This window comes from Heterodontus francisci, chromosome 16 (assembly GCF_036365525.1).
Source record: "Heterodontus francisci isolate sHetFra1 chromosome 16, sHetFra1.hap1, whole genome shotgun sequence".
NCBI lineage: Eukaryota > Metazoa > Chordata > Chondrichthyes > Heterodontiformes > Heterodontidae > Heterodontus > Heterodontus francisci.
Genome location: NC_090386.1, coordinates 81,317,384 through 81,457,288, shown reverse-complemented (window position 1 = coordinate 81,457,288; position 139,905 = coordinate 81,317,384). Strand labels below are relative to the sequence as shown.

The following is a 139,905-nucleotide window of genomic DNA, read 5'->3' as shown; positions in this document are numbered from 1 at the left end:
GTCAAAACAAGCCTACCTGCTGGTATTTTATCTGAAAACAGGTGCCTTCCAGTAAGGGCTTGCTTACAAGCGAAGTCCAGGAATAATTCTGGTGATCTCTTTTTTTTTAAAAACCCACAAAGTTCAGCATCTCATCAACCTTCCAGATGAATCAATGTCTATAATTCGACTATAAGTTCTTAAAACCGATTTTACAAAAAATAGAAGCACTCTTGTAACACTGGGAAGAGCTGCTCTCAGCGCTGTAGCCTCACTGGTGGGTAAATCTAAACCAGGGCACCAAAACCTCTTCAGAGCATTACCTCAAGGTAAATAGGAATGAATGGGAACACATTTCAAATATATATGTGCATTCTTGGGGCATAAGGACAAAAAGCTCGGAAATATCTGGTTAAGCTGATCTGAAATTGCCAGGCATATTAAAACGTCATTCTGTTTGTGTGATCAGCCCACTTGTCAGACCTTTCCGAAGTCTGTATTACTCTGTTTGATGCAGTGTGTTTGTGCACTCGGGATCATCAGTCTCCATGTTTTTTTTTAGGAACATTTATGAACTGATTTCATTTCTCAGTGACTGGGAGAAAATCAATGCAATCTTCACTATTGAGGGTGCAAGTAACTTCTCAGTATTAGCTGTAAGTCATGAAATGGAAGGGAGGGAGGAACTCCAGAAAATTACAATCACTCGGGAAGTGGTACTGAACAAATTGTTGGAGCTGCGGGCTGACAAGTCTCTGCGTCCTCCTGGACTTCATCCTAGGGTGTTTACAGAAGTGGCTAGTGAGATAGTTGAGGTGTTAGTTTTAATTTTCCAAAATTCCCTAGATTCGGGGATGGTTACGTTCAATTGGAAAATAGTGAATGTAACTCCTTTATTCAAAAAGGGAGGGAGACAGAAAGCCGGAAACTACAGGCCAGTTACCTTAACATCTGTCTCAGGGAAAATGTTAGAAGCTATTTATTAAAGACGGTGTCGCAGGGCATTTAGAAAAATTCAAGGTAATCAGGCAGAGTCAACATGGTTTTGTGAAAGGGAAATCATGTTTAACCAATTTATTGGAGTTCTTTAAGGGACTTGCATGTGCTTTGGATAAAGGGGAACCAATGGATGTATTGTACTTAGATTTCCAGAAAGCATTTGTTAAGGTGCCACATCAAAGGTTATTGCGGAAAATAAAAGCTCATGGTGGAGGGGGTAACATTAGCATGGGTAGAAGATTGGTTAGCTAACAGGAAACAGAGAGTAGACATAAATGGGTCATTTTCTGATTGGCAAGATATAACGAGTGGTGTGCCACAGGAATCGGTGCTGGGGCCTCAACTTTTTACAATTTATATAAATGACTTGGATGAAGGGACTGCTAAATTTGCTGATGACACAAAGATAGGTAGGAAAGTAACTTGTGAAGAGGATATAGGGGGCTAAGAAGGGATATAGATTGGTTAAATGAGTGGGCAAAGACCTGGCAAATAGAGTAGAATGTAGGAAAGTGAAATTGTCCACTTTGGTAGGAAGAATAAAAAAGAAACGCATTATCTAAATGGTGAAAGATTGCAGAGCTCTGAGATGCAGAGGGATCTGGGTGTCCTCATGTATGAATCGCAGAAGGTTAGTATGCAGGTACAGCACGTAATTAGGAAGGCTAATAGAATTTTATCATTTATCGCGAGGGGAATTGAATGCAAAAGTAGTGAGGTTATGCTTCAGCTATACTCTTCTTTGGCCTCCTCATCTCGAGAGATAATGGATAAGCGCCTGGAGGTGGTCAGTGGTTTGTGAAGCAGCGCCTGGAGTGGCTATAAAGGCCAATTCCAGAGTGACAGGCTCTTCCACAGGTGCTGCAGAGAAATCTGTTTGTCGGGGCTGTTGCACAGTTGGCTCTGTCCTTGCGCCTGTGTTTTTCCTGCCAACTACTAAGTCTCTTCGACTCGCCACACTTTAAACCCGTCTTTATGGCTGCCCGCCAGCTCTGGCGAACGCTGGCAACTGACTCCCACGACTTGTGATCAATGTCACAGGATTTCATGTCACGTTTGCAGACGTCTTTAAAGCAGAAACATGGACGGCCGGTGGGTCTGATACCAGTGGCGAGCTCGCTGTACAATGTGTCTTTGGGGATCCTGCCATCTTCCATGCGGCTCACATGGCCAAGCCATCTCAAGCGCCGCTGACTCAGTAGTGTGTACAAGCTGGGGATGTTGGCCGCCTCGAGGACTTCTGCGTTGGAGATACGGTCCTGCCACCTGATGCCAAGTATTCTCCGGAGGCAGCGAAGATGGAATGAATTGAGACGTCGCTCTTGGCTGACATACGTTGTCCAGGCCTCGCTGCCATAGAGCAAGGTACTGAGGACACAGGCCTGATACACTCGGACTTTTGTGTTCCGTGTCAGTGCGCCATTTTCCCACACTCTTGGCCAGTCTGGAGATAGCAGTGGAAGCCTTTCCCATGCGCTTGTTGATTTCTGCATCTAGAGACAGGTTACTGGTGATAGTTGAGCCTAGGTAGGTGAACTCTTGAACCACTTCCAGAGCGTGGTCACCAATATTGATGGATGGAGCATTTCTGACATCCTGCCCCATGATGTCCGTTTTCTTGAGGCTGATGGTTAGGCCAAATTCATTGCAGGCAGCCGCAAACCTGTCGATGAGACTCTGCAGGCATTCTTCAGTGTGAGATGTTAAAGCAGCATCGTCAGCAAAGAGGAGTTCTCTGATGAGGACTTTCCGTACTTTGGACTTCGCTCTTAGATGGGCACGGTTGAACAACCTGCCCCCTGATCTTGTGTGGAGGAAAATTCCTTCTTCAGAGGACTTGAACACATGTGAAAGCAGCAGGGAGAAGAAAATCCCAAAAAGTGTGGGTGCGAGAACACAGCCCTGTTTCGCGCCACTCAGGATAGGAACGGGCTCTGATGAGGAGCCACCATGTTGAATTGTGCCTTTCATATTGTCATGGAATGAGGTGATACTTAGTAGCTTTGGTGGGCATCCGATCTTTTCTAGTAGTCTGAAGAGACCACGTCTGCTGACGAGGTCAAAGGCTTTGGTGAGATCAATGAAAGCAATGTAGAGGGGCATCTGTTGTTCAGGGCATTTCTCCTGTATCTGACGAAGGGAGAACAGCATGTCAACGGTTGATCTCTCTGCACGAAAGCCACACTGTGCCTCAGGGTAGACGCGCTCGGCCAGCTTCTGGAGCCTGTTTAGAATGACTCGAGCAAAGACTTCCCCACTATGCTGAGCGGGGAGATTCCACGGTAGTTGTTGCAGTCACCGCGGTCACCTTTGTTTTTATAGAGGGTGATGATATTGGCATCGCGCATGTCCTGGGGTACTGCTCCCTCGTCCCAGCACAGGCATAGCAGTTCATGTAGTGCTGAGAGTATAGCAGGCTTGGCACTCTTGATTATTTCAGGGGTAATGCTGTGCTTCCCAGGGGCTTTTCCGCTGGCTGGAGAATCAATGGCATCACTGAGTTCCGATTTGCTTGGCTGTATGTCCAGCTGATCCATGACTGGTAGAGGCTGGGCTGCATTGAGGGCAGTCTCAGTGACAACATTCTCCCTGGAGTACAGTTCTAGGTAGTGCTCAACCCAGCGGTCCATTTGTTTGCGTTGGTCAGTGATTATGTCCCCTGATTTAGATTTGACGGGGGCGATCTTCTTGATGGTTGGCCCAAGAACTCTCTTAATGCCATCATACATTCCTCTGATGTTTCCGGTGTCTGAAGCCACCTGAATATGACTGCATAGGTGTTGCCAGTAGTCGTTTGCGCAGCGCCTGGCTGTTCTTTGTGCAGTGCTTCTGGCTGCTTTAAGTTCTGTGGATGTTAAATCGCTGGGGGCTTTCTTGTAGTTCAACAGTGCAATGCGCTTAGCGGCTATGACATGTTCCAGCTCTTCATTATGAGATTGAAACCAGTCTGCATTTCTCTTCGCACTTTTGCCGTAGGTGGTCAAAGCTGATTCATAGATGGCGTCTCTGATGTGGGCCCACTTGGTCTCAGCATCTCCTGTGGGAGTGTTTTGAAGGGCTGTTACAAGTGAATTTAGAAATTTTTGTAACAGCTGTGGGTGAGAAATTCTGCTCGTGTTGAAGCGCGGGTGGCCCTTCTGCTTGGAATGATGCAACTTCTTTGGTCTGAGTCTAACCTTGCTGCACACCAGGGAGTGGTCGGTGTCGCAGTCCGCACTGTGGAAGCTGCGTGTGATTTGAACACTGTTTAAGGCGGCTCGCCTTGTGACAATTGAGGTCTAGCTGGTGCCAACGACGCGATCTTGGGTGCCTCCATGAAACCTGATGATAGGGTTTAGTGTGAAAGAATGAGTTGGTGATGCAGAGGTTATGATAGGTACACAGCTCAAGCAGTCTCTGCCCGTTCTCATTCATCCTTCCAACGCCATAGCGCCAAGGCAGGAGGGCCATGAGTCATGGTCGGCCCCAACCCTGGCATTAAAGTCCCCCGGCAGGAATAGGTGTTCGGTGTTGGGGATGCTGCTAATGATATGGAGTTCCTCGTAGAACTGATCTTTAGCTTCAGGTGGGGAGCAGAGTGTTGGAGCATAGATGCTGAGTAGGTGTACTGGACCAGAGGTGGTGAGCAGTCGGATGGACAGTATGCGTTCCGAGCCATTTGAGGGAGGCTCCATCATGCTGAGCAAGGAGTTTCTGATGGCGAAGCCCACTCCGTGCTGTGTTGGTTCTTCAGGATCCCTGCCCTGCCAGAAGAAGGTGTAGTCTTGCTCCGCTAGAGATCCACTCGCGGGGAGGCGAGTCTCCTGAAGTGCTGCAATGTCTACATTGAGTCTACTGAGCTCGTTGTTAATGATGGCGGTCTTCCGAGAATCGTTGATTTGTGTAAGGTCTTCCGACAGGCCATGACACATAGTTCTGACGTTCCAGCTTGCAAAGCGAAGGGCTGGTACCTTCTTTCCTTTTTTCGTGTTGTTTGGTGCGGTGTATCAGTCCACCTTTCGGGCAATGACCCTGAGCTCCAAGCACCCATTGAAGCAGGTAGACTGTGGCGGGACAGAACCTTATTGACCGGGGGCTGCCCGGTTTGAGGCGGGCAGTAGCTGTCCAGTGAGGTGTGATGACCTCTCCCACCGAAAAAGGCAACCCGTGGCGCCTAGTTTCTATGCCAATTTATCTGGACTTATAACCCGTAACTGCTGCCTTCCGTGTTGTTTCAGTCGCTGTGAGGCAACTATGGAGTGACCCCTCCATGGTGCATGCCTGGGCGAATTTATGGAGGTTGAGAGTTGCCCAGTCGTCAAAACCCCCCTCTCGGCCTTTCTGATGGAGTCCAAAGGAGTGCAGAGCAAAAGTAGTGAGGTTATGCTTCAGCTATACAGGGCATTGGTAAGACCACATCAGGAGTCCTGTGTTCGGTACTGGTCTCCTTATTTAAGGAAGTATGTAAATGCGTTGGAGGCAGTACAGAAAAGGTTTACTGGACTAATACCTGGAATGGTGGGCTGGCTTATGAGGAAAGATTGGACAGGCTAGGCTTATATATGCCGGAATTTGGAAGAGTAAGAGGTGGCTTGATTGAAACATATAAGATCCTGAGTGGTCTTGACAGGGTGAATGTTTCCCCTTGTGGGAGAACCTAGAACTAGGGGTTACTGTTTAAAAATAAGGGGTTGCCCATTTAAGACAGATGAGAATTATTTTTCTCAGAGGGGTGAGAGTCTTTGGTATTCTCTTCCTGAAAAAGCAGTGGAAGCAGTGTCTGAATATTTTAAAGTCAGATTTAGATAGATTCTTGATAAGCAAGGGGGTGGAAGGTTATCGGGGTAGGTGGAAATGTGGAGTAATCAGTTGAGCCATGAACTTAATGAATGGTGGACAGGCTCAAAGGGCCAAATGACCTACTCCTAATCCTAATTTGTATGTACGTATGTAATCAAGTCTAAAGCCTCTGAAAATGCTGAGCAAAGCAGAATATGACAATGAGAGAGCATGTTGCATGGGGATCCCTCTGTCCTTTAGCTAGGGCCTGACCAAATTCACAGTCAAATTTTACAAATTTCACAGTCACAGCATTTTAAGAATCATAAATTTCACACTGTTGCAACAAACCATGAAAATCTGTTTAAAACAAAAAAAAAGCAACGTTTTTGGTTTCAAATGGCATTTATTGCATACATTTTTTTAAATTGCAAAAAGCTGACTATAAACAGGTCACATTCTTTGTGGTTGAATGGGAGCATGGAGAAACCTGCAACTGTCTCTTCATTCCCTGTCTTTGTGCTGTGAATACCTGCCTGTGTTTAGACACAGCTCTCTCCATGTGCAGAGTTGGAATTCAGACAGTGCTGTGCTAGCCTCACAAGGTGGGGGATTCTGAATTCCAGAGTTCCAAAACTGTAGCACAGGCAAAGTACAATCTGCTTCTTTTGCAATGCTTTTATAAGCATGAATCTCCAGCCTACAGTTCTTGTCAAAGCCAGGAATCGCATCAAATAAGTTTAAATCCAGCATCAACGGGTGCATTTACGCATGGTCAAAGATACACACAGCTTTCAGGAACACTGTCGAAGGTTGTTGAAACCTCTGAGCCACTTTTTCTTCAGTTTGACTCCCTGTAGCAGTAATATTATTTGAGCTCCTTTGCCATGCAAGAAAACGCGTGTTGAGCACAGGTATTGAATTCAGTGTTATCAGAGTGTTGTTTGTTTATGCTTTAGCCCATCCAACAGTACATCCATTACTTTATTGTAAGCTTTGTAGTTGGTGACATGTCGAGATCCAAACCAAGTAATTAAATCTGTCAGTTGTGTAGCATTCTTGGCAACAAAATGAACCCCCTCATTAAGTTGAGCATCATTTAAAAGGGTTGCAATGTATGTTAAAACCTGTTTTGGGTGTCAGTGTGAGCTGTTATGATATGAAGTCTGAGTAGTATTTCAGGTGAGCTGCATGATACTGTATTGGCCAAAACCAAGAATTCCAATGTGTAATTACTGGCTCTGGAGGAAGGGCCATGTTTTGTTCTGCAATTTCAGCTGCATTTGCAATGTGTTGCCTGTGTTGAAGTTTGCAGCTAGGACATTGTTTGAAGATCTTTTTAATGTCACTGGCCAGTTTGGCAACTTTACCAAACTTGCTTTTCCACAGCTCACTGACGAGAATTATGTGTGCATTGCATGTAATATGGACAGCATTAGGCATTATATCTTGGAGCATAGATTTGAAAGATTTTGTCACTAATCAAAGCAGCCACTTTGAAATCTGCACCATATTTTGAAACGGTTTTGATTATCGCTTGGGAAACTGGTGTAATTAGCCGCTTCTAAGTAGATGCAGTCTGCGAACACTGTTAGCTTTCCAGACTACATCTTTGGCCTTACCAGACATAAAATCAAATGCAACATGCAGCCCATAGTTGTTTTGCTCATTGCTGGACTCATCACAAATAATTGCAAAGGCTCACATGCGTTAATCTGTGACTTCATCTCCATATGTAGCAAAAACCTTCGGTAGGTAGTCCTGTCATTTATTTGCACTTGGCAAGCAACTGCCATTTTGCACATTATGTTGAATGATACCCATAGCTTTGGGTGATCAAGTTTTTCTAATGGTATGTTGGTGTTTGCAAAAGCATTCACAAGTTTCATTGTAACCAACTGACTATTTTCTGAGCTTTCTGTCGACTTAAAATTAAATCGTTGCTTTTTTTTTCCGTGTTCGTTTCCTAGCAGTGCGGTGGTGGAGGCTTTCTTTCCGCTGCAATGGCTTTTGGACTCTTAAGTGGCGCTGGACCATTGCCCACTGTTTGTGATCCAACAAAACATTGCAGGTTATACAGAACAGTATTCCACCAGTGGCATGTACAGAATTTGGCTTCCAAATTCTTTCACTCGATGTGCTGCAGTAATGATTGTGGCTATTTTTGATTTGCTCATTCTGGCATTCTCAGTTGCCTGCTAATATTGGAGACTGCTTCTGTCAAAACTGCACCGGAAGCCTTCTCTCGTTCACCAAACAGCGAGGTGAGCCTTGTGTCAATCACTTGTCATACAGGCCCCCACCTGCCAAGAATGAGGCATATTAATTTTGCCACATGGACATTAAATTTCAAATTGTTGCTGGGAAGAAGAGAAGGTCTGATACAAAGGGTTGCCAGACCCCTTGGCTAGAAAGACATTTTTGCATATTTAACAGACAGGCTTGTAGTCAAAGGAGCCACTCCCTGCTCCAATTCAATCCACAAACAGACATGGTCAGAATAGTTAGTCACATGGCTAACTGGCTGTTAGAGTTTGAACTGAAGACTTTTAATATTGGAGAGATAATGTTTGAACTGGCAGAGAAAGCAGAATGCTCCTGGACTGAAGAAGACCTCCTGTCCGCTCCCATCTCGTTCCCACGGAACTCCAAAAGACACATGAACCCCAAGAGAGAAAAGTCTCCTACAGTGAACAAGGTTTAAGAAGAATACCAAGCCCCAATGAAAAGCAAGACCATATCTTCAATCAAGGACTCTACAGCGAGCTCAAAGCACAGTATCAAAAAACCCTCCTCAGAGATTGCCTCAAACTTTTCCACTTCATTTTTTCTTCTCTTTTCTGTCTATTTGCATGTATCGCGTATGCATGCTAGCTTGGGTGCATCGTCTATCCGTAAGCATCAACCGAATTAGAGCTTAAATTTAATAAAATTTCACTTTTTTCTTCTTTAAACCTAAGAAAGCCTGTTTGTGCTCATTTCTTTGCCTTATAATTAGAAAGCGGTGAACAAGGGTTCACCAAGGGGTGATAAAAACACTGTTTAAAAAATAAAACCCTGTTACAGTAAGACCAGGGGAAGGCTGAAAGGGAACCCTAGACCTCTTTCTCACCTGTAACACACTAAAACACGTGAAGTTCGCAAAATAGTTGATTTCATGGAGGACCCAAGATTTCACAGTCTGTGATACATTTCTGACTGCGTGAATTTGCTAGGGCCCTACCTTTATCACTCGCTAGTATCTGTTGCTACATCAGTGACTCTGATCATTTAAAATCCTAAAACAGTAAACTAGATAGCTGAGCATATACAACTGATAATGTAGGGCTCTGTAATATAAAACTTAGAAAATTGAGATGGTCATCATCGGAAAACTTCCTACTTTTATACCTAGTCAAAATTGGAGAAAAATGCTGTTGATCAGTCAGAATGCCTCCTCTATTCTACATTGTCACATTTCTTTCCCAGCTGTTTGCATCCAAGAATTTTGCATACACTGCTTTGCTGAAAGATGCTTGACGTTCTGAGATGGGCTGCCAGATCTCAAATGAAAACTCAGTACTTGGCCTGCACTTGGTATGCAAAGGCAGGAATACTTAACCTGATGAAGTTGATTTTTAAAAATTGTTGTAAGCACTTTAGTTTTCAACTAGGAGTCTTTGTGCCCCTGCTGAACCCCCCTCCCCCCACCTACCTTCCAAAAGCTGCTGACTCGGAGATTGTGTTTGAAGAAAACAAACATTTTTGAGTCAAAGGCTTGATCTATTTCACACAATTTGGAACCTTATATGTGTTCATTAAATCCTATAACTGCATGATTTTTGTTCCTGCAATGCTCTTTCTCTCCTGCCTCTTCAACTGCCCACCAGCATACATGGAAATGCACTTCTTTGTATTTCTACTTTTATGTTCCTTCAGTCTTTGTTTTATCTTTCTATATCTGCTTAGTCCCTGCTCTCAGTGAAGAGCTGCCTGTATTCTCTGCTGGCTTAATGTTTGTGTTGGAGGCAAAATGTTGATGCAGTATTCTCTCTTTTGCTATTCTCTCTTTGCTATTAAAGGAAGGGATCAATGCAGTTGTGAGTAATGATATAGGTGTAATAAATCGTGGTGTAGAATCATTTTGGGTGCAAATAAGGAATAACAAGGGAAAGAAATCACTGCTAGGAGTGGTCTTTGGCCCCTGAAGAGTTGCCTCTTTGTAGGACAAGATATTAATCAGGAAATAATGGAGGCATGTAAGAAGGGCACTGCAATTATCATGGGTGATTTTAATCTGCATATAGACTGGACAAATCAAATTGGCAAGGGTAGCATGGAAGACGAATTTGTAGAGTGCCTCAGGGATTATTACTTAGAGCGATATGTTGCAGAACCTACCAGGGAACAGGCTATTTTAGATTTGGTATTGTGTAATGAGGTACGATTAACAAGAGATCTCATAGTTTAAGGATCCTTTAGGGGGAAGCGATCATAACATGGTAGAATTTCAAATTCAGTTTGAGGGCGAGCAACTCGGGTCTCAAACCAGTGTCTTCAACTTAAAGAAGGGCAATTACAGAGGTATGAAGAAAGAGTTGTCTAAAGCGGGTTGGGAAGAGAGACTACAGGGGAAGTCAGTAGATGAGCAGTGGTAGATGTTTAAGCAGATATTTCATAACACTCAGCAAACATTTATTCCAGTCAGAAGGAAGGACTCGATGAGAACGATGAACCATCCGTGGATAACAAAGGAAGTTAAGGAGAGTATCAAATCAAAAGCAAAGGCATACAATGCGGCAAAAATGAGTGGTAGGCCAGAGGATTGGAGAGTTTTTAGAAACCAGCAGCGGATGACTAAAAAACTAATAAAGAGGGAGAAAATTGATTATGAGAGTAAATTGGCAAGAAATATAAAAATGAACAGTAAGAGCTTCTATGGGTATATTAAAAGGAAGAGAGTAGCTGAAGTAAGTGTGGGGCCCTTAGAGGATGAGAATGGGGAATTAATAACTGGGAACAGGGAAAGGGCAGATAATTTAAAGCCATAACTTGCTGGGTGCCACAAGAAGCGGTCCTAGGGCCTCAGCTATTTACTATCTACATTAATGACTTCGAGGAAGGGACTGAGTGTAGTGTATCCAAATTTGCTGATGATACAAAAATAGGCGGGAAGGCATGTGATGACACAAAGAATCTACAAAGGGATATAGATAGGTTAAGTGGGTGGGCAAAAATTTGGCAGATGGTGTTCAATGTGGGAAAGTGTGAGGTAATCCACTTTGGTAGGAAGCATAAAAAGGTAGATTATTATTTCGATGGAGAAAGACTACAAAATACTGCAGTACAGAGGGATCTGGGTGTTCTTGTGCATGAAACACAAAAGGTTAGCATGCAGGTGCAGCAAGTAATTAGGAAGGCAAATGGAATTTTGGCCTTTATTGCTAGGGTGTTGAAATTGAAAAATAGGGAAGTCCTGTTACAACTGTACAGGGTGTTGGTGAGGCCACACCTGGAGTACTGCATACAATTTTGGTCCCTGTATTTAAAGAAGGATATACTAGCATTGGAGGCAGTTCAGAAAAGATTCACTAGGTTGACTCCTGGGATGAAGGGGCTGGCTTGTCAAGAATGGCTAAACAGGTTAGGCCTTTATTCATTAGAGTTTAGAAGAATGAGGGGTGATCTTATAGAAACATATAATATTTTAAGGGGGCTCAACAGGGTAGATGTTGAGAAGATGTTTCCACCAGTGGGGTAATCTCAAACTGGGGGACATAATTACAGAATAAGGGGGCACACATTTAAAACTGAGATGCGAAGGAATTTCTTCTCTGAGGGTGGTGAATCCCTGGAATTCTCTGCCTCAGAGAGTTTTGGAGGCTAGGTCACTAAATGTATTTAAGGAGGAGGTAGATAGATTTTTGAAATCATTGGGGAGTTGAGGGTTAGGCAGAGCAGGCCCGAAAGAGAAGTTGAGGACTGGGACAGATCAGCATGATCTTATTGAATGGCGGAGTAGGCTTGAGGGGCTGAATGGCCTACTCCTGCTCCTATTTCTTATGTTCCTTATTTTTTTTGGAAGCTCCATTTGCTCTACAAGTAAGAGTTTTCTTGAGTATATATTTCACTGTTCTGTGCACTATAATGCCTAGTTTGGAGCCCTTCCAAGTTCAATTAAATAACTGAAGATTTTCCTTTCTACAAGCTACTCACTCTGTAATTCTGTGGCCACCTCTATCCCTCCTCCAATAAATAAACAGCATATCTTTCTTGCTGACTTTATTGCTCTCTGTCGAGTGTAATTTTTACATGTGTTATGGTCAAGTGAGGAGGGGTTAAAGGGCTTCCCTCTTTTCCCTTTCCTTATTAGATCACAACAGGTTCAATTCTTTCTTAAAGTGGATGTACTGGCCAGTACAGTAGGTATTTGATTGGTTCTTGTCATGATCATAGCAAGTAAGTAATCGGGAAGGTTTTCTTGAGTTAACAAAGAAAAAGGTTAACTTTTTTGTACCTAAACCAAACTAATACAATAATAAACAATGCACCAACTTTCACTCACACGCACACACACTAGAGGTTTAACATAAACAAATAGGTTACAGAGTGGGGTAAGGTAGATTGGTTGAGTTAGAGTCCATAAAAAAGTATACAGTCTGGGGTTTGGTGATTCGGCTGGCTTCTAGCTGAGTTTAGTGGTCCTGAGGCTTTTAGTTTGAAGAGGTAGATGACTGCTTCGGTGGATCTCTTGGAGATAGCGATGCGGATGCATTCCTCCAACAGGGTTTCTGATTGTAGCCGGAGTATGCAAAGGTGGTCAGTCAACAAGCAGGATTTAAAAACTTTCAAACTGTAATGCAGAGAGGGACCCCCACTTAGAGTCTGCTCATGTCCAGTTGCTTCTCCTCTGCTGCAGAGAAAAACACCAACTTAAAACCACAGATGCGGAGGAGCTTGTCACGTGACAGTTACTCAGTGATTCAAAACATAGCAGTTAGCAGTATTTCTCTGCTTGCTGAAAAGAAAAAGTAGTTCCTTTAAATTTCCTGGGTCTTGATTCTTGATGGGAATTGCAGCCATTTCGTCTCCCTCCTCATAGTCCTTTCCAATGTAGGATACAGTGTTGTAAACTAGATGATCATCTTAAGCTGAAAAGATGACTTTGCTGGCAGCTTGTCTTTTGAAAATGTCTTTTAAAAATATATAAATTCAGATCTCCAGTCAGTGTTTAAAGAAAGCCATCATTCAACAAAGAACATTGGCGTAACAGCAAGCAATCTCCCTCTGTTTTTCCTGATGGCAATCTGCAGATCATCTAGACAGTCCATTGCAAATTTTTCACTTTCACACAAACCTATGCCAGAATAGTGATGTTTGTTATACTGTTGGTACCTAATTTTAAGCTGACCTTTTGAGGTTGAAAAGGAAGGTCTTTGAGAGAATCCTTAAATCTGCTACAATCAACATCTGAATCATGTTAAAATAACAGTGAAATACTGCGGATGCTGGAAATCTGAAATAAAAACAGGAAGTGCTGGAAATACTCAGCAGGTCTGGCAGCAACTGTGGAGAGAGAAACAGAGTTAACATTTCAGGTCTGGGACCTTTCATCAGAACAAGTAAAAGGTACCTGGAACTGGACCTGTATCTGAAGTGCTGTAACCTGCAAGGCTATGGATTAGAATGGGCGGCTAGTTTTTTCAGCCAGCGCAGACTCGATGGGCTGAATGGCCTCTTTCTGTGCCGTAACTTTTCTATGGTTTCCATGTATGTGTGTTTTATTTTTGTGCAGTTTGTGATTTCTCTTTTTAAAAAATTAACATAAGATGAACCTGCTCATATACTTTAACATGCAGTCTTGTTTAGTTTCATGTATATAATTGGTATTCCAATTCATTTTCTAAATCAAGATGTTGATAAAGATTTTTGTGCTAAAATTATTTTAGAACAAAATTAATATAAATTTTAAGTTTCAGAATCTGTAAAGATGTTTTACTTTTGAACCTAGTGTAAAAAGTACAATAAGAATTACCTTCTCTAATTGCATTAAAGTTATTACTAATGGATAATGGAAGCAAATTGATTAAAGCAGATATCAACAACTGTCTATTTAAAATTAATTTGACCCTTAATGTATAATTTTCTTTAAGTTTCATATTACAAGAAGTGTTCAATTAAAAAGAAAAGTAGTGAAATTTACTTCCTGAATACATAAGGAAAGCAACTTTTGCTAGATTGAGTTCTCAGATACCTCCTAACAGTTTTACTGACAGTTTGAGTTCGGAGTTTGTGCTTAAATCATCAGAGGAAACACTATGTAAGCAATTTAAATATAATGTGATAGACAAATAATATAAACCAAAGTGTCGTGAGATATGCTAAAGTGAAATTCAAATAATTCATTTTATAGATTTGTATGTCACCCTATCTAATTTTTTCTGAAATTACAATTTCAAATATTTCAAACAGCATATATTCCTGGTAGACTGACATTTATAAGTTCATTTTAAAAAGCTTCTGATTTTTTGTGGTACAGTGTAATTGATCAACCTGGTCTATATGAGTAGCATGCATGATCACATCCCATGTTGTGAAAACTGTCAAGTCTCAATAAAGGGATAAAAGCAAAATACTGCAATGCTGGAAATCTGAAATAAAAACAAGAAATGCTGGAAATACTCAGCAGGTCTGGCAGCATCTGTGGAGAGAGAAGCAGAGTTAACGTTTCAGGTCAGTGACCCTTCATCAGAACTGTGATATTCTGTGAATAGTTCTGATGAAGGGCCACTGACCTGAAACATTAACTCTGCTTCTCTCTCCACAGATGCTGCCAGACCTGCTGAGTATTTCCAGCATTTCTCAATAAAGAGATGCCAGTCTGGCAGGTTGGCTACATCATCCACATATTGAGATTGCTTGGGTTGTAATCCTTCAGGTGCTCTTTAAGAAAATGGAATCAGGGATGGGGGAAAGAGGAAGAGAAAGTGGTTAATTAGTCATTGTTTTACTGTCTATTTTTTCCTCTCCAATTTGCTCTCCCTAAAATTATTTTTGTGGCTCTGTTGCTGATTTAATAAACTGAGCCATTAGGATTGCTACTTACTCTTTCTCTTATGGGAAAGGAGTTGGTGGCCTGGATCAGGCCCCAGATTGCTCCTTCTGCAAAAGGTGAGGTGGCTTCACTGGATAGTGCTTAAGAGGATGATACAGGTACCTAACATAAGAACATAATAGGAGCAGGAGTAGGCCATTCGGCCCCTCAAGCTTGGCGTGCCATTCAATAAGATTATGGCTGATCTGCCCCAGACCTCAACTCCTCTTTCGTGCCAGCTCCTCATAACCCTCAACTCCCCGATATTTGAAAAATCTATCTTCCTCCACTTTAAATACTTTCAGTGATCTAGCCTTCACAACTCTCTGGGGTAGAGAATTCCCGACATTCACAACCCTCTGAGAGAAGAAATTCCTTCTCATCTCAGTTTTAAATGAGTGTCCCCTTATTCTGTTCAAGATTCCCCCACCAGTGGAAACCTCTTCTAAACATCTACCCGATCAAGCCCCCTCAGAATCTTGTATGTTTCAATAAGATCATCTCTCATTCTTCTAAACTCTAATGAATAAAGGCCTAACCTGGTTAGCCATTCTTGATAAGTCAACCTCTTCATCCCAGGAATCCACTGAGTGAATCTCTTTCAAACTGCCTCCAATGCTAGTATATCTTTTCTTAAATACGGGGACCAAAACTGTACACAGTGCTCCAGGTGCGGCCTCACCAACACCCTGTACAGTTGTAACAAGACTTCCTTATTTTTAAACTCCAACCCCCTAGCAATAAAGGCCAAAATTCCATTTTCCTTCATAATTACTTGCTGCACCTGCATGCTAACATTTTGTGTTTCATGCATAAGAACACCCAGATTCCTCTGTGCTGCACTTTTTTGGAAGTCTTTCTCCATTTAAATAATAGTCTGCCTTATGATTCTTCCTACCAAAGTGGATGAACTCACACTTTCCTACATTAAACTCCATCTGCCAAGCTTTTGCCCACTCACACAACCTATCTATATCTCCTTGCAGATTCCTTATGTGCTCATCACAACATGCCCTCCCACCTATTTTTGTATCATCAGCAAATTTGGATATATTACAATAATGTATAAGCAAAATACTGCGGATGCTGGAAATCTGAAATAAAAACAAGAAATGCTGGAACCACTCAGCAGGTCTGGCAGCATCTGTGAAAAGAGAAGCAGAGTTAACGTTTCGGGTCAGTGACCCTTCTTCGGAACTGACAAATATTAGAAAAGTCACAGGTTATAAGCAAGTGAGGTGGGGGTGGGGCAAGAGATAACAAAGGAGGTCCAGATTGGACCAGGCCACATAGCTGACCAAAAGGTCATGGAGCAAAGGCAAACAATATGTTAATGGTGTGTTGAAAGACAAAGCATTAGTACAGATTAGGTGTTAATGGACTGAATATTGAACAGCAGCAAGTGCAAACCTGAAAAGAAACAGTGGGTAAGCAAACTGAGCTAACTAAGATGAAATGAAATAAATGCAAAAAAAAAGATTGTAAAAAATGAAAAAAGAAAAAATAACTAAAAATGAAAGTAAAATGGGGGGCTGTCATGCTCTGAAATTATTGAACTCAATGTTCAGTCTGGCAGGCTGTAGTGTGTCTAATCGGTAGATGAGATGATGTTCGTCGAGCGTGCGTTGATGTTCACTGGAACACTGCAGCAATCCCAGGACAGAGATGTGTGCATGAGAGCAGGGGGGAGTGTTGAAATGGTAAGCAACCGGATGCTCAGGGTCCTGCTTGCGGACTGAGTGGAGATGTTCCGCAAAGCGGTCACCCAGTCTGCGCTTGGTCTCCCCAATGTAGAGGAGACCACATTGTGAGCAGCGAATACAGTATACTACATTGAAAGAAGTACAAGTAAATCGCTGCTTCACCTGAAAGGAGTGTTTGGGGCCTGGGATAGTGAGGAGAGAGGAGGTAAATGGGCAGGTATTACACCTCCTGTGATTGCAGGGGAAGGTGCCATGGGACGGGGACGAGGTGGTGGGGGTAATGGAGGAGTGGACCAGGGTGTCGTGGAGGGAATGATCCCTTCGGAATGCTGACAGGGACAGGGAGGGTAAGATGCATTTGGTAGTGGCATCACGCTGGAGGTGGCGGAAATGGCGGAGGATCCTTTGGATATGGAGGCTGATGGGGAGGAAAATGAGGACAAGGGGAACCCTGTCACGGTTCTGGGAGGGAGGGGAAGGGGTGAGGGTAGAGGTGCGGGAAATGGGCCGGACACGGTTGAGGGCCCTGTCAACCACAGTGGGGGGGAAATCCTCGGTTGAGGAAAAAGGAGGTCATATCAGAAGCACCGTCATGGAAGGTAGCATCATCAGAGCAGATGCGTCGGAGACAGAGAAACTGGAAGAATGGAATGGAGTCCTTACAGGAGGTAGGGTGTGAAGAAGTATAGTCGAGGTAGCTGTGGGAGTCGGTGGGCTTATAATGGATATTAGTAGACAACCTATCCCCAGAGATGGAGACAGAGAAGTCGAGGAAGGGAAGGGAAGTGTCAGAGATGGACCATGTAAAGGTGAGAGAAGGGTGGAAATTGGAAGCAAAGCTGATAAAGTTTTCCAGTTCTGGGCGGGAGCAGGAAAACGGCACCGATACAGTCATCAATGTACCGGAAAAAGAGTTGGGGGAGGGGGCCTGAGTAGGACTGGAACAAAGAATGCTCGACATATCCCACAAAAAGACAGGCATAACTAGGACCCATGCGGGTACCCATAGCGACACCTTTTACTTGAAGGAAGTGCGTGGAGTTGAAGGAGAAGTTGTTCAATGTGAGAACAAGTTCAGCCAGGCAGAGGAGGGTGGTGGTGGATGGGGACTGGTTGGGCCTCTGTTCCAGGAGGAAGCGGAGAGCCCTCAAACCATCCTGGTGGGGGATGGAGTTGTAGAGCGATTGGACGTCCATAGTGAAGAGGAGGCGGTTGGGACCTCTGTAATATATTGGATATGTTACACTCTGCCCCCTCCTCCAAGTCATTAATATAGGTAGTAAATAATTGAGGCCCTAGGACTGATCCTAGTGCACTCCACTAGTTACGTCTTTCCAACCTGAAAAAGACTCATTAATCCCGACTCTCTGTCTTCTGTGAGTTTACCAATCCTCGACCCATGCTAATACATTACCCCCAATACCATGAGCTCCTATCTTGTGCAATAATCTTTTATGTGGCACCTTATCGAATGCCTTCTGGAAATCCAGATACACTATATCTACCAGTTCCCCTTTATATAACCACTTATAAACATCCAACATGACTGGAATTAGCTCTCAGTAGTATCAACTAAAAGTTGAAAAAATAGTTCAGATCTAATTAACCAATTAAGATAGGCCTAGGATGATCAATAGTGAGCCCAATTCATATTTGCTGGGCTAAAATTGCCATAAATGATTTATGGGATGAAATTGTGCTATGTAAAAATAAACTATGAACAGAATGCATTTTATATGAAGCTGCTCTGGTGGTCTAATGAAGACATTAACTTTTTTAAAATAGACAAAGATTGTTATATGCCAATATCACTCAACATCGTGTTATCCCGTTAGTGACATCAAAACTTTTCAACCAGAACTTAAAATCTCATTATGATAAGTGTTCTTAAACTTGCCAAAGGTACTGGCTTGACTATGCATAGATAACATATTAACCATTCATTTTGATCACCAACTGTATGCCGTTTAAGTGGCCTACCAAATCATAGACCATTGCTAAAATAATTCCGAAACTGAGCTGTGGTTGACACTACAGATACGAACAACCTGAATTGTGCAATTAGACACTATGCATAAATAATACACTCTCAATGGACTACATTTTCTTTTCAGAGTAAAAGGTTTGGAAACTGACCTCTAGGAATTGATTAATATTATTCAGCATTTGTTATGTTACAAAAAGCTCATAATGTAAATAAACCAAAAAGTCTTACGAATAACACCTGTATTGAAACAATAAGCAAAAATAGCATTCAAATTACAATCATCAAATTAACTCCAAACATTTTTTTAATTCATTAATGGGATTGTGCATTGCTGGCTCATTCCTAATTGCCCTTGAGAAGGTGGTGCTGAGCTGCCTTCTTGAACTGCTACAGTCCATGTGGTGTAGGTGTACCCACAGTGCTGTTAGGAAGGGAGTTCCAGGATTTTGACCCAGTGACAGTGAAGGAACAGTGATATAGTTCCAGGTCGGGATGATGTGTGATTTGGAAGGAAACTTGCAGGTGGTGGTGTTCCCGTTACATATTGTCCCTTGTCCTTCTAGGTGCTAGAGGTCGCAGATTTGGAAGGTTCTGTTGAAGGAAGCTTGGCAAGTTGCTGCAGTGCATCTTGTAGAATCAGTGGTGGATGGGGTACCAATCAAGTGGGCTGCTTTGTCCTGGATGGTGCTGAGCTTCTTGAGTGTTGTTGGAGCTGCACCCATCCAGGAAAGTGGAGAGAATTTCATCACATTCCTGACTTGTGCCTTGTAGATGGTGGACAGGCTTTGAGGAGTCAGGAGGTGAGTTACTCACTGCAGAATTCCCAGCTTCTGATCTGCTCTTGCATCACAGTATTTAATGTGGCTCCAGTTTAGTTTCTGGTCAATGGTAACCCCCAAGTTTGTTGATGTTGGGGGATTCAGTGATGGTAATGCTGTTGAACATCAAGTGGAGATGTTTACGATTCTCTCCTGTTGGAGATGATCATTGCCTAGCACCTATTGTAACTTCACCAGGTTGGGTTGTTATTTATAGATAAGCCTGAGATTTCTAGAGAGTCCAGGGATATTGCGGGGGAGGGGGGGTGGGGGGTGTTGGCAGGCAGGCAGGCAGGAAAATGGAATTGAGGCCACAGATTAGCCATGATCTTATTGAATGGCAGAGCAGGCTTGAGGGGCTGAATGGCCTACTCCTGCTCCTATTTCTTATGTTCCTCCAGGCATGCTCTACTACACTCATTGAACAAGGGTTGGTCCCCTGCCTTGATGGTAATGGTAGAGTGAGGGATGGGCTGGGCCACGAGGTTACAATTCTGCTGCTGTTGTTGACCCACAGTGCCTCATTGATGCCCAGTTTTGAACTGCTAGACCTGTTCTCAATCTATTAGCATGGTAGTAGTGCCACACAACATGGTGGAAGTTGTCCTCAGAGTGAAGATGGGTCCACAAAGACTACCACCAATACTGTCATGCACAGTTGTAGCTGCGACAGGCAGATTGGCGAAGATAATGTCAAGTGGGATTTTCCTTCTTGTTGGTTCTCTCACCACCTGCCGCAGGCCCAGTCTGGCATATATGTCTTTCAGGACTCATCTAGCTCAGTCAGTGGTGGTGCTACTGAGCCACTCTTGGTAATGGACATTGCCCCCACCCAGAGTACATTCTGTGCTCCTTGCTACCCTCAGTGCTTCTTCCAAGTGGTGTTCAATGTGGAGGAATGTAGATTCATCAGCTCAGAGAGGGCAGAAGGGGTGGTATTCAGCAGGAGTTTTCCTTGCCCATGTTTGACCTGATGTCATCAGTCTTCATGGGGTCTGCAGTCAATGTTGAGGACTCCCAGGACCACCCCCTCCCAACTGTATATCATTGTGCCGCCAACTCTGGTGATGGAGGACTCTGGGCCTTTGGCTGTAAGGTATGATTTGGTCTGTATGACCTGTTAGGCTGTTGGTTGACTAGTCTGTAGAGAGCTCTCCAAATTTTGGCCAAAGTCCCCAGATGTTAGTGAGGAGGACTTTACAGGGTTTAGTGGGCAGGGTGTACCTTTGGCGTTTCCAGTGCCTAGGTCGATGCCTGGTGGTCTGTCCGGTTTTATTCTGTTTCAAACTTTTCTGTCGCAGTTTGATACAAGTGAATGGCAAAGACAGTCAAGAGTAAACCACATTGCTGTGGGTCTGGAGTCACATGTATGCCAGACCAGGTAAGGACAGCAGATTTCTTTCCCTGAAGGGCATTAGTGAACCAGAAGGGTTTTTACAACAATCCGGTGTTTAATTATCATTACTAAGTTTAGCTTTTTAATTCCAGATATATCAATTCATTGAATTTAAATTCCCCAGCTGCTGTGGTGTCTATGATGGGATTTGAACGCATATCTCCAGAGCATTAGTCCAGGTCTCTAGATTACTAGTCCAGTAATATCACTATGCTACCGTTCCTACAAAAACTGCAATGAAAAAAAATTAATGGGAGATATCAACCCTTGTATCGGCGTGATACATATTGAAGCTAAAATGTTGCTTTTGAGGTCAGTTCTATATAAAAGTATAAAGATATGAATTTTGAAAATTAGAGACCTACGCATGGAAGGACAGGGCATGACTGAGGTACTCGATGAGCACTTTGCATCTGTCTTTACCAAGTTAGAAGATGCTTCTAAAGTTATAGTGAAAGAAGAGGTAATTGAGATACTAGAAAGGCTAAAAATTGATAAAGCAGACATACTAGAAAGGCTGGCTGCACTTAAAATTGATGAAAAGTCACCAGGACCTACTGGGATGCATCTAAGGATGCTGAAGGAAGTAATAGTGGAAATTGGCACTGGCCACAATCTACCAATCCTCCTTAGATGCAAGGGTGGTGCTAGAGGACTAGAGAATTGCAAATGTTACACCCTTGTTCAAAAAAGTGTATGGATAAACCCAGCAACTACAGACCAGTCAGTTTAACAAAATGAGCTATTGTGTTTAAGTTTAATGTTAACATTTTTAGAAACAAACCATTGAAACATGCTATGTCACTCATTTACTAAGAAGGGGAGAGATGTAATGTAGTGTTTTGAAATTGCAATTACATTGTGCATTGTGTCCTCTAGAGGTTGTAGTAGAACACACATGCTAGCAAAGAGAAAGTGAAACTAAGACAGAATAAAAGGAACATAGGAACAGGAGTAGGCCATTCAGCCCCTCGAGCCTGACCCGCCATTCAATGAGATCATGGCTGATCCGCAGCCTAACTCCATATACCTGCCTTTGGCCCATATCCCTTAATATCTTTGCTTAACAAAAATCTATCTATCTCAGATTTAAAATTAACAACTGTTCTAGCTTCAACTGCTGTTGGTGGGAGAGAGTTCCAAACCTTTACCACCCTTTGTGTGAAGAAGTGCTTCCTAACATCTCTCCTGAATGGTCTGGTCTTAATTTTTAGACTATGCCCCCTAGTTTTAGAATCTCCAACCAGTGGAAATAGTTTATCTTTATCTAGCCTGTCTTTTCCTGTTACTATTTTGAAGACTTCGATCAGATCACCCCTTAACCTTCTAAATTCTAGCGAAAACAGGCCTCGCAACTTAACCCCTGTAGTCCAGGTATCATTCTTGTAAACCTATGTTGCACTCCCTCCAAGGCCAATATATCCTTCTTAAGGTGTGGTGCCCAGAACTGCTCACAGTACTCCAAGTGGAGTCTAACCAGGGTTTTGTACAGCTGCAGCATAACCTCTGTGTCTTTATACTACAATCCTCCAGACATAAAGGCTAGCATTCCATTAGCCTTTTTAGTTATTTTCTGCACTTGCTCGTGGCATTTTAAAGATCTATGCACCTGAACCACCAAGTCTCTTTGGACATCCACTGTACTTAAAATCTTCCCATTTAGAAAGTACCCTGCTCTATCCTTATTTGGTCCAAAATGGATAATCTCACACTTGCCCACATTGAAATCCATCTGCCACAGTTTTGTCCACTCACCTCGTCTGTCAATATCTCTTTGCAATTTTATGCTATCATCTAGACTGTCTACAATGCCGCCTAACTTTGAAAAGGAGAAGCATTTATGTTCAGCTGCTGCAGTCTTTGTCTGTTTCTGCCTCATATCTAAAACCAAACTCAGCTAGAACTCACTCAAGTTCCGAGGACATCACAACTGCCTGATAGTGTGACAGAGGCAGATTCAACCGTGGCTTTCAAAAGGGAATTGGATAAACACCTGAAGGGAAAAAAATTGCAGGGCTACAGAGAAAGGGCTGGGAAGTGGAACTAGCAAAATTGCTCTTTCAGCGAGCCAGCATGGACTAGACGGGCCAAATGACTTCCTTCTGTGCTGCAACCATTCTATGTTTCTAGTGGAACACTTATGCTCAGTCTCCAAGAAATTTACATTTGCACTGCCAAGTATATTAGTTACTGAACAGGAGGAATATATTACAATTGCACCTATTAATATATAGTTTGCCACTTATTGGCTTTTTTCCAATTATCAATGCTTTATCAACACAATATAGATTGATTGTTGGTAAGGTTGACTAACTATATGCTTACTCTCTATAACAGTTACCTTACAGTAAAAAGCTAATCCAAGACTAATTTAGTAAAATGATTGGCCAACAAGGATTACTTTAAAAAAGTGGTCAAATAAGGAAACAAATTTAATGTAGTGGATTTGACTGAGAGCAAGGAACTGTCATTTTCAGCTATGCAAGTTGGAAGCTGAAGTTGTGCACACGTTGTTAAATAATGCAATTCTGTTTTAGAAAGTAGGTGACTTGTTCTTTGAAGAGTTGGAACTCTTATGAGTTTGCAAAATATTTAATTCCCTGATTATCTAAGAGATGGCAGAGGGAGGCTATTTGGGACTTGCAATAAATAAATTATATTTTGCACAAGAAGCAAGAATCCCTGATAAGTATTCGATTTGCTCAATGTTAGATAAACTATCTTAAGGTGGTTGGCAGGCTAACTACTAAAATTGAATTTTTTTAGAAATGGATGCCACAGTCCTTCTCAACACACCCCCCTTGCTTACTTTTTAGAGGAAACACTGGCTGTTTAAAACCCTTGCTCATCTATACCACTAAGTACTCTTGCCCAGGTATTTTACCAGATAAGAACATATGGCCAGGAAAAGACCGAGACTCATCAAGCCTTCCCCATTCAGATCCAGTGCAACCTTAACCATGCAATCTCTTGAGAGACCAAAAATACTGTGACTCCTCTCTCATCTCTTAAGACAACCAAGCAAGGATCCATAGGACTGTGATAGCCCATTACTTATCATTTACCAGCAAACTACGGACCAAATACTGGACGGTGGGTTAGAATGGGTGGATCGTTTTTCGACTGGCAAGTGGCCTCTTTCTGTACTGTAAACTTTCTATGATTCTATGGACATGCTCAAACTGGAAAGGTCCTCATCCTTCATCATTCTTTTAAAGGACTGCAGTGAATCCACACTCTCTGTCTTCTAGAGCAGACTATTTAAACTTGCAATGACTCTCTGCAACATAAATATTTCCTGGTATTTAACTTTGCTTGCCAAAGGATTTCAAATGCATTCAAATAGATTTCTAGTCCTACTGTTCCCAAATAATCTATTCTATTGGACTGAATCCATTCCCTCCATCATTTAAAAAATCTCAATTATGCCCAATGAAAGCCTGTGGTTCAATAAATAGCTTAACCCCAAGGTCAGTCTGGTCATTCCCTCTGCCCTTTCTCCATTTGTTGCCACATGTAAGAACTAAAACTGAATACTTCCAAGTGTTGATGTATCAGTACCTTATATAACCTATGCATAGTACTCTTTGTGTCATCATAGAATCATATAGGAGGTCGTCATTCAGTCCATCATGCCTGTTCTGGCTTTTTGAAAGAGCTATCCAATTAGACCCAATCCCCTGCTCTTTTTCCAAAGCCCTGCAGATTATTCCTTTTCAAATATTTATCCAATTCCTTTTCGAAAGTTACTTGACAGCCCAAGCAATACACTCCAAAGCTACATTTGCCTTCGATCTAAGCTACCACCAATCACCACCCACCCCCCGACCCCCACAACGCTCTGTTAACAAGTTGTTAATTATTACTCCCAGATTGCTCCCTCACTGGGTACCCCTGGAAGCATGCTTGGAATTTTCCTGCCCTGAATGCATAACTGCAGCAAATGTAATACCTGTTCATTCACTTTCCTTTCCCCATAAAACTCTCCATATGAAATGGCAATTTACTTCCTCCAAATTAATGTACTGTTCTTGCTGTTGTGGGCTTTATTTTGGGGATACGCAAAAATAGGTCTAGTGACTGCTTTACCAAATGTCGTCTTTCCCTGTGGCAAGAGTTAGTTCAATTCCATTGCCAACCTCACTGCAAACTTTCCATCTTTGGCCTACTCAAAGCAAATTTCACGAACATGCTCTGTACAACTTTTTTTTCTTCCCCCATTTTCCTGTTTCCTATTTGGAGTTGTTACACTCAGCTCTCATCTTTTTGAATGTCCTTTAAAAGTCTGATTAAAATTACTTTTGTTTTTATCCAGCATTTATCACCTTTTTCAAAAAATTGTTCAGAGCCTGGTAAACCCAATAGCTAGAACATAGAACAGTACAGCACAGTACAGGCCCTTCGGCCCACGATGTTGTGCCGAACCTTTAACCTACTCTAGGATCAAACTACCTACATACCCTTCATTCTACTATCATCCATGTACCTATCCAAGAGTCGCTTAAATGTCCCTAATGTATCTGCTTCTACTACCACCGCTGGCAGTGCATTCCACGCACCCACCACTCTCTGTGTAAAGAACATACCTCTGACATCTCCCCGAAACCTTCCTCCAATCACCTTAAAATTATGCCCCCTGGTGATAGCCCTTTCCACCCTGGGAAAAAGTCTCTGACTATCCACTCTATGCCTCTCATCATCTTGTACCCCTCTATCAAGTCACCTCTCATCCTTCTTCACTCCAATGAGAAAAGCCCTAGCTCCCTCAACCTTTCTTCGTAAGAAATGCCCTCCAGTCCAGGCAGCATCCTGGTAAATCTCCTCTGCACCCTCTCTAAAGCTTCCACATCCTTCCTATAATGAGGCGACCAGAACTGAACACAATATTCCAAGTGTGGTCTAACCAGGGATTTATAGAGCTGCAGCATAACCTCGCGGCTCTTAAACTCAATCCCCCTGTTAATGAAAGTCAACACACCATATGCTTTCTTAACAACCCTATCAACTTGGGTGGCAACTTTGAGCAATCTATGGACATGGACCCCAAGATCCCTCTGTTCCTCCACACTGCCAAGAATCCTGTCTTTAAGCCTTTATTCTGCATTCAAATTCGACCTTCCAAAATGAATCACTTCACACTTTTCCAGGTTGAACACCATCTGCCAATTCTCAGCCCAGCTCTGCATCCTGTCAATGTCCCATTGCAACCTACAACAGCCTTCCACACGATCCACAACTCCAGCAACCTTCGTGTCATCGGCAAACTTGCTAACCCAGCCTTCCACTTCCTCATATAAGTCATTTATAAAAATCACAAAGAGCAGATGTCCCAGAACAGATCCCTGCGGAACACCACTGGTCACCGAGCTCCAGGCTGAATACTTTCCATCTACTACCACCCTCTGTCTTCTATGGGCCAGCCAATTCTGTATCCAGACAGCCAACTTTCCCTGTATCCATGCCTCCTTCCTTTCTGAATGAGCCTACCATGGGGAACCTTATCAAACGCCTTGCTAAAATCCACATACACCACATCCACTGCTCTTCCTTCATCAATGTGTTTTGTCACATCTTCAAAGAATTCAATAAGGCTTGTGAGGCATGACCTGCCCCTCACAAAGCCATGCTGACTGTCTCTAATCAAACTATGCTTTTCCAAATAATCATAAATCCTGTCTCTCAGAATCCTCTCCAATAATTTGCCCACTACCGACGTAAAACTGACTGGTCTATAATTCCCAGGGTTATCCCTATTCCCTTTCTTGAACAAGGGAATAACATTTGCCACCCTCCAATCATCTGGTACTACTCCAGTGGACAGTGAGGACACAAAGATCATTGCCAAAGGCGCGGCAATTTCTTCCCTCGCTTCCCGTAATATCCTTGGGTATATCCCGTCTGGCCCCGGGGACTTATCTGTCCTCATGTCTTTCAAAATTTCCAGCACATCCTCCCTCTCGACATCAACCTGTTCGAGCATATCAGCCTGTTTCACGCTGTCCTCACAAATGACCAGGACCCTCTCACTAGTGAATACTGAAGCAAAGTATTCATTTAGGACCTCCCCTACCTCCTCCGACTCCAGGCACAAGTTCCCTCCATTATCCCTGATCAGCCCTACCCTCACTCTGGCCATCCTCTTGTTCCTCACATAAGTGTAGAACACCTTGGGATTTTCCTTAATCCTACCCGCCAAGACTTTTTCATGTCCCCTTCTAGCTCTCCTAAGTCCATTCTTCAGTTCCTTCCTGGCTATCTTGTAACCCTCTAGAGCCCTGTCTGATCCTTGCTTCCTCAACCTTAAGTAAGTTTCCTTCTTCCTCTTGACTAGCTGTTCCACATCTCTTGTCATCCAAGGTTCCTTCACCCTACCATCCCTTCCTTGCCTCATCGGGACAAACCTATCCAGCAGTCGCAGCAAGTGCTCCCTAAGCAACCTCCACATTTCTGTCGTGCATTTCCCTGAGAACATCTGTTCCCAATTTATGCTCCCCAGTTCCTGCCTAATAGCATTGTAATTTCCCCTCCCCCAATTAAATATTTTCCCATCCCATCTGCTCCTGTCCCTCTCCATGACTATAGTAAAGGTCAGGGAGTTGTGATCACTATCACCGAAATGCTCTCCCACCGAGAGATCTGCCACCTTGCCTGGTTCGTTGCCAAGCACCAAATCCAACATAGTCTCCCCTCTAGTCAGCCTATCTACATATTGAGTCAGGAAACCTTCCTGGACACACCTGACAAAAACTGCTCCATCCAAACTATTTGCACTAAGGAGGTTCCAATCAATATTAGGGAAGTTGAAGTCACCCATGACAACAACCCTGTTACTTCTGCACCTTTCCAAAATCTGCCTCCCAATCTGTTCCTCCGTGTCTCTGTTGCTATTGGGGGGTCTATAGAAAACTCCCAATAAAGTGACTGCTCCTTTCCTGTTTCTGACTTCCACCCATAATGACTCAGTAGACAAACCCTCCTCGATGACCTCCCTTTCTGCAGCTGTGATACTATCCCTGATTAGCAATGCCACTCCCCCACCTCTTTTACCTCCCTCCCTATTCCTTTTGAAACATCTAAACCCCGGAACATCCATTCCTGCCCCTGTGGTATCCAAGTCTCCGTAATGGCCACAACATCGTAGCTCCAAGTACTGATCCATGCTCTAAGTTCATCACCCTTATTCCTGACACTTCTTGCATTAAAATAGACACACTTCAACCCATCATACTGGCTGCAACTTTGCCCTGTCAACTGTCTAACCTTCCTCACAGACTCTCTGCACTCTGTATCTGCCTGTTCAACAGCTACCCCATCCACTGATCCGTAGCTCCGGTTCCAATCCCCCTGCCAAACTAGTTCAAACCCTCCTGAAGAGTGCTAGCAAACCTCCCGCCCAGGATATTGGTGCCCCTCCAGTTCAGATGCAACCCATCCTTCTTGTACAGGTCCCACCTTCCCCAGAAGGTATCCCAAAGATCCACATATCTGAAGCCCTCCCTCCTACACTAGCTCTGTAGCCACATGTTCAGCTGCACTCGCTCTCTGTTTCTAGCCTCACTAGCACGTGGCACCGGTATCAATCCTCAGATTACTATCCTGCTCGTCCTGCCTTTTAGCTTCCAACCTAACTCCCTATATTCGCTTTTCAGGTCCTCATCCCTTTTCCTAGCTATGTCATTGGTACCGATGTGTACCACGACTTCTGGCTGCTCCCCCTCCCCCTTAAGAATCCCGTAGACTCAATCCAAGACATCCCTGACCCTGGCACCCAGGAGGCAACATACCATCCGGGAGTCTCGTTCGCGACCACAGAATCTCCTGTCTGTTCCTCTAACCATTGAATCTCCTGTCACTATCGCTCTCCTATTCTCCCCCCTTCTTTTCTGAGTCACAGAGCCAGGCTCAGTGCCAGAAACCTGGCCACTGTGGCTTTCCCCTGGTAGGTCGTCCCCCCCCCAACCGTATCCAAAACGGTATACTTATTATTGAGGGGAACGGCCACAGGGAATCCCTGCACTGTGCGCATATTCCCTTTCCCTCCCCTGACGGTCACCCAGCTACCTTTATCCTGTAACTTAGGTGTCACTACTTCCCTAGAACTGCTCTTTATCACCCCCTCAGCCGCCTGAATGATCCGAAGTTCATCCAGCTCCAGTTCCCTAACGCGGTCTGTGAGGAGCTGGAGTTGGGTGCACTTCTCACAGGTGAAGTCAGCAGGGACACAAGTGGTGACCCTTACCTCCCACATCCTGCAAGAGGAGCATGCAACTGCCCTAGCTTCCATCCCCTCTGCTCTAAATTGACACAGAGATTAAGTAAAAATAAAGGAAAACCTTACCTTACCAAACCCTCCACACAAGAGTCCTTTTTTTTTGGTTAGAGGAGGAGGATGGGTGGGAGACACTACAGGTGTAGTGTTTTGGGTTTAGCCACTGCCTGAATATATAAGTTCACTTACCCAGCAGTCCCCGTGTCCGCGTCCGCCGAATCACGAGGTAAGTACTTTATACTGAAACTTACCTTCCCAGCTGCCCCCTGGCTCGCACTCTCACTGCTACCGCTGTTCAAAAAGTTGTCATCTTCTTTGTAATAGTTAAGCATGTTATTTTTGTTTTTTGATCTGTTCTTCACCTCCCGTTTTGATTAGCATTATAGAGGGTCTTTTCCTCTTTCTATCATTTCTGATGAACTGTCCAACCCAAAATAATAACCTTTTCTTCCAGATGATGAACCTGTTGTACATTTCCCGTTATTATTTATTTCAGGATACCAGCATTTATAGCATTTCTTTTTACAACTACTGACTACATTTTAATAGCCCAAGGATTGTGTGAGAAAGACCAAGGGATGTAAGTAGCTGCACAGTTTTGAGGTTTTCCCAAGAATGAGACTATGAGGCTGTGACGAGGCTTGGTTTCAACACAATGAGGAGGCAGAGAGAGTAGGAAGAAATGCTGTGGTAGAGGGAAGTTGAGTGATAAATGTGAGACAGGAATTGCCTATCAAAAACCTTCAGTTGTATCTTGCCCGAGTGAAAGAAAGCTTCCCCACGTATGGGAGCGGTATTGAAGTCTTGAACAGAATTGGGATTTTTGAGAGTTGGTAAGGGGAGAACTATTTGGCATAAGAAGAAACTGAGTTTCTTGGTGGCAGCTTTCACATGGAGATGTGGGAGTTCCAAGTGAAGTCAGAGAAATTTAAAATTCTATTCAACAAATGCTATAACTCACAGCATATAATTTTCTGCAGATCTGACAATTAATTATGATTCAATTCAAATGGTACATTTCTGATGGCAAATATCTGGATGACTGTCAAAGAAAAAATAGGAGAATTTCTTAAAGCTAAAAAGTAACTGCTATGCAATTGCCAAACTGAGTTTTGAATTACAAAACAGCATATAGGTACAGAACTAATGTGCTTCCTTTGTGTTCACTGAAAATGTACAACATAAAAACTTTAAACACAGCACATCATTAACCATCAGGCGAAAGTGTTTCAATTTTTTTCATTTGTAGTTTGCAATCTATTTTTGAAGCTTTCTCTTACATTAGCTTTGAATTCTGATTTTGTTTGGTGAAATTTTGATTATGGATTAGGATCTTGGCAATTTGCTTTTGAATGTGTACAGAAAACATCACTGTCTAGAGCAAAGGACTGATCATTAGTTGGACACATTACTTAAAAATTGAGAAACTGGAATCACTGAGACATCATTACCAACGAGATCACAATCTCTCTAATTAAAATGCTGTGAATAATTTGTCAGACATCCTAATAAAATGAGATGGTCCAACCATGTACCAGCTTACCATACAGTGAGAATTTGTTATCGAGATTGATGAACAAACTCCCTTAATTCCCCCTTCCAATACTGGCTTTGGGCTACTACGAATAAGGCAGTGAAGTACTAAGCTGCTGATTAGTCGTCTTTAATTCAAGATTTTTAGCACAACAGTAAGAAACTAGACGTCAATTCTATTTGAAGTGGGTTTTTCCAAAGGTACAGTAGCCAATGATGTACGCTTATAAAAAATCTTCACTGTAGAGTTTCTTCTTCAGCATGCTACTTTTTTTTTTAAAACTGAGGTATGCATGTATTTTATTCACTTGTTTAATTGCTTAACAGGAGTTTTGCAGCAACATATAACTTAAACTAATAAGCTATAAGGTTAATTCAAGCACCAAGAAAGACAGTAAGCAAAATACAGATAAATTCATTGTTTTAATAAAGGAGTTAATTCTCTTTCAATCCTATATAAAACAATAGTAATTAAAAACTTCCTTTTTTGAAAGTAAAATATTTACATATTAACAAGTAACTGTGCAAAATTTACATGAAAAATGGAAAGACAGGATTTGTAAAAGACCAAGGGTGTAACAGTTTTCAGGCATTGGTAAAAATACTGATTAGTTTTCAGTTTACACACAGAACTCATCAGCTTAATAGCATCTTAAATGTTTCTTTTAACAACATAAAATTACACACAAAGAAAGCAGAAGTATTTACAATCATAATGTCCTATCGATAGACAATCATTTAATACAATAACCTCTGAAAATATAAAGAAAAATTTAGTTTTTTTTATAAAAAAATAGATACAAAGAAGGGACATTGCTCTGGTTACCATTAAGTAGGCCCATAGCTTGCATACAGTCTTTTTACCAAAATAATTACGGTTTACATAGCAATTTATGTTATGTGCCAAAATTATGTACAAATTATTAGCTCACTGATAGACACCAGCAAATTGTTTTCTACACGTGATTCATACCAAGTAACAATCCTTTCACAATTCACCATTTCTTAGATTTTTTTTAACTAAAGTTTTACATTAGCTAGGTAGCCAACACAGTGCAAGTAATGTATATTTATGCAGAAAAGTTATTTTTTTTAAATCCTTTACGGCATCATGTATTGTATCAAATAAAAAAGCATCTTTTTCTTTTTACAAATGCCCTACAACATTCACAAAAGAAACCCTTCTTAAAGGCGTCCAAGGAAAGCCTCTGACATGCAAATCACATGGTGAGAACTGCAGAGTTACCACTGAACAAACTCTCCTAACTCTTCACAAACCATACATTTACAAAGGCTAAATTGAGAAAAATACAGCAAAATAATGGAAACAATGAAAAGTGGATAAAAATACAATAATGAAAATATTTTTTTGCTCCATGTCCTTGAAGGTAAAATAATCCAAAGTCGTTAGCTTCAGACCCATATAATTCAAAGTCTTTTAAGCCAAATGATTCAAAAACAGAATACTTAAATGTTTCAAGTTGCTACTAATCTGCCAAAAAGGTGGCAAATTATACACTGGTGAAATCAGAATCAGTTTTTAAATATGGCTTGTTTGGCAAGAAGGCCACTCAGTCAGGAGACGAGAAGAGATCAGATTTTTTATTTTATAAATAAAGTATCCACAGGTCTCGCTGTATTCATTTGTCTAACTAAAATTCAAAACTTTAAAAACATAAGAGTTAATGTAAAGCTGAACGTTAAAACATTCTCCCACTCGCAGAATTCCAGCTGTTCTCCATCTCTTTCTTTCCTCACCCCGCCTCCCAAAAAAATGCAAAGAAAAAGAAATGGCAGAAGGTTGTTTCGGTCAAAAAACAAATCAACCCAGGACGTTTATTTAAGGAATGCACGGTACAGCATCAGTGAATGGCTTGTCTCACGCTCATTCTCCAAGCAGAAGATAAGGTCCCTGAGGTTGACTCTTGTTATTCGTTGCCGTGTGAACTGCCTAGCTGTTCCAACTCCAGAGGCACCTGGTGTCCCGCCCGTACTGGGTCCCTAAAGGAGAGAAAAGGAGTGGATAACGTATTGCATTCCATTGTTGACTTAAAGATTTGATAGAAGTAGAAAGTAGTGTTAGGGACTGAAATACATTTCAGTTTCCAGCAACTTTTTCTCAGACTGGACAATCAAATTTGCCTTATGAGATACTTTATTTCATACTGCCAATATATTAGATAGAGAGATACAGCACTGAAACAGGCCGTACGGCCCACCGAGTCTGTGCCGACCATATTCTTTACAACAGTAATTCACATTAGCACTTTAATTTAGCACAAAGATACCTGCAACTTTTTCTCAGACTGGACAATCTGAAATTTTCTCTACAGGTTTCATATTAACAGCTGAGTAACTAAGTTAATAGAAATAAATACAGTGGATGTAAGGAGTTGGAGTTGTGTCCTTCCATTCACCTCTAAGAAAATGAGCTTGTGGCACTGGTAGAGATGCCTGGATCATCTCTTGCCTGAATGGCACATGCAGGGGAGGAAACACAGAAATCTGGTGATGGCAAGGAGGACAGGAATTTGAAATAGTTTTAAGTTGTGAATAGTTTTGTATGAAGTCCTTGACTCAAATGTATAATAGTATTGGCGGAAATTAGGATTTATTTCCTCAATGTGCAATGGACAAAAAAAGTCATATTTTGAATGTTGTGTAGTGTAATTAATACAATGCTGTATTACATTTTTATACAGTACCTCTGCTCCAGCTCCAATCCCAGGTCCTGGTGAATCAACCTTCCGCTTCTTTCTGGGGCCAATGGCAGCTAATGCAGTTAAATTGGCTTCTCTCTGTCTCATCTGCGCCAATTCCTGTTGTTGCATCTGGGAATCAAAAAGATGTTCAATTATTCATCTGAAAATATTGAACGTTCTACTGCCATACCTTACATTGGTAATTTCCATCAGAATGAAGTTATGTCATTTCAATTTGATAGATGGTCCAATTTCAATAAATGCTGGGTGAGTGAACAGAGGGCTGGATTTTGTGCTGCAGGTGGGGCTCTCCGCACCAGGCTGGAAAGGTGGAGGAAACCTGCCTCTGCCTGTTTGTGCGCCCCCAGAGTGATCCTCCGGTCTTTTTAAATTGAAGTTTCAAGAGGCGGGATCCCAGGTCCTTTAAAGTCTTAAAGGGATGGGGATCCCGGCTCCAAGAGTTGCTGGCCAATCAGAGGGCTGGCAGCTCAGCAGTTATCAGCAGCGCCACCAGGAGCAGTGGCCACTGCCTGTACAAAGCAGAGGCTTTGAACCCAGGCCTACTGCTGGAACCCCAGAAGAGGTAGATAAGGTGGGGTTGCCGGGGCCTGGGTGGAAGGCCCCAGTGAGGGGCGTGGGGAAGTGGTTGTGGGGTCCCTGGGGGGAGGGTCAAGTTATTCCCAGTGGGGGTCTTCCTTGGGCCACAAATTGCCCAAGAAGGAGGGACGACCCCAACCCCCACCCCCACGGAGGCCCTCCCTGCAGCTGGTAAGATCCCAGCGGCGGTGGGACGAGGCCCTTAAATGGCTGTTGATAGGCCACTTAATATATAATATAGGCCACCTAACCAATATTTATCCCTTAACCACTATTATTTAAAAAAATTCTCTGTCCATTGATAGGCCACTTAAGGACCTCAACTGGCCTCTAGGCAGGAAGGATGTCATCAGCCTATCACCCCCCTGGAAAGATCGCTGGGCGACGGGAAGGCAACATTCCCTCTGTCCCGCCTCCACCCACTGCGGTTCTCCGTGCACCCACCCCGCCTCAGAGGGGCCTCACCAAGTCCAGGCCATAGTCTTAACTAGCTTGTAATATTAACTTACAGAATTATTATTATTTTTTATTCATTCATGGGATGTGGGCATCGCTGGCTAGGCCAGAATTTATTGTCAATCCCTAACAGCCCTTGAGAAGATGGTGGTGAGCTGCCTTCTTGAACCGCTGCAGTCCATGTGAGGTAGGTACACCCACAGTGCTATTAGGAAGAGAGTTCCAGGATTTTGACCCAGCGACAGTGAAGGAACGGCGATATACTATAGTTCCAAGTCAGGATGGTGTGCGACTTGGAGGGGAACTTGCAGATAGTGGTGTTCCCATGCATTTGCTGCCCTTGTCCTTCGAGTTGGCAGAGGTCGTGGGTTTGGAAGGTGCTGTCTAAGGAGCCTTGGTGCGTTGCTGCAGTGCATCTTGTAGATGATACACACTGTACGCCGATGGTGGAGGGTGTGAATGTTTGTCAATGGGGTGCCAATCAAGTGGGCTGCTTTGTCCTGGATGGTGTTGAGCTTCTTGAGGGTTGTTGCAGCTGCACCCACCCAGGCAAGTGGAGAATATTCCATCACACTCCTGATTTGTGCCCTGTAGATGGTGGACAGGCTTTGGGGAGTCAGGAGATGTGTTACTCACCGCAGGATTCCTAGCTTCTGACCTGCTCTTGTAGCCATGGTATTTATATGGCTACCCTCGTCCAGGTCAATGGCAGTCCCTAGGATATTGATAGTGGGGGATTCAGCGATGGTAATGCCATTGAATGTCAAGGGGAGATGGTTAGATTCTCTCTTGATTGAGATGGTCATTGCCTGGCACGAATGTTACTTGCCACTTATCAGCCCAAGCCTGGATATTGTCCAAGTCTTGCTGCATTTCTACACGGACTGCTTCAGTGTCTGAACAGTCGCGAATGGTGCTGAACATTGTGCAATCATCAGCAAACATCCCCACTCCTGACCTTATGATTGAAGGAAGGTCACTGATGAAGCAGCTGAAGATGATTGGGCCTAGGAAATTGTTAAATATGTTCAGGACCTGAGAGATCTGGGGGCTGTACGTGCACAAACTGTTGAAGGTGGCAGGACAGTTTGAGAAAGTGATTAAAAAGGCATATGGGATCCTGGGCTTTATAAAAACAAGCATAGAGTACTAAAGGAAGGACATTATGATGAACCTTTATAAAACACTGGTTTGCCCTCAAGTAGAGTATTGTGTCCAGTTCTGGACACCACACTTTAGGAAAGATGTGCTGGCTTTAGAAAGGGGCGCAGAAAAGATTTACAAGAATGGTTCCAGAAATGAGGGACTTAATTTAACGTGGATAGATTGGAAAAGCTGGAGTTGTTCTTAGAAAAGAGAAGGTTGAGTGAGAGGAGATTTGATAGAAGTATTCAAAATCATAAGGGTCGATACAGGGTAGGTGGAGAGAACCTGTTCCCATTGGCAGAAGTGGTGAGACCCAGAAGACACTGACTTAAGATGACTGCCAAAAGAAGCAAGGACAACATGAGAAAAAACTTTTTTATGCAGCGTGTGGTTATGATCTGGAGTGTACTGCCTGAGAGTGTGGTGGAAGCAGATTCAATCAGGGCTTTCAAAAGAGAATTGGATAAGCACCTGAAGAGAAATAATTTGCAGGGCTATAGGGAAAGGGCTTTGGTGTGGGACTAGCTAAATTGCTCTTGCAGAGAGCCAGCACAGACATAATGGGCTGAATGGCCTCCTTCTATGCTGTAATCATTCCATGATTCTATGCTCAGCTTGTTGTTGTGATGCAAAACTAGTTTACTGTGCAACTATTGCTATTTGTTTTATCCAAGATATCTTTGACTAAACCTACATAAGCAGCAAGAACAATAATTTATACAGTGCCTTATCATCTTCTCTGGATGTCCCAAAGTGCTTCAGAGCCAATGAATTACTTTTTGAAGTGGTCATCGTTGTTGCTTAGGCAAATGCAGCAACCAATTTTCACATAACAAGGTCCCACAAACAGCAAATTAGACAAATCACCAGTTAACCTCTTTTTAATGGTGATGATTGAGGGAGGAATGTTGGCCAAAACACCAGAACTCCCTGCTCATGTGCCATCAGATCTTCACATTCACTTGAACAAGCAAACTCTATTTAACATCTCACCCAAAAGACGACACTTCCAACAATGCTGCACCCCCTCAGTAATGCACTAAAACATCAGTCTAGGTTATGAGCTTATGCCTTGACATGGAGCATGAACCCAAAACCTTCTGACTCTGATACAAGAGTGCTTCCAAGTCGGCTAAGCTAATATCTACAAGTATAGCTAATATTTCTGCATTCTGTGACGTCACCGGAAAAATAGCATAACTGATTCTGAAATCTATCATCGAAACCAGAAACAGAGTGGGATTCTGCAAATAAAATTTAGTGACTCCATAAAAATTATTTATCTAAACAATACTGAACTTATTGGTAGGTCTATCTCAATTGTGAAAAATCTAGTTTGTTTGTACTTTGGTGCCCTTTTTTATGCTTGTTAAATAAAGGAAGTAATCTGACAGAGGAATAAAATCCCATATGCAGATATTTGTGAGATAAGTCATTTTCTAAAACTTAGGACTTTTTAATACATTAGAACCCAGTATTTTTTCTACTAAGGCCTGTACACCACTTTAACCAGCCAAACAGCCAACTCACCAGTGTCACTAAGTAGTAGTTAGGGCAGCTTAAATCCATTGCCAAATTGTTACATTTCAGTTTTGAAGTGTATTCTTCAGGAGGTTTGAAATTAAGAATAGAACCTGGACTGACAAAATGTACTGTTCCACCAATATAACAAGGGTGTGCCTGTTACTTTTTTAATAATAAAATTATGCGGCACCTTCCTGCATATGTTTGCCATCTGAATTTTCTTTACTGTGTTATTTGTTTTTATTATTAATCCTGATTTCAGACCAACTAATTTAACTAGAGGCTCCATTTCCTTTGTTTTAGGTATCTCTTTTCCAATGCATCCCTGTAACTGTCTTTTGTACAACCTACAAAATTAATACATAATTTTTTTGTGGGGGGCAGGGGGGGGAGGGAAACAGATTACTCTTACCTCTTTGGCCTTTTGTTTTAGCCTTAGTTGTTCTGGGTCCTCTTGTCTGGAGCGAGACTGATGAGAAATGGAAGAAAATGCTAATTGTAAAACAATGCGGCACTTGTTTTCCAGCATACTGGGGTTGAGATTGATAATTCAAAATTCCTGTAAAGGCACTGACCGATTAATCTGCTTACAAGTCACTACATCTTTTGAGGCAAACTTCATGTCAATGTCTTGATACTCTAAGTTCTAAGCTGCAATGATTTACTGAGTTACATTGTTAACTCAATCACTATGCTGCTGTTGTCACATCATTTATTTAATATCGTGGGCATGCATGCTGTGTGCGAGTTCAGCTTTATTCCAATGTGGTGACTAGAACCCACAATGATCCACCTAGAACAACATAAAACAGGTTTGTGGACTGAGTGAAGCAAAACAAATAAATGTTCTTGTAAGGTATGACCTATGGTTGATTACAATGTCTACTAACAACAGTCAAAGTAATACAGCTTTTATTGCTTATAGTTGGCACGTTGGGAGTCAACGCAATTTGCCCACTATATGGGGTGGATGATAAAACCAAAACAAGTAACCAACTCTTTTATTAAAAAAAAAACAAGAAATCTCCACTTAGCAACTGCCTCTCCTAAAAGTGAGCAGTTACATCCACTAAGATAATCACACTTTAATGAGGTACGAACAGCTAATTAAACCTGCTTGAAGACCTGACTGTTCCAGACATCAGCAGTCTTTCAAATCAGTATACCAGATACAGGGGATTAGCTGGGTGACAAACTGTTTGAACACCTAATTTGCTTGGAATCAGCAGAGCCTGTTAAATTGGTTAAGTACAGGGTAAATACCTATTGAGTACTGCCCAAAATAACTGGCATGGTTAATACTATAACTTAATAAAAGTTAATCTAACTTTGTAACTGATTCCTATGGCAATGAAAAATGCTTAGCTCCATTTGCCTAATACAGGCAGCTGCCTGTCATAACTGTGGACAGTGTGTCATTGGTGGGGGCTGTACTTTTCTATAGTACTTTATCACAATGAAAAGTCTCAAATTGCTACACACAAGGGATTTCTTTGGAGTATAGTTACTGTACATGGGCAAGCTGTTGTCCCCATTCGTTTCTAAGGCGTGGGCGACGCTGGCAAGGCCAGGCTGCATTTATTGTCTACCTACAGTTGCCTTAAAATGGAATGTCTTGTTTGGCCACTTCAGAAGGCATTCAGAGTCAATCGCAGTGCGGAACAGGTGTTACACATTGGTCACATTGTGAGGTTTACAGGTTTCCTTTCCTGAAGGACATTAATGATTCAGTTGAGTTCTTACAATAATCTAGCAGCGTTCATGGTTATTTCAGTTGCAGTAGTTACTTGTGCTTTATCTGTTTCACAACTAAATTGTGTGCTCTCCAACGTGAACACACCATTGCTTTTAAAAGTTTGCTTATGAAACTCCGGGTGTTGAAGCCCAGCAGTCGATGTAATCAACTTTGATATTTATTTACTGTAACTTGCATGTAAAAAAAGCAGTACATAGGGACTGACCTGCCAATTCAGTCTCCTCTTGTATTGCAGCTTGTACTGGTCTTGGTTTTAACTAGTTGACTATATGCTTCAAAACTAGTGGATATATACACCTAACATAAGAGCTGCAATTTTACAGCAGAAATGGTTATGCTAGTGACAGAAGATCTAACATTCGTTTAGCATCACTGGCCAAAAACAACTGCATCTGGTGTACACAAGTCCCCAGATTGAGTATGTGCATATGACATTTGTGTCAGTGTTGACTTTGGCTCAGCATCTATTATGTATGCTAGATTAAACTTTAGCAAGGCATCCCTATGCACTCAATGGAACTCTGAGTTTAATTTATTACAAAATCCTCTTCTGTTTGATTTCACTCAAATTCCACCTAATGTTGCTTACCTTTGCTGCTCGCATTAAAAGTTCCCTTTCTTGTTCATCTTTTCTCTGCTTTTCTATTTGATCAAGTTGTTCAAAGAACTTGAGCTGTGACTTTACATCATTTAACTGCTCATACCTGTCGTCCTCCTGAAATCAAAAGGCAATCTAAAATGATTAACTGTTTGCAGAAGTAGTGAAGTAATTCCTATATAGAAACCTTGACAAATAGACTGCTCCATCACTAGTTTCTTATTTTATGCAGGTTTGTGATGAGCAACATTCCAACTTATTAAAACCTCTGGTAACCAGTCCAATTGCGCTGGATGAGGAAAAAATGTTCTGCTCCTTGTACTCCTACCCATTGAACAGTACTCTGCTTGCTAACAATAAATGAAGCAGCAAAAATAAATTACTGCTAAACTCAGTGCTTAATCTTGAGATGCAAAAATGAGAAATAATCTGTGCATTAGTGATGACAATTCCTAACAAAAATATCTTTAAAACTACCATTCAAGTGTGCGTTCTGTTTTAAGTGCAATGAGTCTACATACATCAATGTAGTACTGATTTACCATTGAAAAAAATAGTTCACGCAAGCCACCACTATATTAAAAACTTAAGTAAAAATTTGCACATTCCACCAATAAATCTTCCAAGATGTACTGTTTTGCAGTACAATCATTACAAACTTTTGGTTCCAGTTTGTACTAAGTTAGTTGAGGCGCCTGTAAAGGTACTAAAAGTGGTCCCAGTGTCCTGGTTTGGGAAAGGGACTGTTAGGAGCAGAAACTCTAGCTGATTGCAAATCAGTGATTCTTGCTGACAAGCAGACTTATATGGATGTTAGTTGAGGAGAGGATTAGGCTTGCCTCCAATGCCCCCCACCCCATCATCAGATTTCTCAGTACCACTGACTGTCCAGTTCCACACATGGAGAATGTCCATGTTGGTGAGGTGTCTGGGGTGGAGGGGGGAGGGAGGGTCACTGATACCTGTGGAACTATATCCCAATGTGAGTCAATACCTTCAGCAAAGCTGGAGGGGGGCAGTTTATAGGTAGTTTTAAGATTACAGCAAAAGCTTGTAAATGGTGTAACATGAAAAGACATGCAAGTGCAGTTAGCTTAGGAACCTTTTGTTGGTAGGATTGATGAAGCAACTCAAGATTTTAAAAAAATATGAGATTGGGTTTAAAGAAACAGTAAGTGTTTCGACCGACACTCACCTTGTATGAGATGTTTCTCTGCTGTGCAACTTCTGATATCTTTTCTACAAGTGTTTGTAATCTTTGTTGGGTGGCATGTGACACAAAATTTACTACATCAGGATGAACGTCGGTAATTCCATGTTTTTTACCTGTACCCAGAAAAAGTTAAATACCTTTTAGATAGGTTAAATATTCTTAACTGCATCATTATAGCACTCCCCTTTTACTGATGCAGTATTGTTCTTTTAGCTGTGTTGTCCAATACAACAGCACTAGCCGAATGTGGCTAATTGGGAGTCCAGATGTGGCTACTTGCATTAGTAAGTAAGACCCCATTATTGGGCATGTAATCTCAATGCTCATTCACACTGTATGTATGTGTACTTTAGCCTTTGTGTGTGTTTGTTAGTAAAATGATAAGATGAAAAGCACTGCACAAGTGTTTGTTGATCATTGAGTGCTTTATTTCCTTGGTTACTGAATGATGGTAGATGTTTGTTAAGTAAATATACACATCTGAAGTACAGTTAACTGTATTGTGTAAGTGTACCTAAGGTGTTTTCTACTAAAATTGGTGCATATGGCTAAAACGGCATTGCCATTGCCAAACCTGTGGCTAGTCAGCAATTTTTGTTGGGCAACACTGTTAGCTGATTAAGATGTAACCTTACTTATGGTTCCATTTCTTAACTTTTGTATTTTTAGTTTCTTCCTGCAATTAAGAATGTCAAAAACTTTCCTTAGAGATACTTTCAAGCATTTCTTCACTAGCACTTCCTAATCTGTGACCTTTACACCTAAAAGGACAAGAGCAGCAAGCGCATGGGAACATCACCACCTCCAAGTCACACACCACCCTAACTTTTTTTTCGTTCGGGGAATGTGGGTGTCGCTGGCTAGGCCAGCATTTATTGCCCATCCCTAATTGCCCTTGAGAAGGTGGTGGTGAGCTTCTTGAACCGCTGCAGTCCTTGGGGTGTACAACAACAGTGCTGTTAGGAAGGGTGTTACAGCATTTTGACCCAACAACAGTGAAGGAACGGCGATATAGTTCCAAGTCAGGATGGTGTGTGGCTTGGAGGGGAATTTGCAGGTGGTAGTGTTCCCATGCATCTGCTGCACTTGTCCTTCTAGGTGGTAGAGGTCCTGGGTGTGGAAGGTGCTGTTGAAGGAGCCTTGTGAGTTGCTGCAGTGCATCTTGTAGATGGTACACACACTGTGCGTCGGTGAAACATATCCCCATTCCTTCATCATCGCTGGGTCAAAATCCCGAAACTCTCTACCAGTACCTTCATCACACGAACTGCAGCGTTTCAAGAAGGCGACTCACCAGCACCTTTTTGACAGCATTTAGGGATGGGTAATAAATTCTGGTCTTGCCAGCGACACTTACATCCCGTGAATGAATAAAAGAAAGTTTGAAATAGGCCAATGTTTTAAAAAGATTCCCTGCTACATTGGTTCCTTCACAAAGTTTGCATAAGAAGGTATCCATACTGTGAGAATGGGTAGATATCTCTTTACCTATTTCTAACATTCTTCTGTGCAATGGTGCAGCAAACAGGAATGCTTCATCTTTACACGATCTTGTTAGAGTGCCCACCAGTTCTGAATTTGTTGCCAAAATGCGTGCACTTTCTTCAGAAAGGTTAACTCCAGCCATGGATGCCACATCATTAATATCATCATCATCCCTAGAAAAATTCACATCTACACATTAATGTCATTATAAGAAGTAATCTGCATTCTAGCAATCTGCAAATGCTCATTTAATACTGGACTAAGACGTATAGATTTGTTAGAACTACATTTATTTGGTTCAGGAAGAAGGAAGAGTTCCCCATTTAGATTGTCCTTGGTCAACAGTGCTGCCAACCTGCTTTCAGGATCACCACATCAGTAGGTTCTGAGACACATGCTGGATAATTCCCTCCCTTACACCACTATCGAGCACCAACATTACAGAGGCAGTAATGCTTCTAGGAGAAGGCCAACACAACTTCTCAGCATAATAGAGAGACAGGCAATGCATGTGGCCTTGCCAGAAATGCCCAAGCCACAAGAACAAAAAATAAATGAGCCTATTTTTTGCTTCCTAACAGGAAACAACTCACTTCTGCCATTGCTCGGTGTATGGTGTCCCCTGCTCTTACAATCTTGGTTTAGCTGTCAAGGTAAGTTGAAATGTACTAATTCCCCTCATACACATGTTGAGCATCTGGATACAGAAGATTGGGTATTCTTGGTCAAAAGATCTAAGTAACCTGATAAAGGCCATAAATCATAAATGAAGTAAAGTTTATTAGAAAGAACGGCAGTTGGGGTGAGGTGTTTTTTTTTAAAAAGGTGCTTTGTCATATGGGTTTTTATGATGGATAAATATTGATTCACTGCTAGTTAAGTGATATACATAATCAATCCTATTTTTGGAATAAAGTCTCAAGTTTTTAATATGACTATTTTCCATTTTAAGTAATATTCGTTCCTTTCTGTGGTTTTGCTTAAACAGCTCACCTGAAAGAGCCACTTGCTGCTGCTTCTTTAAGTTTGTTTTTTTGAACAACAGAAGTCTGGACTGAATAAGTCAAACCAGCTTTATTTCCTGGCATCACAGTCTGTTTCATAACGGGAACTGTAAAATTATGGAGAAAGTTATGTTAAACAGTTGTATCCAGTAACTTTCTCTAGCTCAGTAGGTCACAGTATTTTACTTGTAACAGCAATTTTTAAGCCTGGTTCTCTAACTCACAGACACAATGCACAACAAACTATATATAAGCTCTGTCTATTTGAGGATGACGACTGTAATATCGTTCTTGTGGCAGGAAAGGACATTTTTACCACTCGGTCCATTATTTAATGAAGTACCTTTAAATATTATCGTGTTAATAATAGAAGCTCCTCAATAAGCAAACACCCTCATTTATTTTAGTTAGAAAAGATCTCCATAGACATTTGCAAAAAATGTAACTGAAAGAAGTGCTAAAACCTACTTGTTTCATTATGCCAATATTCATGTAATCAGAATTACTGATATACAGTTAGATGTACTTTAGTGTGAACATTTTATGATTTAGGGCAGTATCTAGGATCATGATGTTATGACACCTCATTCACAGCCAGCTTTGACAAGGATGGTGATAGGTTAGGAGACCTTGTTGCAGGATAGGATAAGGTGAAATTTACAGAAGGCCAGACAGTGCTATTAGAATAACTAACTGTGAAGGTAACAAAAGCAAGAATGAGGGTTTTTGCATTAGATAGGCTGAGACGGTGAGGAGGCAGGTGATCTTACAAAGGTGGAACCAGGTAATGTTTATGTTGAACAAGAAACAGAGTGGAATAGGTTGTGAAAAATCTGGTTTAACATGATGGTGGGGCAGAAGGTGTGGAGTTAGTGTCAGAAAACAATCATTTTTGTCTTCCCAATGTTTAGCTGGAGAAAACCGTGACCTATCCAAGGCTGGATGTCAGTAATCAATCCGATAGCACAGAGGTAATAGAGAAGGAGAGGTGGTAGAGAGAGCTGGGTGTCAATGTAGACATGGAAGATGATCCCATTTCTACAATGGTGTTATGAAGGGTAAACATGTAAAGGAGGAAGGGATGAGGGCCCAGGATGGGTTAATTGTGCAGCAGTAGGAAGGGAAGTCAGTGCTCTGACTATGATCAGACAATGCAGAAAGAAGTGGATAAGGCACTTCCTTCAGTGGATTGTATGCTCAGAATAGTCTTAACTGTCATGCTAAAATAATTGCTACATTACCAACAACGTTCATGTAAACAGGAAAAGACAACAGAAGACCGTCCACTTTCAACAGTCTCTGAAAAAACATTGTCAACAATTTTGCACCCAAATGTTTGTGTATACTATCTTTAAGTCAGCAAGTACAATTAGTCTTAGGAATGTTACCTTATCTTCCAATTAGGTACTCTACAGCCCTCTGAACTCAACATTGAGTTCAACAACTTCAGACCATTACCACCATTTTGCTTTTTTTTAAACCATGTACTAGTCTTAAACTTGTTTTTCATGTTTTTGCTTTTGGACAGAGATATTCATTATTCTGCCATCACAACTCTCTCTGGACAAATGCTTTGTCTTTTATAACAGCTATTACTACTCCCTTTGCCTTTTGTTCTATGACATCTCGGTTATTTAATCTCTCCTGCCTTCCGCCCTATCACAGATCTTCCCTTTTTTTTCTTCTTCCCTCTCCCCCCGTTCTAACATTTCTAACCTTTGCCAGTTCTGATGAAAGGGTCATAGAAATGTTAACCCGGTTTCTCTCTCCACAGATGCTGCCAAACGTGCTGTGTATTTCCAGCACTTTGTTTTTATTTATTATAGTCTTTCAGCCTGCTGTATTTCCTGACTGTCTTTTTACTTTCTTAGTATAAATGTTAATGCTATGCAATCAATAATTAGGGTACATTTCCGATTGGTGCTGTTCCTGTATGAACACTTAACATATTCATACTAAATTTCTCTTTGCACTGCTCGAGAGTTCAGAAAGGTAGAACATTAAATGTAGAAAATAACTTCTATAAAAATAAAAAATAATCCATACTCAACCAAAAATCGCTCCGATAAATAAGTGGTGGTCTGAAGATTATGGAGCATTCCAATATTTTATATTAAATCATTCTTATTTTTGGATCTACAATTTATGGGGCTTAATTTAAAGTGGATTGTATAATAACCTTAAATTTCATTCAATGAATTTGTGTGATGTAGGCAGCTGATTTGACTTCCTATTAGCTTTTAAAATAACAGCAAAAATTTTATCACAAAAATGTACTTTGGATCATCAAAATCAAGACTACTGCAGGCTGAGTGTTACAAGAATCCCAAGTTCCCCCAAGATGGAGGTGGTGGTGTGAGGTGGGGGAGGCATATACAAATTAAAGTTTGATGGCTACTGGATTCATTCTGCACTTTAAAAGTAATTCTGTATCAAGTTAGAGTTGTGAACCTTTGGAATTTTCTACCCCAGAGGGCTGTGAGTGCTCAGTGATTGAGTACATTCAAGACTGAGATCAATAGATGTTTGGACACGAAGGGAATCATGGGTAGCGCAGGAAAAGTGGAGTCGATGTAGAAGATAAGCCATCATCTTATTGGACAGTGCAGCAGTCTCGATGGCTGTATGCTCTACTCCTGCTCCTATTTCCTGTCTTAAGTATATGCCTGCTTGCTTTTCCATTGTACATCCCTTATCAATACTTTTTGAATTGAAACTACCTATGCAGACTTGTCACACTGTAATTACATACTCTTGCCAATTTGCTGTAGCACACCAGTTCTGTATATCCCACCTCCTCCTCATCCTGTATTACAGAGAAACTCCTATGTTACAACCAACTATATCCTTCTTTGTTTCCCAAACTGTCATGTTTTTCCAAGCTACTATATTAAAAGTTAAGAACAAAATCTATGACTTTAAAATTGGGCTGAATAACATCTGGTCCAATTACCTCTACCTTTTCTCCTGAATACTACCTCCACTCCCCGTCTGCAAAGCCACAATAAGTCAATTTGTTTTAATGATAGGTCTATATTTTTCTGACTTAGTTTCAATGCTACACTTCAGCTGGTGTGTTCTTACTATTTAATTTTTACCATTTTGAAAGTGTTTCTTTAATAAAACTTTGAACAAAAATATTCAATTACTGGCTTCAACAAGGATTTTTTTTTTTAAAAGAGGGGTAGGGCAAAGAAAAATAGATACTGAACATTGATTGGTATCTAAGCAAACAGGTCTATTGATTTGTAGTTCTGATGTTTACATTTACTATTTTAAGGAGGTTTAAAAACATTCATATTTACCTGTCTGAAGTTGCTTCAATTGCACCTGTGAAGGACCAGTTAACATGATGCGGTTCTGAGGTTGCCGAAGCGTCACCATGGGCGTTTGTGTCAGTGTTACCTGTGGTCTGACCATTGTTCCTTGCTGCTGTTGAACAACCTGAAGGCAAATACACTCATTAGTTCAAACTGAAGTCTAAATAAACAGTAAAAAAAATGTTGGATGGTCTTGATAGTCTCCAGCAACTACTCAAAATATCACCATTGTTTAGAAGATGCAATACCAAAATTAATAAAACCAAGTTTACAAAAATGGATACAAGGCTAACAATTATGAATTTTTTTAGCGTACAGGAGCTGAATAGCTGAAGTGACATTCTGAATGAATCGGACTTCTTTCTGAATAAATTCTGTGTTCTACTATTGCAATTGTGTTCTGTGTTCCCACACCAGGTATGGGGATCATTCTGGTTTGAAGCATTTTAAAAACTGTTTTTAAACATAGTTTCAATGTGAAATATTACAAATGGCATGCACCACCACCATTTATGCCTTTAGAAGTGACTCTCTCTGAATTTATCCTAGCTCCATCTTAAGTCTGCTCAGTAATGGAAGTATGAAATTCAACAGGATAATTTTTTTTAAAAACACACTTACCATTTTGTGAAATGAGTTACTGCACTGCACATTACAAACTAAAGACTACAATGTCTTGCCAAATTCAGTATACAGCAGGAACAAAAAACATCTCCTTTGATTCCATCAAGTAATCAGACAAGCGGTGACCCGGAACAAAGTGGCAACATTCTGTCTTATACACTAGGATTTATCAAAATGACTTTGTTTTTACTCAAAAAATATCTTTGAGGATGTGCTTGCTCTAACTCTCTATCCAAAACGATGTAAGTCATAAACTTCATGGACAGCTTGAGTAGCGGTTATGTTACTGCACTGATAATCCAGAGGCTTGGATTAATGATCTGGAGACATGAGGTCAAATCCCATTCAAATTCAATTCAATAACTCTGGAATAAAAAGCTTGAAACAGCTATGTAACTTACCATAAAAACCCATCTGGGTCCATTAAGGAAGGATATCGTTCCCTGATCTGGCCTATATTGTGATTTCAGACCTACAGCTATGTGGTTGACTCTTAACTGCCGTCTGAAATGGCCAAAGAAACTATTCCTGTATTCAAGAAGACAGCTCACTAGCATCTTCTCAAGGAAAATTAGGGATGAACAATAAATGTTGGCGTTGCCAGCAATGTTCACATCCCATGAATGAATAAAAGAAAATCTAATATTCTGTGAAGTGTTGGTCATGTGATTGTGCACAATAATGTAAATAATGATGTTCCAACTATATCCCCAAAACAGTTTACCAAATAGTGGTCAGTAATGCTTTAATTTTGCATTGAGACATTAAACACTGTCAATTTTAAAAAAATAGAGCCAGGATGCTTATTCCTAAACAATAAGATTTAAAAACAATGGCTACAATTAAGGTAATTAAACACTTTACACAACATTCTTCTAACAATCTAGTATTTAGGCAATTTAAAAGATTTTGCACAAAGTTTGTATATTAAAAATGATATTTATTTAATTGCATAAGTAATCTTAAAATACAGTTTAGGATGACAGTCTATCAGGCAGTAAACTAAAGAGAAATGCCACAGATCTCTCATTCCTATATTATGGTCTAAAATAAAATGTTCTCTCACCCAATGACAGCATAAATGGAGTGCTGCTGACTGTGTTCTACATACTGACCTTAAAATTTACAGAACCAACCATATAAATACTGCAGCTACAAGAGCAGGTTAGAGGCTGGGAATAACACACCTCCTGACTCCCCAAACCCTGACTACCATCTCCATGGACAAGTTAGTTGTGTGATGCAATATTCCCCACACCTGGATGGCTGTGGCTCCAACAACACTCAAGAAGCTCCAACACTATCCAAGACAAAGCAACCCGATTGATCGGCAACCCATCCACCACTGGCGGACAGAAGCAGCAGTGCGTACCATTCAGAAGATGCACTGCAACAACTTGTCAAGGCATTGTCGACAATCCCTTCCAAGCGCGTGACCTCTACCACCGAGAATACAGGCAGCAAATGCATGGGAACACCACGCCCTGCAAGTTCCCCCCAAGTCACACACCATTTTGACTTAGAACTATATCGTCATTCCTCCCAAAAATCACTGTGGGAGTAGCTACATTACATGGATTGCAGTGGTTCAAGAAGGCAGCTCACCACCACTGGCTCAAGGGCAATCAGGGATGGGCATTAAATGCTGGCCTTGCCAGTGACCTCACATCACAAGAACCAAGTAAAAAAAAAGGTTGCTCAACTACAAGTTCATGCTGATGGAAGAGTTTATTCAGAAAATCTGTCTGAGGCTGCCTCTAACTCGCAGCTCTAAACAAGGGACTGGATTTTATTTTGCCACCGCAGCTGGCCTGCACACGCATGTTTTGCTCCACAGAGCCACCGTGATATTATACGCGACAGCTCATTTACATGGCCAGGACGGACTGCACCCCTCCCCGATGATGTGGAGGGGGCGGGCAATCGTCCCTGGTAATGGCGTCCAGCACCATTTTTAAAGGGCTTCCAGCCCTTACATTTAAATGTTTTAAAAGGGAAAGTTCAATTAAATTGATTTTTTAAAATTACATACATGTTTCCAGCCCCTCCCCCAACCCCCAATAACAATACACTCATTCCGTGCCCTGTCCCACGCCAAAATACTTACCTTGTCTACCTGACCTTCCCCCACCAAAGTTCACAAACTTTTAACTTTACCCCTTCCCACCACCTCCTCCACCAATCACATTAGTTTGAGCCCACTCCCACCTTCCTGCCCTGAAAACATACCTCCTCCCCGCTCCCCACCTGCGCCCTGCATTGGATCTCCAGTCCCAGCAATCGACCGGAATATCGAAGCGGGACGGCCGGCAGCAGCAAGTAAGGCATTAAGTCATTAATGAGCAATTATTAACATATTTAAATTTTGGTCCCGTCAACTTGCCGCCACTGGCAATATGGGGCCGGGCCTTCCCGGCTTCAAGGCCCATGGTGGGCCTCTTCTGGAGGCATTTTCCGGCACCTCGCCCACCCCACCCCACCTGGCACAACCCCCAACATCGGGGGGGGGGGCGGTAAAATTCAGCCCAAGATATGGTAATAAGGATGCTTGAGACATGCTAAGTGCATAGATGTTATAGATGGTCTTCATGTGACAGCTGTGTTAATTTGTCCTACCTTGCCAGCTTGCACAGACTGTCCAGGTTGTGCTAAACTTAGCACAGGATGTTGGAGGGTGCTAGTTACTGTAGCTGTAGCGGTAGTTGTCCGCACTACAGGTCGCTGTTGAATAGTATTTCCTAGTACCACTGCTGTCAACGCTGTTGTAGTCTGAGTTGAGGATTGTTGTTGACTTTGCTGAATAAAAGCTTGCGAGTCTTGAGTGAGTTGGCGCAAGGCTGGCAAACTCCGCTGGGAAAACACAGAAGAGTAAACATTTGTGCTCATCTTATTATGAATTTACAAATTACTTTGCTTTGTGTAACTGAATTTGTACTAATTGGATCATCCATTTTAAAATGCTGTCAACTTCTGGACACATTGTTAAAACCAACTCAACTATTTACTGATTGCTAGTTTCCTGGTACTCTGGAAACAGGACTGGCTAAAGACAATTTCTAAAGCATCAGTTTCACTCCATATGTTCTTTTGGGGGAGGCAGGGGAAAGAACATTGAAAGTGAAAATCGTCTGTCATGTCTACTGTGTACCCAAGATGGTTGTTTTTTTCAAAGTCCATCAGCCAGACCATTTTGGCCAGTGCAAAATTTGATGATCTTTTCAGTGAAATTAGCAAACGGATTTTAACCACAATTCTTGAAAGGAATCTAACTGAAAAGAGTAAAATAAATTAATGCAGTTTATTTTATAATTAACATCCTCATTCTCCAAGAGAGTGGGGTGGGAAAAGATTTTGTTCTGAGCAATGAATAAAATCTCAACTGCCTGTCTCAAGAATTTTTTTTTTTTTAAAGAGTATAAAGTATACTCAATAATAGTTCACTAAAGCAAATGCATTTCCAGAACACTAGTATTTTCAAACTGGTTTTATTCCTACACAAAGATCATTTACCAGGAGGAAAGCAAAAACAGTCATAACTACCTCATCCAAAAATAACAAATATTGTACCACTCCAAGACAAATGATTAATTACCTTCAGGAAAGGCACAAGATAAGGTTGAGGTGAGGAGTTGAGCTCCCTATATAACCGGCTAGTGAAGTCTTCTGCTTCAATTTTGCCATCCTGTGAGAAAGAGGAAAACAAAACTTGAGTTCCATTCAGTATGATTAAGAAACATAAAGTCATTACGGCACAGAAAGAGGCCAGTTGGCCCATCTATCCACTCTGTGTAGAGCTTTCCAATCAGTCCCATCCCCCGCTCTATTCCCCGTAGCCCTGCAAGTTTATTCCCCTCAAGTGCCTATCCAATTTACTTTTGAAATCATTCTTCGTTTCAGCTTTCACCAGCCTTGTAGGAGGCCCTGCAGTACAAAGATGTCTGGAGACCTCGAGAAAGGTGAGTGGGGTCAGGGTCGCTGGGCCATTCAGGCAGGCTCCGGCGATGGGATTTGGGTTGGGGGGAAAGGGGGCAGGGGTTTTAGTGACAGGGTGGGGAGGTGGCAATCACCACCAGGGGAGAGGGCCTGAATTGCCCCCTAAGGAGGGACACCACCCGACCACGCTAGGAGGACTGCCAGGTTTTACCTGGTGGTGTCTCAACACAGTATTGTGCCCCTCCGCCTTCTAATAAATTGAGGTGGAGTCGGGAAGAGGCCTGACCTGGGGCGGGAAGACCATCTTCGACCCTCCCTGCCCCAGACTAAACTGGAAGGCATCAGGAAGGCAACAGGCACTCCGTCTCCCACCTTAACTTTATTGCCCACCCCCCACCCGCCTTCATTCTCGTCCCAAGGGCGCCCATAAAATTCTGCCCATGGTTCTGTCTTGTCCCCTCAAGGACATCCTCCCTTTCCAACACTACAATGTCTTCCCTAATCAGTACTGCCACCCAACCTCCCATTTTTCCATCCATATGGTTTCTGAACACTTTGCATCCTTGATTATTAAGGACCCAGCCCTCACCATTTTTAAACTGTGTTTCTGTTCTTGCTGCTACATCAGATTCCCACACAACTAGTTGTGCTTGTAGCTCACCAACCTTATTCACCACACTTTGTGCATTTACATACATTCATCGTAAACCTGTCTTTGTATTCCGTGTAGTCCTTCTTAGTCTGCTCGTATCGAATACGCTACAACTTCCGTCTCTAGTACTAACACTCTCACTCCTTTATGCACGTTATTCCTCTTTTCTGCTTCTATGTATTGGTGCCCATCCCCCCTGTCAATTTAGTTTAAACTCTCCCCAATCACACTAGTGAATCTACTCCTGTTCCTATCTTCCTATGTCCTATGTCTCTGCAAGCACATTAGTCCCATCCTGTTGAGGTGCAACCTGTCCCTTTTGAACAGGTGCCTCCTGACTCAGAACTGGTCCCAATGTCCAAAGAATCTAAAGCCCTCCCTCCTGCACCATGCCTCAAGCCACGCATTGATGCTCCCTATCTTCCTAGTTCTACTCTCACTAGCATGTGGGACTGGGAATAATCCAGAGATTACAACCTTCGAAATCCTACTTTTTAACTTCCTTCCTAGCTCCTGAAAATCTGACCATAGGACCTCAATACCTGTTCTCTCTATGTCGTTGATACCAACATGTACCATAACTTCTGGCTCGCTCCTTTCCTCCAGAATATTCTGCAACCTCTCTGTGATGTCTTTTACCCTGGCAGCAAGGAGGGAACAAATCATGCGGGACTCATGATGATTATAGAAATGCCTGTCTGTCCCCCTAACTATGGAATCTCCTAAAGAACTGCATTTCTACTGTTTGCTGTGTTCTGTAGGGAAAAGATTACAAGCACAATGGTCAGCTCTTATCTAGTACCCACTGGAAAAGAACTAGCACTGCCACTATGAAAATGTAATGGTAAGAACCCTCTTGAGCTAGGCAATACGGTGCATATGAACAGCTCTATTGCTGTACAGCTTTATATCTATGCATCTACACTTGCACCAATAACAACATATCAATCTTTTTGAAAATATCAGGTTGAGAAATGGCTTCTGACATATACTCTTATACAACATACTTTTTAAATAGGACTTTTAAAATCGGTTAATTGAAAGCCTTCAAAAGGAATTTTGCTCAGAAACTCAAAATCCTTTAAAATTTTTAAGTGAAATGCATGAATTGCAAGCCTGAATAATGTAGCTTTTAAACACTGTTGGACATGTTTCATTTGAACTATATACAGTGTTCTCTGATGGAGCAATTCTCAGCTGGAATCTGTTTTGTGCACATTACAGACAGCTTTAGTGCTAAGAATTAGGGCTCCAACATTATTTTTTAAATGGTGGTGAAGCTTCTGTATTAGGAACATAGGAACAAAGGAGCAGGAGTAGGCCATTTAGCCCATCAAGCCTGCCCCGCCATTCAATATGATCATGGCTGATCTTCCACTTCAATGCCTTTTTCCCACACTATCGCCATATCCCTTTATGTCATTGGTATTTAGAAATCTGTCAATCTCTGCTTTAAACATACTCAATGACTGAGCTTCCACAGCCCTCTGAGGTAGAGAATTCCAAAGATTCACAACCCTCTGAGTAAAGAAATTTTTCCTCATCTCTGACCTAGGTGACTTCCCCTTATTTTGAAATTGTGTTCCCTGGTTCTAGACTCCCCAACCAGGGGAGACATCTTACCTGCATTGACCCTGTCTATCCCTTTAAGTATTTTGTAGGTTTCAATGAGATCACCTCTCATTCTACGAAACTCTAGAGAATACAGGCCCAGTTTCTCCAAGCTCTCTTTATAGGATAGTCCCGCCATCCCGGGAACAAGGCTGGTGAACCTTCGTTGCACTCCCTCAATGGCAATAATATCCTTCCTAAGGTAAGGTGACCAAAACTGCACACAGTACTCCAGGTGTGGTCGAACCAAGTTTCTATACAATTGAAGCAAGACTTCACTACTCCTGTACTCAAATCCTCTTGCAATAAAGGCTAACATGCCATTAGCCTTCTTAATTGATTGCTGCACCTACATGTTAGCTTTCAGTGACTTATTGACAAGAACACCCAGGTCCCTTTGTACATCTACACTTTCTAATCTCTTACCATTTAAGAAATACTCTGCACATCCGTTCCTCCTACCAAAGTGGATAAGCTCACATTTTTCCACATTATATTCCATCTGCCACATTCTTGCCCACTCACTAAGTCTGTCTAAATCCCCTCGAAGCTGCTTTGCATCTTCCTCACAACACATATTCCCACCTAGTTTTGTGTCATCCGCGAGCTTGGAAATATTACATTTGGTCCCCACATCCAAATCATTGACATATATTGTGAACAGCCAGGGCCCAAGCACTGATCCCTACAGTACCCCACTAGTCACAGCCGGCCAACACGAGAATGACCCATTTATTTCCACTCTCTGCTTTCTGCCCATTAACCAAATTTCAGGCAAAACCACAGTGGTTCAATATCTCACCTGAAAATTTAATCAAAAGTTTGATACATCTATGGTTTGTGTAGGATGTATTACTTCGCTTAAAATCTCTCAGAATTTGAGATCTGTACCCTCTATAATACATAAAAGCATAGAAGTTTACAGAACAGAAAGAAGCCAATTGTCATAGTGTTTGTGCCACTCTTTGCTAGAGCGATTCAAAAATAATCCCTTTGCCTTGCTCTTCCCTTAAAAGATGCTGTGATCTCTGCCACAATTACTCCCTATGACAAGGTGGTCTAACCTTTCGAACAAATCTCTATGTAAAGATTTTTTCTTTGTTTCCTCTTTATTACTCACTCTTCCCCATTTCCAGGACAAATACAGTTTAGTTGAGTTTCTTTTCTGATTAAGCTAAGTTAATGTTGAAATGTTTGTACACTTTCTCACCAAGAGGTTTTGCACCAGTTCTTTGACATTGGCAGCTGTTTCAGTTGACTGTTTACCACTTGAAGCTAGTTTGATCAGCGTAGACAGAAAGTTCTTGCATTTCTTTACATTTTCCATTGTTTCCTGTGAAATATTATAAGCATTCAATAGAGGGCAAGGTACTGTACCATATAATTAAAAACCTTCTCTATTCAAAGTTTATTTTATACACACAGGAGTCAGTGTCTTGCTACAAACTATTTCTGGAATAGAAGGGAAAGTTCAGTTCTAGTATAAAGTAATAATTTTCATAACACTTTGGATTTTACTTAAAAACCAGAAAATCTCTAACTTGCTGGGTAAATCAATTAACTGTGCAAATAAGTTTTTGTTCCTAATCATTTTGAAGGCAGTGACTCTTGCAGGTATAATTCCAGTTGTTGGCAGTCTTTTAGTACCTTATCCAATTGGCTATTCTTCATGAGCAAGGCCAAACAAAAACTTGCATTTATATAGCACCTTTAATGTAGGAAAATGTTCCAAGGCAAGTGTAATCAAACAAGAACTGACTCCAAGCCAATGAAAACAACATCAGGGGTGACTAAAAGGTTGGTGAAAGAGATTGATTTTAAGAAGGGTTTTTAAAATATGGAGAGAAAAAAGGTTTAGGAAGGGAATTCCAGAGCTTCCAGCCTAGACACCTGAAAGCACTGCTGCCAATGGTGGGATGAAGGGAGTGGCGGATTGGTAAGAAGCAAGATTTGGAGTAAAGCAGAAATCTTGGAGAGTTCTGGGAATGGAGGAGGTTACTGAGATAAAATGAGGCAAGGCCATGGAGGGATTTGAGCACAAGGATGGACTTTTAAATTTTGGTGGACCAGGAGACAATGTAGGTCAGTGAGCAGAGATGATGGGTGAACAGGACTTGGTGTGGGTTAGAATTTGGAATGAAGAGTTTTGGATGAGTCTAAACTTATCAGCAATGGAAACCAAGAGTCTGGCCAGGAAAACACTGGAATAGCAGAATTGTGAAGTGACAAAAGCATGCATGAAGGTTTCATCAGAGGGTGGGCTGAGGCAGGTGCAGAGACAGTCAATGCTAGAGAGGAGAAACGTACTGAAATCACCCAAGCGGGAACCCTGGATGATTTTTTACCAGCACACCCCACCACAACCCCACCATTCTTCTACCACCAACAACTGTGAATATTGAGGCTAATTTAGTGCCCAACTTCTTACCCATCAGTTTACTTGCACAGGCCCAAAACCTTAAACAAGACTTTCACCATTTTACTTGCCTCTTGTCGTTTTCTTCAAAGTAACTTCATAAAAGGTTTTTCCAATGGGAATTTTATTTTCTCTCTTTCTCAGACACCATTTTGATTCCAGACACCAATTTTTGTTAGAATTATTCAAGAGGAAAACTGTGAGGGGAGGGAACATAGGAAATAGGAGTAGGAGTAGGCTGTTCGGCCCCTTAAGCCTGCTCCACCATTCAACTAGATCATGGCTGATCTTCTGCCTCAACACCATTTTCCCGCACTATCCCCATATCTCTCGATGCCTTTAATATCTAGAAATCTATCGATCTCTGTCTTGAACATACTCAATGACTGAGCTCCACTGCCCTCTGGGGTAGAGAATTCCAAAGATTCACCACCCTCTGAGTAAAGAAATTCCTCCTCACCTCAGGCCTAAAAGGGGAGTGGGGGGGGTGCGGGGAAGAAAGGAAATCCCACATCCATTTCCACAGCTATAGAATTACTGCACTGCTGGATTTTCTGAGCTGTAGTCTGTCTAATCTTCAGCTGTCAGACTGTACTGGATGTTCTCTAGTGGTAGCAAGCAAATGTAATCCTTTAATAAAACACAGGATATCAGATTCTTTTTAGCAACCTAAGTTAAATTGTGGTACTAGATTAACTTGTAATTATCTTGTTAATTTAGATGTAATTGGACCAATTTGATCACTTGAGGTCTGCTTTAATGACAATCCATCCAAAAACCACAATAAAGCCACATTTTATCAGTAAATTATGGAGAAGAGAAAATTAAATTTTTTTTCCAAATGAAGGTCAAAAACAAACTCCATACTTATTTTAAAAATGTGAGCATTTGCTGATTTCAATTTTGTTCCCTCCCCACCTCTTTAGATTATGGTGAGGAAAATTATGAAAGCCCTAGTGATGAAAATCCAGCTTGTATGGAAGTACACCCTCAAATTAATGTGGCTTATGTCCCACTGTGTACACTGAATGTGAAAATAGTACTGGGTTGTGCTAAAAATAATTGTTTTTTCCAATGCAAATATAATGTAATGACGTGCTCTATAGATATAAGATAACTGCTGCCTGCAATGAATTATCCATTAATGGGTAAGGCTTTTCTAAATCAAGCATTTGGGTGGCTTATCAGTGTCATCAAAATAAGAACAAGAGCATCAGGGAAGACTTCCAATGCTCACTATAGCAGAATTGTACATGTGTTCTTTATATACCCGCTATTACGTTTGGTATTATAAGAGGCCAAATTGTATTCAGTAGTTTATGGCTTGCATATGCACATTACTCATTAACAACATTACTCATCCAAATACGACCAATAGACTTCACAACTATTTATTCTAGGTGGAATGTATTTCTAACTGTCCAGCTTGTATGTAGCTGCTGTTGACACAAATTTGGATCTTTTTCTGTACATGCAATTTGAATGCCTGCCAGCAGATGGCTGTATGTCTTTAGCTCATCAACCATTAATCATTTTTGGATTTCCAGTGCTGAATGGACTTGGCTGACATACTGACCTACATTAATCATGAAAGGATAGTCTTATGCATGTAATTCTACCACAGAAGCAATGGATCTTACAGATACATGAGATAATTCCTCGTGTGAACTTGAAAGTTACTGTTCAAAATTCTCCAGCATCAACTATGAAAGTAACTGATGGATCAGTTATTAAAGCAACAAAATATTTAAGTATAACCGAAAAATACAAAAAACAGTAAATATTTAATTACAAGTAAATAGTGCCACTTCTTCCATATCATAATTACCATTCCATAATTCTTAAATTGCTAATGACATCTGAAGAACACGAGGCTTTTAAAAGCTTTTAATCAATGTGATATCAAAAGAAAAACACATTTTGTCATATTAATTCATCACTCATGGAATTTCAGAGACAGGTGTCCAATATTTTATACACTGAATGAACTTAGCCACAATATCAAAGGATCTATAAAAGGTTGCCTTTTTACCAATACACTCTCCTGTCCTAACTTTTGCTACCTAATGGAATACAGTGATTATTACAGTAAACATATTTTAGTACATAACAGAAATAAAGCCCTTGTACCTCTCAAATCCCTCAAAACTAGTTTGCAAACTTATGATTTTTGAGCAGCTGTTGATTAAAACTTATATATGATAAATACAAACTTTGGAGTGAGCTGAATGCACTCAAAATCTAAATCCTAGATTATGATATTGTACTGTACCAATGTAAATCCAATGTATAAAATACTGTGCACCTGCCTCAGAGATGAATATTGATAAAATTTCTATATTAAAAATGGCTTAAAAGCTTTGTGTTCTCAAACGTGAGAAATTAAGACTAGAATGATCGTAAACATAACCAAGGCCAAATTTGAGGGCTTTTGTTACAATATAAATCTATTTGCTTTAATGGAGTTGATATTTCTTCATTATCAGGTTGAGTACTAGGATGCAGATGATAAACATGAAAGAACTTTAAATGAAAGCTAAGCCAAGGAGAGGCGCACAAACAGAGACAGATACATAGTGAGGGCTCTCTGAATGAAGTCCAAGGCTTTTGGAAGATCAGTTAATTTGTAAATGGAGATTCAGGTTTTCTCTATCAATTACGCTCCTAGAAATTGAAAAAATAGTTCCAACTACACTGAACCAGGCAGAACAGTTTCCAAAGATTGAATTAAAATTTATAGTTTTGTAGCCTTTCATTTTTGGAAATGCAATTCTGTGAAAAAGATCCACAGTTTAAAATACTGTCTGCACTTAATTTGGGAACCTTTATTAAATGTATGATTGCAACCCCTTCAGGGATTGATCCATCATCTAAAATCTAGCAATACGTTTTGATCATGGCAAAGGTGCTATATGCTATAATGGATTAAAATATTTTTGTTCTACTGCATTACAATGGAGAGCAAGTTGTTTTTCATCAGGTATTTTTCATAGATGTGAATTTGCTTTCCAGATTGTAGCAACCAAGTGATCATTTCTGATTCTCCCTATTGTCAAAATGTGTTTGATAGAGTTATGAACATGTGTTCTATGTGAATTTTATTTCTCACAGGTCAAAGCTGTGAATGTTTCTGTCCTCGCAAATGAGGTTTTGAAAAGCTGTTTGCATTGAGTTTTATACTAGGCTACTTCTACATAGGTTACATGCCATACATCAACAGCTGATTCTTACCGCTGAGGCAGTGGGTTGCAGTATCTGTGATGTTGGAGCTCCTGCAGCTGCTGCCAATGTCTGTACAGTTCTCTGAGGTGTTCCAGGCTGAACTGTCGTTGCTGTCCCTATTGAAGCTGCGGATGTTGCCCCACTTATTACGATCTGAGACTGTAAGATAAATAAATAAAGAACTTGCCTTTATCAAATGCCATTCATGGCGTCAGGATGTCGCAAAGTGCTTCACAGCCAATGAAGCACTTTTGAAGTGTAGTCACTGTTGGAATGTAGGGAAAGGTGGCAGTCAGTTTGCACTCAGCAAGCTCCCACAAACAGCAATCAGATTAACTACCAAAACATCTGTTTTAGTGATACTGGATGCTAGCGACATATTGCCAGACTCTGGAAGAACTTTCCCATTCTTCTTCAAATAGTACCATGGCTTTTTTACATCCATCCAAAAGGGCAGATTGAACCTCAACCGAAAGATGGCACTTCTGACAGTGCTCCCTCAGTACTGCGCTCAAGTTTCAATTTAGATTTTGTATGCGAGTCTCTGAAATGGGGTTTACAACCATGACCTTCTGATTCAGTGGTACCACTGATCCAAGGCTGAGATAGTAAAGGGACAAAAAAGCATATTCACATCAGAATGCTTTCATGTATTAACATTTCAATGGCGCACTTACTACTGATATTATGGATTTCAAACACTTAAAAATTCACTCGTCATTTAATTAAAACAAAATACAAATAAACTGTGGGATAGGAACACAGGAACAGGAGTAGGCCATTTAGCCCTTTAAGCCTGTTCCACTATTCAATGAAACTATGGCTGATCTGTATCTTAACTCCATGTTCTTTTATACCCTTGCCGATCAAAAGGTGATGTTGCAAATGACTTTCCTCTCTGCACCAGTAACATTTTTTTTTTTACAAACTGTCAAACTATAACTAGTCCTGTGCTATGCAATCAAACTCTAGGACTGAGACTGCTCAAACACATTGTACAATACAATTTTTTACATGTATTCTGTGGTATTAACTTACTTCACAACTACCCCTCCCCCAGTAGACATTTCTAGTCTAATTCTGAATACTGCTCTCCCATTTGTTTCCAATGAGATTGAATTAATTGCTCAATTCATTTAGTTAAAACAACCTAGTTTATAACATTACCTGTACAGTTGGAGGTCGCTGCAGTGCAGTTGTCACTTGTACCGTCGTCTGTGGCTGAGAAACTGGTTTGATGATTGTAGGCGTCACTTGTCGTGCAATTATTTGTGTTCCTGGTGCCTAGAAATGACATTGAAAGGGTAGGAACGTTGAGGTCAGCCTGTGTGGTAGTATTCTTGGAAAATGTATTTTTTGTAAAAGTAATCTAAAATAATTTAAATGTAACTGAATGCATCAACCAGATTAGTAAATAAATATCTATTTCTATAAAGGTCTATATGAAAGTATAGAATTATGAGTGTTAACTTTCAGCACCTTGGAGAGAGGTAAAACATTAGTAACAAATTGTTAACTTTAATTAAAAAAGTGGAAAACAAAGCAATGTAGAAAATGGTTGTGTTTTCAGGTGTTGGTCCACTGTCCAAAGAATATCCAAGTAAATAAGATGTATATATCAGTAAATTCCATAACACTACATACATAGTGAACTTACTTTCATTGCTAGTTTTAAATTTTCAGGGTTTACATAAGATTTGCTTTTCAACAGGAAGTCAATGTTATATGCTACACATCAAGAGTTTTTTTTTTCCCTTATAATCTTGATAAACTTCAATAAATTTTGGTTAACAATCAGTTTCAGATCTGCAATGTCCCATGCACAGTAACCAAAATTTCTATAATTACTGAGTGAACAACTTCATGTTAAGGTATGATCCAAAAGCCCATTTTCTGTAGGTACTAAATCTAGATTTAAGCACCATTAAATCACCATGAGGGGAGGCGGTGGCGTAGTGGTATTATCACTGGACTTGTAACCCAGAGACCCAGGTGGAGACATGGGTTTGAATCCCACCACAGCAGAAGGTGGAATTTGAATTTAATTCATAAATCTGGAATTAAAAGCTAGTCTAATGATGGCCATGAAACCATTGTCGATTGTTGTAAAATCCCATCTGGTTCACTAATGTCCTTTAGGGAAGGAAATCTGCTGTCCTTACCTGGTCTGGCCTACATGTGACTCCAGATCCACAGCAATATGGTTAACTCTTACATGCCCTCTGAAATGGCCTAGCAAGCCACTCAGTTGTACCTAACTGCTACGAAGTCAATAAAAAGGAATGAAACCGGACGGACCATCCGGCATCAACCTAGGCACTGGAAACGACAATGGCAAACCCAGCCCTGTCGACCCTGCCAAGTCTTCCTTACTAACATCTGGGGGCTTGTGCCAAAGATGGGAGAGCTGTCCCACAGACTAGTCAAGCAACGGCCTGACATAGTCATACGCACGGAATCATACCTTACAGACAATATCCTAGACACTGCAATCACTATCCCTGGGTATGTCCTGTCCCACCGGCAGGACAGACCCAGCAGAGGTGGCGGGTCAGTGGCCTACAGTATGGAGGAAGTTGCCCTGGGAGTCCTCAACATCGACTCCAGACCCCATGAAGTCTCATGGCATCAGGTCAAACATGGGCAAGGTAACCTCCTACTGATTACCACCGACCGCCCTCCCTCAGCTGATGAGTCAGTACTCCTCCATGTTGAACACCACTTGGAAGAAGCACTGAGGGTGGCAAGGGCACAAAATGTACTCTGGGTGGGGGACTTCAATGTCCATCACCAAGAGTGGCTTGGTAGCACCACTACTGACTGAGCTGGCCGAGTACTAAAGGACAGACCTGCTAGACTGGATCTGCGGCAGGTGGTGAGGGAACCAACACGAGGGAAAATCATACTTGACCTTGTCCTCAGTAATCTGCCGGCCGCAGATGCTTCTGTCCATGATTGTATTGGTACGAGTGACCACCGCACAGTCCTTGTGGAGACGAAGTTCCGCCTTCCCATTGAGGATACCGTCCATTGTGTTGTGTGGCACTACCACCGTGCTAAATGGGATAGATTTCGAACAGATCTAGCAATGCAAAACTGGGCATCCATGAGGCGCTGGGGGCCATCAGCAGCAGCAGAATTGTACTCAACCACAATCTGTAACCTCATGGCCCAGCATATCCCCCACTCTACCATTGCCATCAAGCCAGGAGAACAACCTTGGTTCAATGAAGAGTGCAGGAGGGCATGCCAGGAGCAGCACCAGGCATACCTCAAAATGAGGTGTCAACCTGGTGAAGCCACAACCCAGGACTACTTGCATGCCAAACTGCATAAGCAGCATGCAATAAACAGAGCTAAGTGATCCCATAACCAACAGATGCTCTGCAGTCATGCCACATCCAGCCGTGAATGGTGGTGGACAATTAAACAACTAACTGGAAGAGGTCGCTCCACAAATATCCCCATCCTCAATGATGGGGGAGCCCAGCACATCAGTGCGAAAGATAAGGCAGAAGCATTTGCAGCAATCTTCAGCCAGAAGTGCCGAGTTGATGATCCATCTCGGCCCCTCCTGAAGTCCCCAGCATCACAGATGCCAGACTTCAGCCAATTGGATTCACTCCGCGTGATATCAAGAAACGAAAGAAGGCACTGGATACTGCAAAAGCTATGGGTCCTGACAATATTCCGGCAATAGTACTGAAGACCTGTGCTCCAGAACTTGCCGTGCCCCTAGCCAAGCTGTTCCAGTATAGCTACAACACTGGCATCTACCCGGCAATGTTGAAAATTGCCCAGGTATGTCCTGTACACAAAAAGCAGGACAAGTCCAACCCGGCCAATTACCGCCCCATCAGCTTACTCTCAATCATCAGTAAAGTGATGTAAGGTGTCATCAACAGTGCCATCAAGTGGCACTTGCTTGGCAATAACCTGCTCAGTGACGCTCAGTTTGGGTTCCGCCAGGGCCACTCAGCTGCTGACCTCATTACAGCCTTGGTTCAAACATGGACAAAAGAGCTGAACTCTAGAGGTGAGGTGAGAGTGACTGTCCTTGACATCAAGGCAGCATTTGACTGTGTATGGCATTAAGGAGCCCTGGCAAAACTGGAGTCAATGGGAATCGGGGGGAAAACTCTCTGCTGGTTGGAGTCATACCTAGCGCAAAGGGAAATGGTTGTGGTTGTTGGAGGCCAATCATCTGAGCTTCAGGACATCACTGCAGGAGTTCCTCAGGAAAGTGTCCTAGGCCCAACCATCTTTAGCTGCTTCATCAATGACCTTCCTTCAGTCATAAGGTCAGAAGTGGGGATGCTCGCTGATGATTGCACAATGTTCAGCACCATTCGTGACCCCTCACATACTGAAGCAGTCTGTGAAGAAATGCAGCAAGACCTGGACAATATCCAGGCTTGGGCTGCTAAGTGGCAAGTAACATTCGTGCCACACAAGTGCCAGGAAAAGACCATCTCCAACAAGAGAGAATCTAACCATCTCCCCTTGACATTCAATAGCATTACCATCGCTGAATCCCCCACTATCAACATCCTAGGGGCTACCACTGACCAGAGACTGAACTGGAGTAGCCATATAAATATCGTGGCTACAAGAGCAGGTCAGAGGCTAGGAATCCTGCGGTGAGTAACTCACCTCCTGACTCCCCAAAGCCTGTCCACCATCTACAAGGCACAAGTCAGGAGTGTGATGGAATACGCTCCACTTGCCTGGATGGGTGCAGCTCCAACAACACTCAAGAAGCTCGACACCATCCAGAACAAAGCAGCCCGCTTGACTGGCACACTATGCACAAACATTCACACCCTCCACCACAGACGCACAGTGGCAGCAGTGTGTACCATCTACAAGATGCACTGCAGTAACACACCAAGGCTCCTTAGACAGCACCTTCCAAACCTGCGACCTCTACCACCTCAAAGGACAAGAGCAGCAGATGCATGGGAACATCACCACCTGCAAGTTCCCCTCCAAGTCACACACCATCCTGACTTGGAACTATATCACCGTTCCTTCACTGTCGCTGGGTCAAAATCCTGGAACTCCCTTCCTAACAGCACTGTGGGTGTACCTACCCCACACGGACTGCAGCGGTTCAAGAAGGCAGCTCACCACCACCTTCTCAAGGGCAATTTGGAATGGGCAATAAATGCTGGCATAGCCAGAGATGCCCACATCCCATGAATGAATTAAAAAAAAAGAGCCTATAAAAATTAATTTAAAAGCAATTTCTCAAATTGGATGGTGTAATTCTTGTTCACATATTGAGTATTCAATTAAGTCAGCATAGTCATGTGAATACATATATTTCCGAATGCCTGCTCCTTTAAGAGCAAATTACCTTACACATCACTTTTTTTTTCCTGGTCCCCATACAATCCCATTTTCTCCAGAAATGGTAGAATGTAAAATAGGAACATTTTTGCCAAAAACTAAATCCTTCTCCTATTTTTAAAGCTGTTCTTATTTAGTTAAATTGGATATTCTAAAATATAAACTTATGACTTTTTTTTTTAAATAAAAAGGATCACCTTCTATACATACATTGTGGATAAGATAAATGGGGTAAGATTTTACCGACCCCCGGGTGGTGAGCTGGACGGGGGGGCGGGGGCGTGCGGGGGGGGGGGGGGAGGCAGTAAAATGCCAGCGAGCCACATCAGGAAATCAGGAGGCCTCCCCGTTACAATCCCGCAGCTGGACTATTTTATCAGCAGCAGGAACGGCAGCGCCTAGGATGCCCAAGGACCATAGGCAGGCAGCCAATTTAGCTCATTAAAGGATCAAATGAAGGTCATTTCCCCAGGCCACCAGCATTTTGCAGAGTGGCTTTCCACCGCTTGGGGAAGCCGCCAGCTGCATGGAGGAGGTCTCCCAGCAGTTTCCCTGGTGGGGCGGGGGGAGGGGGTCATCGCATCTGGAGGCTTCATGGCCTAATAGGTCCCCAGGTGGCAAAGGTCAACCCCATGGCCTTGATGCCACCACTGGAGGGTTTACCCACCGAATCGCCAGGGGCTGCCTGCCTGGCCAAGAAAAAGAATTTCTAACTCTCCTGCAAGGGTGCCTCAAAATAGAGATGCCCTCTTGTTCTCTGTTTACAGCAGAATATAGATAGATTGGAGAGTTGGGCAGAGAAATGGCAGATGGAGTTCAATCAGGGCAAATGCGAGGTGATGCATTTTGGAAGATCCAATTCAAGAGTGAACTATACAGTAAATGGAAAAGTCCTGGGGAAAATTGATGTCCAGAGAGATTTGGGTGTTCAGGTCCACTGTTCCCTGAAGGTGGCAACGCAGGTAAATAGAGTGGTCAAGAAGGCATACGGCACGCTTTCCTTCATCGGACGGGGTATTGAGTACAAGAGTTGGCAGGTCATGTTACAGTTGTATAGGACTTTGGTTCGGCCACATTTGGAATACTGCGTGCAGTTCTGGTCGCCACATTACCAAAAGGATGTGGATGCTTTGGAGAGGGTGCAGAGGAGGTTCACCAGGATGTTGCCTGGTATGGAGGGCACTAGCTATGAAGAGAGGTTGAGTAGATTAGGATTATTTTCATTAGAAAGACGGAGGTTGAGGGGGGACCTGATTGAGGTGTACAAAATCATGAGAGGTATAGACAGGGTGGATAGCAAGAGGCTTTTTCCCAGAGTGGGGGATTCAATTACTAGAGGACACAAGTTCAAAGTGAAAGGGGAAAAGTTTAGGGGGGATATGCGTGGAACGTTCTTTACGCAGAGGGTGGTGGGTGCCTGGAACGCGTTGCCAGCGGAGGTGGTAGATGCATGCACGATGGCGTCTTTTAGGATGTATCTAGACAGATACATGAATGGGCAGGAAGAAAAGAGATACAGACCCTTAGAAAATAGGCGACAGGTTTAGATAGAGGATCTGGATCGGCGCAGGCTTGGAGGGCCGAAGGGCCTGTTCCTGTGCTGTAATTTTCTTTGTTCTTTGTTTGTTCTCCTTGCAGCATCAGCAGTGGCCATCTCTTTTGGTGGCGCTGCTGAGGCTGCAGAGCTGTCGGCCCTCTGATTGGGCCAGCGGCGTGGAGAGTTTTGCTTCCATCCTTAATTGGATGGCGGGTCTGGAGGTGAACAATTAAAAGGCCGCCACCGGGAAGATTGCCGTCGTGGTCCTGTCGCTTGCCCATGTTGGCTCGGGACCCATATATGGCCCCGACATCGGGACTTACCTTCTTCCCAGAAAATCCTGGCCATGCAGTACAAAACTAAAGAACAAGAACTCAATATAGCCATAGTGAGTTTCCCCAAAACACAGCATTTATAAATCAGACTCTTGAGTAATGTGTTTCAGAATAAACCTGCCTGGTAAGGAGTCTTAGCAAAAAGCTAAATTGTATGAACTGATCCAATCATTCAATCACGTGTATTAAAGGTGTGAGAACTTTTTAATATACCTCCAGTTTCTACATCCATACAGTGAATGGTAAAGCCCATTTTAGATATGTGTGCAGCAGGGCAAAAACAATTTTTTGTTGTTCAGATGGGAGTCTAACTGCACATGTTTTGAGGACTCTTTTTAAACAAAAACATAAAATAAAGTGAAATTTTCATGAACATGTCTTTGCAATATTTATTGGGACTATTTACTTTCTATGTGAAGTATGGAAATGCACATAGCACAGTCATACTTAATCTACAAATGACATTTTGCATTTATAGTAGGATCAGTTCATTGTCAATAGGGGATAAAAGTGTCACAATTACTCTGACCCCTTTACGTCACCTGTATCTGAAATGACATTTCCTCATGCTCCAAACAGATTATAGCCCTGCACTAGACTCAGCAGATCAGTTCTTTTTTTCCCAGATAATGGAAATAGATGTTATTTTGAAAGATGTCCAGAAACATCACGAGACACAAAATTAAGGCAGGTGGGAGATATATAGAATATAAGCACATTTGCTTTATGAATTTTCTAGTACTTAAGAATTTTTATAACTATTTAATTGCTGGCTATCACATTCCTCATCAAGGTTTATACATGAGTAACAATGAACTTTGATACCTCCTTATCACTTAACAAAAGTTTTATTATTTATTGAGAAATCTAAGTGAAACACCATAGTTGAGTGCATTTCCAGAATTGAAAAGACCAAATGAAATGGCGAGGAAGCACCATGCTTGGGTTTTGAAGAGTAAATTGGAACTAGTTAAAGTTCTACGTCTTAAGTTCTGGGAATGAGTTAACAGTCTACCATGTTAGAAATACCCTTAACTTGAACAATATTACATGGATACTATCATTACCACAGATTTTCCAATTGATGGTGGGTATATCTTTGGACTGCTGTTCAAAACTACTTGGCGAGCTTGCTAAACCCAGTACGCATTATTTAGCATGTCTTAAAATTATTCCAGATAGTTGCTTTGCATGTCATTTAAAAATTACTGCTTAACCTCAAACCTGAGAAATTGCTCTGGCCTCTGAATTGATAAAAATGCACACTCAGTTGACGACTGAAACACTTTAAAATATATTTATCATCATTTTATAAGTAGATGCACAAAACATTCCATAAGTGACAGACCCAGCCTGTCGGGGAACTTGGGTGTTTCAAAAATATGACTAACCCCTTCCTCAAAAATGCATAACTGTCCAATAAATAAATCATTTTTACTCACTACCATTATAGTACCACACTCTCAAAGATAGCATCTGAATGATTGCAGTCTTTCCCTCTTGACATTTATGTTGTCAATTTGAGGATCACTTAGGGAAATGACTGAATACCCTAGGTATTGCAAATAACACCAAGATGATAACTGGAAGTTGCAATAATGCTGTGGGGCCTGATAGAAAATTGACATGGAATTATCTGAACAACTAAAGAGAATAGGGAAAGAGATGATAATTACAGGGCAGGGTGGGGGAAGGGGTTCGAATTGTCAATGGAATGAAGAGGGGGATCTTTCTAGAGAAGAAAATGAACTTGTGGAGCTAACGCAGTCCTCTTTCTAACAGTGTGGTACAACAGAAACTACATAAGCAAACTAGTATGTAGCACTGAGCCTGAGCAGCTGAAGTTTAACGGTAAAGGAGCAGTTACAGAGTATTTGTGTGCGTGTGCGCGTGTAGTATGTGTGCGTCTTGCATCCCATGAATTTCAGCCCTCCACTGATTGCATATCACCATGATCTGTTCGAAGAGCAGTTTCCCAAAGAGGTGATCTATGCACCGTAATCTGGCAATCAGCGCCAAACAAGGTAATTATTAATTTTAAAACCTGGTCAATGTATGCAAATTAACTATGTTTTATATTAGTCTTGATATGATGGTCAGTTTTTTTTAAAAAACTTTTCCTGCATTATTAAATTGCATTTGCTATTTTGGCACCGATATTAATGTTGTGGCATTTCACAGTATGAAATGCCATTTCCTGATCATCTGTCAAGCTGGCAGACTGCCATTTTCCCCCCATATTAAAGTGCTGTGATTTTTTTAAAATCTGAAAGACCCTATGCAAGTTGTTGTGGTCAAATTGCACTAGTCTCTGAAAAGTTTCCTATAAGGCCTGCCAGCATTGTCATGTGTTCTACTTAGCCCTTAACAAGCGCATTCAGAACGTTGGGGAGGGGGACAGTTTAGACTATTCCCAAAGGAACTGTCGTAGTTCTAACTTCCCAATTATAACCAACAACTTTGATAACTACTTTGGACTCCTATTAGCAAGCCAATTCATAATATAATTTACAAAAGACAGAGGATTGGTTGATGGACAGGAAGCAGAGAGCAGAAATAATCTGGGCATTTTCATGTTGGCAGGCTGTAACTAGTGCAGTGCCGCGAGGATCAGTGTTGGGGCCTCAGGTATTTACAATTTGTATTAATGACTTGGACAAAGAGACTGAGAGTAATGTATCCAGGTTTGCTGACGATACAAAGCTAGGTGGGAATGTAAGCTGTGAGTAAGATACAAAGAGGCTGCAAAGAGATATAGACAGCTTAAGTGAGTAGGCAACAAGGTGACAGATGGAGAAGAATGTGGGGAAGTGTGAGGTTATTCACTTTGATAGTAAGAATAGGAAAGCAGGAATTTTTTTTAAAGCGCAAAACTCTGAATGTTGATGTTCAGATGGACTTGGGTATACTTGTACAAGGAACACAAAGTTAGTAAGCAGGTATGCAATTAGGAAGACAAATGGCATATTGGCCTTTATTGCAAAGGACTGGAGTACAAGAACAAGGAAGTCTTGTTACAATTACACAGGGCTTTGATGAGGCCACACCTGGAGTACTGTGTGCAGTTTGGTCTCAATATTTATGGAAGGATATGCTTGCATTGGAGGAGGTACAGCAGAGGGTTACTAGATTGGTTCCTGGGATCAGAGTTGTTTTGTGATGAGAGGCTGAGGAAATTGGGCCTATACTCTCTGAAGTTTAGGAGAATTAGAGGTGACCTTATTGAAACACGCAAGATTCTGAAGGGGCTTGACAGGGTAGATATTGAGATGTTGTTTCCCAGGCTGGGGTCACAGTCTCAGGATAAGGGGTCGATCATTTAGGACTGAGATGAGGAGAAATTTCTTTACTCAGAGGGTGTGAATCTTTGGAATTGTCTACCCCAGAGGGTTGTGGATGCTCCATTGTTGAGTATATTTAAGGCTGAGATAGACAGATTTTTGGTCCCTCAGGAGATCAAGGGATATGAGGAGCAGGCAGGAAAGTGGAGTTAAAACAGAAGATCAGCCTTGATCATACTGAATGACAGAGCAAGCTCAAGGGGTTGTATGGTCTAGACCTGCTCCTATTTCTTCTGTTTTTATGTTCTGACAACTCCATCCTTAAGTTTTAACTTTTAGTCACCAGTGTGTCTTGTAAGGAACCTGCAATTTCTTATGGTTGTTTTTGATACATTCAAGCAAATGATTTCTATCTCTTGGTTAATGAAAACTATGAAAGCAATTATTTAAAAGCTTAGTTATATAGTTAGAATGCTCTACAGTATTGATATTCCTTTATGAAGGAGCATCAGCTTCACTGTTTCTTTTAAAAAAGCATACATATAACACCTTCAATTCGTTTCCTACTTTCAATCCATTAGTAATGAAGTAGTGGATAAAATGTAGCAACAACAGCTAAGTAGGCACTGTAGTATTAAAATACTTGGCGAATAGAATTTTAGGTTACTTTATTGACGAGCCTTCACCTTACCTGTACAGTTGAGATCTGAACTGGAGGAGCACTGGTAGGTGTGGCAGATCGTGATGTTAGTGCCCCTTGAGACTGAGCCTGCGACTGCATCTGTTGTAGAGCTTGCTGAGGAATCAGCATCAACTGTCCACTGTCACTACGCACAAGAACCATTCCTAGGCATAGAAAACAATACATGTAGAATTCCCATTCACTTAGATTCTTGTAAACAATATTTTCCTTCATTTTATGTCAGCATCAAAAAATAAGTTTACGAAATTTGTTGAACTGAACAAGACAATTATATTGGTACAATTCAGTTACGATGATATTAATCAAATGCTCTCCATCACCCCTCAAACAAGGCTCTGAAATAAAGGAACTATTGAACTGACACCAAGAAACTGCAGTGTTTGAAATGTGTATAAAACGGAACACTTGCATTTATATAACAGCTTTTATATTGTCAGGGCATCCCAAAGCACTTCACAGCCAATTAATTACTTCTGAAGCTGTTACTGTCGCTTTGTAGGCAAAGTTGGCAACCAATTTGTACAAGGCATAGTCCCACAAATAGCAAATGAGATAAATGATCAGCTGGTGGAAAGTTGGTCAGGACACTAAGCGAACTACCTGACGTTCTTCAAGAAACCTCCATGGTTTAATGTTTCATCTGAACATTGGCATCTCTAAGAATAAAGCAATCCTTCAGTACTGCATTGAATTGGCAGCCTGGATAATGTGTTCTAGTTTTGGATTGGAGTTTGAACATGCAAACTTCTAACCCATTGGTAGGAGTACTACCTCTGAGCGAAGGTGACTTGCATGCAGTGACAATTACACCAGATGCCATATCATATTTACTGATTGTACAAACTTGTATAAGAGCTGGAGAATGTTGCTCACCCAAGCATGATTTTAATGAGGCAACAGAATCCAGTTGTAGTGTATGAAAGGACCAGTGGAGCTGGATTTTGTTCATTTTTATTTATACGCAAGCCTCTGCACTCCAAAATTAATTGGAATATCTTGTAATATGGCACACAATGTGACAAAGCACTACATAAACACAAGTTTTTTTAAAGTTATTTTTCCTCTCTAATTTGTAGTTGAATTATACTTTACAGTCAAATATACATGGTTTGACAGTTATATAATTAGACCTTGAAGTGAATCTTCCACGTCTGAAATTTGTAGTTGGCTTTGTCTATTCAACAAAGATTCACATGATATGTCTTCAGTGCAATACTGAGGGAATACTACACTGCTGGAGGTGGCAATTTTCAGATGAGATGTTAAACCAAATCCCACCTGACCTATACAGATGGGCATAAAAGATCCCACAGCATTATGCAAAGAAGTGCAGGAGAGTTTTTCCACTACCCTGGTCAACATTTATCCTTCAATGAACACCATTAAAACAGTTCCTCTGTTATTTATCTCTTCGCTATTTGTTGGATCTTACTGTGGGCAAATTGGCTGCATTAAAACAGTGACTATACTTCAAAAAGATCAACTGAAAGAGAGAATTTGCTGGCTGTAACTAACATCTTTATACAGTTTTTCTCAGCAACATAGCCAAAGAGTCATAGGAATTCTATCACACAAAAAAGCCATTCAACCCATCACACTTGTGTGAGTACTTAGAGCATAAGAACTCCACTTTCCTGCCCGTTCATCATAACCCTTCAACCAATTTCTAATTAAAAATCTGTCTATCTCCTCCTTAAATTTACCCAATGTCCCAGCATCCACCGCACTCTGGGGTAGTGAATTCCACAGATTCAAGACCCTTTGAGAGAAGTAATTTCTCCTCATCTCTGTTTTAAATCTGCTACCCCTTATCCTAAAACTATGACCTAGGTTGCCCCACAAGAAGAAACATCCTCTCTATGTCTACTTTGTCAACCCCCTTAATCATCTTATATACCTCAATTAGATCTCCTCTCATTCTTCTGAACTCCAGAGAGTAAAAGCCTAAACTGCTCAATCTCTCTTCATCTCTGGAATCAATCTAGTGAACCTCCTCTGAACTGCCTCCAATGCAACTATATCCTTTTTCAAGTAAAGGGACCAAAACTGTACACAATACTCCAGGTGCAGTCTCACTAATGCCTTGTACAGTTGCAGCAACACTTCCCTACTTTTATACTCTATTCCTTTAGCAATAAATGCCAAAATTCCATTTGCCTTCCTTATCACCTGCTGTACCTGCAAACTAGTTTTCTGCGATTCATGCACGAGGACACCCAGATCCCTCTGCATCGAAGCACTCTGAAGTTTCTCTCCATTTAGATAATTTGCCTTTCTATTCTTCCGACCAAAATGGATAACCTCACACTTATCCACGTTAAAATCCATCTGCCAAATTTAGGCCCATTTACCTAATCTATCCATATTCATTTGTAGATTTCTTATTTCTTTATTGCAACTTACTGTCCTACCTACTTTAGTGTCATCTTCAAATTCAGCTATAGTACCTTCTATCCCTGCATCCAAGTCATTTATATAGATTGTAAATAGTTGAGGCCCGAGGACCGAACCCTGTGGCACCCCACTAGTTACATCTTGCCAACCAGAAAAAGACCCATTTATCCCGACTCTCTGTTTTCTGTTGGTTAGCCAATCCTCTATCCAAGCTAATAAATTGCCCCTAACCCCATGTGAACTTACCTTGTGTATTAACCTTTTGTGCGTCACCTTATCAAATGCCTTCTGGAAGTCCAGATAAACTACATCTACAGGATCACCATTATCCACTTTGTTTGTTACATCTTCGAAGAACTCTAGTCAACATGATTTACCCTTCATAAAACCATGCTGACACTGACGGATTGCGTTTTGACTTTCTAAATGTCCTGTTATTACTTCCTTAATAATGGATTCAAACGATTTCCCAACGACAGATGTTAAACTAACTGGTCTATAGTTTCCTACTTTCTGCCTCCCTCTCTTTTTGAATAAGGGCGTTAGATTAGCTTTTTTCCAATCCACTGGAACCTTTCCCGTATCCAGAGAATTTTGGAATATTATAACCAATGGATCCACTATCTCCACTGCCACTTCCTTTAAGACCCTAGGATGTAGGCCATCAGGCCCTGGGGACTTGTCTGCCTTCAACCCCAATAGTTTGCTCAGTATTTTTTCCCTAGTGATGATGATTGTTCTAAGTTCCTCCCTTTCTATAACCTCTGTATTACCTGGTACTATTGGGATGGTACTAGTGTCCTCCACCGTGAAAACGGAAGCAAAATACTGATTTAGTGCCTCTGCCATTTCTGTGTTCCCTTCTACTAACTCCCCAGTCTCATCCTCCAATGGACCAACATTCACTTTAGCTACTTTCTTCCCTTTTATATACTTATAGAAGCTTTTGCTATCCGTTTTTATATTTTGCGCTTGCTTTCGTTCATTATTTACCTTTGCTCTTTTATTACTTTTTTAGTAACCCTTTGTTGATCTTTAAAAGTTTCCCTTGAACCAATTTACTGTCCTTTCCTTGTAACTTTTTATCTCCTTTTCAAATCTTTATCCAATTCTTCTTTACATTTGCTTTGATAACCCCTTGTGGTAAAGCAATCCATGCTCCAATAGTCTTGGGCTGAATTTAGTGAGCCCGTCACGGGTCCCAGCATGGGACCTGGAAGTGTACATCTTCCCCGCTAGTCACGTGGGTGGCCAGCCCACTGCATCATGCAGCAGGCGGCCACTTTGCATAATGGAGGCATGGGGCCGAGCCAATCATGCGGCAGGGGTAGAACGCGAGACACTGAATACGGCAGCGGACTACTGCGGAGCAGGTGCTGGCGCCATATTTAAAGGCCTGCCCACCCTCCTTGCATTGCTTCCTTACACTCATTTTCTGCCACATCTTCATAACAGAGACCTGTGTTGCACTGACTCTGGACCCCCCACCCCGCCGAGGCAGATGCCACAGGATGGCAGAGGCAAGGCACAGGGTGGCCCCACGGTTTTGTGATGGCTCCCTCCAGATACTTCTCCAGGCTACAAGAGAAAGGTGGGAGGTCCTCTTCCCCAGCGATTACAAGAAGAGGTCCTCCTGCCTGACCAAACAAGCCTGGATGGAGATCACAGAGGAGATCAGCAGCCATGGGGTCACCCTGCCCGGACATGGGTACAGCGTCACATGAGGGTCAATGACCTCCTTCGTCTGTCAAGGTGAGTGCTCCACACCTCTCTCCTTTTTAGTGATTGCAAGCAACTAACAGGAGGAAGTGGGACATGGGGAGGGAGGCACTACAATGGTGCTGGCAGAGGAGTTAGGCATCACCTCATCCAAACAGATGCATGGCTACACCTTGGCCACCAACGACCTTCTTTCAGAACTCATCCCCATTAACTCCCCTGAGAGCGGACAGGATCATGAGCTATATAGGATACCCCAGTAGCGGACAAGGGGCTGACACTAGCAGAACAGTCATGTTGATCTCACTGTGAAGTTTGACTATCTCGCTCTTTCCACTTGCAGGACAAAAGGGCACAAACAGGAGGCATCCCAGATCTTCGGCCTCTCTCCACAGCAGAGAAAGAGGAATTAAAATTGGCCAGGACCCAGGGCCACTCCATATCAGATGGAGAGACTGGAATCTCTGCGCAAGAGAGTGAGGATTAGCTTCCATTGACATACAGTTCACCTCTGGAGACCCACAACATGTATGGTTGGCATGACGAGATCTACACAAACTAACCCACACGTTTGTGTTCTCTCATGTAGGCTGGCATCTGTAGGAAACTCAACCAGAATGGGGACAGCTGTCCACCTCTGAAGAGGAGAAACACTCAGAGGTTGCAACATCCCATGACTCCTCTGCACCTTCCACCAGCACAGATACTTTCACATCGGTGGGTTTCCGCTTGGCTTGAGAATCGCGGTCACAAGCTGGTGAGAGCATCGCACACGCGCCTGAGCAGCTGGCAGAGGCTGAGACAGCCAAGGCCTCTGACAGTCAGAGGACTGTGGGTGGCCAGGCCCATGCTCAGCCTGATGACAAGCCCCCGGTGTGGGCATGCTGTAGTTGCAGAGAGAGGTAAGGCAACATATGGAGAGATGCCAGAGGCCATGCGCAAGCATGAGTTGACGATGGAGGAGTCCATCCATGCTATAAATGTTGCCATGGCTCGGGCATGTGAGTGCATGGCTTCCTCCATTGAGAGGGTGGTGATACTCAGAGAGCCAGATTCCACAAATGTACAGAGAGCTGCACACCATCGCTTGAGCCATGAGTTGTACGCAGTAGTGGAAACGCAAGAGAAGGATGGGGGGCCTGTAGCAGAGGCTAACCTCCACAGCTGGAGGCTCCCCTCAGGGCACTCAGAGTGTGGCCACCAGCTCCTCAGCCCTTCTGCCAGTAAGTCTACCTCCAGCCGCGACACCTGAGGAAACCCTCAGGCAGCAGGTGCCCTCCAGACCTCAGCCAGCCAAAGGAGGGCCACTGAAGTCATCACAGACCAAGGGACAGCATGATCAGCAGCCTGCCTCCAGCCCAGCTGCTAGCAATGAGTTCACACCTTGTAGAAGCACTCGTCAACCTATAAAGAAAACTACCTTCAGACTGCGGCACAGTGGTTAGCACCGCAGCCTCACAGCTCCAGCGACCCAGGTTCAATTCTGGATACTGCCTGTGTGGAGTTTGCAAGTTCTCCCTGTGTCTGCGTGGGTTTTCTCCGGGTGCTTCGGTTTCCTCCCACATGCCAAAGACTTGCAGGTTGATAGGTAAATTGGCCATTATAAATTGCCCCTAGTATAGGTAGGTGGTAGGGAAATATAGGGACAGGTGGGGATGTGGTAGGAATATGGAATTAGTATAGGATTAGTATAAATGGGTGGTTGATGGTTGGCACAGACTCGGTGGGCCGAAGGGCCTGTTTCAGTGCTGTATCTCTAAACTAAACCCTTTGGGGGGTGGGGGGGTGGCAGTGGTAACGGATGTTTGAAATTTGACATGTGCTGCATCATATACAGTTCCTTTGTTTAGCTATTAACCTACATTGAGTAAAAGTTATTATGCTATCATGCATTAATTGTGAGCTGCTAACTTCCCCCTTCCCCCTTAGTAGAATGTCAATGTACACACAGCCCTTGTTTGAATATGATCTCCCATAGGCACTAGTGCGTAGTTCAGCTGGGCGCTAGGCACCGAACACAAATAGAAAGGAGGCGACAGACTGCATGCATTGAGGTTAGTCTTCATTGTTTCTTCTGAGTGGCTATCAGGGTGACTGGAAGTGGTTAAATACGAGACTGTCTCTTGCGTTCTTGGCCCGTCGCTCAATCTGCCTGGCCTCTGGTGCAAGGGCTTCAAATTCCAGTGCTGCTTGCTCATCTCCTTCCTATGTGTCGTCCTCGTCAGTGGAGGAATGTCGCTCTGTCATGTCATCATCATGCAAGGCCTCCCCCGTCTGCAGTGCTAGATTGTGCAAAGAACAGCAGATCACAAGGATACACAAAACCTTTGCTGGGCATACTGCAGGGCTCCACCAGATCGATCTAAGCGACGGAATCTCATTTTCAGCAGCTCAATGGCCTACTCAATGGTCGTTTGGGTGGACCCGTGAAGCATAGAAAGTTTACAGCACAGAAAGAGGCCAATTGGCCCATCATATCTGTCTGGCTGAAAAACGAGCCACCCAGCCTAATTCCACCTTCCAGCATTTAGTCCGTAGCCCTGCAGGTTACAGCACTTGACATGCATATCCAGGCACCTTTTAAATGAGTTGAGGGTTTCTGCCTCTACTATCCTTTTGGGCAGTGAGTTCCAGACCCCCACCACCCTTTGGTGAAAAATATTTTCCTCATCTCCCCTCTAATCTTTCTACCAATCACTTTAAATCTATGCCCCCTTGTCACTGACCTCTCTGCTAAGGTAAATAAGCCCTTCACATCCACTCTATCAAAGCCCCTCACAATTTTGTACATTTCAATCAAATCTCCCCTCAGCCTTCTCTGTTCCAAGGAGAACAACCCCAGCCTATCCAATCTTTCCTCATAGCTGCATTTTTCCAGTCCTGGTAACATCCTCGTAAATCTCCTCTGTACCCTCTCTAGTGCAATTACATCCTTTCTGTAATGAGGTGACCAGAACTGCACATAGTAGTCAAGTTGTGACCTAACCAATGATTTATAATACAGTTCCAGCATAAACTCCCTGCTCTTATATTCTATACCTTGGCTAATAAAGGAAAGGTTTCCATATGCCTTCTTAATCACCTTATTGGCCAGTCCTGCTCCCTTCAGGGATCTAAGGACATTCACTCCAAGGTCCCTCACTTTCTCTACACTTCTCAGTATTCTCCCATTAATCGTGTATTCCTTTGCCTTGATTGACCTCCCCGAATGCATCATCTCACACTACTCCGGGTTGAATTCCATTTGCCACTTTTCTGCCCACCTGACCAGTCCATTGATATTTTCCTGCAGCTACAGCTATTCTCCTCATTATCAACCACACGGCCAATTTTTGTCTCGTCTACAAACTTCTTGAGCATGCCCTCTACATTTACCACAAAATATATACCATAAAAAGCAGGGGACCCAGTACTGAGCCCTGCGGAATGGCACTGGAAACAGCCCTCCAGCCGCAAAAACACCGGTCAACAATTACCCTTTGTTTCCTGCCGCTGAGCCAATTTTATATCCACCCTGCTACATTTCCCCGGATCCGTGGCAAGTGCTGTACTTCTCTTCCACTGCATTGTGAGGGTTCCTCACAGGCATGAGTTGCCAAGGCTTCAATGGGTAGCCCTTGGCCCCGAGGATCCATCCCAGAAGGCGAGCAGGGGACCTGAAAAGCTGTGCCACCTGGGACTGTTGAAGTATGGAGGCATCGTGGCTGCTTCCCAGGAAGTGGGCACACATCTGCAGGAAATGCTTTCAGTGGTCGCAGACATGCGTACAATCTATCACACCTTGCACCTGGGAAAAATCCAGCAATGGCCCCGATTCTAATGGCCCTCTCAGCCTGACTGTCAGGACTGTTCGATAGCGCACAAAGTCGCTGGCCCTCTTGAACAGGGCATTAGTTACCTCCTTGATGAAGCAGTGGACTGCTGTATGGGAGACCCCACACACGTTCTCAGTGGATCCTTGAAATTATCCAGATGCGTAAAAGTTTAGTGTCACGGTGATCTTCAGGGCCACTGGCATAGGGTGACCTCCAAATCCCAGAGGTTGCAACTCATCCTACAGCAGAGCACTTAGGTCAGTGACAGACTCCCTGGAGAGGCGTAGTCTTCGTTGACAATGCCAGTCGGACATGTAGAGGTTGCTGATTCGAGACCAGTACACACGCAGGCGCAAGTGCACCCTTCTTGGCATGGCCAGCTGCTGCTGTTCTCATCATGGAGCTTCACAGACAGACGCAGCTGCTTCTTGACAACACACCATGGGGGTCCAAAAAGACAGGGTGTATTAGACCTTTGCCACGTGACCAGAGAGCCTACAGAGTGCTGTTCATGCAGAGGTGACCCTGCCCTGGCAGCTGAGCTTTTGCTACTTCTCCTGGCCGACCCTCTCATCCAGCAGTATGGGCAACCAAACATCTCAGCCAACAGTTTGGTCATCCAATACAGCCACCCAAACCTCCCCGTTGCAGACCACCCAAGACCCTGCTCAGTCGGCACTCCCACCCGAGACCCTGCTCACCTGGCACTCCCATCCGAGACCCTCCTCAACCAGCACTCCCACCCGAGACCCTGCTCAGCCGGCACTCCCACCCGAGACTCCCACCCACCCCCCTTGCAGAGCACCCGAGACCATGACCCCCACCTTGCAGATCACCCGAGCCCCAAAACACTTGCAGAGCACCTGAGAACCTGAATACCCTTGCAGAGCGCACAGCACTGTAGTCGATAATGGCCTCACCACCCTCCCCCTTCCCCTCTGCAGTACTGGACAGGGCTGTCTACCCATCTTGGCACTGAGGCCTCGCTTCGGTGCCACCAGCTTTTAACAGCCAGGAACCCGAGCATGAGAGGGCTGCCTGCCGTCCACTTAAACCCAAGCCTCGCCCCCCCCACCCCCGCCCCAAACGCTGGATCGCAATGAACTAAATGCAAATGTATTAAAAGTGATCTACAATTTAAATTACATTTCCGTCATGTCAGGGTGGCGATGCCACCTTGGTGCTTTCCCAGCACTGACTAAATCCAGAACTGACGTCCCAATGCAGATTTCCAGGCAGAGACCTTCCGACATAATTCTCCGTCACCCTCACACGACCCACTCCAAATAGCTGCACTAAATTCAGCCCCGTGTATGAAAAACCTTCTTCCAACTTCAACCTTAATTCTTCCAATAATAATCCTACACAACAAATGCATGGAAATTATATGTATTCTGATTGAAAGGCCCCTCATTTTGACCCTGCTCCAAATGTTGCAATTTTGTTTTTATCCTTGTGTCTCAATTTCAGTGCATGAATGTAGTACCGCATAGGTATCAGTGCAAGTGGCTTTAAGCCTCTGAAATCCAACCTATATTTTTGAAGCAATTCTGCAACGTGCTGGAAATGTGTTTTGCCCCACACCCCACTGTAGCGTGAAATTCAGAGTACCGGTGAAAGCCACTGTTTCAAAGTCATAATTAGAAACTTAATGGACCGGATTTTGTTCTTAGTAGTGCTCGATATTCACCTCTCTGACAGCAGTCCAGAGACTGCTCACGGGCTTGTCAGTGGAAATTCTCTAATCCAGTGCCTTATCCAGCACGGTGCCCTCTTTAGGGTATCTGTGGATTCTGAACAGGGCAAACAACAGCAAGGCTCCTCCACCATTCAAACTGAAGTATCCCCAATGAAACACACAGAGTCCAATCCAGGAAGTATAAAGCACAAAATACAAATTAGATTTAAAATGATGTACAGAAAGTGAAATAAAGATTGGGAAATACAAATGGGTTAAGGGAGAGAATTAAGAGACAGACAGAAAAAAATATTTCTTTTTAATCTCCAACTCTAATTTTCTTCAGAGGGAATGAGACTCCACACTTAAAAAATTACTTTTTCAAGGGCCAGAGAGATTGTTATCACACTGGTAAAAACTCACTTACTCATGAATGCACCAGCCCTAGCTTTTTCAGCCATTTTTTGAGCAGAACCAGTGGGCAAATGCAGCAAGTTCACTCCATTGCAGTTATTTCAATGCTGAGTCCACGAGCAAAGATTGTAACAGTGTACCCTGCACATCTGAATACTCCAGAAGTTGCTGTCATATTTCTTCCATTATAATGGTGCGTACTGATAACATCACCATTATTCTCATTTAAATTCCAGGCCATTATCTGGCTTTAACTATTTCCCCGATAGAAAAACCACATTCCTGACCTGTATAGATAGGCTAAGTTCTCATGCAGCTTATAAAAGACAAAACACTGCTTCAGTTGACTGGCAGCATCATGAGAAGGAGCACCATCTCTTGAAATGGTACTCCACGTCACCAGAGTTAATAAAGCCATACTGCAACATTACAGCACAGTCGTGGCTGCAATCAGCGAACATTCCAATACAAAGGCCATATAAAAGGAAATTAGGTTTGGAGAGCATAAAAAGATACACAAGAAATTATAGCTAATACTTCATTTATATTGGAAATTTGCCTCCATCTGGTTTACAGTGGTGGTGTACACCAACAAAAACGGTCATTTTCATCTGGTCCTCCAGAGTAAACATCCAATAGCATTCTAATTGAGGCACTGCTGCTTGCCTTTGTACAGGGCGGCAAAATAGTATTCCTAAGGGAAAGTGGAGTCAGCACTGCAGATTATGCTTACATTACCCAATAGCTGGTTATTTAGTGATATTAACATAATTCTGAGAGCAAATGTACAGCATCTTCTTGGCCAGAAAAGGTACATAATAGACTGGGGTTGGAGGACAGCAAATAGGGAATAAAAATAGTCACAAGGAATCTGGCAAGAATGCCAATTTTCATGAAGAAATTTATGGAAGGTATCAACCCACTATCAATGATAAGACAAGACAAAACACATTACTGATCATTAATCATTTTCAGTCATGACAACAAAAGAAGCTGCCAATAATCATTTTTGTTCCTGTTGAGCTGAAAGGTGGCCAACATTTTTTTAGAAGCTCCCTGCTGGCTGAAATTAACAAAAGGATTCATCCTTTTGCTCAGTGCTGTAAATGCAATCGTTTTGTAAAAATGAAATTATTTGTAAGCATTTTGGTTCTGCGGTAAGTAGTCGAATATGATATTTTGAGATGGGTGATTACGCATATACCTAAAAAGATTTTTAAAATAATTACATCGGAAAGTGGGCTCGCATAAGTGTCAAAAGAGAATGGCGTCATTACGCAGTTAAGCAATTTCAAACTAAAATCAGAATATTGACACAATTTCTTATAGGGGAAGGTACCTTTATTTCCCCAGCCTTCCATGATGATCTGTCTGAAGTGGACTATCGTTCTAGTGGTCTGTTAGTTTACAACCTGAATCTAAAGGACTTTGTAATCCACTATGTATCACTATCCGAAAAACCAGATGAACACCATAACTTTTACAATATAAAGTACACTTTCTTGCCAGTGGGAAGTCCATCAATTTTGGAGTCTATTCCAATAAGAAAAGCTGTATCATCTTCTTCTTTGGTCTCCTTGTCTCGAGAGACAATGGGTAAGTGCCCAGAGGTGGTCAGTGGTTTGTGAAGCAGCGCCTGGAGTGGCTATAAAGGCCAATTCTAGAATAACAGACTCTTCCACAGGCGCTGCAGATAAAATTGGTTGTCGGGGCTGTTACACAGTTGGCTCTCTCCTTGCGCTTTTGTCTTTTTTCCTGCCAACAGCTAAGTCTCTTCGACTCTCCACTCTTTAGCCCCGCATTTATGGCTGTCCGCCAGCTCTGGCAACTGACTCCCATGACTTGTGATCAATGTCACAGGACTTCATGTCGCGTTTGCAGACGTCTTTAAAGCGGAGACATGGGCGGCCGGTGGGTCTGATACCAGTGACGAGCTCGCTGTACAATGCGTCCTTGGGGATCCTGCCATTACCATGCGGCTCACATGGTCAAGCTGTATCATCTGAACACAGTCCATATCCTCCAAAGTCCTGATAGAATCAAGTAACTTCCTTCTAGAGCTTAATCACTTTAGAATATTGTTATAATGAAGTACATTGTCAGCAGAAGGCGTGGGACCTGATTCTGAAGATGTAGCGATATTTATGGTAGTAGAATACAAAATCCCTTATGGAACTGTCATGCAAATTCATTAACTGATGAAATGCATCACAATGTAATAATATTCACCAGAAGATTTTAAGGTATCCATCTCCATCTTAGAAGAGTGACCTCCATGGCATCAGCAGCAGCACTAAAGCTAGCCTCTGTATCCAAAGGTTAGGGAGAGGGAAATCATGTGGTCTTCCCACACATGATTACCACCCAATGACCTTGATGGAAATGAATGTGTTTGGACTTAGGTTGGTTAAGACTGGATTGGGTTTGGCTTTGATGCTGTCCCACTCACCAACACCCAAATAGACTGAAACTCAATTTTGAGGCCCATACAGAGGCACATGGCTGAGGAACCCTATTCCACAAAGAGAAAATCCCTTCAGTGAAGGGGGGAGGGTGGGGGAAGAAAGTTCATGAGAAAGAAATTAAAAAGTAGCAAGAAAATAAAAATTGCACCCCAAATCAAAAGCTAAATCCATGGAATACCACCCTGGAAAAGCTTTGAGTTAGAAATTGCAAGAGACGAACAAGGGGTTACAGGTTCAAACTCATAAGAGACAAATTATACTAATATTAGGACATTTTCTACCCAAAGAGCAATCAACACACAGAGTAAAGGTTGCGTTTGCTGACACGCAACCACTAGGTGGCACGGTACTCTACTCGCACATGTGCAAATGCAGCCTCATGCACTGAAACGTCACTGCGACATTTTTGGCAGCTGCCACAAGTAAAGATGGCGCTGCTTAATTTATCACAATAACGAAAACAAATGAAACCCCAATGGCTACAGTGGCTGCCATCACCACCTCCATCCCACGCCAACAGTACCCCGCGCCCTCCTGCCATTGCGCTTCTCTTCGCTGCTGCGTCCCCCACCCGTCTGCTTGCCACTTGCTCTCCACCTCACCACTTCTCTCCCCGCTTCACCTCCCCCCCCCCCCCCACCTCAAACATGTGTTCCCTGGCTCCTGGCCTCCCCTCTGCTCCCCGCTCCCTCCCCTCCCCTCCCCTGCGTATCTTTTCACTCTCTCTCTCTCTCCCCCGCTTCCCCTGTGCAGGGAAGAAAGCTGGTGATCGCTAGAGGGAGCAGGGACCAGAAGCGGGAGGGAGTGGGAAGCAGAGGCGGGAGCAGAAGGGAGGAGGTAGCAAGGCCGTGAGCGAGTGGTCCAAAGGTAGATGAGGGATGAATTGGGAGTGAGCGGCCGAGGTGGGAGAAGTGGCAAGGCCGGGAGCGAGTAGTCGACAAGTCGGGGGGGTGAAGCGGAGAGCAAGTGGCCGAGGGGGGAGAAGTGGTGAGGCCGGGAGAGAGTGGCGAGCAGACGTTACAGTACGCGAATGACGTTTTTGCGTGCATACACGAATTAGTCCTGGCAATCAGAGTGCTGACGTAGGCTGTGCATGCACAGCACCATACTGACAGCAAGAGTCCATTCTGCACATGTGTGAAGCTGGGAGTGCTCTGATGATGTCGGCGTTGGGCTGCGTTGTCAGGAGTCACTTTGAAACAATTCGATGTAAATTTTTTTAAAATCAGGTATATGTTGTGGAAAGTCCAAGGACTTTTGAAAACTGCCAAACTATTGTCTGACAAATATGAATGTCTCCCAATCTGCCATCTGCACTGGGATTAAGGTTTTTAAATCAACATTTAAAACAAAATCAAAATTGCAGTAGTGATAGTACGTTTGCAAGTTCAAGTTCAATGCACTGATGAACAAATTATAGTTAACTTTAAATTTGGATGTGATGAAAATGACTCTCAAACTTTCTGCTCAATAAAGTCCAAGTGTATGCTTGCCAAATATTTGTGAAAACTGGAATGAGTTGATGCTTAATTTCACATGTACAACGTTTCGCATTAAAATTACCCTATTACACGTCAAAGACTTATGTTTAAAATTGACCATACACTTCATTTAGAGTTTTAACTTGGGCAGCAGCAATTCCTTTCTATAAATGAAAAGATATAAATGAAAGCTATTAGACAATCCAGTCATTTTAAGTACTTGTTCAAAACCGTCATAAAGCATTTCCAAAGTCTTGAAACAGACTTGACTTGATGTTGAGACTGAGCTGAACAGAATTTATCAAGGGCAAGGTCTCAGTAGGTTGGTACTGGGATGCCTGGCGTATGGATACTGACCATATACTGTTCACATTAAACCAGCATGTTGCTAAAAATCAATACATCTTTTAGAGACTTATAGTGAAAAAGCAGATATACCAATCTATATTTGACTGTAGAACATACCAACTGATTTAACAGAACTTTAATTTTCTGTGTGTAAATTTAACAGCACATGACTGTTTCCGACAACTGAGAACCAAGATTGCAGGTCACATCGTTTAAGGGGCAGCATTACTGGTGTTTCTTCCTCACCACCCTCTCCCATTTATATGATAAAGATAATTTTACTACTTTTATTTGGAGCTTAGCACATGAGGTTAAATTAAAATTGCTCATAACTATTGCTCTCTGTTCCTCATTGTTCATTGCTTACTTGTTTAAATACTTCAATTTCAAGCTATTTTTAATAATAATTTCGAGTTTTTTTGTCCTTAGTGAGAGATATCCACTTGAACTGACAAGATATTTCCTAATTCTTGATCACTATTGGGTCATCCACTTTCTTAGGAAAGTTTTTTCCCATCTCCATTCTAATCCTTCCCTCCCACAAAACAAAAAATACAAATCTAATTTTTGAAACTCATTCCACCCTACCCATTAAACATTTGCATCCATCTTCTTGCTTCATACATAACCTCTCGGTACTTTTGTGCATTAGTTCAGTGGTAGCATTCTTACCTCAGCTAGAAAGTTGTGGGTTCAAGCCCCACTCTACAACTTCAGCGAATAATCTAGGTTGGCATTTCAGTGCAGTACTAATGGAGTACTCTATTGTTGGCAATGCCATCTTTAGGATAAGACGTTAAACCAAAGCCCCATTTGCTTACTCAGTTAGACACAAAAGATCCCAAGGTGCTACTCAAAGTGAGTTCCCGGGTGTCCTAGCTAACATTTATCCCTCAATCAATGCCACCAAAATAGATTAAATGGCCAATTATCTCATTGCTGTTTGTTTGACCTTGCTGTGAGAAAAGTGATTGCACAGTTTGCCTACAAAGCTCCAATTTAATTCATTGACTATAAATAATGCTTTGGGATACCCAAGGAAGTGAAGGTTTTTTAAAAATGCTACTTATTTCTTTTAGTGTAAAATCATTTGAGTTTCAAGACTTACAATGATCCTTAAGACACGTGCACATATTAATTAACTTTTGATTTTTTAAGTATAATTTCCATTACGATTAATACTTTCTTTTTCCCTTATACTATCTTCCCTCTGCCTCCTTCTGCTTCTAGTGTAAATATTTCTCAAGCACAACACATAAGCTCTGTGCCTATTTCCCATTTCGTTCTTAGTTTGGACATAATTTACATCTTCCTCATGTTACGACCGAGGCAGGAGGAGTGCACTGTTAATTCAGTCCCACTTCTCCACAGGTCACAGCATATCAATAACTTTTTCCCATTTACCGAAACAGCCAATTACATACTCTATTTGTCCCCAGAATAAAGCACACCAACCAGGTTTCTTTAATCAACAACAAAATTAACTATTTATTATAAACCCAAGTCTTAACTAAGTAAATCTATATACAAAGTGAGATATTAAAGCTCCTATTTTCCCTAGCCCTCATGCACACACACATACATCCAAAAACTGGTTAACCAGGAAAAAAGGATTTGGGTTTACAGCTGTTTCATAGGAATGAAAGGAATGATGAAATAACTTAGACTGTCATGCTCTGGAAGGAAGGTGTCCCAAAGTCAAATAGTTGGATGCCATTCGAAGTCTTCCAGGCGAGGTTGATGAACAGTCTGCGACGGGTAGGCATTCAAAGAACTTCAACAGTAGAAGGCTTCACATAAGGTCTTCCATCCGGGGTGTAGGTCTTAGGTCTTACAGTAGCAGTATAGAAGTAGAAGGTTTCTTCAAATTTCCGGATTTCTTAAAACACAGGAGGCAACCGGAACCACACTTGATGCAGGGATTCTTCAAAGACAGGAGGCAATGGGAATCTGCCATATTTGAAATACAGGGTTTCTTCTCAAGATGCTAAATTCCTTACAGAGAGGCAATACCTTCCTGTTTTTTTTCCTGATCTCCAGGCAGATCAGAATCAAATTTCTGAATGCCTGCTTTTTGTCCAAACTCACTGGCTTTTTAAAGTTCCAAACTGAAACCACAACCTTCCCGAAAATACATTGACAACTGAACAAGGTTTTGAGTGTTGCAAGGATTTTGTTTTTATTAAAACTTACGATTCTATGTTTTTTAAAAACTGAAAATGGATTTTTAGTGGACATTGAGACACCGGCAAACAACTGAACTTTATGGATGTTTTGAAAGGACGTTCAACAAAAGCTGAGCTTTATGAATGTTTTGAAAGGAAGTTCAACAAAAGCTGAACTTGTAAAAGGACAGGAAAGCAGGTAATGTCAAGGAAACCAGCAAAGGGATTGGACTTCAGTTACTACTGAAACCATAACCTTCCTGAAACAGGTCACATGTCCAGTCATAAATGCTCTCGTCACTCAAAGAGTAACTCTGAGGTCCAACCCCTTTGCTGGTTTCCTTGAAATTACCTGCTTTCCTGTCCTTTTACAAGTTCAGCTTTTGTTGAACTTCCTTTCAAAACATTCATAAAGTTCAGCTGTTTGCAGGTGTCTCAATGTCCACTCAAAAATCCTTTGTCAGTTTTTTAAAAAACATAGAATCTTAAGTTTTAATGCAAACAAAATCCTTGTAACACTCAAAACCTTGTTCAATTATCAATGTATTTTCTTCCATCATCTTTTCTCTAATTCAACTATTGGTTACAACCAATTATCCATTTCCACTTTACTATTAGATACATCAGCAGTGGATACATCCCAAGTATTGTTACTTTTGCACTTTCATCATCATCATCTGATTGCTTGTTGTCTATGCTGGGACAAATTATGTCGATAACTACATGATCCAACCTACTGTCCACCGACTCTGAAAGATTCACAGCAGCATTCAGTAAATGCAAGCATAAACCACTCCCTTCACCAGAGGAGACAAAGGGGGAAAACTGTAAAGCCTGAAAATATAAAATATAAAATGCAGAAATAAACTGCAAGTTTCTCAGCATCTGATGAGAAAACAAATAGGTTAATGTTTCGAGCATAATTCATCATCAGAATTAACAAAAAAGATCAACTCATCTCTCCAGTTTTGATAAAGGATCTGCACTCAAATGTTATCCTGCCTTTTCTCTTCTCAGATGCTGCCAGACCTGCTGTGTATTTCCAATATTTTGTTTTTGAACCCTCCATGAGCTTATTTTGAGAGTCTAATACAATCCCGACATAAATTTCTTGACTTGCTGGTAAAAAATTTAGTCTTTTTCCCTGTATAGTCTTTACAGCTCCTCAGCTGCTTCCCTCATTTCTACTATTTCCAATCTGCTCACATGACCATTATCTACATGACACTATCTTACTGTCACAAAAGTGATCAGTCATCTGCATGGAGGTTTATCCCCAACAGCATTTTGCCCATTCGCATTTTTAAAGAATGTTTATGTATAGAACAAGTCTTTCCAGGCGAGGTTGCCACTTTTATCTGCCTGTGATGGGTTCAGGAGAACTTTTGCATATGGCTTGCTGGATTCTGAAACCTAGTACATGTAATTATCCATTCCCCTTACACATTTCAACTGGTATCACAGAATCACAGAATTGTTAAAGTGCAAAAGGAGGCCAATCGGCCCATCGCGTCTGCACCGGCTCTCCGAAAGAGCAATTCACTCAGTTCCATTCCCCCGCCTTCTCCCCATAACCCTGCACATTCTTCCTTTTCATATAACTGTTTAACTCCCTTTGGAATGCTTTAATTAAACCTGACTCCACCACACTCTCAGGCAGCACATTTCAGACCTTAACCACTCTCTGCATGAAAAAGCTTTTCCTCGTGTAACTGTTGCTTCTCTTACCAAATACTTTAAATTTGTGCCCTTTCATTCTCAATCCTTTCATGAGTGGGAACAGTTTCTCTCTATTTACTCTGTCCAGACCCCTCATGATTTTGAATACCTCTATCAAATCACCTCTCAGACTTCTCTTCTCCAAGGAAAACAGTCCTAACTTCTCCAATCTAACTTCATAACTGAAGTTCCTCATCCCTGGAACCATTCTCGTGAATCTTTTCTGCACTCTCTCCAATGCCCTCATGTATTTCCTAAAGTGTGGTGCCCAGAACTGGACGCAATACTCCAGCTGAGGCTGAACTAGTGTCTAATACAAGTTCAACATAACTTCCTTGCTCTTGTAGTCTGCGCCCCTACTAATAAAGCCCAGGATACCGTATGCTTTATTAACCGTGCTCTCAATCTATCCGGCCACCTTCAATGACTTATGCACATATACACCCAGGTCCCTCTGCTCCTGAACCCTCTACAGAATTGTACCCTTTATTCTATATTGTCTCTCCATGTTCTTTCTACCAAAATGAATCACTTCACATTTCTCTGCATTGAACTTCATCTGCCACCTGTCTGCCCATTCCACCAACTTGTCTATGTCCTTTTGAAGTTCTACACCATCCTCCTCACAATTCTCAATGCTTCCAAGTTTCGTATCATCTGCAAACTTTGAAATTGTGCCCTGGACACCAAGGTCTAGGTCAGTAATATATATCAGGAAAAGCAAGGGTCACAATACTGACCACTAGGGAACTCCACTACAACCTTCCTCCATCCTGAAAAACATCCATTAACCACTACTCTTTGTTTGCTGTCACTCAGACAATTCCGTATCCATGTTGCTATCGTCCCTTTTATTCCATGAGCTATAACTTTGCTCACAAGTCTGTTGTGTGGCACTGTATCAAACACCTTTTGAAAGTCCATGTACACATCATCAACAGCATTGCCCTCATCAACCCTCTCTGTTACCTCCTCAAAAAGTTCCAGCAAGTTAGTTAAGCATGATTTTCCCTTAAGAAATCCATGCTGGCTTTCCTTAATTAACCCGCATTTGTCCCGAATTATTTTTTCTCCAAGTTTCCCCACCACCGATCTTCAACCAACATCTGAAAGCAGATATACAGAATTGGCACCTTCTAGTTACATTTAGCCTAATAATTATCACTGGACTGCAAAATATACTGTAATGTGTACTGTTGAGGTTTCGATGTTGCTCTGGTAATTTTTTCTTTCTCCCTATTACTCTTTGCCCAGCACACCGCATCCCTATCATCTCATTCTTAAATTGTCATCACCTGACTGCATTTCTCCAATCTCACGTCAGCACAACTGACTGATTAACAGGAAGTTGTCAAATTCTATGCTCAACTTGCAGAATAGAACTTTTATTCTGTTTGTACCCAATCATCATTAAGCATTCTCAGATCAGATGTAAACTAAAGCTTCTTGCTCTCGGCCCCAACAATGCATTAGTTCCACTATTAGAACATTTGCTACTATATTAGTGTGAATGTTTCTGTTTCCCATACCAGCTATCCTTACAGCCTCTTTGGCAACAGTGCCACTTTTGTGCTAAATTATTAGAAGATTTGTGGTGTGAAACTGTATTGAGACTGATCAAATTTATTTCTTATAACTCAAAGCTGGTTGAGAGAGGACACATTCATTTGGTCAATATGGGCTAGATTCAAATTGAGATCACAAATACACTCAGGAGTAATAATTCTTAGGAGAATGTGTGTTAACCTGTCTCAAGAAAAAAAAAACACTGTCTGACTTTATCAAGTCTTAAAATGGAGAGATCAGGTTTGAAGATTCTGCAGGTTGGTGGTTTAGTGACCATATATTTTTCTCCCTTCCAATCACTGCCCTTCATATTTCCCATTAATTCCCGTTCAAATCTATTGCTACAGCAAAATTCCAGAAACAAACTTTATTTTTAATGCTTTTATTTTCACTATTCAAATTAGCAAAGTGCTTTGAAATTATTTGCTCTTAATTCTTAACAAAATGGGAATCAGTAGAGAGTGAAAATCTTTCTTGCTGCTTGCTGGGGTTTATAGTGTTTGTGGGATGTGCCTCACACCCTGAATAATTACTTTACTAGAACCAGTTATTCATATAATTTGGATTCTGAGGTTTCTAAATAGACCATCATTTGCCAGTTCCCTCTGAATCTAAGTATTATAAGTAAGTTTCTTTCGAATTAGGATGATTTGATTTGCTTGCTTTAAATACTGCAGATCCTTAAAAAAAATCTGTGCTACAGTTATCCTGTTTGAAGAAAAGGTAAAATTATCACTTGCAGGGGAACCTGAATTACCATCTTTCATAGAAGGGACACAAACCCACAATGAACGAATCTAACTGGCAAATAATTACATGTCCCCCCAAAAACTTCCTTCAGCCGGTGTTAAAAATTAACCTCTTTCTTTTAAAATCATTGTTCACTGCCGCAATCACCATTGGTCTCTGAACCCGAATTCCTCAAAAACCTAAGTTAAAATGGGAGAGTGGATGAATGAGATTCCAGTATATTTAAAAATGAATAGCGCTGGGGAATTGCTCACTGGCACATCTTTACATTGCCATGTATAAAAGTTAAGGCAGCCATTTTCAAGTGAGTAGAATGGGCAGTGGGTAGACAAGTGGTCGAGTACAGCATGGCTACCCGATCCGAACCAGACGACGTGTCAGGTTCAGGTTGGGTCTCTCTTCCAGGTCCGGCATTCAGGCTCGGGTCGGACACAGTGCTGCCTTTTACTCAGGGAGGGAAAAGCTTCAAAATTTGAACAGCCAGGACATCAAGGCAGGAAACGTGCATCTGGACTCCGCACTAGTCTGCAGCGAGCGAGTGAACGTCTCCATTCCATCCAAGGTAGAGCAGAACCTCTTTGATATAAATTAACTTCTTTCCTGTAGTCAGGTCGGGTCAGGTGCAGGAAAAATCAAAGGACTTGGGCTGGGTCGGGTTCGGGTTGGATGTGGTTCTGTCGGGCCCGGGTCGGGTTTCAATTGCATACCCGAGCAGGCCTTTATGGTAGAGCACACCAAGCATAGGAGCAAAAGGCTAAACAGGTCATAGTGGGCCGAAACACTCTCTCTAGCAAAGAAGGATGAATCAGTTAAGATTTTTAATACGTGTTTAATTGAGAGAGCCAGTAGCAGTATGGATACGAAGTTGGCTGAACGACAGGAAACAGAAAGTAGTAATGAATGATTGCTTTTTGGACAGGAGGAAGGTATATAGTGGGGTTCCCCAAGAGGTCGGTATTAGGACCACTGCTTTACTTGATCGATATTAATGACCAAGACTTGGATGTGCAGGGCAAAATTTCAAAAAATGCAGGACACAAAACTTGGAAGCAATTCAAACTGTGAGGAGGATAGTGATAGACTTCAAGACGACATAGGCTGGTGGAATAGACGGGCACGTGGCATATGAAATTTAATGCAGAGAAGTGTGAAGTGATACATTGTGTAGGAAGAATGAGGAAAGGCAATTTAAAATAAAGGATGTAATTCTAAAGGGGATTCAGGAGCAGAGGGACCTGGGGGATATATGTGCACTAATAGTTGAAGGTGGCGAGACAGGTTGGGAAAGCGGTTAATAAGTCACATGGGATCCTAGGCTTTATAAACAGAGGCACAGAGTACAAAAGCAAGAAGGTTATGCCGAACCTTTATAAAACACTGGTTCAGCCTTAACTGAAGTATTATGTCCAATTCTATGCAACATACTTTAGGAAGGATGTGAAGGCATTGGACAGGGTGCAGAAAAGATTTATGAGAATAGTTCTAGGAATGAGAAACTTCAGTTACGTGGATAGATTGGCGAAGCTTGGGCTGTTCTCCTTAAAGAGAAGGTTGAGAGGAGATTTGATAGAGGTGTTACAAATCATGAGAGGTCTGGACACAGTAGATAGGGAGAAACTGTTTCCATTGGCAGAAGGGTTGAGAACCAGAGGACACCAATTTAAGGTAACTGGCAAAAGAACCAGAGGCAACATGAGGAAAAACTATTTTTTACGCAGCGAGTGGTTAGGACATGGGTGAACTACCGAAGAGTGTGATGGTGGCAGCAGATTTAATTGTGGCTTTCAAAAAGGAATTGTATAATTATCTGAAGAGAAAAAGTTTGCAGGGCTACAAGGAAAGGGCTGGGGAATGGGACTAGCTGAGTTGCTCTGAGACAGCCGGCATGGATACGATGGGCCGAATGGCCTCCTTCTGTGCTGTAACCATTCTATGATTCTATGAGAGCAAGATTAGCAATTTTGCAAGACTCAGCACCAGATGTGGAGTCTCGCTCAACAAGAGCGTGGGTTACAGAATTTGTCCTATAGTGTTATAGTCCAATCTCTAACCTGGGACTGGGGTGTCACAAAATTACCCTAATATAAAGCCTGGCTTGGGTATAAAATTAAAACCGGACCGGACCCGACTTGACGACAGCCAACCCAAACCCAACCCGAGCCCTTGAATTTTTTTTTGCGCCTGACCTGACACAAATCTCCTTCATCTGTTCCGGCAGCAGGCTATTCCTGCAGCTGGAGTTGTGGGGAATCATGGGTAAGCCTGATCCCGTGACTTCCCAGAAGCACTGTCCAGTCAGACCTGACACGAGCCCGAATGCTGGACTCAGAATTTCGACCTGACCCGGCCCAAACCCGACACGTAGTCAGGTCTAGTCGGGTTCGGGTCGGGTAGCCAGGCAATACCCCAATATATCTAATTTTAATGAGCTTGACATAGAAGGTCTTTGCTGAAGTATGCCACAGTTTATTAGGCCCTTGTCAAAGATGGTTATAAGCCCAGATATGGCTACAATTTCAACAGTTGCATTCTTGTAAATTATAAACTTGAAACCTTAAGCTTACTGGAAGTAGTTGGAACAGTTTTTCTACTGAGTGAACAAAATGTACACATATATTACACTGTAAAATCCACACAAGGTCTGCAGTGTACATATCTAACTGAAACAAGCTGCATAAATGTGTATCCTATTCAATCATTCCTTGAGATGCTTGCAAAACTAACTTTTGACCTTTTCAAGATCAGTGAAAATATAATGGGTAATGTAAAAATTCACTGGGGTCTAGTAGATTTGCAGTACTAATGTACATCAATACATTTTGAATTTCATACAAGTTTTATTGTAGTGCAAGAAATTTAAATTATTTAAGCATTAAATTATTTTGTTTTTTTTTTAATGTATCCTCTCCCCTTCTCACGAAAGATCATTTTGAGGTGGCGCACTCCTGGACCACAACAATTAGCAGTAATCCTCAATTTTCCGACCTCCTAATGGAAAAATTTCTGGCCAGCAAGTGGCAGCAAGGTATGTGTATCAAATGTCGTGAACTGCAGGCAGTGTCTAGGCTCAACCATCTTCAGCTGCTTCATTAATGGCCTTCCCTCCATCATAAGGTCAAAAGTGGGGATTTCATTGCTAATTGCACAGTGTTCAGTTCTATTCACAACTCCTCAGATAATGAAGCAGCCCATGCCTGCATGCAGCAAGACCTGGACAACATCCAGGTTAGAACTGTTAAGTGGCAAGCAACATTCATGCCACACACGTGCCAGGCAATGACCACCTCCAAAAAGAGAAAGTCTAACTACCTCCACTTGACATTCAATAGGATTATCATTGTTTAATTTACCCACAATCAACATCCTGGGAGTTACCATTGACCAGAAACTTAACTGGACCAGCCATATAAATACTGCAGCTACAAGAAAAGGTCAGAGGCTAGGTATTCTGTGGCGAGTGATTTACTTCCTGACTCCCAAAGCCTTTCCACCATCTAAAAGGCAGAAGTCAGGAGTGCAGTAGAATACTCATCATTTGTCTGGAGTGGAGCTCCAACAACATTCAAGAAGCTTGAAATCATTGAGGACAAAGCAGCGAGCTTGATTAGCAACCCATCCATCACCTTAAACATTCACTCCCTCCACCATCATGGAAGGACCACTGTGTCTGCAGTGTATACCATCTACAAGATGCACTGCAGCAACTCACCAAGACTTCTTCAATAGCACCTCCCAAACCCATGATCTCTACCACCTCTAGAATAACTGGGGACACCACCACCTTCAAGTTCCTTTCCAAGTCACACATCATCCTAACTTAGAAATATATCAGTTTTCCTTCATCGCTGTTTGGGTCAAAATCCTGGAACTCTCTACCTAACAGCACTGTGGGAGTACCTCCACCATAAGGTCTGCAGCAGTTCACTGTCACCTTCAGAAGGGCAAATAGGGATAGGCAATAAATGTTGGCCTTGTCAGCGATATCCATATCCGGTGAATAAATAAAAAAAGTGGCACCATGCTACTTCATCAAATAGCTTCCAGCCAAACAGAGCTGCTCTTTAATTTTCCCTTCCTCGTTACAGGAGAATATCTGACTTGTACTTGCATTCCCTGAACAGGTCACCAAGATTACAAGCTGATCGTGTAGGGAACTGCATCATATCAGTTAATGGGATAGTTAAATGATACTGTGACATATCTATCCCACTTTTAAACAACTTTAATGAAAGATCACACGTTAACTTTCTAATGCCAATACAATGAGGATTCTCTTTTCTTAAACTTTGACAGGGCTCTGCAAATTCATTCAACGTTTCAGAAATTAGCACAAAAAGGTAACTTTAAAAAGGTCTTCCATAGCCAAGATTTGTAAAAGCAGCAACACACTATTACCAAGTACATGTGACTAAAAGTTAATGGAGAACGGAACACAAAAATCTTTTACCTTCTCTACCCCGATCATCTCCCACACTGTCTCAATGGCACTCTAGCATTTTCTCCAACCTAAACTTGTCCTCTCAATTAGAGTCATACAGTGATAGAGAGATACAGCACCGAAACAGGCCCTTCGGCCCAACGGGTCCGCGCCGACCATCAACCAGCCATTTATACTAATCCTACATTAATCCCATTTTCCCCTCTCACGTCCCCATCTTCCCTCAATTCTCCTACCACATACCTACACTAGGGGCAATTTTTACAATGGCCAAATTACCTATCAACCTGCAAGTCTTTGGCATGTGGGAGGAAACTGCAGCACCCGGAGGAAACCCACGCAGTCACAGGGAGAACTTGCAAACTCCACACAGGCAGTACCCAGAACCGAACCCAGGTCACTGCAGCTGTGAGGCTGCGGTGCTAACCACTGCGCCGCCCCCAGCTCTCCAGCTCTTATAAAACATGGTGTTTCTATTGAGAAACTACATATTGCTCCCAAAAAATATTCATACTAACCTCTCATCCTCCATTATTAAAATCAATGTGTACTCTTGTATTCCTTGGACTATGAACAGGGGTTTGTTGTAAATGCCAGTTCATCGAAATATACCATGCCAATACTTGCATGTATGTATTCATATATTATTTTTAAACACAGAGAAATATTTTGGAGAGCATTCTAAAGTAGTTTAGTGAAGAAAGAAACTAATTCTTTCAGATAAGCTTTCCAAGTCAATAAAAATGATGGTGCTGATGTTGGGCTTGGATGGAGACGTGGAGCGAACAACATGTAACTCCAACTAATTTCAAAATGTGTTCAAGGAAGCAAAATTATTGTGTCCATTGGACCTCACAGAAAAGAGATGGCTGACAGTCCTGAGATATAAATGATATGTCTTCACCTCAGACTTAAGTAATTTTTAACCCCTACATCTATGAGAAATGTTCTATGAATTAAATACTGTTATTTTGCTTTTAATACCTATTTTAAAAAGGGTCTGAAGATAGTTCATGCTTATCAGTTACTATACAAATTGACTCAGTACACTGTTAAAACTTAATTAAGAAATTATTTACTTTCAGCATTTGCATCCAATTTATCTGGTGGCAATGAATGAATCAAAGTGTCAAGTCATAAGTATAAGGGTGATGGATCCAATTCATAAAGGTTTACATCAAAACTTTGCCACAATAAAAATGTTTACATACTTGCACATTCAGTATTCTACGCAAACATATCACTTTTTTGTTCTTCTCTCACTGCTGCATCACATCCAGCAGTAATTGACCAAAGTTACTCTAGAATGATCATGCATAATCTGCCAATTTATAATTGTCATAAACTCTGTTTTCTCAGTTGTCAGTTTAACAATTGGTATGGCTGTATTTATGCTACAGAAACTGAAGTTCCACAAAATCCTGTGAATGTAAAATACTTAAATTTAATGACAAATTTCACAGGACCACGCCAACTTCATACACTTTGTAGAAAAAATGCAATGTTTTTTTTAAAAACTGCTTCAGTTATGTGTGACTTATATAGATTAAACATTTCCAAAACATAACAAAAGGTATAACGATTCACACGCTGCATACTTAGGTTTGAAATCTGAAAAATGCACACTTTCTGGGGGAAAAGATTGCTATGTAGACCATTAAATCTTTTCAAAAATGAGAAAGGCATTTAATTGTTCAAAATAACATAATACCATGCATTGGAGCAGATATTTCTCTTAATATCAGACACCTACACAGTGAATTACTATGTTGTTGTATGGAAACATGCAGGAAGTGCTAAGTGTTTTCCTTATATGGTGGAGAGGGTATAGCCCCATCTCATTTGCACATAACCTAATGGCCAGTTTCAAAAAAAAAATCACTGAAACCCCAGGAGCAAGTTACTCGCTGGCACAATGTGATGGGAGACTTGAGAAAAGAAAAAATGCTTGTTTCTCTCCAGCAGTGCTGTAGCACTTATCTCTCTCCTTGCAGAGGTTAATAATTCTAATTGAGGAATAAAAATATAACATCAAATTTCTAGGAGTGGCTGTAGCAATTAAAAATGAACAGTACCAATAGCTAAACCTGTCTGGTTCTTAAAGATTATTGTAGTATAGTTGCAGTGGGCAGCTAAGTAAAATCTGTTTTAAGTTTTAACGCAATATAAAAGCTGTCAAAGTTAAGTAACTCTTTTCCTACATGTGTGTGCTCTTTAAACAAAAAATGCCAATGTTTTATGTACTTGCCTGTTCAACTAAATTAGTTCTGCCACAATATAAACATCAACGAGATGCATTTCAGAAACATAAAATCTAGCAGTCAATAAAACCCAGTCTGTACTGTCTCCTACCAAAATTCCAATAATCATACTAACAGAGACCCCTTACTGTTTCTGGCCAATGACTATCAGCTCGTTGTCAATGTGAAATTTTTAACTTTATTTAGGTTATTTTTTAAAAACAAAAACAAATCTCTCCCATGAAAGGGAGAACACCATCAAATTTTATTTTCATTTAATTACTTCTGAAACTATGCAGCTATTGTAAGTGCATTTTCTTGACTGTGTATTCATTCTCCCTCTGTTTTGTCAATTTTTCATATTCTCATTGCATTTGCTGTGCATTTTAGGGTTCCCTCCACTCTCTCTCGCGACTGTTCATTCAGGTTACAGCAAAAATACTTTATTTGCATACAAACAGGAAGAATTTTGTTCGTCAATTGTTCATAACTCTACCATATATATCTTTTAATGTGGCTTTGTTCGTGTGCGTGTTTTTTTTAAACCTCCAATGCAGCAAAATACTTGCAACGAGCAGCAGGTGTTACCAGAATACTGGCAAATTAGTTTTTGTTGCAATATGATAATTTCCATCATAGAGTTTGGAGACTATTTATAAGGACCTAGGTAACATATTAAGATCAGAATTAGTTTAGTTTAGTTTAGAGATACAGCACTGAAACAGGCCCTGCGGCCCACCGAGTCTGTGCCGACCATCAACCACCCATTTATACTAATCCTACACTAATCCCATATTCCTACCATATCCCCACCTGTCCCTATATTTCCCTACCACCTACCTCTACTAGGGGCAATTTATAATGGCCAATTTACCTACCAACCTGCAAGTCTTTTGGCTTGTGGGAGGAAACCGGAGCACCCAGAGAAAACCCACGCAGACACAGGGAGAACTTGCAAACTCCACACAGGCAGTACCCAGAATTGAACCCGGGACGCTGGAGCTGTGAGGCTGCGGTGCTAACCACTGCGCCGCCCCGTTATTTCACTTAAATACTGATGTTTACGCTCTTAATCAAGAATTAGATTAACAGCATTCTGTAATTCAGTAATGAGGCCCAGGTTTCAGAACAGTTGCCCACTGCTTCCAAGCAACTTTATTTATTTTGTAAGCATGTAGCATTTGATGTTGGCACTGTTAATTTTCTTAACTTGACTACCGTTGTTCGTCTTTAAAATGCTTTTTTTTTATAAAAGGTTTACAGCTATAGAATGGTATTTACAGATAAATGATGCAAATGCTGCACATTTTATTGTACAACCACATGTATTACTGTGATATCAAGTTAACTAATAATTAGGAGCAGAAGTAGGCCATACGGCCCCTCTAGCCTGTTCCGCCATTCAATAAGATCATGGCTGATCTATTTGTCTCGCGAGTTCTACACTCCCATCTAAAAAAAAAACCTGACCCAAACCCGACAGAACTACATCAGACCCGAGCCCGGCCAGAGTCCTTCCATTTTTTCCTGTGCCCGACCCGACCACCGGAATGTTCGCTTTACCAATGTTCTGATTCCGAATCCATTTTTCACTTTTTCAGTTTGTGCAGATAAGCAACAAAAGAGATGCTCACTGCGCAGACTCAGAGTCTCCCTCCTTGACGTCCTGGATTCCCAGCTCAGGCAGGCTTCTCAACTTTTGACACTTACTAAACTCAACTTCCCAGCAGAGCAAAAGGTAATATTGTGGGACTGTGTCCGACCTGAACCCGGCCCAGACCCAGCCTGACCCGACACATGTCGTCGGGTCCCGTCAGGTTCGGGTCGGGTAGCAGGCCTTTACTCCCATCCACCCCCGATAACCTTTGATTCCCTTGCCTAACAAGAATCTATCTACCTCCGTCTTAAAAATATTCGATGACCCTGCATCCACCAGCTTCTGAGGCAGAAAGTTCCAAAGTCGCACAACTCTCAGAGAAAAGATTTCTCCTCATCTCTGTCCTAAAAGGATAACCCCTAATTTTAAAATAGCGCCCGCTAGTTCTGGACTCAACCACAAGAGGCAACATCCTTTCTACATCCACCTTGTCAAGACCGTTCAGGATCTTATAAACTTCAATCAAGTCTCCCCTCACTCTTCTAAACTTCAGTGAAAACAAGCCCAGTCTGTCCAACCTTTTCTCACAAGACAACCCGCTCATTACAGGTATCAATCTAGTAAACCTCCGCTGAACCGCCTCCAACACATTCACATCCTTCCTTAAATAAGGAAACCAAAACTGCACAGTGGGCTGAATTTTATTCGGGCGCCGCGCTATGCGGCAGCGCCCTTTGAACTTGGCAGGGTGCCCGCATTCAGCTGCCGCTGAGGAGCCCCTGTGATATTTCGCGCGGGGGCTCAATTAAAATGTGGGGGTGGAGCGCCCGCCCCCAATGATGCGTTGGGGCAGCCTCCACGTCCCCAGCAACGGCGTCCAGCGCCACCGCATAGAGACCATTTTTAAAGGGTTTTAAGCCCTTACAATTAATTTTAATTTTTAAAGGCAAAAACATTATTGATTTTTATTAAATATAAAATTAAGTGATGGAGGCCGTTCCCCAACCCACCCAATGGTCATTTCATGGCCCGAAATGACCATCAATTGATTTTTCATATACCCAAACTTTCCCCCCCAACCTTCAAACTTTTGCCCTTCAACACCTTCCCACCATCTCCACATCCAATAAAAATTGATTTCCCCACTCCTCCACCCACCCCACACTGAAATTTTTATTACTCCCCTCTCTCCACCAGGTTCTCGCCTCAGAACTCCATGCGGAGTTCCGTAGGCACACGATGGCTGAATGGAGGCCATAAAATTGGTTGGGATGGCAGGTAGGTTATTTTGAATATATTTAATGGCATATAGATATGAAGGGCCCGCCGCCAGGCAGGGGGGAGGCTGCACCGAGGTCCTCCTGCCACTGGTAATATGAGGCGGGCCCTTAGAGTCATAGAGTTATACAGCACAGAAACAGGCCCTTCAGCCCATCGTGTCTGTGCCGGCCATCCAGCACCCAACTATTCTAATCCCATATTCTTGCACTTGACCCGTAGCCTTGTATGCTATGGCGTTTCAAGTGCTCATCTAAATACTTCTTAAACGTTGTGAGGGTTCCTGCCTCCACCACCTCTTCAGGCAGTGCGTTCCAGATTCCAACCACCGACTGGGTGAAAGATTTTTTCCTCAAATCCCCCCAAACCTCCTGTCCCTTACCCTAAATCTATGCCATCTGGTCTTGACCCCCTCCACTAATGGAAAAAGCTTCTTCCTATCTAACCTATCAATGCCCCTCATAATCTTGTACACCTCAATCATGTCTCCCCTCAGCCTTCTTTGCTCCAAGGAAAACAACCCTAGCCTTTTCAGTCTCTCTTCATAGCTGAAATGCTCCAGCCCAGGCAACATCCTGGTGAATCTCCTCTGCACCCTCTCCAAGGCAATCACATCCTTCCTATAGTGTGGTGCCCAGAACTGTACACAGTACTCCGGCTCTGGCCTAACTAGCATTTTATACAGCTCCATCATAACCTCCCTGCTCTTATATTCTATGCCTCGGCTAATAAAAGCAAGTATCCCATATGCCTTCCTAACCACCTTATCTACCTGTGCAGCTGCCTTCAGTGATCTATGGACAAGTACACCAGGTCCCTCTGACCTTCTGTACTTCCTGGGATCCTACCATCCATTGTATATTCTCTTGCCTTGTTAGTCCTCCCAAAATGCATTACCTCACACTTTTCTGGATTAAATTCCATTTACCAGCCCATCTATATCTCCCTGTAATCTAAGGATTTCCTCCTCACTGTTTAGAACACCACCAATTTTCATGTCAACTGCGAACTTATTGATCAATCCTCCTATACTCATGTCTAAATCATTAATGTACGCTACAAACAGTAAGGGTCCCAGCACCGATCCCTGTGGTACACCACTGGTCACAGGCTTCCAATCGCAAAAACAGCCCACGACCATTATCCTCTGCCTCCTGCCACTAAGCCAATTTTGGATCCAATTTGTCAAATTGCCTTGGATCCCATGGGCTCTTACCTTCTTAACCAATCTCCCATGTGGGACCTTATCAAAAGCCTTTCTGAAATCCATGTATACTACATCTACCGCTTTACCCTCATCGACACATCTAGTCACCTCCTCGAAAAATTCAATCAAGTTAGTTAGACATGATCTCCCCCCGACAAAGCCATGCTGACTATCCCTGATTAATCCCTGCCTCTCCAAGTAGAGATTAACCCTGTCCCTCAGAATGTTTTCCAATATTTTCCCAACCACTGATGTCAGACTCACCGGCCTGTAATTACCTGGTTTATCCCTGCCCTTCTTGGCATCGCAGGTCGAGGTGGGCCTCTCCCCGCAGAATTTTACCGGCCCCTGTGCCACGACTTGCGGCATCAAGGGGCTGGTAAAATTCAGCCCAGTATTTGAGATGTGATCTCACCAATGCCCTGTATAAGTAACGCATAACATCCTTACTTTTACTTTCAATTTCTCTCTTAATAAAGGATAGCATTCCATTAGCCTTCTTTATTACTTGCTGTACCTGCATACTAACTTTTTGTGACTCATGCACTAGAATATCTAGATCCCTCTGCACCTCGGAGTTCTGCAATCATTCTCCGTTTAAGTAATACTCCGCTTTTTTATTCTTCCTGCCAAAGTGAACAACTTCACATTTTCCTACATCTGCCAGATTTTTGCCTAATCACTCAACCTATCTATATCTATTTGCAACTTCTTTATGTCCTCTTCATAACATACTTTCCTGCCTTTATGTCATCTGCAAATTTAGCTACCATTCCATCGCTCCCCTCATCTAAGTCATTGATATAAATTGTAAAAAGTTGAGGCCCCAGCACAGACCCCTGCAGGACTCCATTCGTCACATCCTGCCAATCAGAAAAGGACCCATTTATGCATATTGTTTTCTGCCAGCCAACCAATCTTCTATCCAAGCTAATATGTTACCCCCTACACCATGAGCTCCTACTTTGCGCAATAACCTTTTATGTGGCACCTTATCAAATGCCTTCTGGAAATCAAAGTACAGTACGTCAACGGGCTCCCCTTTATTGACAGCGCACGTTACTCCTTCAAAGAACTCCAATAAATTGGTTAAACACGATTTCCCTTTCACAAAGCATGCTGATTATTGCCGATTACCTCGAGTTTTTCTGTGCCCAGCTATAGCCTCCTTATTGATCGATTCTAACACCTTCCCCACGACAGACGTCAAGCTAACTGGCCAATAGTTACCGGTTTTCTGCCTCCCCGCCCCCCCCCCCTTCTTGATTAGAGGGGTTATATTTGCCACTTTCCAGTCTGATGGAACCTGTGGAAGCTACTCACCCTATTGCCGAAATTAATGTTGGGCCCTGACCATGAACAATTAGTGATTGCTTTTGGGAGAAGTCAAACTAACTTTCAAATCAAGACTCAAATCAAGGCTGGTGGTGTAACATTCATTTGACATTTGGTAATTTAGAAAAAAAACTTTGCAAGCTTAATTTCAAACAAATTATGGAATCTATATTATTTTGTTCCTCTAAAATTATGTACACATAAATTGAATTCTCCAATGACTACTATTTTGATTTTCATTAAACTAGTGATTAAATTATAGGGAATTTTCCATTCATGTTATCCTATATTGTGGTCAGAGTTATAAAACAGATCAGTGGCAGAACTGAATTTCAATTAAATTACTGAACAAAATTCTTACCCTACAAAAAGAAATTTACACCTCAACTACAAGTTATTGTTTATTTCCTAAAAAAGGAATTTGCATTTATGCAAGCACCTTTCTCATCCTTGGGAAGCCCCAAAGCAGTGATTTACTTTTCTGATAAAAGGTCATCGACGTGAAATGCTCATTTTGTTTGTCTCTGCATAGATGCTGCCTGACCTGCTGAGTATTTCCAGCATCTGCAGTACATTACTTTCGATTTACTTTTGTTGTTTTGCAGACAAATGCAGAAACTAATTTGCAGATGAGGCAATACAATTTCTATTGCAAAATTTAGCATGAAAAAGATAACAGTGCACATCCAAACCCAGAAGATTTCAGGGATTTTAATGAAAAAAGTTGTGCAAGATTATGAGACTCAACTACACAGTTGAATTTATCATGGTTTAATTTAAATGTATTGTTTATTCCATGAATATCTGAAGTAATAAGTATGAACACTGGAATTTATGCAGTGCATGTCAACTGATTCACTGTGGAGAAGCTGAATACTCTCCTGTACATTAGATTCTGATGAAAGGTCACAGACCTGAAACCTTGGGCTGAATTTTATAAGCCCCCGACGTCAGAGGTCGTGGCGGTGGGGGGGGGGGGGGGGGGGGGGGCGGAAAGGCCAGAAAATACTTCTCAGAGAGTCCTGCTATGGGCCTTGGTGCATTTTACTGGCAGCAACGAGGCCTCGGGGCGGCCCCCCACCGCCGCTTGGCGGCACAGCATTCTTTTAAATATTTAAATAAATTTAAATACACACAAAAGCCTTGTCCCAACGGCCTACCCACGCCGATATTCCAACTGGTGGCTGGAACTCTCATGCCTTTGAATCTCCGAGGCGTAACACTGGTGGGGAGGGGGTCGGAGGTTTTCAGGGTGGGGAAAACTGTTCTTATTGGTTGCAGGGATCGTGGGAAGCAATTGAGGTAATTAAGTTCGGGGGGAGTTCTGAACCTGAAGAAAAGATTTTTCGATGTGGGGGCGACGAAAAGAGGGCCATTTACATATTTATTACTCATTGGGGGTGTGGGACACGGAATTGAAAATGTGAATAAATGTATATTTTCACTTTTATGCATTTTGTCACTTTAAATGAGACCGAAGGGCCTAATGCCCTTTAAAGATGGCGCCGGCTCCTGCATGATGGTGCCGGACGCAGTTGCTGGGGACGGAGCAGCCCCCTGTGTCATTGGGGGCGGTCGTTCCATCCCTCCATGTAAATGAGCTTCTGCGTGAAATATCGCGGCAGCTCAGCGGTGCACAAGTCGGATGTGCGTGCGCCTTTTACGATGCTCGCCACTTTCAAAATTCAGCCGATTAACTGTTTCTCACTCTCCAGCAGATGCTGCCAGACCTGCTGAGTATTTGCAGCATTTTGTGTTTTTATTTTGGATATGATGTGGTGTTTTCATCCTAATGTCAGGAGTAGCAGAATCAGAAAACTGGGAGACACCCTTGACTGGTTCAAGCATCTCACTTCAACTGGGACAATATAAGAACAGGGAATAATTTTGCCTTCGTTTCCTTCTAATGGCCTCTAATTGACCTGTCACAAACTGAAGCTAAATGTATTTTTTTTTTTTTGCTTGTCCACTTTATTCATTCTTCTCCAAAATGGTGTTGATTCCTTACAGGGGAGAGCTCCACTGCCACTGGTCACAGTCCAATATCTCGCCCAAGTAGCCAAACTTCTTCATGTGTGAGCTTGACAGAGAGTGCCAACACTTTATTCAGCTCTGGGAGTGTCACAGCTGAGTTTGATCCTGCCATCCGAGCACATGTATAAACGTGCACCTAAACCAGAAGTCACTGGAGAGTGATCAGGACCAGCAACCAGATTCTCTCTCTCTCTCTTCACACCTCACCCACCACCCCCACAAATTCAGAAATGCTGAGGACACCACGACAGAAAGTTATTAAGGGTTATTGAGGAGCACACACTCTTGCAATTTACTCCACGTCCACCTAACCTAAACCACCCACAAAGTTCAGACAAGTGTTATTCTTCTATTTTAGAGTCCTGAACTCAACTGTAAAATTGTAAGTTTTGTCTCTAATTCTTCACTTGAAATTTCTCTCACATTGCCTGCAAAGTCCTTAACTTTTCAATTAGTTTACCTCACGTTAGACTGTGAAGTAACTTATCAAGATATATATGGGAACAGGAAATTAGCATCTGTGTATACTGAATAGAGCTGTTAGTATGTAAACAGCTTTCATGCATGGAACATTCTCAAGTATATATTTCTCATTTTCATAACTTCATCTATTTCCTACAATAAAATTAAGTTCAAACTTGGAGTGATTAAGAGGCTTTTCTTATTAACTCAGTCTGTACCACATACTGAAAGGACGTAGCTGCAAATCTAGGAGTTCTGTGTGCTTGTTTGTTTATTTGATAGCATGTTGGATATTAACATAAAATGTTTTCTATTTACTTTTTTAGCATTCGTTTAAAAAAATCTTACATATTTACATTTGTATCATGTTTATCATATTGTGATAGCAGATTGCAGCAAACCCTCAGGAACTGAATATTTTCTTTGGTTTCAAAAAGTACCGCTGAAATGTTGCACAATACCATTTGGACACACCTTCGTAGAATGCAATCCAAAAAAATTTATGCATTCTAGAAACTGGTATTTTGCTGTTAAGTATCATCCTTTCATTTATTCTACAGGGAGAAAACTTTCACTGTTGGATTTTTTTTTGTTAACCCTAAAATTCCGGAATTCTAATGTTAAACGATGGCTCCATCATATTTTAAAAATATGCCATATCTTAACTTAAAGACGTATTATGAGAGGCACATTAGATTATTAAATGCTGGAATTATTTTGAATTCCTTCTCTCTATCCCTCATTTAGATTTTACTTTCCTTTCTGTTCCATTTATGCAAAAGCAGAATTTAAGTCAAAGTACCTGTTCAGTGATCTTGCTAGACTTCCAGTGTATGCTTCATTGCACTTAAAAGGGGAAGAAACTTCTACGAGTACTTTTAATTCAAATGACTACCCCACATTTAAAGAAAATGACCAGTTTGATGTTCTGGCCTCTGCTTTTCCCTATGGAGCTGCACAGGGATGCTCACCGTTGATGATGGCACCAGAGTGATTTAGCAATCAGGGAAATTTGACTAAAGAGTTTCCATGTTAGTGCAAAATTTTACTTATTTTTTAAAAATTATTTATGTCCTAATTCGCACCAAATACCCCTGTGCTTGCTGACCTATGGTGGCTCCCTGTTAAGCAATACCTCAATTTTAAAACTCTCATCTTTGTTTTCAAATCCCTCCTTGGCCTCTCCCCACTCTATACCTGGAATCACCTGCCCCACAATCCTCCAAGATATCTGTGCTCCTCCAATACTGGCCTCTTGAGCATCCCCAATTTTAACCGCTCCACCATTGGTGGCTGTGCTTTCAGCTGCTATGGCCTTAAACTCCAGAAATCGCTCCCTAAACCTCTCCACCTCTCTATTCTCCTTTAAGATGCTCCTTAAAATCTACCTCTTTGACCAAGCTTTTGGTCATCTGCCATAATTTTTTTTAATGCAGCTCAGCGTCAAATTTTGTTTGATAATGCTCCTGTGAAGTACCTTGGGACATTTTATTACATTAAAGGCGTTATATAAATAAAAATTGTTACTGTTGAAAAGAAGTCAAGCAAACTTTTGCTTAATTATTTTCTTCAACAAACTCAAGGAGTACTTTGAACAAAGTACTCACCTAGACTTTTCTTTTCCTTTAAGGCAACGTCCTCTAACGTTGTGTCATAATTCTCGTGCAATACAATTCCTAATTTCAATTTGCTTCCAATAAATTTGCTGTAACAAACTAAACTTCTCCACAGTGGCTCAAAGTACACCAGATGCAACCTAAAGTTTGGAAGAGCAAAATTTGGACTACAGGTCTAATTTTCCTGCTGGCTGCTCTCTGTTCAAGGAGATATGGGAAGAAATCCTTACTGAAATCCTAGTGACAATAATCACATAGGAATAACTTGACAATGATTGCAGTTAAGACAATGCCACTATTACTATTATTATTTTGTAGACTTTAATTGTAATTCAGCAGCGTTGGATCTTAAGCACTGACACATTCCCACCTTCTTGGTCACACTTGATAAAGGGAAACTATGCAATTAAAAATGTTGATAATTTGTTCAAAAAATTATTATTTTTGGAAAAAAGTATGAAATCTGAGGAATGTATTGTTCACTATATGCTCAATCCTTTATTTTATAGATTTTCTTCGATTTCTGAAAAAAATGCTAAAGTGCAAAATATTATTATGGTGAGAGGGATATTTTTCCAGTAATTTTTGTTTTGGGAGGGAAGAATACCATAGAAGTAGAAATCATTTAAATAATTGATTTCATTAGGACTTATGTGCTCTAATTAATGTTAAACTCCACTGATTTCACTGCAAAAAAATGATATTGACAGGCAATAAATCAGCTGAATAAGTTATCTATCAGTAAGTGGTATTTATTACTTTGGATGGATTTTTAAAAAATAGCTTTTTGTGGTTTTGTTTAATTTCTGGGAGCTAAGGAAGTTGATGATGAATATTTACATACTGGTTTACATTAAAGTTACAACAGTTAAAAGTTGTGCAAAACTCTTTCCCCCAAAAATTCTAACTTTACCATTTGTTCGAATAGATTATTCAGCCACATAGCAGAAATCCATCGACACATAGCTATGATACAGTACGAGGTAGAATGCAAGCTTCCACTACAGCCATGCTGTACAACCCCTATAATAATCAATGTTTTAAAGTGAAAGTAGAACGGGATCTGCAAGTGGTTTGCACAGATTGCTTGGAAATAAGCAATAAAACTACAAAATGAAATGGCATTAATGTTCTATACACGAGTTCAACTGTTTCGTTGTTTATGCTAAATTATCGTCTGTGACATCAGCCTTTCATAATTAGCAAGTCAGATCTGTTAATTTATGAAATCATCAGGTTCTATTACAATAACATTTGGAAAATACAAACTGAATTTTTTTTCTACTGCCAGTACTTCTGTCAGTATAATCTACACCCTGATTATTGACAGCCCATTGCACATTAAGTTTTCCCATTGCACATTAAGTTTTCCCACTTTGGTTTAATTGCCTCCGATAAAACAGTAAATTATACCTCTGAAGACTGGTACTAAGCTGTAAAAGAAAATAAGCTATTTTCCAAAAGTCTTAACAATACAAGAAAGCACATGCCACTGAACAATATAATCTGGTTCTCACCTGGGGGAATTTGAATATTTTGAATGTTTGGCTGATGCTGTGGGGGTTGAGGGAGACGGGGAGCTATAACTTGTGGTGTTATAGTCGTCCTTGGGCCAGTGTTCACTGCTGCTGTCCTTGCCAAAGTTTGGGCAACTGTGTTAATGGTTCCTTTGCCCATTCCTGCTGCTGTACCAAGTGACTGAGTGGAAATTCCACCAGGATTGGATGCCACATTCTGAAGCCCACTTTGTATCGTCTGACCTATTACCATAGTACTTGTATTTGATTGATTGCTTACACTGGTCACCGAACTACCAGTTGTTGATGTCAATATTCCAGCACTGAGAGTCTGGTGTGGTGTCTGTATAATGGTTTTGGGCTGTAAATCAGATTTGATAACCTGTCCACTGGCTGACAAAGAAACATTGCTTGACAAACTAGAAGGTTGACTGTTTAAAGTCAGAAGTGAAGTCTGATGGGGAGCCCCAGTGCCACCAGGAGCCGGCAAGTTAGTTACACTAACTGTTGAGTTCAATATAGTACTACTACCATTTGGCGTCGATGCAACTGACAGAGCTGGGCCACTGAGAGTTGGTGGTCTCACCAATGTCACCGTGGGTCCTGCTGCCTGTGAGGAAACGACAGTTGAAGGAACATTCTGCGTACTGACAAAAGATGTCTGAATAACAGTGTAGGCAGAACTAGAAGCTGGCAATGATGCCGCTGGCAACCCTGTATTAACTGTGTTTTTAACAACAGATCCAGGTCCATTATTGACCACTGTAACAGCTGGCAAGGTAGTTGCAGCTGCTGAACAAGTGAAAGGGGTGGCATTTCCTGCATTATGAGAGTTTATCGCCATTCCATTATTCCCATTAAGAGTTTGTACGTTGGAGGTGACAGTTTTCACATGGTTGGACACTGGGGTTGCCATTGCACTTATTACCACCGATTTCCCTTGACCGATGCTGCCTGAAGCTGATGTTTCTGATGATCCTGTCACTGCTGTTGCTGCCGCTGTACTCTGCTCCTGTTCCACTCCTGGAGCCTGGGACCTTACATTATTGATAACAACACTTTGCTGTACCCCACTCCCCGCCGTCGTGCAGGGCAAAACCCCGCTGCCGAATGCGTTCTGCGAATTAATCTGTACGTTTTTCCCCTCGGAGCTCTCATCCACTTTGATTTTGGCTGCGGTGGAAAGCTCTGCTCCTGCCAGTCCCATTTTGTTCTCTGCTGTTTGCAGCTCAACATTATTGCTCACCATCCCGGGTGTGTTTTCCACGTGATTATTCACCACCTGCGCCCTTATTCCGGCCTGCTCCACCGCGTTATGGCCCGTAGCCGCCAACTGGGACTCCAGGGACCCGACTAAGTCGCTCACCACTTTCTCGTCCACGTCTGAGAAGAACACATCGTCCAACAGATCTGAAGCCCCCGCCGCCATCTTAAGGCAGAACTCTTGTTTGACTGGGACCGCGCATGCGCACGGGGCCGTGTTGTTGGGGCTTACGTCAGAAGTGGGTCGGCAGCGGCCGGTTGCCATTGGTCGGCTCCCGGTTTAAAGCGCCGGCGAATGAAGGAGCGCGTTATTGGGCTGTGGAATGACTGCGCTGAGCGGGCTGGAGACGCGCTGGGGAGGGACAACACGAAGGGAAACGCTTTAATCCCGCTGTACTCTGCTTGAAAGTCTGCCGTCTCCGACCATCTCGACGGTTTCGACGAGAATCGTATCAAAAGCGTCTGTTTTCTGCGAATTTTCAGAATTTATCTTTGTACAGTATTGTGTGCAAGATGGCTCCCTGGCTTCAGATGCTAAAGGGCGCCACACCTGGTGCGTGTGTGGAAACTGCAACTTGTTTCACATCCTCTTGTCAGCTTTACCTCAGCGGGCATGTTAAACGTACTTTTGAGCGTTTTAATTTCCTAACCCTGCGGGGATGTGGTTACAGCTGAAGTGAAGTTAACGCCATAACCGGATTTTTTTCAAATAAACTTGTGTAGTTTTAGTTGAGTCGTGCGACAGCAAGCTGTTGGCAACAGTATTTCAGGATGCAATTTGAGATGAGGTATACTTTTGCCAGTGCTCTCTGGAGCAAAATGTTCAAGATTGCCCACTAATCATGAGAATCTTTTCTTTACATGTTTCATGCGAAATTTGTGTCGTACTGCTTGAAAGTTCCCCTCACTATACAAGGATAGTTATTCCTACCAATTTAATATTTCACTGCAAAAGTAAGCAGTTTAACTAAACAGCACTGCTTCCTGTTTGAAGAAATCTTGGGCTTCCAAGGTAAGAAATTTTAGTTCTTTAATGCTAGTGTTTAGACTAAACTAAATATTGAATTCATGGTGAGTCTAAAAGTTGTATCCTGAGATTTTATAAATGCTATGTTGTACAATATTTAATCTGCATAAAGTGGTGAGGATACTTACTCTAACTCCAACATTGAGTTGTATTGTGATTCTAGAAGGTTGTAGACTAAATTCCTTTGTAGGAAATAAAAGGGCCTTTTAGGGGATTATGAAGGGGCAATTGTTTTTAACATACTAGTTTTTGAGGATATAACTAGTAGGGTGGATAAGGGGAAGCAGTGAATGAAGTGTTTGTATTTTCATAATTCTCATTCATTCTTTGGGCCTCCTTATCTTGAGAGACAATGGATATGTGCCTGGAGGTGGTCAGTGGTTTGTGAAGCAGTGCCTGGAGTGACTAAAGGCCAATTCTAGAGTGACAGGCTTTTCCACAGGTGCTGCAGAGAAATTTGTTTGTTGGGGCTGTTGCACAGTTGGCTCTCTCCTTGTGCCCCTGTCTTTTTCCCTGCCAACTAAGTCTCTTTGTGCTGCATTTAAAAAATTTTCATAAAGCACTTGATTAAGTGCACAGCAGGTTTTTGCACAAAAGCATGATGTTGGAAATGCCACAGATTAAAGGCCCCAAACCTGAAATGTTAAGTGTTTCTCTCCCTACAGATGCTGGGAGACCTGAATTTCCAGTGTTTTTATTTCAGACTTCATCTGCAGTTTTTTTGCTTTTGTTAGATTATTGCATGAGATTAGGGCTAATGGGATTGGGGGAATATATTAGCATGGATTGAAGCTGCTTTAATGGACAGGAAAGAATAAATGGGCATTTTTAAGCTGTAGACAGTAACTGGTGGGGTACTGCAAAGTTCAGTGCTTATCCCTGATAAGGGGATCAAGTGTGATGTATCCAAGCTTGCTGACTATACAAAATTAGGTGGGAAAGTAAGCTGAGGAAGATGTGCATTAGATAGGCTAAATGAGTGATGAATGTGGTGGATGGAATATGATTGGAATGTGAAGTTTTCCACTTAAATGTTGGTATTCAGAAGATCCTGGGTGTCCTTGTACATGAATCTCAAGTTGGCAAGCACAGCAAGAAATTGTAAAGCAAATGTATTTTGGCCTTTATTGAAAGGAGTCTTGCTGCAACCTTCTAAAGAAGGATATACTTCCCAAGGAGAGAATACAATGATGTTCACTAGACTAATTTATCTGAGGATTTTTGTCAGATCTTACAGACTGGATCTACATTCCCTAGAATTTTGGGAGGTGATCACATTGGAACAGTTGAGGGGCTTGACAGGGTAATTGCTAGGAAGATGTTTTTCCCCTAGCTGGGGGTGGGGGTCTAGCAGCAGGGGTCAGAGCCTTGAAATAAGTTGGCCATTTTAGGACTAAAATGAATGATATTCATTCAAAGGGCTGTGGATCTTTGGAATTCTTTATCCAGAGATCCCTGAATGCTCACTCAGAGTATATTAATACCAGTGATGTAACTTTTTACTCAAACTATTGAGGAATATGGGGTATTGTAAAAGTGTAGCTGAAGTAGTAAATTTTATTGAATGGGTGGAATAGACTCTGGACTGACAAGCTCCTATTCTGTTGTGAAATAGACAAATTCTCAACCTGGATCATAAGATAAGTTTTTAAGCCTTAAAAAGTTAAAATCTGAGTAATTGATAGCAAAAATTGCTTTTGAGATACTGAATTGGAGGGTCTGAAGATTTGTTTTGCTGTGTAATTAACAATGTTTCCCTTAAATGCTGTACATTTGATTATTGATCAGTTAAAATAACACTTTCATACCCCAATTTTGTGTAGTAGATGAAATAAACAATTATGCTTTATGGTTACTTCAGAGTTCTTGTTTTGATAGATCAAAATTCATTAATTGCCACAGTGAACTAAACATTATCCTGTACACTTGATATTCCCCTTCTGGAAGTTAAGCTTGCAACCTGTTGTCTTACGTCTGAGACTATCCACGTTATATTGGATATTGAAATACTTTGTGGTTGTAGCAATCTTTGTATTCCAATTCTACATTTCTTGGAGTAACTGAGTTAGATTGTTTAATTTCTTTTTACTTTACAAGCAATCACTTTAGATATTACACAACCTTTCAAACATTGCTGCTAATTTAACATGTATCCAATGTATTCAGACTGCTCATCCAAGTAATGGGCTACTTGATGGCTAGCTCTAACAAATGATTAGTTGGAGTTCTGGTATTGACTTTATACTAGAGATCAGATTGGGTCAGAGGGCAACTTGTATTAAGTATAACCTTTTCTCTTCCCTTGAATAGAGAAGGCTGACACCTTTTTAACAGGTGTAGTAAGCTGGTGTCCAATTGCTGTTCAGTTCTTTAAACCCACCCCCAAGTGTGCTTATTGCATAATACCCGACTATCTCCTTTCACAACTTTCAAAGGAGATGGATAATGCTATTGTGTATTAATTTCAGTCTAGTTTTGTCTTTTAGTTTGGTCTTTTTAATCTAGACCATGACAAACTTTTAATTACAAATGACAATAAGCTTTAACACTAGTGCGTTTGGTTGGATAACCTCCAGGATGGTTGAGCTTCCATACATTGTGTCAAAACTTCAATGAATGTGAAATTTCCTAAATTGGCAAATGTTAAATTGTATGCTTTACACTTTAAGTGTACTGTTTCCACAAAGGAAATGAGACATTTATAAAGTATGTTGCATTTTGTGTAATTTCACACCAAATTTATTAGATTAAGCAGTGCTAGATAATTTGTGTACAAACCTCTTTATAAAACGATTAGTGTAGGGGTAGTGCTAGTATGCAGAATTTAGGGTGAAATGATTGAATGTACAAACTCCTGTAAATTTTACACTTCCACTTCATAGCCTGACTGTATTTTTAAATGTCTTATGACCAGGTGAGAGGTGTATAGGGGTCCATTTTGGCCTTCACCTAGTCTTACTGTAACAGGGTTTAATTTTAAACACTTTTTTTAGCTTCCACTTTAGTGAATGTTTCACTGCTTTCCAATTAAGGCACAGAAATGAGCTCTGGCTTTCTTTAAAGAAAAGTGAAATTTATTAACTGACTTAGTTTTAAGTTTTAACACTTGCAGATACATACTGCACCCCACACTAGCATGCATAGAGACAAAAAAGCAGGAGAAAGTGGTGAGGTTTGAGGTAATATGAATTTCTCATTACTGTGCTTCACGTTCACTGTCTCGTCCTTTTGTAATTAGTTCTTGTAGGTAACACTTGCTTTTCATTGGGGCCCAGCATTCTTAAACCTTCCTCACTGTAGGAGACTTCTCTTTTGGAGTTCCTGTGTCTTCAGTGGATTCCAAAGCTGAGATGTTTTCAATCTAGGAGCTTTGAGTTTTTTTAAACTCAAACAGCCAGTTAGTCATGTGACTAAACTGGTCTCACCATGTCTTCTGCATATTGGGAGCAGGGACTGATTCCTTTGTTCTAACACTGTCTGCTAGTATGCAAAAGAAGTCTTTCCTGCTAGGGGCCTGGCAATACCTTGTGAAGCCCTCTTCCCAGCAACAATTTGAAGTTTAATGACCATGTAGCAAAATTAATGTGCCTTATTCTCGTCAGGTGGGATCTGCATGACTGTCTTTAATGATGCCAAGTTGCATAAGATTGCTTAAAAATGTAATCAGTGGCATGGCAGGCCTTTTAGATGTCTGTTTATTTGCTTCTATAATCCATTCAACAGTGGTTAATATTGATCCTTTTTCGCAAACTTTTTAACTAGAATGTTAATTTCTGCAGTTGTAATCTTAAACATTGAACACTGGGATTCCAATTCTTTTCACCCCCTCTTATTTAGTTTGCATCACTTTTGCCTCTTGCAAAAACAAATCTGGAATAAGTCTTCACCTGGAAAGAATTGTAAACTATTAAATGTGTGAATACTTGTAAGGTGTTCATTATCAAAATAAATTTCATGCTTGGTTTTTGGAATTGAGATTCTTGACTTGCTATAACCAACTAGTTAGCCTAATGTACAGCACTTGTATTTTCCTAGTGCTTCAGAATTTCATGGTGGATCCTCTAGAGGGTTGTAAATTTAATCACTTTTGTAACTTTCAGCAAAGTCCAATTTTAGTTAGGTTAGATGTGATCCTTGAATCTGAGCACTTTTTATATTACCACTTTATGCAAATGATCTTGAATCTAGTTTTATGGTAATTTTGCTTCAACTCCCTTTAATCAATACTCTACAATAACCCATTTTAAAGCAACTGTTTGTACTTCTAAATCCAAAATTAACAGGTGGGCATGAAGAGAAGATGCACAGGGGTCCTTTTTAAGTTGTGCACTCTACATGTCAAAGATCAGTAAGATTTGAAAGCACTTTTACTATGAACTGTAAAGTGTAATGCTATTGCTCAAATGGTAGAATTTTTAAGATGGGTTGAGTAGTTTGGACTCTTGTGCTGAATATTGTTTAGTACAGCACTAACACAACTTTTGTCACTACAATCTTAGCATGAATCTTTTCAGTAAACAATAATTTTTCAAATGCTGCTGATAGCCAGCAACTTTGTAGAGTAAGACAGTGAGGATGGACATAAAACAAATGTCTCTGCACATCTTTCTTTTTTCTTTTGGGCCTCCTTATCTCAAGAGACAATGGATACACACCTGGAGGTGGTCAGTGGTTTGTGAAGCAGTGCCTGGAGTGGCTATAAAGGCCAATTCTGGAGTGACAGGCTCTTCCACAGGTGCTGCAGAGAAATTTGTTTGTTGGGGCTGTTGCACAGTTGGCTCTCCCCTTGCGCCTCTGTCTTTTTTCCTGCCAACTACTAAGTCTCTTTGACTTGCCACAATTTAGCCCTGTCTTTATGGCTGCCCGCCAGCTCTGGCGAATGCTGGCAACTGACTCCCACAACTTGTGATCAATGTCACACGATTTCATGTCGCGTTTGCAGACGTCTTTATAACGGAGACATGGACGGCCGGTGGGTCTGATACCAGTGGCGAGCTCGCTGTACAATGTGTCTTTGGGATCCTGCCATCTTCCATGCGGCTCACATGGCCAAGCCATCTCAAGTGCCGCTGACTCAGTAGTGTGTATAAGCTGGGGATGTTGGCTGCTTCAAGGACTTCTGTGTTGGAGATATAGTCCTGCCACCTGATGCCAAGTATTCTCCGAAGGCAGCGAAGATGGAATGAATTGAGACGTCGCTCTTGGCTGGCATACGTTGTCCAGGCCTCGCTGCTGTAGAGCAAGGTACTGAGGACACAGGCCTGATACACTCGGACTTTTGTGTTCCATGTCAGTGCGCCATTTTCCCACACTCTCTTGGCCAGTCTGGACATAGCAGTGGAAGCCTTACCCATGCGCTTGTTGATTTCTGCATCTAGAGACAGGTTACTGGTGATAGTTGAGCCTAGGTAGGTGAACTCTTGAACCACTTCCAGAGCGTGGTCGCCAATATTGATGGATGGAGCATTTCTGACGTCCTGCCCCATGATGTTCGTTTTCTTGAGGCTGATGGTTAGGCCAAATTCATTGCAGGCAGACGCAAACCTGTCGATGAGACTCTGCAGGCATTCTTCAGTGTGAGATGTTAAAGCAGCATCGTCAGCAAAGAGGAGTTCTCTGAGGACTTTCCGTACTTTGGACTTCGCTCTTAGACGGGCACGGTTGAACAATCTGCCCCCTGATCTTGTGTGGAGGAAAATTCCTTCAGAGGATTTGAACGCATGTGAAAGCAGCAGGGAGAAGAAAATCCCAAAAAGTGTGGGTGCGAGAACACAGCCCTGTTTCACACCACTCAGGATAGGAAAGGGCTGCACATCTACAGTATAGGAAAATCCAATAGCCTACTGTGACATACAAAAGCAAAATACTGCAGGTGTGGCAGCATCAGGAGAGAAACAGTTAATGCTAAGACAATGATCCTTTTTCAAAACTGATGAAAGGTCAGGCCTGCAACATGAGAAACAGTTAATGTTATCAGACCTGATGAATTTCTACCATGACATTCATTTAAACACCTGTGCTTTAAAAGTAGGGCTCTTCCCTCTTACCTGGTCCCAAAGTATTCAAGTTCCACTAAGTGATCTTTCACTTGAGTACTCCATGTGAGTTCAAGTATTGAAAATTTGAATGCTGTTCATCAGGATACCTCAAACTGTCTTTCCTCCCTCTTTCTAGGAGGATTGCTGAATATTCTAATCTACCTGGTCTGGATTTTAATGAAGCTTTAAAGTGTTAACATTCAGTTTTGCCTTTCAAGGGGTAGAAAAGAATATCATAGTGCAATTCAATGAGCAAGTATTTCAAAGTTATGGAGTTTAGTAAACTTGTGCTTTAATAACTTTCTGTAACAAAGTTTTCTGCTCTAGAAAAGGTGGTTTGACAAAACATAAAATAAAGCTAGGTAGCTTTTTGAAGTGAGAATAAATTGAGTGCATTTTTGTGCCATACCTGATCTCTATGCTTTGAGCAGTACAAGACAGAAGTTGCATTTTCCTAGTATTGATATCCCTAATCTTGAAGATCACAAATCTACTTTTGAAGAAAACACTTGCATTCTCAAAAGAAAAAACTGACTTGAACTGGCAAATATTCTTGGCATGATTTTTACATACTTTGTGTAGGAGATCTTCAACTGATTGCCTTCATCCCAGAAGGTCGACTGTCACAGATCTCCACCTCAGTCTGTGCTGTCCTTGCACATTCTGCATAGGTCAACTGCATCCAGTCTGTTATCCATTATCTTCTCTGCTTCCCTCCTACATTTTTCAATCTTTCCTTCCAATAATTCTGTCTACCTACTGCTCTAATGTGATTGAAATATTGTTGTGCACTAATTTCCCCTCCTGCTGTTTCTGGCACTTCCTCATTTATCTTTGTCTAATATGCAGAACATTCTTTGTCCACATCTCATGCATTCAGCTTATCAATAGTCTCTTTGTTCATGTCTCCAAGCCATATAACATAGATGCCAAAATGTAGCATCTCTGCATTCTCTTCCTAAGGTTCAGGGTCAGCTTCTTTAAATCCTTCATTCTGACAAAGCTGGTCTTGGTTATCTCAATTCTCCTTTGGATTTGTCAAATCTCCATCAGTGATGAGCTGTCCCAAGTAGGTCTTCTGTTTCTGAAGATGGTTTCAGTGTACAAGTTGAACTGTTTTGGGGACATAAAACAACCCTGACACACTTTTGATTAGGAAACTGACATGCTATCAAGTCTTGTCATTGCTTCCGATATCGATTCTGAATTATCATTTATCATTCGTCAGTTTCCAGTTTGTTTAAGCACTCCATTATTTTCTACTGGTAAACTATCAAATGCCTTATAATCTATGAAGCATGCACACATAGCTTTTTCTGCTTCCATATCTTTCAATCACTCATTACTCCCAAGTTAAAGATGCCCCTTGTTCCTTCCTTTGGTCTGAAACCTGACTCTCATCTATCTCTGCTTCAATAGATTGGCAATTTCTTTTCAAAATGATTATTAAAATCATCATCCCATTGCTCAAGAGGCTTATCCTGTGCTCTGAACACTCTAGGATTTTTGGCTTCTTTGGGAGCTTAATGAACATGAAGATCAATAAGTATGAATCCTGTTCTGTAAATTTTTTTGCAGACATTTGTTTCCAATGCTAACATTAGGGCTTTCAGGCATTCTGTTGGTATCATATCAATTCCAGGTGCTTTCTTTGCTTTCATCTTTTTGATTGCTACACTGAATTCTACCTCTATCTCTGGTCCTTCTCTTACCTCTTGTGGTACCAATTCACTTCTTAGTGAGCTGAATGACTAATGTACTCTACCTGTTTCTTTTTTTTTGAAGAAAAGGTCACTGCCCTAGCTCATTATACAGCTATTTGTGGCTATTTTTTCAGTGCTTTAACTTTCTCATGCAATGTGCTCATTATGCCTTTTTTCTCCAGTTTTCCTTGCAATGGTCCTCATACTACCTTTTCTTTGCCATCCTACATGCTTTTCTTATCTGTTTTTCCATTGTCTCCTTTTCTGTCCATTAATCTATCAAAGCCCTTTTGAGTTAAGTAAAATTGAATTATTTAATAAAGCATATTGCTCATCCAATAGAATGCCTCTGGTGGTGAACTTGTAGCAGTTCTGCACTAAATAACATAGAATTGATTGAGCAGTTGGCTTTCTAGTGACAAGATCACCAGGCCAGCTTGTGCTACTCCAAACAGTTTTATCAACAGGTGGGCAGAACCTTGGCTTAACATTTCATCTGGAAAGTGTGAAATGAGAGCTCACTTTTAAGCAAGTATTCAATGAAGGAAAGATTACTCACCATAGTAATTTTCATTGCATCCATCCATGACTGTCCAAACTCTGCTCACTGAATTTCCTGCCTCTAAGAAAATAAGTTGTGGCAGGTTATGATAGTGGCATGCCTTAGACTGAAAAGCTTTTGCTCACATGACAAATTATGAAAATTAATTTGTAATTCATAAGGGCACCATATTTGTCCTTGTTTCTCAAGTTACTGAATTGCCCTACCCTTGTTTTCTGATCACCCCTGAACAGTTTAGCTCTAATTTTGTTATGCCTGCTTGTGGATCTTTTCCACAGCAGAAGAAATGATTTTTCAGGGAATAAGTCAAATCTACCTTTTCCTTGTAAATTCAACCATGAAGTTTCAGCATGTCTGCCAGTTGAAAAACTAGCTGCCCATTCTAATCCCACCTTCCAGCACCTGATCCATAGCCTTTCAGGTTACAGCACTTCAGGTGCTGATCCAGTACCTTTTTTAAAATAAATTGAGGATTTCTGTCTCTCTCTGATCCAGGCCCAACACCCTCAGTCTTTCCTCATGTCTCCTCTAATCTTTCTACCAATCACTTCAATCTCTGCCCCCTGGTAATTCTCCTCTCTACTAGGAGAAACCAGCCCTTCCTGCCTACTCTATCTAGGCCTTCATAATTTTGTATGCAATTAAGTCATACCTCCGCCTCTTTTCTAAGGAAAACAACCCTAGTCAATCCAATCTTGGCTGCAATTTACAAGGCCTGACAACATTCTTGTGAATCTCTTCTGTACACTCTCCAGAGCAATTATCACCTTCCTGTAATGTGGTGACTAGAATGGTGTGTAGTACTCCTGCTGTGGCCTAACCAGCATTAAATCACCTTTTTGTATTCTAAACTTCTGCTAATAAAAGAACCTTTCCTATGACTTCTGTAACACTACTTGTTCCACTTTTAGGGACCTGTGGATATGCACTCCAAGGTGTCTTTTTCTCTATTCCCTCAATACCCTCATTTTATTGTGTATTCCCTTGCTTTTTGTCCTCCCCAAATTCATTACATCACCCTTCTCTGGATTGATTTTCATTGGATTGAATTCCATTTCCCCTTCAGTATCACTGGTGAATCTGCTGCATCCCCTCCTGAGGTGGTGTTTGGAAGCTGCATTCCAGATGCAGTCTGGCCAGTTTTATCAATGTCCCTTTGCAACTTTTTGTTAAGTTTAAGCAAACTTGGACATGGGGCTCTTCATTTCAAGTCATTGATTAAATATAGTGAAAAGCAAAGGCTCAAGTACAGATCCTTGGGACCACCACTAGTCACATCTGCTAATTGGGGTACATGTCCATTATCTCTACTCTGCCTTCTACCTCCTAACCAATCTCCCTACCCCACTAATGTGAAGGCTGTGACTTGCTTTCAAGCCTCAGAATTGTACATCACTAATCTGCCAGTGATTTTTCACTTGTGACTTGTGTACAGTGGTAATTAGAGCAGCTGTGCTATAGGAACTAGATTGCAAATACCCAGATTCATTTCATGGGACTTTACAGCCACCTTGATGGGAGCTTTTGGGATCAATCTGATTCCAGCCATGATAAAAGACCAGTGACTAACAATTATGCCACCCAATTTGGCCCACTGACTGTGTGCTAACCATTAACCACCCATTTATACTAATCCTACATGAATCCCATATTCCTACCACATCCTCAAGTCCCTATATTCCCCTACCACCTACCTATACTAGGGGCAATTTTTATAATGGCCAATTTACCTACCAACCTGCAAGTCTTTCGGCTGTAGGAGGAAACTGGAGCACCCGGAGGAAACTCACGTAGACATGGAGAACTTGCAAACTCCACACAGGCAGTACCCAGAATTCAACCCAGGTTGCTGGAGCTGAGGCTGCAGTGCTAACCACTGCCACTGCTGCCCTGTGAAATAGATATCACTTTGTACAATTGTCAATTTTCTGAACATCCTAGCTGGTTAAAGGAATTTGTGGTCGAATCATACACTTGTACTGCATTAGTATATAATCCAAGAGTTCAGAATTTGTCTCTTCCTTCTACTGTCATTCTTTTCAGTGAAAATACTAGGTTTTGAAAATCAAGCTGCAAAACCTGTTCAACAGTATTATGCTAAAGCTAATAAAATAACAGCATTGGTTTTTGAGTGAAATTAAAGTAATTTAAATTCAAAGAATTTCAAATTGAAGAGCACATACTGGTTTGTGGGCTGTGATAATTAATCTGATTTCAACAATTTTCACATTTCTTTTGGAGCCCAAAACGGGTTAAACATTTTGCAGCTATAGCTACTCCTATTCTGTAGTAATTCATCTTTGAATATAAGGCCATCTCATAGATTTGGGTCTCTTCAGTATTCAGGAGCAGGGTAGCCTAATATATTTTTTAAGCTGCAGAGGAGAATTTGGTGAAGGTTGCATGTTTTGTGTAACTTTCAAAATATATTTTAGGCAGTTGAATGTAGAAAATGTTGCAAGAGATCTCTGCACAAAATGTAATTTTCCTAATGGCCTTAATACAGAAAAGGAGCCTGTGGTATTGCAGGGCAGTAAAATGATTCACTCCTTGTGGGAGAATTTGGTGACCAACAGCCCAACATGGATACATTTAAATAGAAAACTGACTTGTTAATTTCTTAGGCACTTTTTGTTTGTAATTTGTGGCTTGAAAATTTAAGATATTAGAATACAGTGGAAATGTAATTATAGTCCAAGTACTGAAAACATTGCACAGATTTATTGAACTCCATTTCACATGTAGCTATGATGAGAATTGAACTTTTGACCTCTTGGTTGCTAATCCAGTAATAGTGATCTAACTGCCAAAGGTGGTCCAGCTAGGAGTATTACCAACTTTGGTTGCAACCACATAGGTGTCCCTTAATTGGACCAGGATCTCCAATCATCCTGTCACCAGTAGTCTAGTGGCAAATGTGCAGGATGAGATTTAGGAAAATATCTTGTGGCCCTGCTTGTACAATGAAAATAAAAAATAATTTTAGTACACTATGCTATCTATAAAAACAATGTCACTGCCACTGTATTGAATCTAAAGGTGTTTTTAATCTTTCCCACATTTTAGTTACCTACAGACCTTCAAGAGTGAAGTCAAATCTTCTGTCTCTGGATTCCATATATTGACTAGAGTCCACTGAAGCAAATCAACAGAAGATATGCAAGATATCACTACAGCAAGTGTAGGTGTAATAACTTTAGTTTGTGATTAAAGGTTTTTTATTCATCCACTGGACATGAGTCACTGACAAGGTTTGTATTTATTGCCCATCCCTAACTGCTTGAAGCTGGTGGTGAGCTGCCAACTTGAATACAACTGAGTGGCTTGCTAGGACATCTGAGGAAAGCTGAGTTAACAACATTTCTGTTGGTCTGGAGTTTCAAGTCAGACTGGGTAATAGCAGATTTCCTTTAAAGTACATTAGTGAACCAGATGGGTTTTTACCACAATCCAGTAGTTTAATGGTCGCAATTACTGATTAGCTTTTATTTTAGTTTTTATTTAATCAATTGAATTTAAGTTCCCCAGCTGCTGTGGTGGCCTGTAACATTTAGTTTGTTTCTGGATTACTCGGCCAGTGATTACCACTATGCTACCATACTACTGATTTGCTCCCACCTAGCTGTTCAGCAATATCAATTGTACAATTGTTACACTGCTGTAACAATACAATACTAAATGGGCAGTTCAGCTCCACTATTAGTGTGCATCTTTCACCTGCACAGTAGTCCTAAGCCCCTTATCTTGATTTCATTACTCTCAATTCTGCAGGGCAATAAATCTAGCATTATTTTTGTAATTTCAATGTTTCTTTTCTGGAGAAAATCTTTAGTTCCACTTTCTTCTTAATCAGATACATACAATAGCCAATAATTTGAGCATCACTATTTGACAATTATACTGTTGCACTTTTTTATATTCTGCAATGACCTAATTAAGCTGTGGTTTACCAATCTGGAAAGAAACTCCTGGTTGAAGACTGAAGAAACACTTAATTGAGCTGCAATTTTGATCCATGTCTGTGCCTGCTTTCATCTGTCTTTTATTTTAATGTTCCAATAAACAAATGTGGCATCTCTTCTGAACTTTAAAAACATATTTTATAAAATCTCTTATGCCCTTAAACTGCAGATTGTAACCTTGTTTACAGTCTATTGATATAGCTTTACCTTTAAAACCACAAGGAACTGAGCATGAAATGCCTCCATTTATTCCATACAGGGTGATGTCTTTATGAAGCTGCCAATGTTTTTACATCTAATATCCAGTTTTATTTAATAGTTCCTGATCTTCTGATTCTCAATTCCTTGGTTGAGTGCAGATGTACAGATTGTGTAGTTTATCAATAATACATCCACTTACTCATTTACAGCCATTGAGAAAATATCACTGCCTGGATATTTGCCTCAAACACTAACAAACTCAGGCAGAAAAGCAAGAGATTGTTGCACCATCAGCAAATCAATGGAATCATTTTGCAAATGTCAGTTTTTTCTAAAAATGAGCTCCAATACTATTGAGCAAAAATTTCTAATGGCTATACTTTTGTGTACTGTGGGAGTGCTGCATTGCCAGAAGTGTTTTTTTTTTTTTGTTATTGATCTGTTACTCTTAAGTGAACATCCTGCAGTGCTATTTAGAGGCCTAGCAAGCCACTCAGTTATAGCTAACTGCTACAAAGTCAATAAAAAGGAAACTAGACAATGGCAAACCTAATCCTTAGTAACATCTGGGGGCCAAAGGTGGGAGAGCTGTCTCAGACTAGACAAGCAACAGCCTGACAGTCATACTCATGGAATCATACCTTACAATGTCCCAGATGCCACCATCGCCAGGTATGTCCTGTCCCAGACCTAGCAGAGGTGGTATATAGGCAGGAGGGAGTTGCCCTGGGAGGCCTCAACATCAACTCCTGACCCCATGAAGTCTCATGGCATCAGGTCAAACATGGGCAAGGAAATCTCCTGCCCTCCTTTAGCTGAGGAGTCACTACTTCTCCATGTTGAGCACTGCTTGGAGGAAGCACTGAGGGTGGCAAGGGCACAATGTACTCCAGATGGGGGACTTGAATGTCCAAGAGTGGCTTGGTAGCACCACTACTGACTGAACTGGCTGAGTCCTAAACAACATAGCTGCTAGACTGGGTCAGTGGTAGGTCATAGTGATACAGCACTGAAACAGGCCCTTTGGTCTGAGTCTGTTGACCATCAACTGCCCATTTATACTAATTCTACATTAATCCCATATTCCTTACCACATCCCCACCTTCCCTCAATTCTCCTACTGCATACCTACACTAGGGGCAATTTACAATTGCCAATTTACCTATCAACCTGCCAGTCTTTGGCTGTGTGAGGAAACCCACATGGTCACAGGGAGAACTTGCAAACTCTGTACAGGTAGTACCCAAATCCAAACCCAGGTTGCTGGAGCTGTGAGGCTACAGTGGTAGCCATTATGCCACCCCAGGTGGTGAGGGAAAAACATACTTGACCTCATCCTCACTAATCTGCCTGCTGCAGTTGTATCTGTCCATGACAGTATTGGTATGAGTGACTGCCTCACAGTCCGTGGGGAGACTAAAGTCCTGCCTTCACATTGAGGATACCCTCCATTATGTTGTGTGGCACTACCACTGTTAAATGGGATAGATTTCAAACAGATCTAGCAATGCAAAACTGGGCATGCATGAGGTGCTAGGGGCCATCAGTAGCAGCAGAATTGTATTCAACCACAATCTATAACCTCATGACATGGCATATTCCCCCACTCTACCATTGCCATCAAGCCAGGAGACCAGCCCTGGCTCAATGGAGATTGCAGGAGGGTGTGCCAGGAGCAGCACCAGGCATACCTCAATGAGATCTGAAGCAACAACAGAGGACTACATGCATACCAAACTGCATAAGCAGCATGCAATAGACAGAGCTAAGTGATCCCATAACCAATGGATCAGATCTAAACTCCACAGTCCTGTCACATCCAGCTGTGAATGGTGGTGGACAATTAAATAACTAACTGGAGGAGGTAGCTCCACAAATATTCCCATCCTCAATGACAGGGGAGCCCAGCACATTAGTGCGAAAGATAAGGCTGAAGCATTTACAACAATCTTCAGCCAGGAGTGCCGAGTTGATGATCTCTCTCTGCCTCCTCCTGAAGTCCCAGCATCACAGATGCCAGACTTCAGCTGATTCGATTCACCCCACTTGATATCAAGAAATGACAGGAGGCACTGGATACTGCAAAGGCTATGGGCCCTGACAATATTCCAGCAATAGTACTGAAGACCTGTGCTCTGGAACTTGCCAGGCAATTCCAGTACAGCTACAACACTGGCATCTACCCGGCATTGTGGAAAATTGCCCAGGTATGTCCTGTACACAAAAAGCAGGACAAGTCCGACCCGGCCAATTACTGCCCCATCAGTCTACTCTCAATCGTCAGTAAAGTGATGGAAGGGGTCATCAACAGTGCCATCAAGCAGCACTTACTTAGCAATAACCTGTTCAGTGACATTCCGTTTGGGTTCCGCCAGGGCCACTTAGCTCCTGACCTCATTACAGCCTTGGTTCAAACATGGACAAAAGAGCTGAACTCCAGAGGTGAGGTGAGAGTGACTGCCCTTGACAGCAAGGTAGCATTTGACCGAGTATGGCATCGAGGAGCCCTAGCAAAACTGGAGTCAGTGGAAATCGGGTTACACTGTCTGCTGGTTGGAGTCATACCTAACACAAAGGAAGATGGCTGTGGTTGTTGGAGGTCAATCATCTGAGCTCTAGAATATCACTGCAGGAGTTCCTCAGGGTAGCTGCTTCATCAATGACCTTCCTTCAGTCATAAGGGCAGAAGTGGGGATGTTCGCTGACGATTGCACAATGTTCACCATTTGCGACCCCTCAGATACTGAAGCAGTCCGTGTAGAAATGTAGCAAGACCTGGACAATATGCAGGCTTGGGCTGATGTGTGACGCAAATGTTACTTGCCACAAGTGCCAGGCAATGACCAACAAGAGAGAATCTAACCATCTCCGCTTGACATTCAATGGCATTACCATCACCGAATCCCTCACTACCAACATCCTAGGGGCTACTATTGACCAGAAACTGAACTGGAGTAGCCATATAAATACCTTGACTACAAGAGCAGGTCAGAGACCAGGAATCCTGCGGTGAGTAACTCACCTCCTGACTCCACAAAGCCTGTCCACCATCTACAAGGCACAAGTCAGGAGTGTGATGGAATACTCTCCACTTGCCTGGATGGCTGCAGCTCCAACAACACTCTAAGCTAGACACCATACAGGATAAAGCAGCTCACTTGATTGGCACCCCATCCATAAACATTCACTCCCTCCACCACCGACGCACAGTGGCAGCAGTGTGTACCAGTGTGCACTGCAGTAACGCACCAAGTTTCCTTAGACAGCACCTTCCAAACCCACGACCTCTACCAACTAGAAGGACAAGGGCAGCAAATGCATGGGAACTCCACCACCTGCAAGTTCCCCTCCAAGTCACACACCATCCTGACTTGGAACTATATCACCGTTCCTTCACTGTCGCTGGGTCCGAATCCTGGAACTCTCTTCCTAACGGCACTGTGGGTGTACCTACCCCACGTGGACTGCAGCGGTTCAGAAGGCAGCTCACCACCACCTTCTCGAGAGCAATTAGGGTTGGGCAATAAATGCTGGCCTAGCCAGCGATGCCCACATCTCATGAATAAATTTTTTTAAAAACTCTCCATCTTCCAAGGAAAACAGTTCTTCATCAATAGACCATTCAGTAATTCAGTTCAATATTTGAAGCTTCAAACTCTTTCCAGCGATGACCACAGCAGATCAATTCACAACCACTTTCAAACGAATCAATCTGGCTTAACCTTTAGAATTTTGAGTTTAAAAAAAAAGTTTACATTCACTTCTTTCAGTTTAAATTGACTCTATCTCTCCTTCAGTGGAAGCTGGCCCAGCTTCAAAAGTCAGTCGCAACAAAGATGCACCTTTACTTGCAAACTCCTGAAATTTGTTGTCTGAAAACAGTACTGATGCTTTGCTGTCCTAAAGACACTGCACATTTCCTGGAGAGAAAAAAAAATCATGACACCTCTACCCCTGGCAAAATGAAACTCCATTCCTGAAATGTGTTTCATTTAATGCAAAAAAAAAAGTACTTGAATAAAAAACACTAACACCTTTCCCCAATATAGCTATGTAATTTTTCAAATAATGCTAAGAATACAGCAAGTTCCATTAGAACCTTTTCAGTTTTGAATTTTTTAAGGTTGTCCCAGTTAACCCATTTCAAATTTACAAGCATTGTCTCCCAGTTGTTTAATGTTTTCCTTCCTAGTGTCCCATTGTCCATCACCTCAGCTAGGTGAACTGCACAGCTAGGAGCACTGACCACTATTCTGAAGTTTCTCGAGTACCACTTAATCTGTGGCATCACTTGATACTAGAAAACCCTGTTTGGTGCAGCAGAAGCTGATTTTTTTTCTTGTCTTGGGGTTTCAAAGGAATTTGACAGGATCCTTCCAATACACTTCTATCTAAGATACATGGTGTTGCTCACTCTGTCCATACCGTATTAATGAGAATTTGGTTAGGAGTCAGCCTTCTTTACTGCAGTGACTTTTCTATAGTCAAGTTTGAGCTGTCCCACCAGGTTTAGGTATCAAAACCACCTGTGAATTCCAGCTGTCCTGACTAGGTTTGATCAAATTGTTTTCCAGTATGCACTGGATCTCTGCTTTCACTTGGGCCTGTTTGTCTGTCTAGATTCAAGCAGTAAGGATGTTTTAAAGGAACAGTTTCCCCCTATAACCACATCTGGCTAAAGTTGTACATCCTGGCTTATCACTACAAACTCTTTGAAATGTGGTGAAAAGTCTGGTTAGGTTGTTTTGCCTTTAAGTGCAAAAGCATATTGTCTAATTTTCCTAGCCATTCTGTATTTGCAAATCTGATAATTGGAGGTTCAGTCTGAGAATTTCCTAGGCCTGCTTCTGCCTCATCCTCACTATCCTTTTTACTTCACAGTCCCGATTACCTGACGTACCTGTACTGGCTTATCCTCCTCCCTGCAGTAATATTGCTTTAGCATACTGTTGTGACACAACTGGATGTTCTGGCGATCAGGGATGTCAACCAAGTAATCTGCCTTATCTACTCTTGATCACACTGGGCCACTACCATGTTTTTAATAGTTCTCCCTGTAACAGTAACAACACCAATACTTCATCTTCTGGTTGGAAATCACAGGCTGTTGCATTCTTGTATGCCCATTTGTTGATATTGATTTTGGGATGTTTTAAGATGTTCCTGAGCGACACTGCAAGCTTTTGTAAGCCTTTCCCGGAACACAGATACATAGTCTAGTATCGGATTCATTCTTTTGTTCCAAGAATCTGGTTTTTTTTTTTAAAGTTTGAGGGCCTCTTATTTCATGTTTGTAAACCAATTCACAAGGACTGAAACCCATAGACTCATTCGATGAGTCACTGGTGGTAGTCTAGTCCTTTATCCCAGTCATGTGGATATTTGTGACAGTGTTCTAATCATCGTTTTGAGTCTGGTGAAATCTCTCAAGCTCCATGACTGTGGATGAAATGCTGAAGGTTTCAACTGTCTAATCCCCAAATTGCCCATGACTACTTGAAATATCTTCGACATGAAATTATAACCTTGATCCGATTGAATTTCAAGTGGTAACACATATCTTTTTTTTTTAAATTGGGTTAACTTTTCTACTACTGTAGCAGTAATTGTCCTCAAAGGAATGACGTCTGGAAATCGAGTAGCCATATCCATGATGGTAAGTATGTATGTATTGATGCCCCACTTTTTTTTGTTTTGGCAAGGGTCATACACAGTCTACTAATACCCTGCTAAATGGTTCCTCAATCACTGGTATGGGAACTAGTGCTGCTGGTTTTATGGTAGACTGTGGTTTTCCCCACCATTTGACTGGTATGGCATGTCCTGCAAAATTGTCTCATCCTTTGTAAGACCTAGCCAGTAATGTTGGCTTATGCATGATTTGGTCTTCTGAATCCCCTAAATCCTGCAAAAGGAATGTTGTGTGCTAACCTTAATATTCCTTGGGGATATTTAGGTGGTACCACTATCTGTTCAACAACTGTCCAGTTTTCGTCAGCAGGCCTAAGAGGCGGTCTCTATTTCCTCCTCAAAACCCCATTTGCCATATAATAGCTTTCCAGAGCTCCTTTTGCCTCAGCTTCTGACAGAGCCATCTATGCTATTCAGTATATCTCTGGATCAGCTTGCTGTGCTGCAATAATTGACTTTGTTAAACGTCTCATTTGGATTATCTAATCCCCAAATAAAGTTTCAGATACTTGGCTATCTGTTTGTGGTGCCCTTTTTTACCTCCAACAATGGATCCTGTTTAGCCCTTGCTTGGGTAACTACACACTCCGGAAATATTCCTAGAACTTATTCCTGTATTTGCTCCATTTCGTTAATTTCACTTGGCTCCTCTAATTATAGGAGGAACTGATACTTTTGATCCAGCCAAATCATTTCCTAGGAGTAGGTCAATTCCCTTTAGCAAACTGGACAACACCTACAGTTACTATCCCAGATATTGAGACACTGTGTACTTTATACAGAAGTACAGGTGTACATACTCTCTGCCAATTCCATTAACTAAAGCTTTAGCATTCAAGGTGCTCTCTGGCGGAAACCATATCTTTCCCCAGCAAGAGTTTGGGTTGCTCCTGTGTCCGAGTATAATAGGTTTTCCTGCCTCACAGGATATGGAGTTACTTTCCCCTTTGACAAATTCATTCCAACCCTCAGGTATTTTTATTCTTAACCTCTAAACTCCTTTTAGTTTCGGTATCTGGTTTCACAGCTGTTAAAGCTATAGCCTGGTCTACTATACTCAGTCTTTTCTCTACATTAGCTTTGTGTACCCCAACAAGTCCTATGGGTTTACCTCACAATTTCCAGCACTCTGAACAAAGATGACCTGTTTTTGTGGCAATGACAACACTTTGGTTTGTGAACCTCACTTCCACCCTCAGCACCTTCCTTTCTGACCTGAGGTGGTGATCCTGGGACATTCCCAGCTATTCCTTGTCCCTGGCTACTTGCCTTCCTTTCACACTCCCACTTTCTATCCTTCCTGGGTTTATGGGGGTGACAGACAAAAGAGTTTGGCTTATTCACATGCTCAAAATCATCAGCAATTTCTGCTGCTTGCCTAGCTTTCAAAACTTTCAGGTTATCTGAGTTCTCATGACTGAAGGAATGGAGTTTTTAAACTCTTTTAAGAGAATCAATTCTCAAAGGTTCTCATATGTGGTTTTTATCTTTTTAATGCCCATATCCAATGGTCAAAAGTAATTTGCTTCGCCCTCAAATTCTAAATGTCTGCCCAGCCAATCTCTAAGTTCCTAAACTCTGACTGTAAACTTCAGGGGCTAACTCGTACACAGCGAGAATAGCCTTTTTGCCATCTCATAATCTGCAGAAGCCTCTTCGGGAAGCATGGCATAAACTTCATGAGCTCTGCCTACCAACCTGCCCTGCATAAGCAATGTCCAGCTTTCCTTCGGTCATTTCATCTGTTTGGCTATTTTTTAAAAAAATATGAAAAATGCCTCTGTCCGTTTCCTCAAACTTGGGAAGAACCTGTATAAATTTAAACAACTTTTTTAGCTGCTCTGAGCTAAATTAAGATTCTTCCAGACCCAAATTTTCCCTGGATTCGAAACTACCCTTTTGTCTTGGTTCCATTTCTTAAATTCCCTCTCCTCTTTCACTTTCTCTCTAAAATGCTCTTTCTCCCTGTCTTCCAATTCAGGTTTTCTTAATGCTATTGCTTTTTCTTTTTTTTCCCAATTCAAGTTCTTAATTCTTGTTTTTTCATTTCTAACCGAATCCTAGCCAATACCACTGCATCACTCTTGGACTTCCTACTTTCTTGTTCCTCATTCCCCATCTAATTCTAGATGTTGGGCTATGTCAATTATCTCTGCTTTTTGGAACCTAATTTCAATACTAACTCCAATTTTGCTGCCGATTCTTTTAATTTACTCTTGAAGTTATCAAGTCAGTTAGGGAACTATTCTGCTTTCCCAAAAACTCTGCTGCAACTGCGAATGCCATACAATGCTATAGATGGTACCTTATGAGACCTGGTTCTTTTATTTCTTTGTTAGGATCTAAATCTAATGCCAATTACAATCAAATTAATAGTTTCCAATTGATATGATCCCAGACATGAGAAATTAATGATGCAAGACCCCAATTGAAATGTTATCCCAGAGACTAGTGAGTAATGATTCCAAACATGAGCCCTTCAGTTAGTCTGATTCTAATCCCAGATGTGAGCCACTTAAAATGATTTGACTGCAAATGAGCCCCCAGTTTGTTATGGCAGAATCACTTCAGACAAAGCCCCCCCAATCAAAATATGATTCTGATTGCAGTGGGAGCAATGCACTATCAATTCAGTCCCATCACTCCACAGGTCACATAACATCACTTTAAGCGTTCCCAAATCAAAAAGCCACAGCTGAATTGAACGATCTATTAATCCCTGAATGAGGCAAACCAAATCAGGTATCTTTAGATAACAAATTAACTTTGTTAAAAAACTAAAACATCAACTACTATGATGAAACATTTTATTTTTTTAAAAAAAAAGTAAAGTCCTTGATTTACACTTCCTGACAAACAGTCCCGATTCAAAGTCCACTCAATCTTCCAGGGGTTGATGAGGAAAGGAAAACAGTTCTTCAACAATAGGCCATTCAGTAGTTCACTTCAATAGTTGAAGCTTCAAACTCTTCTTTCCAGTGATGACCACAGCAGATCAACAATTCACAACCACTTTCAAAAGAATCAATCTGACTTAACTTTTAGAACTTGAGTTTTTTGAAAAAAAAGTTTAAATTCACTTCCTTCAGTATAATTTGACTGAGATCTCCCCTTCAGTACAGGCTGGCCCAGCTGTGTCAACTGTCTCTGCAAAAGACAGTTTTTCAGAAGTCAGTCGCAACATTGTATGTCCTGTTCTCAGTCTCCAGTTGTATCCAGAGCAACCAAGATGCACCTTTACTTGGTAACGCCTGAAGCTTGCTCCCTTAATGCAGTAACTGATACTTTGCTGTCTTACATTTCCCCAAAAAAAGGATCATGACACTGGAAACAAATTAACTGCTGTTTCCTAGTACAAGAACTGGCTGCAATTCAAAAACAATCCATTTGTTATAAAGCACCTTTGCACACCCTGAAGTTGTAATGTACATTAAGACCAAAATGGAACAGTTTACTCCTTTTATTTAGTTTGCTAGCATTTTATCTATCCTGCTGAAATAGCACTTGCAAGATGCATGCACCTATTGAACAGTGAAGGTACTGTGAAATGCATGCAATTTGGTCCTAGAAGTATGATTGTAGTATGACTAGCATAGTATTACCTAGCTTTCTTGAGGCTTCCAAAATGGATCACTTGGTTTATATTAACTGTAGTTTTGACAATTTGTCCATAACTTCTTTGAAATCATCCTCTTGTATCAGTCTGCCTTGTTTTCTTTGTTTTGATAGGATATTATAAGTGAATATCAGCCATCTACTTTCAACTACCACAGTGACTTCTATCAAGAACATAATTTCTTTCCTGTCTGTACAATACTGGATGCCTCTTGAACAACAACTTGCTTTACCTGAAGATAATCTTCACCCACTGTAATCAATAAATTTCTATTCTAGCTACATATTCTGCTGACCAGATCTAATGCTTTTAAAGCTTCACTATGATTAGTTCTCTTTTTTCTATTTTTCCACTGGTAAAAAGAAAAACTACTGTTAAACTGCTGGGTACATTTTCAATTCATAAAACACCTGCTTTCCCAAGGCATCTATCAATCATAGGGCAAATTACAGGTGCCTTCCTCCCATGGGAGTCGCACATAGCGCAAGGCAGGGAATGAGCACTGCAATTTTGTAGTCCTATTTCCAACCCACCCTCCCTTCAAACTGTGAACACAGAATCAGTGAATTTATCTTTTTTATATATTAACCAAGGAGTTTGTCACCTTTTGAAAGGATTTGGAGGTAAGATATCCAGGTAAGCTATGAAAAGTTTGAAGTGGGGCTTGCTTTCTGTGGAATAAATTACATCTGATTACAGAAAACTGAAGATTTGGATTTTTTGTGTAAAGGCTAATGGTTGTAAAATTTACTACCAAGTTATTGAAGCAGACAGCATAAATGAATTAAGGAGCATAGGAAATAGGAGCAGGAATTGGCCATTTGGCCCCTTGAGCCTGCTCTTTCATTCAACTTGATCTACCTCCAATGCTATTTTTCTGCAATGTCCCCATATCCCTTGATATCTATTTAGAAGTCTATCAATCTCTGTCTTGAACATACTCAGTGACTGCCTCCATGGCCCCTTGGGGTACAGAATTCCAAAGGTTCAACATCCTCTGAAGAAATTCCTCCATCAGTCCAAAATGGCCTGCCTCTTATTCTGAGGAGTGATCCTTCTGGAGAGGGATTAAGGGATATAGTTGGAAGGAGTTCGATGAGGTTGATTTCTGAATAAGGGGCTGGATTTGATGGCTGTCCCTTTTTCTGCTAAATCTAGTGCCTGTAGGTGAATAATCAGTGAACAGAAAATTCTAGAACTTGAAGTTTTAAATTATGAAAGGAAGTTCAGAGGGGACCTGATCCAAGTTTTAAAGATGTAAACAGGCTACCCAACTTTGAATGTGAGAATCAGTACAAAAAAAGTGTCATGCTACATTTAAGGTAATTGATGCTTTTTTTTCTCATATCTTTATACTTTCAAAAGGCGTGGTTTAAGAATTGTTAGCATTGAAGGCCATAAAAGATATGCAAAGACTGAGTCAAATCCTGTATGTTTGGCTTCTGAGCTGCTAGAAAACCAGGGAAGGATAAATGTAAATTGTAAGGTTAGGGACATTTACAGCGCAGGAGGCCATTCAGCCCATTGAGTCCAAGCTGGCTCCATGAAGCTCTGCAGTCAGAATTCTACTTGATCCCTGAGATTATCAGATTTTGGTCCATTTTTAAAATATTTCTGCTTTTTGAGTTATTAGCACTTCATTAATTATAGTGAATAATGTTAAACCATGAACTAGTGTAGCTGACATTGCCTTTTCCAAGTAGGAACAGTGTTGCTGGGAATGTCAATACTTGGAGAAGGTTGATGACCACAGGAAGTTTAAAAATCATTGAGGCCTAATTTGCCAAAACCAAATTAAGATATGAAATATCTGTTATAAAATGAGTCTTCCTTGACAAAGGATGAGTTAGTTTCTTCCCCTTTTATGTTTTTTAAATATTCTGAAGTCTCTCTTGATCAACTAATGAAAAAACATTTGTAAAATCTCCATTCAGATTAAATAGGTTGAGTGGAGTCCATGATGTGCCAAAAAACATAACATTATCTGTGAAAGAACAGATTTAATAGCTGAATCTTTTGTTTTTTATGCTTTGAGATTAGTTCTATATAATATGAACTTGCTTTAACACTGACTATTATGCTTTCACAGTTCTCTTGAGTAGGAATGATGCTCATCTGTAAATTAAGTCGAGAAAATTATCTTGAGTGATATAAGTAATCATTTGTAATGTTGCAAAAGTTTGAGGTGATTTTTATCATGTGTTTTGACCATTTTCAAGTCATTATGCATTTAGTTAGGGTGTACAAAAACACTTGTGCCATGTTACAGAAATAAAGAATAAAATTATTAAACTTAAAATTGCACATTGTTTGCCTGGGATCTGCCTTCAGACATGAAAAGTTGCTTTTTTTGAGCATTGTCTATTAACTACATGCCTATTTGGCAAATGGTCTTTTTTTAAATACATGAGTTGTACATTTCCCATACATTACACGAACATTTGGCTTTTAGGCTGAGTTACAAACTCTATCTTGAAATATCCATGTGTGACACAAATGGGTTGGATTTTTTTGCTGTCAAAAAAAAGCATTTAATGTGGTTGATTTCATTTCAAACTCCATGTCAATTTAGACTTTGCATTGATTGAACAAAGCACCCATTTAGTATGCATAAATATCACTTAACCTGCATCCAAGTGACCATTTAAAGATATTTTGGAAGGAAACTCAAATTGGCTATATGATGGGTCTTTTGGAATAGCCTCAGTCTGGCAAGTCAACATAAAGGCCTGCTTGGGTATACAATTGAAACCCAAGCCCGACAATCACGTCCAACCCGGCCCGAGTCCTTTGATTTTTTTTCCTGCACCTGACTACTGGAATGACGTTGATTATATTAGAGGTTGTGCTCTGCCTTGGATGGAATCGCTCACTGCAGACTAGTGCGGAGTCTGTATGTACGTTTCCCACCTTGACATCCTGGCTGTTCAAAGTTTGAAGCTCTTTCCTCCCTGACCAAAAGGCAGCATTGTACGACCCGAGCCCAAACGCTGGACTCGAAGAGACAGACCCGACGCATGTCATTGGGTCTGGTCGGGTTTGGGTCAGGTAGCCATGCTCCAAGTCAATAATCTAGACTTCACACTTGAACTTCGATCAAACAGATCATATCTAGTAATACAGAACACCAAATCCCACCCAAATAGCTTTGGTTAAGAATGACTTGCAGCCTTCAATATATTAAAGATGTGCTACAGCATTAATGAAAAACAATAACATGGGGAAGATCAAGCAACCAAAAAGACACAAAAGCATATCTCCAGAATAAGGTGCATGATGAAAATTTCCAAATTTTGTTTTATTGGGGTGGGAGAGAAGAGTTGGTTTCAAAAAAATTTTTCTTGATAGAGTCCCCAAATCTCATTTTGTTTTAATCTTCAACTTTACTCCCAATATTAATTTTGTTCATTAAAAACACTCCCCTTTTAGCAGCTAAAATGCCATCATAACTGACGGATTACCCAAAATCAACAGTTGCATCTCACTGCACCATTAATGAGTACAAAAGATTGTGTAGTCTGCTGTCATGTGCCTTGTTGCATACTTAAACATTCCAATGTTTATATAGTGCTATGTTAATTAATATTTTAAACAGACTTTTAAAAGAAAGGGGAGTTATTGGAAGACTGCACTGATTGGCTTGAACAATGCTTAAATCCGAAAAGTTGTTGCGCAAGGCAATCGAGAAGCCACAATATAAATATCCTCAATCAGAATTTTTTTTTAGAAAGTGGTATAATGAAAGGGCCGTTGTCTTCCTGAGCAGAACCTGGCAACCCTTTCACTTTAGGGAAACAAAAACTTTAAATGTCACATGGAGGTGACTGGATATGTTACATTGTTCATTTTTTTTGTTTGCAAACAAAAGCTTGCTGGATACATTTTCATAAGTATGGTATCTCTTCATACAATATTTTGTCAGCTTGGTACAGTTAGTAGCATTCTCATACCTTGGGTTAGATTGTGGATTTGAGTCCCATAACCAGTCCAAAGCACACAATTTAGGTTGATACTTGAAAGCCATGTGATGGTGTTGTGCATTAACAGAGGTGCTGTCCTTTTGGATGAAATAGGAAACTGATGACTCATCTGTCTGTTTCAGTAGTTCAGGTGCACACTACATATCCATGCCACAATTGGAAAAGAGCAAGGATTTCTCCAGTGATCTGTCCAGCAGTCCCCCTTCAGCCATTACCACAAAAAAATGGGATCCTGATGTACATAAAAATACTGATCTTCATAATCCCTTCAAAAGCAGTTCATTCTGAAATATTTTCATATGTTGGATGTAATAGGTTATATAAAATGTTACTGAATGTTATGAACCAATAAATGGCTCTTGCAACTGAATAATTGCTAACATCGATCAATGCTGATGAATATTGCATTGATATATCTCTATCAGAATTTATAGTAATATGTCTGTCTTGCATTTACAGTATGGCATTATGCAATTAGTGGACTAGTGGAGCACTAACTGATGCATATCCATAACTAAAAGGACTTTCATTAGTGAGGATGGTTTTTCCCACTTTTCTCCCTCTCGCTGACTGGTACTACAAGATATTATCCATTATTCCCTCTGTGGGAACTTTTCATATGTAAATCCAGTCACAGTGTTTTCTAAGTACTGGGTTATGGAGGCCTCAATGCTTCAGTCTGGTCCTGACCACTTGCTATTGTTTCCAGAAGAAGTCATGGCATAGTGACTGGACATAGGGCAGGATCTCTAGTTTGATAGTTTCCTCTTTCTTTGCCCAAGGCTATGAAGGCTAATGGCAGTATACCAACTGCTGCCCTTTGAGATGAATTAAAATACACAAAAAAGGGATCAAGCCTGTGACCTTTGGGAGTGTATGCTCAGTATTACATCACACAGTGCACCCCCCCCCCCCCATCTTGGAATGTTGCATTAAATACTGGGAGATTAATCTGTTTTGACAGCTAATTCTTAACATATCTCAGGTGATAAAGGGTCATCTAAATTAGTGGTAATTAACTTCAATACCTTTGTCCACAGTTTGAGTCTTGCCATTTTAGAATCTATTTCCTGTTCCTATTGTTTTCTCAATGTACTACATTTATTGCCTATTTGTCCATTACACTAATGTATCTCCCTGCAATCTTCTACATCCTTCTTTGAAACTTGCTATGCCCCTAACATCATTATCACTGCTTACATCTGCCTGCAACTACCCCTCCAAGCCACACACCATCCTGACTTGGAACTATATTGCCTTCCTTCACTGTCGTTAAGTCCAAATTCTGGAACTCCCTTTCTAACAGCACTGTGGGTGTACCTACACTAGATGAACTGCAGCAATTCAAGAAGGTGGCTCGCAACCACCTTCTCAAGCAATTAGGGATGTGCAATAAATGCTGTCCTAGCCCACAATGTCCACATCCAGTGAAAGAATTTTAAAAAAACAGAATTTATTGAGAAACAAAAAAAACTTATTCCTGAGGCAGACCACTACCCATATTTCTTAAACTCCAAAAAATCCATTAAGAGCTACTTTTTGCTTCCTTTATTCTTCTATCATGTTCCTACATTTTCTTTAATGGAATGTGCTGCAATCGTTGATGGGGCATGTAATCAAATGTCTTCTGAAAGGCTTATGTGTGTACTTTGCACATCCTCAGATCTGTTCCAATGTATCTCAGCATTTAAATTATGTCCCTAGGGCATTCAATTTGGCTGCTTTGTTTGCCTATATAACAATGTGCACATCACAAGATGCCATAAACACTAATCGAGATAAATAGTTCATTAATTTGTTTTGGTGGTGGCAGTTGAAGTCAACACTGCTTTCCTACAAATAATGCCATAGGATCTTTCATACCCATCTGGATGTGAAAAGAGGGCCTTAGTTTAACATTTCATTTGGAAACCTGCACCTGCAATATTTCAGCAGTCCATCAGTGTTATATATACTGAAATGCCACCCTAGATTATGTATTGAAGTTCTAGAATGAGTCTTCAACCTATGAATTAGGATAGTCTTAGTGCAAAGGGCTTAAAGGGGACAGCATTCTTAAAGTGCATCCAGGAGAGCTTTTTTAGCCAGCACATAGAAAGTCCTACAAGAGAAGGGACGTTACTGGACCTAATCTTAGGGAATGAAGCTGGATAAGTGGTAGAAGTGGCAGTGGAGGAGCATTTCGGGGATAGTGACCATAACTGTAAGATTTAAGGTAGTTATGGAAAAGGACAAAGATGGACTGGAAATAAAGGTACTGAATTGGAGGAAGGCCGATTTTCAATATGATAAAACAGGATCTGGCCAAAGTGGACTGAGAGCAGCTACTTGTAGGAATGTCTACATTGGACCAGTGGGAGTCATTCAAAAAGGAAATAGTGAGAGTTCAGGGCCAACATGTTCCTGTAAAGCTGAAGGGTATTACCAAAAAGCCCAGGGAACCCTGGATGTCAAGGGATATAGATAGGTTAAGTGAGTGGGCAGATGGAGTATAATGTGGGAAAATGTGAACTTTTCCACTTTGGCAGGAAGATTAGAAAAGCAGTATATTTAAATGAAGAGAGATTGCAGAACTCTGCAGTTCAGAGGAATCTTGGTGTCCTGGTGCACCATTCATAAAAAATTAGTATGTAGGTACAGCAAGTGATTAGGAAGGCAAATGGAATGCTGGCATTTATTGCAAGTGGAATTGAGAAAAGTAGGGAAGTTTTGCTACAATTGTACAGGACATTGGTGAGACCACATCTGGAATACTGTGTACAGTTTTGGACTTAGAATATAATTGCATTAGAAGCAGTTCAGAGAAGGTTCACTCGGCTGATTCCTGGGATGAAGGGGTTATTTTATGAGGAAAAGTTGGGCCTGTATTCATTGGAGTTTAGAAGAATGAGAGGTGATCTTATGGAAACATAAAAGATCCTGAGGGGACTTGACAGGGTGGATGCTGAGAGGATGTTTCCCCTGATGGGACAGACTAGAACTAGGGGACACAGTTTAAAAATTAGGGTCTCCAATTTAAGACAGAGATGAGAAGAATTTTTTTCTCTCAGAGGGTCATTAGTCTGTGGAATTCTCTTCCCCAGGGAGTAGTGGACGCAGGGTTATTGAATATTTTTAAGCCTGAGTTAGATAGATTCTTGATTGACAGGGGAGTCAAAGGAGACAAGAAAGTAGAGTTGAGGCAGCAGTCAGATCAGCCATGATCTTATCATATGGAAGAGCAGGCTTGAGGGGCCGAATGGCCTACTCCTGCTCCTAATTCATATGTTCCTGGCTGGCCTTCCATTCCCTCCTTCTTCAAAAATTCTTCTACCAGTATTCCAACCTGCACTGATTCCTGCTCAGCCATCACCCCTTTGTTCACTGATCTACTTTGCCCCCTGAACTCCAAAATCTACAATTTCAAGTTCTAATCTTGGTGTTCAAATCCCATCATGGCGTCATCCCACCCCATCTCTACAACCTTCTCCGCCCCTACAGCCTGCCAAGTACTCTCATGTTTCTCTAATTCTGATCTCTTGTGCATTCCCCACCACTTAGCTCTACCATTGGCAGCTGTGCCTTTAGCCATCTAGGCCCTAAATTTGCACTTTTCCATCTTCTTCTGCTTTAGACACTCCTTTAACACCCACTTCTTTGGCC

The 139,905-nt window shown here is 41.5% G+C and overlaps 1 protein-coding gene and 1 long non-coding RNA gene across 3 annotated transcripts; one reads left to right on the top strand and one right to left on the bottom strand.

The window, feature by feature from the left end:
* Positions 1-31,016: 31,016 nt before the first annotated feature.
* On the bottom strand, positions 31,017-109,661 carry taf4a (TAF4A RNA polymerase II, TATA box binding protein (TBP)-associated factor). Of its 2 annotated transcripts, XM_068048462.1 has the most exons (15): positions 108,221-109,661; positions 69,971-70,125; positions 59,942-60,058; positions 58,784-58,933; positions 54,347-54,469; positions 50,533-50,622; positions 49,557-49,790; positions 46,302-46,440; positions 42,986-43,103; positions 41,996-42,165; positions 40,490-40,620; positions 39,286-39,411; positions 37,353-37,409; positions 33,221-33,346; positions 31,017-32,516 (listed from the first exon to the last, which is right to left on the bottom strand). In XM_068048462.1, the coding sequence occupies exons 1-15, from the start codon at positions 109,647-109,649 to the stop codon at positions 32,352-32,354; spliced, it is 3,330 nt and encodes a 1,109-aa protein (XP_067904563.1). In that variant the 5' UTR covers positions 109,650-109,661; the 3' UTR covers positions 31,017-32,351. The 2 variants fall into 2 exon arrangements, 1 of the variants encoding a protein (XP_067904563.1); XR_010976582.1 differs by lacking the exons at positions 31,017-32,516; positions 33,221-33,346 and adding an exon at positions 37,516-37,733.
* A 112-nt stretch (positions 109,662-109,773) lies between these two features.
* On the top strand, positions 109,774-132,568 carry LOC137378237 (uncharacterized). Its single transcript, XR_010976581.1, has 3 exons — positions 109,774-110,495; positions 121,880-121,994; positions 132,397-132,568. It is a non-coding gene; the product is annotated as an uncharacterized lncRNA (long non-coding RNA).
* The last annotated feature ends 7,337 nt before the right edge of the window (positions 132,569-139,905 follow it).

What these genes read in the sequence shown, in the direction of transcription:
- taf4a (XM_068048462.1), bottom strand. Translation starts at nt 109,649, where the DNA reads ATGGCGGCGGGGGCTTCAGATCTGTTGGACGATGTGTTCTTCTCAGAC. An exon ending in TTTTAATGCGAGCAGCAAAG is followed by an intron (nt 37,410 to 39,285) that starts GTAAGCAACATT and finishes ATTTCTCATCAG; the next exon opens with TCTCGCTCCAGACAAGAGGA. An exon ending in GGATTGGAGCTGGAGCAGAG is followed by an intron (nt 32,517 to 33,220) that starts GTACTGTATAAA and finishes TCTCTCCTTTAG; the next exon opens with GGACCCAGTACGGGCGGGAC.